This window comes from Neovison vison, chromosome 9 (assembly GCF_020171115.1).
Source record: "Neovison vison isolate M4711 chromosome 9, ASM_NN_V1, whole genome shotgun sequence".
NCBI classification, from domain to species: domain Eukaryota; kingdom Metazoa; phylum Chordata; class Mammalia; order Carnivora; family Mustelidae; genus Neogale; species Neogale vison.
The window spans coordinates 96782191-96904086 of NC_058099.1; the positions used below are offsets into that span (position 1 = coordinate 96782191).

The following is a 121896-nucleotide window of genomic DNA, read 5'->3' on the forward strand; positions in this document are numbered from 1 at the left end:
ATGACAAATTTATTTCTGACCTTTCTAGGGACTGGGAAGTCCAAGCTCAAAGTGCTAGCATGGTTGTATTCTGGTCAGGATCCTCCTTCTAGTTTGTAACTGGCACCTTCTCGCTGTGCCCTCACATGGCAAAAGGGATAAAGGATCTCTGTGAGGTCTCTTTTTCATATGAACACTAATGACATTCATGAGAGCTTTACCCTCAGAGCCTAAGAACCTTCCAAAGGCCCCATCATCTTAATAGCATCATCTTTGGGGGTTAGGATTTCAGCATGTGGGTTTGAGGGGAGGGACACAAACATTCAGACTATACCATGTGGAGAGCAGTTCTTAAAAATTTTATTTATTTATTTATTTATATACATGATTAATGTAATGATAGAAGAAAATCTGTGATCCCTTACATTTTAGTGGGAATGTAAATTGGTGCAACCTCTGAAAAGGATAATTTGGCAATATCTGTCAAAATTATGCATGACCCAGGAATTCAACTTACAGAAATTTACCCTACAGTTATATTCTAATACGTAAAAAAATGACATATGTGTAAGGATTTTCATTACAGCTTTGTTTATAGTAGCAAAACACTGGAAATAACCCAAATGTCCATCAATAGGGAACTGGTTGAATGAATGGGGCTACAGAATCCAAACAAGAGAAAACTATATTCGATAGCCACATAAACAGATAAGGAACTTCTTTCAGTACTGATATGAAACAGATCTCTGAGATACATTTATTGCTAAAAAAAAAAAAAAAAAAGAAGGTAGAGAAGACCACAATATGTTCACTTTGCATGTTATATTAATAATGTATACAACATTTATACTCTGGACACTTTGCTTGCTTTGTACTTCATACATATGCTATGTACACTTAATTTGTATATTATGTACACTATGTATCCTTCCAGATAAAAATTTTGCATTTTTTGAAAGGAAAAAAATGTAGGTACACATTTGCTTATTTATGCAAAAATGTATATCTGAAAGGTGCATAAGAAGCTTTTTTTTCCATAAGAAGCTTTTTTGAAAAGATATTATTTATTTATTTGAGAGAGAGCACAAGTGGGAGTGGCATATTGAGTTCCTAGGGGGATACTTACTGGTAGGACCTTTTGACTTTTTTATTTTTTTTAAAGATTTTATTTTTTTATTTGACAAAGAGAGAGAGATTACAAGTAGGCAGAGAAGTAAGTGGAGAAAGAGAAAGAAGCAGAAAAGAAGCAGAAAGAAGCACCCGATGTGAGATTCGATCCCAGGGCCCAGAGATCATGACCTGAGCCGAAGGCAGAGGCTTAACCCACTGAGCCACCCAGGCGCCCCACCTTTTGACTTTTGAATCCTCTGAACATATTACCTATTCCAGATAAATTATAATTTTTAAAGTCTGAGCTCAATTATTTGCCTTCCAGGAACTGGAAATGATAACTCATTCATGTGTAAGACCAAATACAACAGAGGTGAGGGAGTTTAAACAACTAAATTTGACCACTTCTGGATTTTTAATCTAGACTTGAACTCAACTGAACTCAATTATTTTCTTTCATTTACTTCCTCCCTATTTTCCACTGATTTCATTCCCAGTATAGCTCTGATTATGGAGAAGCATGATCAGTTTATTTATGGACTCTGATTTATGCGGTGTGAATCTGGATCCACAGATTACGGTAATAAACATTTATGGTGATAAACGACACTATTATTAAAAATAAATAAACCTATGTTCTCCTCTAAGATTCTGATAGATTCCTGTCTCACGTTGAGGTCTTTTATCCATTTTGAGGAGAACATAGGCAGTAATCTCTTTGATATCAGCCACAGCAACTTCTTTCAAGATACGTCTCCAAAGGCAAAGGAAATAAAAGCGAAAATAAACTTCTGGGACTTCATCAAAATCAAAAGCTTCTGCACAGCAAAGGAAACAGTCAAAAAAACAAAGAGGCAACCCACGGAATGGGGGAAGATATTTGCAAATGACAGTACAGACAAAAGGTTGATATCCAGGATCTATAATGAACTCCTCAAACTCAACCCACACGAAACAGACAAACACATCAAAAAATGGGCAGAAGATATGAACAGACACTTCTCCAATCAAGAAATACAAATGGCTATCAGACACATGAAAAAATGCTCATCATCATTAGCCCTCAGGGAGATTCAAATTAAAACCACATTGAGATATCACCTTACACCAGTTAGAATGGCCAAAATTAACAAAACAGGAAACAACATGTGTTGGAGAGGATGTGGAGAAAGGGGAACCCTCTTACACTGTTGGTGGGAATGCAAGTTGGTGCAGCCTCTTTGGAGAACAGTGTGGAGATTCCTCAAGAAATTAAAAATAGAGCTTCCCTACGACCCTGCAATTGCACTCCTGGGTATTTACCCCAAAGATACAGATGTCGTGAAAAGAAGGGCCATCTGTACCCCAATGTTTATAGCAGCAATGGCCACAGTCGCCAAACTATGGAAAGAACCAAGATGCCCTTCAACGGATGAATGGATAAGGAAGATGTGGTCCATATACACTATGGAGTATTATGCCTCCATCAGAAAGGATGAATACCCAACTTTTGTAGCAACATGGACGGGACTGGAAGAGATTACGCTGAGTGAAATCAGTCAAGCAGAGAGAGTCAATTATCATATGGTTTCACTTATTTGTGGAGCATAACCAATAGCATGGAGGACAAGGGGCGTTAGAGAGGAGTAGGGAATTTGGGTAAATTGGAAGGGGAGGTGAACCATGAGAGACTATGGACTCTGAAAAACAGTCTGAGGGGTTTGAAGTGGCGGGGGGGGGGGGTACCAGGTGGTGGGTATTATAGAGGGCACGGCTTGCATGGAGCACTGGGTGTGGTGAAAAAATAATGAATACTGTTTTTCTGAAAATAAATAAATTTGAAAAAAAATAATAAAAATAAATAAATAAACCAAATCAACCCCTTGTTCATGGTGCCATAGACATGAAATATGCTTCCATAGATATGAAATAACGAAAACATATAGATCTTGGGGAAACTTGCAAGAATGATCCTAACATATGTATCCAGTCTGAGAACTGAGTTGTAACCCAAGTGAAGTTTTTGCAAAACTGCAAGGTGAAAGTTTTGGCCAGCATTTGGGGGGTTATTGGTGACTATCAAAATCCCCCAAACTTGGGCTTCCCCTTTCAACATCTTAGCTTCTCCATGGGAAGATTTGGCTATCCACCCAAAGTTCAAACAGCCGGTCTTTGACAAGACACAGAAGCTGTTTTCACCTCAATGCTCTGCAGTTGTGAAAAATGGGAAAAAAAAAAAAAAACGAAGATCACAGAGAAGTTACTCAATAGACATAAGTGAAACTGATTAGAACTTTTTTTGCTCTGAGAGTTAAAATGCCACATCAAGCCTGAATAATGAGAAAACTGATATCAGCAACAACACATGACTGACAGTAGCCTCTCTCTATCAACCAGTTTTCTTAGCAAGGCTGAAATAAGTTATAGATGCCAACATATAAGAAAGCAAACAAAATGGTCTCTTTCTAGGACACTGAAGAAGCTGGGGGACTTTAAAACTGGACTAGAATGATTCAGGCATCTAGGAGAAAACTGAAAAACAGAGACAAAAACAACAAACTCTTGTTTGTACCCACCACTGCTCTAAAAGTTGCCTCATCCCAGTGACTATGGAAGTTAAAAAAACCAAAAAAACAAAAAATCTAGCTTACTGAGAAATGTACGCGTATTTGGGAAGAGTGAGAGGTTGCTTTAGAGACCTGGAGTCAGAGTCAAGTTCCAGGCTTATTAACTCTATGACTTTGGGTATGTAATTTAACTTCAGTGAGCCCGTTTCCTTAGGTCAAATGGAGTAAGATGTAAATGAGACTATCTCCAATGTGCTTAGTAGAAGGCATGGTGAAATCAGTGTGTGTATTGATAGTATCAATGCTAAGAAATGATTTATTGAATTATTTTAAGGTCCAAGAGCTATAAATCTAACCAGACTGGTTTTGTTATGGATGACTTTAAAACCATTTTTTAGTGATATAATGGTTAAGCTTTATTGAAACTATTTAATATGTTATTCTGAAATTTAAAACTTAATATATATTTTTTATTATAAAATTTTTTAAATAAACATATAATGTATTTTTAGTCCCAGGGTTACAGGTTGTGAATCGCCAGGTTTACACACTTCACAGCACCCACCACAGCACACCCTCCGCAATGTCCATAACCCCACCACCCTTTCCCAACCCCCCTGCCCCCAGCAACCCTCAGTTTGTTCTGCGAGATTAAAAGTCTCTTATGTAAAACCATTTTTTTAAAAAAATCGAGATTAATTTTCCAGGGCACCTGGTGGCTCAGTCGATTACGTGCCTGCCTTCAGCTCAGGTGGTGATCTCAGGGTCCTGGGATTGAGCCCCACATCGGGCTCCCTGCCCAGCAGGGAGTATGCTTCTCCATCTCCCGCTGCCCTTACCCCCACTTGTGCATTCTCTCTCTCTCTCTCTCTCAAATAAATAAAATATTTAAAAATTAATAAATCAAAATTAATTTTGTATTAATTATTTAAATTGTATTTTTTAATTAAAAAAGTCTTAAGTTGAAATGTTTAATTTTTCCTTCCACAAAGTAAAACAACTGAATTAAAGTTGTGCTGGACTGAAGGTCTAAGTTGATCATCTTAATAATTTTGGAATTTTTTTATTATGTTAAAATTAAGTAGAATTTCTTTTCTTTTTCAATTTGCACATTTAAAATTCTGGCATTGATCCCTTTTTGATTCATCTGGGCCTCTCAAGTCAGTAAATGCTGAGCTACCACAAAACAGGAATTACTTACATAAGATAGTGTAACTTATTTAGGGACAATTTAGAAAATGTTTATTTGGATAGCTATGCTTTGTTTTTAAGGAAAGGTGCTTCACATCTTGGTAATTTCAGAACAGACTGTTCTCTAGTGGAGAGCATTCCTCTTTTTACACCTCAAGTCAAAAATTTCTGTCTATTTTTAAGTCAGATTGAAAACAAAAGATAGCAAACAATGACTTGCTTGGTTTCTCACTAAACAGAACTGAGCCCATAAGTGAGAACTTGTCCTCTTTGTTTAAACAAACATTCATTCAGTGCATACCGTATCTCCTAGACTCTATGTAGAATACAGAGATGAACCCACGGTCTAAGGTACCCTTGAAAACACAAGGACTGAAGCATACTATCATAAATTGTAGGCACAGCTTCTCCTCCCAAAACAAAAGACAAAAATAACAGTGAAAAGCCACTGCAGCACCAGAAAGTAATTAAAGCAGTCTGAATTCAACCACTATACTCTGTACCACTCAAGTCATATATTATCAAGGCTTTGCACAAAAAAAAAAGAAAAAGTCTTTGCAAAGTTCTTTAATGTATTTTGGTGCCTCGTTGGTCCTAACCCGAATGTAGTATTTTTGTGGTTTCATCTGTTCTAGTGCCATATCAGAGCACTAGAACACATGAAGGAGATTTAATAAATAGTATTAAGATTTTTAAAAATATTTGCTGCATCTTGGGCAATGTTCTCCGTGCTTTGTGTGTGTCGATCCAATCAGTCTTCCTAAAAATCTCCGTGAGGTATATACTGATACCACCTCTTCCTGTGTTTATCTATCCTTGGACTCTTCTGTTACATTGATCAACTCATTTGTTTTGTCCTTGGGGTTTTTCATCTAGAAAATGTTGTTAAATTAGTATTAAAAGGTTTTAAAAGATTTAAAAACCTTTTAAAAAGATTAAAAGTATTAAAAGATTTCATTAAAAATGAAATCTTACTCTTGGCATCAGAACAACACTTGAAGTTGTGATTTTTTCCATCTGCAGCCCTTGCCATGCTGTGGCAGGCACCAAGGCTCCCACCCTGGGGGAATTTACACAATGAAAAGATACTGCATCTCTTTCTCCTACTGTTTCCCTTCCCACTTTCACCCCAAATCTTTATTCAGTTTCTTCCTCTCTGAATGTGTTTGTCTCTTTATAAGTATGAAAGCATACTCACCACTTACTTTTTTATTGGATATCTTCTCCTCGTGCATTATTTTAAAAGCAGATGAATATGGGATTTAATATATTTTTTAAAAAACAAGGAAATTAAGTTATACTTATCTATGTATGCTTAAATGAATTTTTTCTACTATAAATCCAGTGCACTCTAATTTTAGAAAAATATTTTGGTCTTTCACCCTGAAAAAAATAGATATTTGAATTCTACAAGGAAGTGATTCTATTCCAATTTAGCAACCACTGTAAAATGATATATCCTTTCTATTTTAACTTAAACATCTATAATAAAAAATAAATATTGCATGTAACTGCATTCCTAGAATGTTTGCTCATAGGCACAACATTGTAAGAGCAAAAACAAATTTATCTCATATTCTCACATCTGGAGTAGAGTAGAGTCATGTAACAATATGCAAAGCAAATTCCCTGTTGGGATGTCTGCTGGCCCCATGGGACAATACTTGACTAAAACAAAGACAGTGGGTATTGTCTATCATTTCCCCATTCTGTTAATGTTTTTTTGGGTTCCCAGTCACCGGAACCAAAATATCAGGACCACATTTACTCCTCTCTTTGCCGCATAACTGAGCTTCAATATTGATCTAATCCCCTTTCACAGATCTCTTGTTCCAACTACTTCTTTTGTGAACTCTCTGATACCATATCCTTTGGGCCTTTACATCAGAATATTCATATTTGTTCAAGCAATAGGAAGACCAATATCTTAAGTAGCAAGAAGTATACAGGGAGAATGGCTCTGTCTCTGTTTCTCTGTAATTCTCTTGGCCCCACTGTACTGGGTGGTTGACTCTATGCCCAAGCTTTTATCATGACAGCTGTGGTAGTTCCACACCCTGGTCACATGCCCATCCCAAAACCAGTTGTTGGCAAGGATTTACTCAGGAGTCAGGGATGAAATCATCTTTCTCTGTGTCACAGGAGGATAGATACCTTAACTAAGTCAGGGCCTTGCCTCCATGGAAGATGGGGGGTTGAATGTTGACAGACAACCAACAGTGTCTCCTCCAGACCCTAACTACTTCAGTTTGAATAATAGCAGCTTCCTCCTGATCATGCTCCCTGCCTTCTGTTTTTAGCCCCCATTTTCTCAACATTTATAATAAAGCCACTATAATTCTCCTTCAACATATTTCTGTCATCCTAGCACTTTCTTAATACTCTGGTGGCTCCTCACTGAGTGTAGGATAAACTCTGAACACCTTGGCCTCCCCATTTAAGACCCCCACAATGAGCTTCCAACCCTTTATCCTTACTTCTCCCTATTCCCTTATAACAGGCGTGGGCATTTTAAAATTTTCTGTAAAGGGCCAGAGAGTAAATATTTTGAGCTTTGTGGGCCCCATGATCTCTGTTGTAACTACTCAACTCTGCCATTATAGTGTAAAAGCAGCCTTACATAATATGTAAACAAAGGAGTGTGGCTATGTTTTGATAAAACTTTATTTACAAAAACAGAGAGTAGACCAGATTTAGTCCCCAGACCACACTTTGACTAACTCTGCCTTTTAAGAAACCCCTTACTCCACTGGTCCTTAAACTGCCATAAGCAAAACCCCTTTAAAGCCATAAAGAAGAAAAAGAGGTTGTGGTTTGAGGCATTGCCACACACGTGGGCTATTGGCAGGCTCTGGGCTTCACATCTGATACAGCATCAAAATTTACTATAGCAGCAAGATTTTTTGTAAACAGGGGTGCCTGGGTGGCTCAGTGGGTTGGGCCTCTACTTTTGGCTCAGGTCATGATCTCAGGGTCCTGGGATGGAGCCCCGTGTCAGGCTCTCTGCTAGGCAGGGAGCCTGCTTCCCCTTCTCCCTCTGCCTACCTTTCTGCTTACTTGTGATTTCTCTCTCTGTCAAATAAATAAATAAAATCTTAAAAAAAAAAAACTTTTTTGTAAATATATTAATTCAATTATCATACTGATTCAAAGATCAAAAGATCTGGTAGGGTTCTATTTCAAATCTTTTCCAAGCTGTGGTACCTGGGTTACTATACTAAGACAAATAAATGGGTTCATTTCTCTGCCATGCAGATAATGTCTGGGCAAGTCATCAGTTCAGCTCTTCTCCCTATCCTCACTGGGAGATACACACCTTAACTCATGCAATCTTTTTTTTTTCTCCATAATGCTATTACTTTTTTAAAATTGTGGTAAAATATACACAACATAAAATTTACCATCTTAACCATTTTTAAGTGTACAGATATATTCCTGTTGTGCAATCATGACCACCATCTCCATAGCTCTTTTCATCTTAAAAATTGACACTTTATACCCCGGGAATAATAACACCCTATTCCCCACCTCACCTTGCCCTTGGCAACCACTCATCTACTTTGTGTCTCTATGATTTTGATTACTCTAAAATATTTCTTTTATGTGGAATCACACAGTAATTGTCTTTCGGTGACTGGCTTATTTAACTTAGCATAATGTCTGTAAGGTTCAACCAGGTTGTAACACATGTCAGAATTTCTTTTCTTTTTAAGGTTTAATACTACTATTCCATTCAATGCATATGCTGTATTTTCTTATCTGCCCATCGGCACCTAAGGTTGCTTGCAAGTTTTAGCTATTTTAAATAATGCTGTCATGAACATGGACATACAAATATCTCTTTAGAAACTCTATCTTCAATTATTTTCTTCATATATATTCAAAAGCAGAATTGGTGGATGATATGGTAATCCCATTTTTAATTGAGGAATTGCCACATTTTTTTCCACAGTGGCTATATATTTTACATTCCCATTAACAATGTGCAAGATTTCCAATTTCTACACATTCTCGCCAACATGTTATTTTCCTGGTTTTTTGGCAGTAGCCATTCTAGGGTTTGAGATGGTATCTGTTATGGTTTTGATTTGCATTTCTCCTATGATTAGTGATGCTGAGCATCTTTTCATGTGCTTATGTGCTATTTGTGTGTATGGGAAAATGGGTATTAGTTTTATTTTAAATGTTTGTGAGAAATCACCAGTGAAGCCATCAGGTCCAGGACTTTTCTTTGTTGGGAGATTTTTTTTTTTTTAAGATTTTTTTTTTTTTTTTTTTAATTTGAGAGAGAGCAAGTGAAGCAAGCGGAGTGGGAGAGAGAGAAGAGAAGCAGACTCCCCACTAAGGTTAAGGGGATCCCAGGACCCTGGGATCATGACCTGAGCCAAAGGCAGACGCTTAACTGACTGAGCCACGCAGGTGCCCCTGTTGGAAAATTTTTGATTACTGTTTGAATCTCGTTACTAGTTATAGTTCTATTCAGATTTTCTATTTTTTATGGCATAGTTTTGGTAGATTTTATTTCTAGGAATTTATCTATTTCATGGATGTTATCCAGTTTGTTGGCATATAGTTGTTCACAGTACTCCTTAATAATGCCTCTGTTTTTGTTGAATTAGGAGTAATGTCACCACTTTGGTTTCTGATTTTGATAATTCAAATCTCTTTTTTTCTTAGTTCATCTAGCCAGAGGTTTGTCAATTTTGTTACTCTTTTCAAATAAACAAATTTTGGTTCCATTTATTTTTTTCCTGTTGGTTTTCTACTCTCTATTTTGTTTATCTCTGCTCTAATCTTTATTATTTCCTTCCTTCTGCTAGCTTTGGGTTTAATTTGCTCATCTTTTTCTAGTTCCTTAAGTTATATATAGTTGGGCTGTTGATTGGAGATCTTTCTGGTTTTTTAATGTGTTTATAGCTATAAGTTTCCCCTTAGGACTGTTTTCACTGCACTCACAAATTTTGGTTTGTTGTAGTTTTTTTTCATCCATTGCTAAGTATTTTCTAATTCCCCTTATGATTTCCTCTTTGAACCATTGGTTGTTTAAGAGGGTGTTGTTCAGTTTTTAGAAATTTGTGAATTTTCTAGTTTTATTTCTTATTGATTTCTAACTTCTCCATGGTGGTCAGAGAAGGCATTTGATGATATTTATCATACAATTATACCTATAGTATGATGTGCATTTGAGAAGAATCTGCTGTAATCTGCTGTTGTGGGGTACAGTGTCCTGTGTATGTCTGACAGATCTAGTCAGTTTGTTGTGTTGTTCAAGTCCTCTATTTACCTACTGTTTATTCTATCCATTATTGAGAGTGGGGTATTGACATGTCCAGCTATTATTATAAAAAGATTTCTCTCTTCAGTTCTGTCAGTTGTTGCTTCATATATTCTGATGGTCTGTAGTTAGGTTTGTAAATGTATTTATAAGTATTATATCTTCTTGAAAATTAAATTTTTATTAATATATAATGTCCTTCTTTGCCTCACAAACATTTTGGTTTTAAAGTTAGTTTTGTCTGATATTAGTATAGATGTCCCTACTTTCTTTGAGTTACTATTTGTGTGGAATAAATTCTCCAACCTTTTACTTTCAATCTTTGGACCTTTGGAGCTAAAGTGTCTTATAGACCACATATAGTTGGATTATGTGTTTTTTACCCATCCTGTTGATCTTTGTTTTTTGATAGGAGAGTTTAATCGATTTAAATTTATTTATTTATTTAAAAGATTTATTTATTTACTTATTTATTTATTTGACACAGGGAGAGAGACAGTGAGAGAAGTAACACAAGCAGAGGGAGTGGGAGAGGGAGAAGCAGGCTTCCTGCCGAGCAGGGAGCCCCATGTGGGGCTTGATCCCAGGACCTTGGGATCATGACCTGAGCCGAAGGCAGACTCTTAGTGACTGAGCCACCCAGAGACCCCATAATCCACTTAAATTTAAAGTAATTATAAATAAGGTAGGACTTAGTTTTGTCATGTTTCTATTTTCTATAAGCCTTATAGCTGTTTTGTTCTTCATTTAGTACATTACTGTCTTCTTTCATGTTTGGTTGATTTTTTTTTTTTTTTGGTAGGGAGATGTTTAAATCCATTTCTCTCTCTCACTTTTTTGTGCGTATGTATTCTATAGCTATTTTCTTTGTGATTACCATGGGATTTAACATTCTAAATTTACAATGCTCTAATTTGGATTTATGCCACATTAACTTCAATAACATACAAAAATCCTGATCCTTTATGCATTGTCCTCATCCATTTTGATTATTGAAGTCACAAATTACACCTTTTATATAACATAAAGTAATAATTCTTTTTAGCACATTAATTTCTTAAATCATTTGGAAAACAAAAAGTGCATTATTACCATAATTCTAGCTTTTATAATTACCTGTATATTTATCTTCACTGAGATTTTATTTCTTCATTTGGTTTCGAGTTACTGTCTATTGTTTTATTTCACCCTGCAGGACTCCCTTGAGCATTTCTTGCAGAGCAAGTCTAGTGTTAATAACTATAAGCTCACTGCCTTCTGGCTTCCAAAGTTTCTGATGAGAAATCTGCTAGTTATTTTATTGAGGATCACTTGTATGTGATGAGTTGCTTCTCTCTGCTGCTTTGAAGTTTATCTGTCTTTTAAAAGTTTGATTATAATGTGTCTTAGTGGAGTTCAGGACTTAAAGTTCATTGAGCTTCTTGGATGTTTATATTCTTGTCTTTAATCAAATTTAGGGCGTTTTCAACCATTATTGCTTCTGAGAAACAGAAAGAAAAGACATAAGTATGCAGGTCCTGGCTCATTTGATTGGGTGCCACATGTCCCTTTGGCTCTGTTTACCTTTCTTCAATGTCTTTTCTTTCTGTTTCTCAGACTTGACAATTTCCGCTGTCTCATTCTCAAGTTAACAGATTCTTTCTTCTGCCCCATTCAAATCTGCCTTTGAATCCCTCTTGTGAATTTTTCATGTCAGATATTGTACTTTTCAGCTCCATAATTTCTTTTTGGTTTCTTCTTAGGTTTTCTCTCTCTTTACCATCTTTCCATTTTGTTCATACATCATTTTCTTGACTTTCTCCATGTCATTCTTTAGTTATTTGAGCACATTTAAGAGTTGTTTTGGAGCTCTTGTCTAGTAGATCTGCCATCAGGTCTTTTTCAGGGATAGCTTATGTTGATTTATTTTTGTCTTTGCACCATACTTTCCTGTTACCTTGTATGCCTTATTTGTTGTTATTGTTATAGAAAACAAGACATTTGAATCTAATAATGTAACTGGAAATCAAATTCTCCACATTCCTCTGAGTTTGCTGCTTTGTTACGATTTTCTTTGTTATTATTGTTATTGTTGTTGTTGTTGTTGTTGTAGGCTGTCTCTGTACCAAGGATCAAACTAAGGTGTAAACTTAAGGTCTTCTCCGGTCTTTCCTGAACCTGTTCCTTTCCTTGGCCATATACAGTCACTTTTACATTTTTTTCCAATATATGCCATTGTTTTAAATGTCCTCGTCTTGAATGTCTGGCTCCCCAGAGGGAAGAAAGAGAAAAATGATAGGGATGGAGTAAGGAAAAGGGTGCTGACCCTTTAAGTCCCTGGAAATCACTTCAGCTGGATGTGGAGGGGATTGCAGCAAGGAGAGGAGGTACAACAACAATGGCCACTGCCTCTTTGTCTGTACCTCTATGATCTGATCCAGCCATCACTGATCAGAGCACAGATCCTCAGTATTGGGAGGACAGAGTCTTTTTCCCCTTCCCTGGCGCCCACAAGCTATGTGTGAGCTGCTCCAGGAACATGTACATAGCTAGCTTCCTGCCGCAAGACTCAGGGTGGGGAATGGGCAGCTGCTATTGTGCTATGAGCTGAAATGTATCAGAATTAACTGCAATTTACCATGCCTTCCCCTGCAAATGGTAGAACTTCCATAGACTCCAGAGTTCCTGAATAGTTGTATCACACAGATTCTGTCAATGTAATTATTGTCCCGGTGGTGAGACAGACTCCTGGTGCTTTTCTACTCCATCGTCTTCCTCCCGTCAGCTCATGCAGTCTTTTTTTTTTTTTTTTAAAGATTTTATTTATTTATTTGAGAGAGAGAGACAGTGAGAGAGAGCACGAGCGAGGAGAAGGTCAGAGAGCGAAGCAGACTCCCCATGGAGCTGGGAGCCTGATGCGGGACTCGATCCCGGGACTCCGGGATCATAACCTGAGCCGAAGGCAGTCGTCCAACCAACTGAGCCACCCAGGCGTCCCGGCTCATGCAGTCTTATCCAAGGATTACACTGCCTCCATCTCCCTGGCGGTGGGGGAGGACAAAAAACAGAAGAAACAAAAGGTTATAATCTCAGGATTACACTGTTAGACCTACATGTATCAAACACTGGTGAAGAGACTGCTTTAGTGACCCACAATAAAACATGCCAATGGTTAAAGTATTTCCAATAGTTATAGGAATCACATACATGTCAGAAAAGACTAAAGTTTGGCTTGTTTATTTAGTTAGTTTGCACCTATATCAACAAAAAGTATAATAAAACTCTATTAAAAAATAGGATGGGGCACCTGTGGGCTCAGTTGGTTAAGTGTCCAACTCTTGATTTCAGCTCAGGTCATGATCTCAGGATTGAGACCTGCATCAGGCTCTACTCCAGGCATGGAGTCTGCTTGAAATTTTCTCTCTCCCTCTCCCTCTGCCCCTTTCCTACCCCCCTCCCCAAAAGAAAAGAAAATAGGATAGTAGAGTGAGTGAGAGCAGGGGCTCTAGAGTTAGGCTGTTTGGGCTTGAATTCTGGATTTACTGCTTCCTGTTTATTTGACCTTGGATAAGTTACTTAACTTTGCTTCTTCATGTGTATAATGGGGGCAATGATAATATCTCACTTAAGAGAACTGTTAAGATAATTATGAGTTAATATGTAGAAAGAAAAAACCTCAAGCACATTATAAATACTGAATATGAGTTGCTGGAAGAATATATATGTTCTGTCCCTAGGCATGTAAAATTTCTATAAACAAAAGGACAGAGTCAGTATCCACCTAGGTAGGCAGTTTGCTCTGTGTAGCCATTCAGGGGCTCAGATGGTTAATGGCTCTGTTATATTCAGTATGTGGTTTCCAAAGTTCCCTTGGCGGGGGGAGGAGGGTCTCCTTACAGCTTATTAAGCTAGAAAAGTACAGAGAAGCTTGATGGAAGGTTTTTATAAGCCAAGTTTGGAGACAGTGCACATTTCCTCTCCCCTTCCATTGGTTAGAAATCTATCACACGATCATACCCATTGCAAGGGAGGCTGGGATGTATAGTCTGCTGAAACGAGAGGTGTATATGAATTTGGAGGGAGAGCTATCAGTGTGGGTTATAGCTGATCATCTAGACAAAACCATATTGGTCCTGGTATCCCAGCAAGAAGGGTATATTGAATTGAAATAGCTATAATGTCATTGGCCTCTATTGCAGTTATTTTAACGGAGCAACTTTTTGAAACTGGTCATTGAGTATAGTCTAAAAATACAGATGAGGACGTTCTTCACTTCATTCCACAGTGTACTTTCTTTTCTTTTTTTTTTTTTAAAAAGATTATTTATTTATTTATTTATTTGACAGAGAGAAATCACAAGTAGATGGAGAGGCAGGCAGAGAGAGAGAGGGAAGCGGGTTCCCTGCTCAGCAGAGAGCCCGATGCGGGACTCGATCCCAGGACCCCGAGATCATGACCCGAGCCGAAGGCAGCGGCCTAACCCACTGAGCCACCCAGGCGCCCCCACAGTGTACTTTCTAAGTACACTAAGAAAAAGATCCCTTTGATCTTGATGCCAAAATAGTTGTGTTTTCTTTTTTCTTTTTTAAGATTTTATTTATTTATTTGACAGAGATCACAAGTAGAGAGGCAGGCAGAGAGAGAGGAAGGGAAGCAGGCTCCCTGCTGAGCAGAGAGCCTGATGCGGAGCTTGATCCCAGGACCCTGGAATCATGACCTGAGCTGAATGCAGAGGCTTTCTGCATTCAGAGCCACCCAGGTGCCCCATAGTTGTGTTTTCTCAAGTGAGAATTTGTTTTGTTTTACCGCCCAACCTGGAAATATTATTAATTGTTTAAATGTCCATTGTTGGCTTGGAAAGCTTAGAGCCAATTTTATTTTTTCATTCAACTAATATTTACTGAGTATTTACTACATATCAAGCTTTGAGCTAGATTCTGAAGGTGCAGGAGACAAGAGAACAGACAACAGCGTGGCTCCTGCCTTGTGGAACTTGCTCCCGATGAGGGTCTGGGGGTGGAGATGGAAATACATCACCACCTGATGTGACAAATGCATGATCACATCAGGGGCAACAAGACCCATGAATAAGAGACCGAGGTAAAATTAAACAGTCAGAAACTGATTTTAAACACAGTGAGTAGGGCAGGAACTTCTTTGAAAAGCTAACATTTAAACTGTGCTGCACAGGAGTTGGTATACTTCCCGGCGGGAGCTACAGTTTGCACAAAAGCTTTGAGGTGGGACTGAGCTTGGCAGGATCAGGGGACAGATCGGCACAGCCAGAGTGATCGGACAGTGGCAGGTGAGGTAGGGAGGAAGGTATGAAATTGAAACATGAGCCATACACGACCTGGAGTGCATGATGAAGTGTTTGGTTTCCATTCTAAATGCAGTGGGAAGTTGTCGAAGGTTTTCAGGAGGAAAATGATTGATCCTGCTTGTGTTGCGAGATCACTTTTGCTGTGGTGTAGACAAAGCATTGAAGGGGCATAGAAGCAGGGAGAATAGTCAGACGATGGGTGTCATACGTCTGGAAAAAAACAGACGGCAGCCCAGCTACAGCAAGCCCGTATATTCTGACAGGGAGCATACACTCCTGGCTTGTGCCCAGGGAGAAGAGGGGCCTCCGGTTTGATGTTATTCCTATTTCCCTCCCTTTTCTTGGCCCACTTTTCACTTGCGCTCTTGTGTTGTATGTTAAAGACCCTTAAATCCTCGCTGGATATTCGATATAGTCCTAGAATCCTAGGCTATAGATCCCTCCTTGGTCCAACAGTGATTCATGATATTGCCAAGAAAGAATAAGTATTGTTTCTCAAGAGGTTTGGGGTTTCTGGGTAAATTAGAGAATTAAGTTGGAAAGACAGGTGGGACTTTTAGAGAAAGTGGGTCCAGAAATCCCAAACTGCTACTAAGAACAATTTGTAAATGGAGGTCATGGAGCTCTGAAAGTTTCTCTTTGATACTTCTCCTGGGTTCAATGAAAGAGAGATACGGAGGAATTCTGTGGACCGTCAGGGAAACCTCCAGTTTGGTGCCTACAAAGAGAGGAGCTACCACTGGGGAACCAAAGGGTAAATGTGGAGAGAGGGAAGTACAGCAGGAGACTGCTTCCTCAAAATCAGAATGGTTATGAGGGTTCTCTGGTTTGAACTTCAAGAACTTACTGGAAATGAATAATGTCACACACACGCTCACACAGACATCTATTGAAATGACGTAGCAAATGTCTTCCAAGTGAGCTTGTGGCAAGTTAAGTTCCATGATTATCCTTAAATCTCCTAAGGGAGAAGAGACGTTGACTGCCCAGTGTGGGTATGGACAGGGAGTGAATATCCTGGCTGCTGTACCCATAATGGAAAGCTACTGCTCCCTCTCTTCAGGCCAGTTCGCCCAGCCAGTTCAGTTTCCTTCCTTCCTAGCCAATGTACCACATACACTTGCTAACTCTGTCCGCTCTTTTTGGTCACTTACCCCAGAATCTCTGTCACTTCACTGTTAGTATAGTGTCATGGGTCATGCCTCTGGCTGGACCTTTGACAGCCTTGGGTACCTCATTTGACTCAACTCTCTTCCTATTTTATAGAGCAGTGAGGTCATAATTTAATGACCTTAGACATACCGTATATGGAGTAAAATGTTAAATTTGATTACTTAATAACACTTAGAAAACTAACAACTTGTAGATATATATTTGCATGAATGAAATATGGATGTATATATACATAAGTAGATTATATGGACATAGAGATATACACACATATCAGAGTGTTTGCATGGGAAAGAGATCAATGATGCCTATGTGTCTATTGGATACAAAGTAGCTATAGCCTATGAGGAAGAGACCAAGGGAACAGGAGGGGAAGAGTAACGTAACCAGAGCCTACAAAGAGTAGAAGCAAAGATGCCCACATACCTTCTACTTTTAATTCAAATACATCACTGTCAGATCCCGCCACTAGAATCCCCATGGTTCTGCCCCTAAAGATACTGTTCTCTTCTCTAACCCCAAGCCAGGAAGGGCTCCATTTAATCCTCTTTCCTTTGTCAGGTTTGATATTCTTAAGAGGTCTCACTTTGGGACACCTGGGTGGCTCATTAAGTTAAGTGTCTGCCTTCGGCTCAGTTCCTGATCCTGGCGTCCTGGCATTGATCCCCATGGCCGGGCTCCCTGCTTAGTGGGGATTCTGCTTCTCCCTCTGCCCCTCACCTTGCTCATGCGCGCGCGCTCTCTCTCTCTCTCAAATAAATTTAAAAACCTTGAAAAAAAAAAAGAGGCCTCACTTTGACTAACAGGCTGAAGAACTCACATTGGCTTCTCTAAGGATATATACATATATATCCTGATCATTTTGGGAGTGTCTAGTTGAAGATAGATGCCCATTATTACAAACATGAGGAGGAGCAATAGTAAGTTGAACTTGGAGCTGGACTATGGGAGTTCACTCAGTTCTCCTGTTTACTCCATATATGACCTCCAGCAAATAGTCTACCCTATAAATGCCTCAGCTTCCCTATTTATAAATGAGACTAATGAGAGTACCTACCTTCTAGGGTTCTTGTGAGAGATAATTGAGTTCATACACATAAAGCACTTGGAACTGCCCTGACAATATTTAGACCTCCCTGAATGTTAGCCTATATTACTGTTTCCCCTTCAGCTAGGAATTACTACAGGTGGTAGCTGCTTATTCCATCATTCTGTCTAATCCTCCCCCACACCAAACCAGTGTGATGGAATGGTCCACCATACCCGACGTGGTCAGGAAAAGAGGCTGGAGTGAAATTAGTGGAGTGGCTGGCCTCTGGTTTAGGGTGAAGGATCAGGTGTTTCTTCACTTTCCTCCACCTGTAAGAAGAGCTAGTGTGAACTCACCAAGTCTAGATGTGGTCCAGCCTGTGTCACTTTCCTTCCCATACTCGATTCATCTTTTATTAGTCTCTGGACAGTAGAAGGTGCTGAGTCATATGGCCACTACTCATGTCCCTTGCTGCACGTCCCAGCTTTATTTGCTAAGGAAAATGCTCAGGTTATTGGCCAGTTGATGAGGAACGTTAGGAAAAATCTTCCCCAAACATGATTGGAGTAAAATACCCTTGGACATTATACCCTCAGAAAGTTCCTCAAAAGTTAAGTGACGTTTTCAACCAAATGAACTTCCCTCTCTGATTTCCTGGAAAAGCCAGGTATTCAAAGAAATTGCATGGCCACGGTAGCCCAACGAGATCAGTAAATTCTCCCACTGAGTTCCTTCTCAGGTCTGAAAAATTACCTGCTGGTATAGGAACATGTTTGAAACTTGTGGGCAGGGATGCCTCTAAATATTTGCCCTCCTGCAAACTGACCACTTGCCCACTTGCCCTCCCACAACTAGGTCTTGAGTTGCTGCAAAAAATACAAGTTGGTGGCTAAGTGCCGTTAAGCCAGATGACTAGCCTGTCTGTTTTTCCACAATATGTGTTATTCTAGTGGGACTTGTGTCTTCAGGTGTATATCCTTTGATCCAGAGATAACCCTTATAGCAAATTGTCCCAAGGAAATAGTCAAACAAGGGCCCAGAGCTCACTGGGTGGGGTCATTTATGGCACCATTGTTTTGTCATATCAACAATATGAGAAATAACCTAAGTGGCCATCAATAATGACAGCTCAAATACTGATGTACCTTACAATGAAATACTCATCAGTCTTTAGAAAAAATCATGAGATCTATAATTACTGATATGGAAAGATGCTTACAATATCTTTGATGAGTGATAAAAGCACTTCAATGAACAACATCCTAATATAATGACATGTGTTAAAATTACATTCATATATATATATATATATATCCAGAGAGCTATAGAAAATTATGTTCACCAAAATATTAGTGGTTATCTCAGGTATGGTTTTTTGGGTAATCTTTACTATTTTCAATTAATTAATTATTTTTAAAGATTTTATTTATTTATTTGACAGAGAGAGAGATCACAAGTAGGCAGAGAGGCAGGCAGAGGGAGATGGGGAGAAGCAGGCTCCCCGCCAAGCAGAGAGCCCAATGCGGGGCTCGATCCCAGGACCCCGAGATCATGACCCAAGCCGAAGGCAGAGGCCCAACCCACTGAGCCACCCAGTGCCCCAATCTTTACTAATTTTTTTTAAAGATTTATTTATTTATTTGACAGACAAAGATCACAAGTAGGCAGAAAGGCAGGCAGAGAGAGAGGAAGGAAAGCAGGCTCCCCGCTGAGCAAAGAGCCTGACGCGGGGCTTGATCCCAGGACCCTGAGATCATGACCCGAGCTGAAGGCAGCAGCTTAACCCACTGAGCCACCCAGGCACCCCTCTTTACTAATTTTTAATTTAAAATATATTTTATAATGATACAGGGTGTCATTTTGGAATTAAAAAACAAAGCTTTCTATATTTTAATTCTGAGGGGGAAACATGAGCTAGGTTTTAATCATATTTTTACAAATATGATTTTGGATTTACCACACCAATCAGGTAATAGCATAAGAATAAATAACATTTATTGAGCACTTACTGTGTGCTAACAGGCCCTGTTCTAAGCACTCTTCGTGTATCAAACCATTTAATCTATACAGTATTCGACATTTTAGGTTTATCCTTATTTTACAGATAATGAAACAGGTACCAAGAGAGAAAAATCATTTGTCCAAACCCCCATGGCTGGCACAAGATGAAACCTATTTGGACAGGGTCTTTGATCGTGATTCCTGTGCTGCTCCAAGCCCAGTTCACCTGCCCTTTATCTGCAGGGAGGAGCAGAAGGTGCAGAGATGTGAGAAGGAGAAGGACTCTGTTTTCCTCCCCTGTTGTTCGGAACCCTCTTCAGCCTCTCCCTGTTCACCTGTTCGCTTAACTCCTGTGGACTTCAGTTTCCTCTTTTGTAAAACAAGACTTCTTAGACCTCCCAGCTTAAAATGACTGAGTGCCCCGTATACCATACATGGACTAGTAGCTACTCCTATTGTAGCACTTACCCCCTGCCCCCCACTGTTACCACCAACACCCTATCTCAGGATGAGAGACAGGCTCCCGTGTCCAGTACATATTGTAATGGCCACTGTTTTCAGTTCTCACCTTCCTTTCCTCCCTTTTACTCACTGTTCTTCATAAGGATGGCAGTGACCAAAGTAATCAACCCGATATTCTCTAGTGCTGAGCCATCAGTTAGGGTACGCTGGAGCCATCAAAATCACCTGATCAAAGTTTCCCCCAAAATGCCTATTTCTGCACCCCAACCATGGAGATTTTCAGTCAGGAGATCTATGGTAGTACTCAGGCACCTCTAGGCTTTTAAAGTTCCCCAGGGGATTCTGATGTGCAGCCAGGTTTGGGAAAAACTGATCTGGGTCAGAGTCCTCAAAACATGAGTCAGCTGTCTTCTCCTGTCTCTGACTGCTTTTGAAAAGATGAATCATCATTTCACTTTCTTTTCTTTTCTAACGAGTTGAAACCAAGAGTCAATATGAGAACTTCTTATTTCCTTTATCTGGCGTTAAATCCCCTCCTCTTCATCCAAGCACTGCCTCTTCTTTTAAAAATCTTAAGGGCAAAGGACATCGGTCTAGGAATGAGGAGAAGATTCCCTCCTCCATTCAGTCCTGGGGTCATGTTGTAGCCCTAATGAGCAATCGTTAGGGAGTCCTTGGATGAAAGCGCTATATGATTTCTGATTTCTAAAAGAAATAGACGTTTGGTCTTTGGTCTCTGTTTCTGGCACGGGGCTCTGCAGTCCCTTGGAATTTCCTAAGTGACAAGAGCTATGTTTTTGTTATGTCAGTGAAGTGAATTTCGGATGCACCTAAGTTTGGGCTGGTTGCCAGGAGAGCCAACCATGTGACTAGAGGCTTGAAATTTGGAGTCTTAACTCCCTGACCTCCTGGCAGGAGAGAGGTGTCAGAAGTTAAATCAATCACCAATGGCCAATGATTTCAACAATCATGGCTACGGAATGAAGCCTCCATAAAAACCCAAAACGAGAGGGTTCAGAGTGCTTCCAGGTTGGGGAATCAGAAGTCTTCCACATGCCACTGTGCTGGGCCCAAAGTCTACCAGGACAGGAGGACCTTTGTTTGGGATCTTACCCTTCGTATCTCTTCATCTGGCTGTTGATTAGTATTTTTTTTAATGTCCTTTGTAATAAGTCAGCAATCTAGTGAGCAAACAGGTTTCCTGAGCTCTGCAAGCCTCTTCAGGAAATTAACCAAACTCCAAGAGGGGTCATAGGAACCTCCAATCAGTAACTGCTGCACGGGAAGTCCGGGTAGCAGCGTGGACTTGGAACTGGCACACGAAGTGGGGTCAGTCTTGTAGGACTGAGCCCTCAACCTATGGAGTCTGATATTTTCTCTGGGTAGTTGGGTCAGAACTGAGTTGAATTGTAAGATGCCCAGCTGGTGTCCAAGAGCTGCTTGGTTGGTGTAGGAAAAACCCACCCCAACCACTTCAGGTTGGCTTTGGGGAACCTTCCTTCCTGAGTTACTGGGATACTGAGATACTGCTGCATCTTAGAGCGGGCCTCAATGTCTGGGGCCAACAGTCTTGCCTCCCTTTCTCCTCTCAGAGATGAGTCAGGACCAGGAAACAGGAGAAACATTGGGATCCATGTAGTTTATTTAGTTCCTTAGTTTTACCTTATCCTTCTCCCCCAAACCACCACAGCTGAGGCCAGGCCTAGGTCAGCATATAGCAGTGAGGGAATCTCAGCTTCCTCTGCCTCTCTGTGTAATTACAAGTGTCTGATATAACACTTGAGCAAAAATTCAAAATGTTTTGGAATTTCAAATTTCCAAAACTAATTCCAAACTTAATGGTTTTGAAATTCCAGCAAAATTCCAGCAAACCTAATGCTGAAACCACAGGCCAGACAGCAGAAGGAACTAGAACAAGGACCAGAATTCCAGTCAGGGCTATCTCTCTCTCTTCTCTGCTGCCTTCTTCCATTTCTCTATGACGAGCTTCTGTGGGCTACGTGGCTGAAGCGGCCTCTACCTCCCGCCCATCCTCCCGCCCCCCTGCCTGTTGGGTGGAGAGTGAGCTTCATCGTATCTCAGTCCAGTTTCATAATTTGCAGCTCGCTTATGACTCAGTTCAGTTCCAGTTCTCTTAACAAGTTTTTGAGATTTAATTCACTTACCGTACAATTCACCCATTTAAAGTGTACCATTCAGGGGCGCCTGGGTGGCTCAGTGGGTTAAGCCTCTGCCTTCGGCTCGGGTCATGATCTCAGGGTCCTGGTATCGAGCCCCGCATCGGGCTCTCTGCTCAGCGGGGAGCCTGCTTCCTCCTCTCTCTCTGCCTGCCTCTCTGCCTGCTTGTGATCTCTCTCTGTCAAATAAATAAATAAATAAATAAAATCTTTAAAAAAAATAAGTAAATTGTACCATTCAGTAGCTTTTTGTATATGGACAGAGTTGTGCAGCAAACACTACAATCAATTTTAAAACATTCTTATCAACCCCAAATGAAGCCCCATACTCTTTAGTAGTCCTGCCTCCGCATCCCCTCCTAGTCCCAGTCCTAGGGCACCCCTAACTATATTCTGTCTCTAGAGATTGTCTATTAAAGACATTTCATATCCGTGCAATTATACAGTATGTGATTTTTTAAAAAAGATTTTACTTATTTATTTGACAGAGAGAGATACAGCGAAAGAGGGAACACAAGCAGGGGGAGAGGAAAAGGGAGAAACAGGCCTCCCACAGAGTAGGGAGCCCAATGCGGGGCTCGATCCCAGGACTCTGGGATCATGACCTGAGCCAAAGGCAGACGCTTTGCACCTGAGCCACCCAGACGCCCCAGTATGTGATCTTTTGAGATTGCCTTCTTTCTCTGAGCATGACATTGTCGAGGTTCATCCACACTGTAGACTGAATCAGTACTTCATTCACTTTTGAGGCTGACTGCTGTTCCCCTGGGTGGGTACACCAGCGTGGACTTGTGCATTCACCGGCAGCTGGACAGTTGAGTTTGCTCCACTTGCGGCTGTTATGACTAATGCTGCTACAAACATGGGGGCACACATGTTTATATGGACATGTATTTCATTTTCTCTTGGTTATATTCCTTTCTAGGAGGGAGTGCTTGGTCATATAGTAACTCTAGGTTTAACATTTAGGGAACTGCCAGAGCCCAGTCTCACTTGAAATTCCCATCTCATATCCCTTTCAGTCTTCCCCTTACTCCCAGGACAGGGTAAACATTGGCTCAGCTGTCTTGCTGTGGGAGAGACAAATACCCCAAGCTGGGTCTGGTTCAGGCCAGTAAGTGTGGCCTCTGGTACGGGCCTAGGACCTCGATGCCTGTGGCTTAGTTCCCTTCTGTGCCCCCTGAGGACACAGAAGCCATGGAGTCTTTGATGGTCACTGAGAGCTCCAGGGCCCGAGATGAGGGGTATCCCTATTTTCTTCATCCCTGAAAATATCCCCACAACCTTTCCCCTCCCCAGGCATGGTGTACTTGAGGGAAACTTCCCCGCCCCTTCAGAAACTCCAAGCAAGAAGCAGGTGTCACATTTTATTAAGAGCACTCTCAAACCTCAGGATATCCAGCATCCCTTTCTTTCCCCCAAAGATGAGAGGGGAAGAGTCCACATTCCCTTCAGGTCCCCAGAATGTCCTCCGTGTCTCTGGAATCCGTATCTTGTATTCTACATTAGAGAGGCTAGTAGACCAGGTCAGCCTCTGCACTCTTCCGCTCTCAGCCCTTGTTTCCTGGCCCTGGACCTCAGACACTGCCCTTACTGAGTGCGACCTTTGTGACTGCAGTCACTGTTCTCCACAAGAAGCTGTCTCCCACGTGTTTCTCCCTATGCAGTCACCTGGGAGGAGGTGGGCAGGAAACGTACTTGGTCAGTAACTCCCGTCAACCTAGTCAACCTAAAATAAACCTCCCTTTTACCTGAGTTGCTTTCAGGAATGAACCAAACCTTGACCTTCTTGCTTCTAAAAACAAACATCCATCTCTGTTGTTCTGGCCAGAACACCCTTCCCATCCGCAATCTCCCTTTCCTCCGGGGAAGGCTATGCCCTCCTTCACAGGCAGGGGCCAAGTGGGATCCAAGCCACGTGGGTGACTTCTGTAGGATCTCCAGAGGCTGAACTCCAGTCCCTGGGCTGAACATGGGTCGAGGAGGGGCGGTTTTCAGGATGGCCCCCAGGTGGTCTCCTCTCCCCTCTCTGCCTCCAGCTACCCATGACATTCTCCATTTTCAAGAGGGGGCTAGCCATCATTGCTAGCCATCACATTCCAGATTAACCTGCAGAATTTGGGTTCTCTGGTGGCAGAGAGGGAGCTGTCTTGCTGCTGTCCTTGGGGAGGGCGCTGAGACTGGTTCCAGAGAAGCTGCTCCTTCCTCGCAGTCCGCAGCCCTCTTGATCTTGGCTCATTTCCCCAAAACCCTGGCTGCACTTGTCTCTCACCCTGAGGCTGTGTCTCTTATTTAGTTTATTTATTTTTCTCTATAATGTGAAGCAGGGTGGGAAGGAGTGGACTTGTTTTTTGAATCTGCACTAGCTAACACTGATTTAGCTCCTGCTGTTTGACAAGGACTCTTCCAGGGGCTTTCCATGAGCATTTACATCACATCACATTACATTACATACACTGCATTTGGAGGAAACATATCTGGGGAAGAAAGGATAGAAGTGACTTCTGCCTTGCATTCACAAGGCGATCCTGGTGAAGACGTACCATCTCTCTCTGCTTCAGTTTTCCCTTCTACAAAACAGTGGGGTGGGGGCCTTGTAGGCTGGTGGTGTACCCTGATGAGGTTATGGCTGTGCTGCTCATACTGCATTATTTATGACCTGGATCCTGATTTTCTATGACCAAGCATCAGTGCAACACGTAGTGGTCTGTATCCTACCCACCCCTGCACGTGCACACGCACCCACACACACAATTCAGCGATGCGTCCCCAGGATCTTTTATTATAAAGGCAACAACACTGAATTAAATAAATTGGGAACAGACATAAGCTTTTGGCCAAATTCTTAAAATGTTTTCTTGTTGCTATTGTTTAGGAGTTGAACTGTCCTGTCCGTTACTGATCCTAAAGGATTATTTTTCTTTGTCTTTACAGAAGTCCTTTGTGTCCATGGCAAGTTACTTGGGAAGTAAAGGTAAAAGAAGGCACCTTTAAAAACAAAATCACCTGCAAGTACTGCACCCAGAAACACCACTCTTAACACTTTGACGTCTATCCTGCTGGAGTTTGGTGGAAGCGTATGGATTTAGGAGGCAAGCAGATGTGCTGAGATTCCAGTTTGAGGTGTTTTGGGGCGCTGTTGTCGAAACACCCCAGCCTTCCCCCATCTGAGGTGAGTCTGTTTTCCTAAACCTCAGTTGCGCAGAGAAGAGCTGGGAGTGAAGAAGTCGGCAGAGAGGGAGGGGCTTAGACCAGACAGAGGAAGGCATGCCGAGGGAGTGCGGCTCTCTCTTCAAGACAAGCAGGAACGCCAGCGGGGGGTGTGGGGATCCCAAAGACACTACACTTGAGAGCCACACAGGGGACACAGCCCACTCCTCAGACCATCAGGTAGCTGGGGAAGAAGGTCAGGGAAGAGCAGACATCTGCCCTGCCCCTGCCTACCTGGAGCCAAGGGTGGAGAAGCAGGTCCCCAGGGGGAGGCTGGCTTCCCACAGCCACAGCCCCATCCTTGGGGTCTAGGCAGCCAGTCCCATCTGTAGACAATACAAGTTTCGGTCCCTCTTGTTTGAGGGATACACTTAAAAGAACAGGAGGAAAGGAGAACGCCACTTTTTCAGAAGAAAACCAATGAAGGGGAAGGCATGGAGAGAAGACAAGAAAACATTAAAGAAATACGGTTAAAAAAACAGGTCCCATCCGCGCTTCAGAGCCCTGTCCCTGCGCATCCCATCCTTATGAGCCCGAAGGGACGGGGCGGAGGAGCGGGGTTGGTCATCCAGACTTGCGTCCAAGTTGGCCTTCTCTTGCACCTGCTTTGAGTCTTACTAGTGAAAAGCCTCACGATGTAGTGGGATCACAGCGGCCTAAGTTCAAATGCAACCTCGACTCTTTCTTCATGTGTAAAATGGGCCCAGTGGTGTCTAGACCACACATTGCTCCAAGAAAGAAATGGAGTACTATAGTGGATTAGTGTGCCCCAAATATTTATGAGGCCCTGGAGCCTCAGAATATAACCTTATTTGAAGTAGGGTATTTGCAGGTGTAATTAATTAAGAGGAGGTCATCCTAGATTAGGGTGGGCAATAATCCAATGGCTGGTGTCCTTCTAAGAAGAGGAAAGGGGGGCACCTGGGTGGCTCAGTGGGTTAAAGCCTCTGCCTTTGGCTCAGGTCATGATCCCAGGGTCCTGGGATCTCTGCTCAGCGGGGAGCCTGCTTCCTCCTCTCTCTCTCTCTCTCTGCCTGCCTCTCTGCCTACTTGTGATCTCTGTCTGTCAAATAAATAAATAAATAAAATCTTTAAAAAAAAAAAAGAGAAGAAGAGGAAAGGACATTTGAAGATCCAAAAAGAGAAGGTCATGGACAGAGATTGGAGTGGTCAGCTACAATCCCAGAATGCCAAGCCTTGCCAGAATCTGCCAGAAGCTAGGAAGAGGCAAGGGAGCATTCTTCCCTGAAGCCTTCACAGGGCGTGTGGCCTATTTTCACACGTCTGTCGCCTCCAGAAATGTGAGAGCGCTGGGAGCACAGCGTCTGTTGTTTGAAGCCACCCCGTCTGTGATAACTCCTGATGACAGCACTGGGAAGCTCACACAGGGACCTGTGTGAGGTTCCAGGTGCAGAGTGAGAACATGCTGGCGTTCTTTCCCACCCCCTCCTACCACGATGCTTGTACCTGCTTCCCCAGGGACATGGTTCAAGGAGTATCTGAGGGCCAAGAAGCCATGCTTAAAAGCAAAACCAAAACTTCTCAGGAGGCTGGGCTTCGGTCAGTTCCTCACAGCCAGTTTTGATTTGAATTACCCTCCTGTTACAAGGAAGCCTGAGCTGGATGGAGAGGATATTTTCTCCTCCCTTGCCTCAAGTACTTTAAGTGATGGGTTCTCATGACCCATCCTTGTACGTCCCTCTGCCAGCCAGAAGGAGTCCTGCCTTGGAGCTACTGCTTGTTGTAGTGCTCAAGGCATAACCTACATTTGTTTTGTTTTGTTTTGTTTTGGCTGTTTGTTGGCTTCTAGGAGGGGATCTGATGCAAGGGCCACTATTTGTTGTATTTTCCTTTGCGTCTTTCCCTGAGCAGAGGCACCAAGTTCTGCTGCGAGTATCTAAGAGGCTGAGACTTTCTCCTATCTTGAGCCGATGCTGCAGATGGTGATGAGGCTGCCATGGTTGGGTAAGTGCGGGCAGACTCACTCCACACCACTGGGGGCAGGAGGAAATCTGCCTTGGCAGTGGTGCTCACAGACTCCAACAAGCTCATTTCTGGCTGTCTCCCAAATAGTGGGATTTCTCCTCCTTGCTCGTCTACTTATTACTCGTGTTGGAAAGTTTTAGGAGATGAGGGTTTGTTTGTTTTTTTCTGCATGTATTAAATGCGCAGGGAAAAAGAAACGAACTATCTTGAGATTGTCTCTCAGCTTACCATTTGGGGAGGATCATTGGAACTTAAAAATTTGTGTCTTTTTTTACAATAGACTTCTTTTGTGGTTATCCCTTTGGCAGGCAATCCCCATTCCGGGTGAGCCAGTGTTTACAAGCTATGCTCTAAGAATAAGCTGTTTAACACAGAAGAGCAACAACAAAAATGCACCTACAATTAAAGTAACTTATAATACAGGCAACCGTTACTTTAAAAAGCAACATGATTTGATTAGAGCAAGTTTAGCTAAATGAGGGAAACCTGCGGCCTCCATTCTTCATTGCTCACTGCCGGGGTGCAGATAGTAGAAAAGAGGTGACTAGGGGTTCTCATGGGAGAGGGTCAAAAAGAGGGGCTTGAGTGGAATTCCCGACAAATAAGGCCTTCTAACGCTGAACCCCCATGGTTCTGTGGAATGGAATCACAGAGAGCCGTTGACAGAATGCACAGCAAGAATACTCAGTGTCAACAATAATCAGACATGGTCTCAGGAGTCCAATGCCAATTGCTTGGATATTCTCCAAGCTCCCTTCCAAGCCTGAGAGTCGAGGAGTGGATGAACCACATTGCTTGGAGAGCAGAAGCGGTCTGCGCATGTTCACCGCTTGAACTCACTACCAGCAGCTCTTCCTTACCTGCAGCTTCCAGGTGTCTTCTCCCATATTTCGCTCGTGTGGGAGCCTTTCCATTCAGCCAGAGCTCTTCCTGGGCAAGGACTGCGCCTTTCAGGTTCTCTCAATCCCAAGTGCCTGGCACAGTGCATAGGTGACGTGAGGGAATCCGAAAGTTTAGCCAGCCCCAGTCAGCTCAATGCCTTCCAGCCCTCTCTACCCCCTCTAAGGGCTTGTTCCACTTCTCATTTTCCAGACCTCTGTTATCAAGCCCCTCTGCTTCTTAGAGTTTTCCTCCCTGGGCTCCGAGACACTATGGTGGGGAAGCTTCTCATACTCTTAGAACCATTTCTTCTTTGCCTTCTTCTCTTGTCTCTTATGCCTGCTCTCCTAATTTGGGCGCATTCGTCAGACTTCAGACCTTTTTCGCTAACCTGTGTTTTTAAGCAAGTTGATTCATTCTCCAATGTCAATTAGTATTTGCGTATGGGAATAACGTTTTTATCTTTATCTCTATCACTGAATTGTGTCCCAAACTTTAGGCTTTCATTTTTCTTGTATTGTTTCAATTCCTTCATGACTCAAACCCAATTCATTTCATAGAACCCAGCTCTAAAACCTGGCTCCTGACCTAATACTTCCTTCGTCTCACCCTTCTGCGTGGCGTCAGTATGGTCTGAATTGTCAGGTCTCAAAACCACAGTCCACTTGCTGCCCCTCCTTCTTTCCTGAATGGAAGATCACTTGTTAATTGCTTTGTCAATTGTTTTGTGAATTGCCTTGTAGTCAGTTTCTCCTTCCTCTGCCTTTCTTCCCTTTTCTGCCCCTGAATCAGGGACTTTACCAAATATTTGGATTAATACCATGACCCTCTAATTGAGTGACTGGCGTTCCATTTCACTCCCTCAGTTCTATACAGATAAAAAAAAAAAAAAGATTAAAAAAAAAAAGAACAAAAAACCCCACCAGCTTTCATCTATTTTAAATACTCCTTTTAGTAACTATCACTATCTTTTCCTGGCAGCTCTACCTGGCATTAAGCCCTTGACATTTTTGGCTCAACCTGTATTTCCAGTGTAGATATGCTACTCCCAGTCCCCCTCAACAAGCTCTGTGTGTGTGAACCTCTGAGATTATTTCTAACATTTCTTCAGGGCCTCAAGAGTAGCTGCAACTCTCCAAAGCCCACTCATCTTAGAAGTATCCTTCCACCAGTCAGCTTCCCTGGTTTGGGCATTTCCATGCAACACCTTTCACATCACTTCTTACCATTTTTCGTGTGTACAGAATTTTGGCTTTCTGACTATGATACCATGTCTTCAAGGGCAGGAATCCTTTCTTACTTGAACCCTTTTCTTGATTCCCCACTTTGATTTGAATTGATTCCCTAACTTGAAGACTTGCAAAAAGTGGGAGCATAGTGTTTGTTGGCTAAAGAGTTGAGATGCAATTTGAATTTAAGTTAAACTTGAACTGAGGTTAAATAGACTATGGGTTTGAAGTGGCAGGGGGGTGGGAGGTTGGGGTACCAGGAGGTGGGTATTATAGAGGGCACGGATTGCATGGAGCACTGGGGGTGGTGAAAAAATAATGAATACTGTTTTTCTGAAAATAAATAAATAAATTTTTTAAAAAATAGACTATTATCTTCTAATGCCTAGCTCAGAGACCACACCATCAAAAGAAACAGCTTCCCTAGTGACCTGGGGAAGAGCAAAGTCAGGGCAGCAATCTGAGCAGGACTTTTCACCAATCTAAAAAGAGTATCTTTTGCTTCTTCTCTCTCTCAAGCCTGAGAACTTGTGAGTGAGAGACCCTTCATGACTCTTCGTAGACGCGCCAGAAAATGGTCTTGAATCTTTTATCCTATGCTGTTCTGTTCTGTTTTATACCACGATGACATCTCAACTGCTAGGGTGTGTTCATGAGCAGCATTGTTAAGAATTACCCAGAAATTAATTAAGAATTATCTGGAAATAAAGAAATTCCACTAAACTGATTAAGTGATTGAACACTGATTTTTTTCTGCTCATGTTCCAATGTACCCCTTTGAGGGTAGCTTGCCTGAGAACAGATAGCTACAATGAGCATCTGTGTGAGGAAGGCTCCAGCCCAAGCAGCTCATATGCAAGGAATATACAATTAAGATAAAAACGAAAAGCCATGCAGCCCTGGACAGTAAGATACTTACATCCAGACCAAGGTGGATTTTAAAAGGCAAGACTGAAGAGGAGGCCTGGTTGTTTGAACACATTCATTTCATCTCATGGTGAAGAGTCATCTCTATGCTCTTTTGGCCAAAGGAGAGCCTTACATATGGATGCTTTATAAATTATCCTTGAGTTACTTAATTTTGGCAATGTACTCTATAAGTTCTCCAAATAAACTCTTTCAGGCTTTGCCAGCATGAATAGAAAATAATTCATACTTTCCTAATATTGAAGGTTTCCAGAACCTGCTCTTTCAGAAAATGTCATTTTCCTAAAGCACCCAGAGGGCAAAGATCTCGTTGAGGTGGACTGGCCTTTTGAGAGAGATTGGTGAGGGGCTTGGGGTACCTATGGGAACATTCTTTGGGGAGACAACCTTGTAAATAATCCTACTAAAGAGATATTCTTTTAATCTCCCATTTCTTGTGGAAGCACTTCCTTCAACATGCACCTTCACTCAAGCAATTTTAAGGGGGCGGGTGATGTCCCCACCCCGTTAGCAGCCCATTCCACTGTCAGTGACTTAAACTGATGAAAATTTCTTTCTTATTTGGGGCCAAAATTATTAACCAAATTAAGTTTTCTGTTTCTCCAATAGACAACGGAGTCAACTTGGGGGCCAGTAGTCTCAGAGTATGATGCTAAATTGCCATGCATGCACTCATTCATCTGTCCATTCAGGGAACAGTCGTAATTGGCTATAAACAGTTATAAACACTCATGAAACACACTACACACACACACGCACACATACACACAAACACACACAAGGAAAAAGAAAATTATTATAAGAAACTAACACAGTTCAAAGAACTCTTGTTCTAGCACAGAAGACAGATATGTAACCAGTTACTATACTAGCGTGGAGTCAAGTGCTATTAACACTAGTTAATAGCAGATAACAATTAAGGCAAGAGGAACAGCTGAGAGCAGTTAGGAAAGGCTTATCTCCTTGTATTGAAGGCAGAAGAATGTAAGGCCACCTAAGGAAATATTTATGACGCAGGACAGTTTCTTTGAGCTCAAGTAGAAATTGAGATAGAGAGAAAATAAAGTTAGACAAGATAAAGTAAGATCAGATACGAGAGATTAGACTCTCAGAGCCCCTGTGAGGACCTAGTCATGGAGAGCACATGTATTATTTCTGTGACTGAGGCAGGAGGGACCAGATCACAAAGGGTTGTATAGTCCACGCTAAGGCCTTATAAATAGTGGGAGCTATTGAAGTCTTTTCAGCAGGAGTGTCATGATCACATTTGGTAATTCCATGTTCAGGAGATTCTTCTGCCTACAGGTGAAGGGCTCATTCATTCAGCCAGTATTATCAGAGTGCCAACGTCCTACCAGACATGGCTCTAGGGACTGAAGGATAGTAGTACGCAAAACAAAGATGTCAGTCCTTCTAGTGATTATATTCTTACATAAGACAGCAGCTGATAATCTAATGTAAATGAGTACATTATATGGTATGTTAGGTGGGATTGAGTGCCTTGGAAAAGAGGAAAGTTGGGCATGCTGGAGAGAGAGGCGCTGCTCCCGCAGTCTGCACGAGGCAGTCTCACCAGAGAGAGCAAGGGAAGTCTCTGGATGTGGAGAGGTGCACCCTGGCAGCAAGGTCAGCCCTTCGGCAGTGAATCTGAGGAAGAAGCCCACAGGCCTGGGAGCAGGCTTAGGGCCGTTTAGAGATTTCCAGAGTCCCAGGATCCCAGACTGCAATGAGTGTTGGGGTCAAGAGCTCCAGAGGTCGCTGTCATTTCTGCAAACGCCTCACACTGCAGGGAGAGGCATGGTCACTCTTGGGTCTTCTAAAGCATGGGGCGCAAGGCAAATGTCTCTCTTGCCTGGGCTACTAGACAGCCTTGGCATTTTATTCTCAATGAAATGTTGAGTCATCAAAGGATTTTGAGCAGGAAGCTCTGCTTCAACATAAGGAGGAATGACAAGAATTAAGGTGATCGCAGTGGAGTTGTAAAAAGAAAAGGCATCATCCAGAAGCATCCCAGCCCAGAATTAACAGGACTGGGGGATGGACTGGATTTTCAAGATGAGAGATGTGTAAGTTTAAGATGACACACGCAAGATTCTGGCTTGAGGTGGCTGTTATTATTATTATTATTGGCATTATAGGAAAAAGGGGCAGGGGCACAAAGAGTTTTAATAAAGCGTCCAGGGTCTTAAAGGCTCATAATTTCTTGTCCCAGGATTTGAGCTCAAACGTGTCTGACTTTAGAGTATGAGATCTTGTCCATTGCACAGAAGATACTACCCCTAGAAGGTTGGAAAGTACCTTCCTAACAGCGTCTATCTCTCTCTTGGCCAAAGGAGACATTGTACAAGGAAAGTCCCCTCAGATGGGCAAAGAAGAGAGGGAAGTTACAGCCAGAGGGGGGTGAGCCAGACATCCTTTCTGTTGCCAGAGCATGTTACACGCTCTTGTTTTGAGCTCCAGAAATAAGGATGCTGGGCAAGTGCAGCATTAGGATGATACCTTGTCTGGGTACATTTGCCTTTCAATAAGGAGCAGGGTCTTCAGGTCCAGCTAAGGTCCAGCATTTCCCTATGGAAAGCACTTGATGGGGCTCCCAGTTGATACCCACTGATATGTCCCTCCCTAAAATGAGAACAAGACTACAGCCCACTGTGGACCTCACAGTGTCTTCTAGCTACTGCCTCATTGCTCGCTCCCATTATAACATTCTTCTCTGAAACGTTGCCTGTATTCTCCTGTCTCTGCACCCTTACCCTTATTTTCTCTCCACTTTACACAGGCTCTCATCTGCACAAATCCCCGGATGTCCTGCTTGGCAGGGTCACTCATGACCTCCACACTGCTAATGGCAGCTCTCAGCAGCATTTGGCTCAACCGAGCACTCCCTCCTTATAGCACTGCCTTTTAAGCTCTTCCATTATAATTGAGGTATGGCGAGGCCAACAGATCAGGAGATAACTGCTATTGAAAAAAAAAGTTTGTTGTTCTCAGACCCAGAGAGAAGGAGGCATGCCACACTTTAGGGGTCACACAGGGAGGCATCAGGGTCAGACAGGAGGCAGAGCAGAAGGGGAATTGTGGCTAGAAGTCTTTATTGTGGTTTCCACCAGAAGGAGTGGGCAAGGCAGGGCAGGCAGGCTTCAATTGTCTAGTTTGAAATAGCTCATCAGGATTTGGAACAGAGGGGCTGTCCCTTGTTGTGTGGTACCTGGCACTGGGGAGGTTAGAACCCTAAAGGAGAAGGTTGTAAAGGAGAAGGTTGAAGTTAGGGGTTCTCAGTTGCTTCCTTTGCATTTGAAAGACCTCCCCTGGGTGAGTTGTTTACTATCTCTAGGAACTGGCTAATACTGGGAGGGGCAACGCTGCAGGATCAGCAAGCATCAGAATACAGAAAATAAAAAGACTTGATTAATTTCCATTTTTGCCCTTTCCCTCAATCTTCTTTGCTAGTGCCATCCCTCCCAGAGATCCCTGCACATTGGAATCCCCCACATCTCAATCCTTGGACGCTTTTTCTCTCGTGTGTCTCTTGTGGTGATGTCATGCAGCTCTCTGGCATTAAGTAACAAGTAGCCATTGAGGACTCCCAAATTTCTCTCTACCCCAAACTCTAGACTGTTATCCAACTGCTTACTAAACATCTTCATGTGAATGACTAGAATCTCAAACCATGTACTGATTTCTGCTCCTTAATCTGTTTTTCTCCATCTTCTCCAGTTTAAAGTTAGCACTTTGCTTCTCCTAAAGCCTCAGCCTGAAGGGTAGCCCTAAGGTCTTGCACACATTTAGTGGCCCACGGAGCTGCTCTCAAGGAACATAGGCTGTGGATGCCATCTTGGTGCTCTCCCTCTGCCTTGCTTCCACTCAGCAGTATGATCCAGAAGAAAGATGATATGGTCATCTGGAGCCCAGATTTTTGTGACCAACCCCACAGAACACCTCCAGATTGCCTGGCCTTGGTAGCCAATAGGACTTACAGTTCCAGCCCACAGGACTGTATTATTTGCATATATCACTAGTTGCTGCCTAAGGATCTGACTTTCAACCAACCTGAATCTAGGTGCTAAGATCCTCTTCTTTGGGCTACTGACAGGTCTTGGCATATCCTCCACTGCTGGAAGTTATTAAAAATAAAATTGACTGCTTAGAAAAGCACAAAGGTTTGTAGGACAACCAAGAACTGAGGCATGGCTGGAGATCAAGTTTCATTTCCTACATAAGATCAGTTCTTCAAGACTGGGAGAGGGAGTTGTTTCATCTAATGTGTAGAAACACAGAGAGTCAGGCAAAATGAAGTAACTAAGGAATATATTCCAAAGTCTTCAATAAATAACGCTGGAAATATGGGACAACCATACACAATAGAATGAAAATGGACCACTCTTCTACACCAAGCACAGAAATTCATTCAAAATGGATTAAAGACTTGAATCTAAGACCTGAAACCAAAAACGCCTTAGAAGAAAACCTAGGTAATGAGCTCCTTGACATTGGAGTTGGTGATGATTTTTTACATTCTTTTTTTTTTTTAAGATTTTATTTATTTATTTGACAGAGAGAGTGAGCACAGGCAGATAGAGTGGCAGGCAGAGGGAGAAGCTGAGCAAGGAGCCCAATGTGGGACTCGATCCCAGGAGGCTGGGATCATGACCTGAGCCGAAGGCAGCTGCTTAACCAACTGAGCCACCCAGGCGTCCCGGTGATGATTTTTTAATCTGACAGCAACCAAAACCAAAAACAACAAAAGCAAAAATTAAACTAAAAAAGTATCAAACTAAAAAGCTGTATCAAACTAAAAAGCTTCTGCACAGCAAAGGAAACCATCAATAAATTTAAGTCAACCTGCTGAATGGGAGAAATATTTGCAAATCATATATCGGACAAAGGGTTAATATTAGTCCAAAATACCTAAAGAACTCATACAACTCAATAGTAACACACACACACACACACACACACAGTCAAAATAAAAACGGGTAGAGGATCTGAATAGATATTTTTTTTAAAAAAAAGACAAATAACTAACAGGTTCGTGAAAAGATGCTCAACATCAGTAATCATCAGGGAAATGCAAATCAAAACCACCATGAGTTATCACCTCACACTTGTTAGAATGGCTAGTATCAAAAAGATAAGAGATAACAAGTGTTGGTGAGGATGTGGAGAAATGGAAATCGCTATGCACACTGGATTCTAAGTTAGTACAGCCACTGTGGAAAACAGTGTGGAGATTCCTTAAAAAATGATATATAAAAAATAAAACTACCATATGATCCAACGATTCCACTTCTGGGCATTTATCTGAGGAAAATGAAAATGCGAGCACAAAAAGATATATACCCCATGTTTGTTGCAGTATTATTGCAGTATTATTTACAATAGCCAAGATATGAATCAACCTGTGTGCATGTGTGTATGTGTGCATGTAATGGAATATTACTCAGCCAAAAAAAGAATGAAACTTTGCCATTTGCAACAACATGGATGGACCTCAAGAGAATTACACTAAGTGAAATAAGTCAGAGAAAGATGAATGCTGTATGGTTTCACTGATGTGTGGAATCTAAAACAAATAAACAAACCAAGCTCATAGTTACAGAGAGCAGATTGGTGGTTGCCAGAGGTAGGGTTAAAGGGGTGGGAGAAATGGGTAAACTGTTTTTTTTTTTTTTCTTCTAGTTTTTAAAAAAATGGAAGAAAAAATAGGACTTCGTAGAGAAAGGTTAATTGCATGCTTGGGCAGTAGAGACATGAAATCAGCTTAAGGCAACTTGTGCAGAAAGCAAACAAGTTTCCCAAGATTAATAGGAATGTGTGAAAAGCAAACAGAGGCTACCTTGAAGGGACTTCTAGTGGGTAAAATTACGGTGATTTAGACTATAAAAGAACAATTATTGGGGCACCTGGGTGGCTCAGTTGGTTATATGACTGCCTTCTCCTTAGGTCATGATCCCAGAGTGCTGGGGTTGAGCCCCGCTTCAGGTTCCTCACTCAGCGGGGAGCCTGTTTCTCCCTCTCTCTCTGCCTGGTACTCTGCCAGCTTGTGCTCTCTCTCTGTTCGTGTCAAATAAATAAACTCCTTAAAAAAAAAAAAAAGAACAATTATTATTTTTTTAAAAGCCCTCAAAATGGATCAGGGACCTAAATATAAGAACTAAAACTATAAAATACTCAGAAGAAAATATAGATGTAAATCTTTGTAACCTTGGATTTGTGATGGTTTCTTAGATATGCCACCTAAAGCATAATCAATAAAAGAAAAAATAGATAAATTGGGCTTCATCAGAATTAAATTAATTTGTGCTTTAAAATTAAAATATTTGTGCTTCAAAGAACGCTATCGAGGAACTGAAAAGGCAATTTGCACAATAAGAGAATGTATTTGCACATTATGTATTTGATACACACTTTGGCAGTTTCTCAAAAAGTTAAACAAAGAATTACCATTTAGCCAAGCAATTCCACTCCTACATATCCAAGAGAATTGAAAACATGTCTACACAGAAGTTTGTACGTGAATGTCCATAATAGCGTTATTCTAAAAGCCAACAACTAGGAACAGCCCAAATGTCCATCAACTGATGAATGAATAAACAAGATGTATATTCATACAATGAAATACTATTCAATCATGAAAAGGAATGAGGTACAGATACATGCTACAACATAAATGAATCTTGAAAATGTTAAGCTCAGTGAAAACAGCTAGATTCTAAAGGCCACATAGTGTGTGATTTCATTTTTATGAAATATCCAGAAGAGCAAAACAATAGAGACAGAAAGTATATTGGTGGTTGCCAGAGATTGGAAGGACAGGGGAGGGGAATTGGGAAATTACCATCAATGGGTAGTGGGTTCCTTTTTAGGGTAATGAAAATAATCCAAAATTAGATAGTGGTGTGGATTTCATAATTCTGTGACTATACTGAAAACCACTGAATTGTACCACTAAATTGTTTGTATTTTAAGTATATACGAATATATGCACACACACACACACACACACTCTTTCATTGTATGTCAACTATACTTCAAGAAGGCTGTTGGAAAAAATAAGTTTAAAGAACAAATCTATATTTGTGTATAATATATACCTCTCTACAGACCACTCCTCGCCTCTACTAGCACTGCCGTTCGAACCAAACTATCATCTCTGTGAAAACATTCCTCACTGATCATCCTGCTTCTAATCTTGTCCAACCCACTGTCCTCCCCAAGTCTCCATTGTCTATGCCAAAGCTGAGTCCTCTTTTGAAAATGTCATGAGATCATGTTGTTCACCTGATCCCAGATCGTCTGCTGGCTTTCCATCACACTCAGAGAAGCAGCTGACTTAGACGTATGGCTCCAACCAATTTCCCTTGGAAAAATGGTTCCATGGCCAGTAAAATTTTGAAAGTCTCTTTGAAGACAGACTAGTTCACAGTGATCTATCCTGTCCCTTTTGCCTCAACCACAAAAAGTCCTTGGATTTGAGAAAGCCTGAGAACAAAGATAGAAGTGTAGGAGGGCTAGCAGGACCAAAGTCAGGCACCCACTCAGTGTAGCCAGTTCTGTGCTCTTCCTGTCTAAACTTCTTAGTAACATGTAGTTCAAATAATGGGCAAACTTGATTACAACACTCAAAAGAGCCTGACGCTCTCCTGCTCAGGCAAATATCAAGTGTTTATTGAGAATCCCGCTCTGCTCTACTGAGCCCTGTCCTTGAGTATCTGACTCCCAGAGTTCAAGTCCACCTGAAGAAGTTGGTGTGCATTTTTCATTTGATAGTCATTTGGTTTTCAAGGACCCACTACTGAAAAAACTATGGGAGGTTTTGTGGAGGAGACAAAGGGGCTCAGATAATTACCAGTGTGAGTGACTCATGAGAACAGGTTCGTAGTCAGGAAAGGAAGATTTGGATCGATGAAGAACGCCTTGCTTCCTCTTACCTCGTCTCCCATCTCCTCCAGCAACAACTTTGAACTTCTCTTCCTGGGGGTCCACTATGACTCTGCTGCCTCCAAGATGACCAGAAGGCAGTAGGCTTCAGTACAACGGAGCCCCTGGGAGAGAAACTGAAACTTCTCTTCTAGGGGCTTGTTTATGTGTCATTTCCCTGTTTTCAGGAATGAGCAAGTCACCCAATCACGAGACCCAGCAAAACTGTAGGAAGCGCTGAGACGTTCAATTGTCTATTTCAGATCGGGTACAGACCATGTTCCTCCTTCTGCTAATTTCGAGCCTGGGAATGCAGCTTCATCAGACAGCAGGTAAGAATGGGCGAAAGGAGGGGGTCTGAGGAAGAGGAGTAAGCAGTTGCCCCCAGCTGAAGCCATTGATGAGAATGGGGTCCTCATGCTGAAGTCCTTCTCTGAGAGGAAGTGGGATTATTCTCTGTTAGGTGCACAGTAAAAAGAATGGTGCCCAGGTGGCCTGTGCTTGTCCATGTCCCTGTCTTACAGAAACAATAAACATTGGGCAGAAGAGGAAACTGGAATTCAGAAAAGTTATTTAATTTACCCAAGATTATGTAGTTAATAGACGCCACAGGCAAGCTTTCTACACAACTAATGTCCTTTCTGCAAGGACATCAGCAAGGTGATGTTGGTAAACAAGCATGGCAGGCAGCCCCTAATCTTCCCCTTTTGGAATGGGATTTTGGAATTAAGTTGGACTATGGACATATATTCAGTGTTGATACTGGATGTTCACAAAACCAAAAAGTATGTTTGATGGATTATGTTGAAGAATTAACCAAAAGGTGAGGTGCCTGAGTGGCTCAGTTATTAAGTATCTGCCTTCAGCTCAGGTCATGATCCCAGGGTCCTGAGATCGAGCTGTCTCTCCCTCTCGGTCAAATATATAAATGATACATTTTTAAAAAGAGAGAATTAACCAAAAGGAAAGTATAAACAAGTTGTATCTTGCTTTCTCCTCAAGTTTAGAATTCTTCTCTGCTTTCCACTATACATTATGCGGATGATATCAGTTCAAACAAATATTAATTACCTGCCTAAATTGGACTGCTTTCTCCTCAGGGGTCTTTTTGTTTTTTGTAAGTCTGATCATTTCCCATCTACCTAATTAAGGAGTTTTAACTTCAAAGGTTTCTCGTAGAGGCTACCTGAGTGGCAAAATGTAACAAAAGGGTCTGAGGATGGAAAAGAACGTTTATTTCTGGGGAGGGGAAGCAGTCTAGGATGAGGATTAAGAAGGACAATCTTTTTTTTTTTTTTAATTTTATTTATTTATTAGAGAGAGAGAGCGCAAGAGAGGGAACACAAGCAGGGGGAGTGGGAGAGGGAGAAGCGGGCTTCCCGCTGAGCAGGGAGCTCCACGTGGGGCTCCATCCCAGGACCCTGGGATCATGACCTGAGCCAAAGGAGACGTTTAACGACCGAGCCACTCAGGCGCCCCAGGAAGGACAATCTTAACTAGTATGTTTCCCAGGTGTTTGTTTGTTTTTTTAAACAAGAAATACGCATTTATTTGTGTATTAAAAGAAATATTGTGCCCTTACTTGTCTATTAAAAGAAATATAAAAAAATTACACTTGTATGATAAAAATATAAATTGTAAGATATAAGAATTATTTTCAAAAGAATGCTTTCAAAAGCATTTGAAGGCATCCGATTTAGCATCAGCTGCCTGAAGACAGCTGCAGTTCTCAGGGCGGCCACCCTGATGGCCTCATCCCCCTCACTGTGCTTGTTCACCCCTAACTTTCTCACCCCTAAACTTCCTCTCTTTGAGAAAGAAAAAAAGATAATATGGACTGAATCAATATAATTCTTTATTACCTTCTCTATGTAAATTTCTCTTTTTAAATTTTAAAAAGAATGCTTATAACAGCATTGTTAATCCTTCCAGAAAAGAAGACCAAAACAACCAAATCCACATTAATCAACAGGATAATGCATAATTTGTGGTATATGAACAGAATGGAAAAACATACAGGGTTCAAATAAATTAATTGCAAAAATATGCAACTACATTTGAGTCTTAGTAACATAATATTGATTAAAAAATACAAAAAAATCGAACACGGAATACAACATATAGTACAATGGCCTTTTTAAATAAACAATATATACCTATAGCTATATATATTGCAATATACCTATATATGTATAATATATGCATATAATGCATGTGATATGCATATCATAATGATATGATATAAGCAGTATATATATGTGTGTGTGTGTGTGTGTGTATATGATAGAGCTAGAAAATAAGCCAGAGATCAACAAACACAATATTCAGGATGCTGATTAACTTTGGTGGAGGAAGTAGATGTATGTCATTAGTAATGTTCTGGTTCTTGGGGTAGGTAATGAATTCGCAGGAGTTCATTTTCTTTGATTTTATATCCTTCAAAATTTTTTTGTATTTAAACTTCTTTGTTGTAAAAGATGCCACAGGCAGAGAAAACCACATGAAACAAGTGTAAACCATCATGTTGCTGTAAGGTGAATGCTTGTAACCAGTCACGCATGTCAAGTGGTAGACCTGTACCAGCCTTCCCTGAAAACATTCCCCTGCCCCAGTCCTACATAACCTCCCCCCCCATAACACTCTACTATCTACACTTTTCTCCATTAAAAAAATTTCCTAAATATCATGAAAAGAAATATTAGTAAGTACTCAGCAAAATATGTTCTTTATAGTTTCTGAATCAGCAAATACAGATATCGCTCATTTTAAAGTAAATCTATATATTTCATTGGATATGCTGTAGTTTATTTAACCAGTCCTTTATTGAGAGAAATTACAGTTATTTAAAAAACAATCATTTCTTGCTAGATTAATGCTTTAAAAAATGTGTTTCCTAAAGACTGTGATGAAGGCTGACTCTGAGTATGACCCACATAAACCATTGATCATGAACCCTTTCCTTACTTGCCTGTCTGTGGGTGCTCTGTTCTGTTGTCTATTGAACAGCTTAAAGTTTGAAGAGGAAAATTGGCAGAATACATTTTCATTTCATTGTTTAAACATTTGTTTATTTTCAAATTGGCATACAGCAACATGTAGTCTTTTTAATAGAAACATCTATGAGTTTTTGGCAAGCATGTGATCATATAAACAACGCCACAATCAAGATCCAGAACAATTCCACCACTTGCCAAGCAAACAAACACAAGACACTCCCCAACTCTTAAAGCGAGGTACCCACTGATCTATTCTCTGTCCCATAGTTTTAAATTTTCCAGATAATCACATAAATGGGATTATCTGCTACATACCTAGAGACGTGTTTTTTCTGGCTTTTTTCACTTAGCATAAAGCAACTGAAGATTTTCTTTATTCATTCATTCATTCATTAGAGAGAGAGAGAAAGCACAAGCAGGCAAAGCAGCAGGCAGAGGGAGAGGGAGGAGCAGGCTCCCCAGTGAGCAAGGAACCTGATGTGGGACTCAATCCCAGGACCCGGGATCATGACCTGAGCTGAAGGCAGATACTCCGACTGAGCCACCCAGGCGCCCCATCATAACGCAACTGAGATTTACCCATGTTTTTATAGTATCAGGATCTCATTCCTTTCTGTTGCTGAGTAGTATTCCCTTATAGAGACCAAATTTTGCTTATTCATTCCCCAGCTGAGGGACTTTTGGGTTGTTTCCTGTTTGGGGCAATTATGAATCAAGTTACTGTAAGTGCTAATGTATAGATTTTTGTTAGAACATACGTTTTCATTTCACTTGGGTAAATACTTGGGAGTAGGATCGCTGGGTCATGTGGTAAGTATATACTTAATTTTATAAGAAACCAGCAAACCTCTCCATAGTAGCTGGACTTCTTTGCTTTCCCAGCAGCAAAGTACAAGCACTCCAGTTGTTGCATTCCTGGGAGCCCTTGGTATTGACATTTTTGTGTTTTATAAAGTCATTTTAATAGGTGTGTTGAAGTATCTCTTTGTGGCTTAATTTGCATTTTCCTAGTATGTCGTGATGATAAGCATATTTTCACATGGCAATTGGACATATCCATATGCCTTCTTTGGTAAAGTTTGTATTCAAACTATTTGACCATTTTTAATTGGTTTATTCATTTTCTTACTTAGTTTTAGAGTTCTTTGTATAATCCAAATGCAAGTCCTTTAACAGATGTGTGATATGCAAGTATTTTCTCTCAGTCTGCAGCTCATCTTTTCATTCTCTTAACAGTGTCCTTTACACAGCAAAGATTTTAAGTTTGGTGGAATCCAGCTTATCCTTGTTTCTTACACGGACTCTGCTTCTGGCATCATGTCTGAGAACTCTGCCCAGGACAAGCACTCAAAGATTTTCGCCTATGTTTTCTTCTAAACACTTTATAGTTGTACATTTTACATTTAGGTTTATGATCCATCTTGAGTTAATTGTCAGAGAAGAAAGTATAGGTTGAAGGTAATTCTTTTTCTTTTCCGTGTGTGGATGTCCAGTTTCTTCAGCCTCTTTTGTTGAAAAAACTATCCTTTCTTTATTGAATTGCCTCTGCACATGTGTCAAACATCACTTGGTCATATTTGTGTGGGTCTATTTCTGGACTCCATTCTGCAGTCTGTTCTTTGCGTGTACGCTTTCCCTCATAGCACACTCTTCTGATTTCTGTAATATTGTAATTTTTTTTTTCTTATGTTTTTATTTCAGAACCTAAGGTCATCTTGTAACTGAGACATGGTTAAGGGGAAATATTCATTTCTGTATTTTGTCATGTCTTGGAGGAAAAGTAGCTCCAATTAATATTCCTTTTATTCATATTTTTCCTTCTTCCTTCATCCTCCAGGGAGGGATAAAAGCCAGGGGGTCACATGACCATGGTGACACTTGAGGTCACTCTGGGGTGGGGACCACACCTTGGGTCACTCCACTTAACCTATCTTCAGGCTCTGAAACTACTTCTTCAGATCGCTGAGGTATACAAAGCAGAACTATCGGGCTGCAGAAAGGATTTCTAAGAGATGACATGTCCCCATGTGGTATTCCTACAAAGAGGAGTAGATGAGTCAGGAGCCCAGAGCAGGCTTCTATCCTAAACTAACAACTAGAACTTTCTGAAGGCTGTGGTTGTGTCAAGCAGACCCCACCTTTCAACTTCATTAAGTACAGAGTCTGAAAAAACTTCAACTCTGTTATTAAATGGAAAAAAAAAGTGTAAAATTAGCTTGAAGGGGAAGCTATCTTGGGAGGTAATGCAAATGATTTGTTTAGTGTTTCTGGAGACGTGACAGGTGCTGACTCCTGTAGATGCCTGATTGCAAATAAAAGACAGTTTCCCTACAAACTTTCAGAAAGGCTCCAGCATTACTGAAGCCAGCTGCTTTCATTTGCTTAAAGAAAATGCATGTATGGATTTTTCATGCCCTGGCCAAGTGTGTTACCCTTTAATTTACTCACGGAGCCCAAATGAATGGGAAAACCTGCTTTGTTTTGTTTTTGTCTGCTTAATTTTGTAGTTGCAGAAACTTTCCAATGTTCTCCTTTGTCTCATAACTTCAGGAGTTCAATGCTAGGTTGAGGCTTAATATAATAACCTCTAATTTCAAGCTATATTACAAAAGTATAGTCATCAAAACAATATGGTATTGGCATAAAAACAGACATATAGGTCAATCAAATGGAATAAAGAACCCAGAAATACACACACACACATACGCACACACCCACACAAACCAATTTATATTTTCCTTACCATAAAGTTGAAAAGTATATCTATCTCCTTCATGGATGTAATAATATATACACGCCAGTGGATACATTGTCGTATCTCTAGAGTTGTTAGTATAGGCTTTCAAGACACAGCGATATGAACTGGAATTCCAACTCCATGAGTTACCACTCTTGCCCTTGGGCAAGTTGTATCACTTCTGTAAGCCTAAGCTTCACCATCCATGAGATAGGCATGATAACTCCTGCCTTGCAGAGTTTGGGGAACATCAAAGGCGATGATGAAGTAAAGATTAGCCCAGTGTCTGCCTCACTGTGTTGAATAAATGTTGAGGATTACTCTGCTTCCTAGTGAGAGCCCAAGTGCAAGCTCATGTTAGAAGAATGCTTCTCAGATAGTGACGTCCACATGAACCACCTCAGCTTTGTTAAAAGGTGGAGTCTGCTTCTCTAGGTCTGAGGCTGGGCCTGAGATAGGAAATCCCTTGCTTGCTTCCAGGTGAAGCTGAGGCGGGATCAGATCATAAAAGATATTTGCCTGTGCAGGTATTTTGTTTATCTAACCAATGCTTCCAAATACTCTGCACATTAGAAGCTTCCAAGGAAATCTTTTTAAAAAAATGGATGCTGGCCTCACAAAAGGATTAGAATTTATATTTAAAGAATCCAAGGTGGGGCCTGGTATTTTTTTTTTAACTGTTGTCTCCTCATATTTTAATATTAGAAGTGAATTTATAATACAGGTGAAATGATACTTTATTACTTGATAAAATATAAGGAACAATTATATATCATTTCTTTGGCTAGTTTTTGCAGGGCCTGGTATTTTTTTAAAAAGCCTCCCAAGTGATTCCAATAATGGTTACAGTTGAGGCACCCTGTTTAGTGACTGTGATGTGCATCCAGGCTTGAGAAACATGTCTTCATGCAGTTGTTTGCAACTATAATTTTATTGCCTCTGTAATTTACATCAAGTAAGAATAATTTAGGATCTTAAAAGTGTATTGCATTTCCTGAACTCCTCATTTTTATGGGGTAATCAAGCTCTCAGCTTTGCATATCTTAGAAGATTTAATTGAAAAAAATTACACCAAATAACAATTAGCCCTCTAGTTTTCTGAGCTACTCAGATATTTGATTCAGGTTGGCTAATTACTCTTTCCTCTTATGAACATTAGCTGAAAAATATCACCTGCCTAAGAGGTAACATGCTTTATACCTACAACCCCTACACACACTCTGCACAAAGCAGAGGAGAAAAGAAGCAAGAAGAAAATGGACTTTTGTCAAAGGCCCAGAGTGTAAAGAGGGGAGTTCTGCTGTCTGCTATGGGGAGTTCCAGAGGAAGTTACATTCTCTCTCTCTCATGAGAAGAAAGCCTAAGTGCGGTAGATAAATTTGCTAAATAAATTCAACAGAGGCAACACCCAAGGTCCTCTGACACTTTTATCAGACTTAGCAACTGAACTTACTTGCAAATCCTATTTATCTTCCCTGCATCCTGCTGTATCATGTGTTAAAAAAAAAAAAAAAAAGTGAATTCCTGAACCTGGCGCACAGAAGACGGTTGCTTATGTATTAGATGAATGAGTGAGTAGAATATTCCTCTTCAGGCCAGAGTGGATTTGGTAGCAGGTAGCTCTGTCTTGGTTAAAAGAGGACTTAATAACTCAACATTTGGCGATGACCCTCATCAGAAAGGGATCTACCCTTAAGAGGTCCTTTTAGAGACATCCAGAGTGAGCGTTATTACGAGTGGATGTCATGAAATGGAATCATGCAGGAAGTTCAGAAGCACAAATCTCTATTCATGTGTGTCATCTCACAGTCTTCTCAACCTGTCCAGGCAAATGCGGTTGTGATCAGCAGTGTTTGACCGAGAAGCACTCATGTTCTAGACCTGCCCCAGCCCCAGCCCGCTGGCAGATGTGAATTCTTTCCTGTACTGCAAATCTGTCAGAAAGGTGTGTTAATGTTCCAGTCATGGTGAAAACAGGGCTTGCAAAAAGTAAACTCGCCCAGTTGTTCTTGAGAAAGCTCAAGTTTGGGCATCACTACCAAGTGTGCTGTGTGATGATTAAGAATGCCAGCCAGCTTGGGCGCCTGGGTGGCTCAGTGGGTTAAGCCGCTGCCTTCGGTTCAGGTCATGGTCTCAGGGTCCTGGGATCGAGTCCCGCATCGGGCTCTCTGCTCAGCGGGGAGCCTGTTCCCCTTCTCTCTATCTGCCTGCCTCTCTGCCTACTTGTGATCTCTGTCTGTCAAGTAAATAAATAAAAATATTAAAAAAAAAAAAGAATGCCAGCCAGCTTGGGCCACAGGGGCAAGTTGCAATTTGGTGAGAGGGAGACGGAAGTGAGTGTGGTCAGGCCCATCCTCTCTTCCTTCTCCCTCTTGCTGCCATTTGCCAAACCCTTAAGTGGGAGGAACTGTGTGCCAGGCGCTGAAGATACCAAAACAAACTCAGCCTCGTCACTACCTTCAAAGTCTTGCAGGATTCTAGGAGAAACTCAGGTCAGAAGAGAATTGCAGTGTGAACCATTTAAGCAATAGGAAACCCAAAATTTACTAGTACTTTATTTATTTATTTATTTATTTTTAAAGATTTTATTTATTCACTTGACAGACAGAGATCACAACTAGACAGAGAGGCAGGCAGAGAGAGAGGAGGAGCAGGCTCCCCGCTGAGAAGAGAGCCCAATGTGGGACTCGATCCCAGGACCCTGGGATCATGCATGACCTGAGCCGAAGGCAGAGGCTTTAACCCACTGAGCCACCCAGGCGCCCTTTACTTAGTACTTTAAAATCTATTGCCCAGGGTTCCTGGGTGGCTTAGTCAGTTAAGCATCTGCCTTTGGCTCAGGTCGTGATCCCAGGGTCCTGGGATGGAGCCCTGCAATGTGACGTCTCCCTCTCCTGCTGCCCCTCCCCCTCAAACTGTGCTCTTTCAAATAAATGAGTAAAATATTTCAAGAAAAAAATCTATTTCCCAGGATGGTCAGGGAATGGGCTGTCCTGGTTAAATAAAATATCACAGTTAATAAAGAATGGCCCTTGGGGCGCCTGGGTTACTCAGGGGGTTAAGCCTCTGCCTTCAGCTTAAGTCATGATCTCAGGGTCCTGGGATTGAGGCCCACATCAGACTCTCTGCTCAGCAGGGAGCCTGCTTCCCCCTCTCTCTGCCTGCCTCTCTGCCTACTTGTGATCTGTCTCTGTCAAATAAATAAACAAAATCCTTAAAAAAAAAAGAATGGCCCTTGTTAGGTCCGTTATTAAACAAAATGAGACTGAGACAAAGTGAAACTTATTTAAAGCTTTATTTTATGATAAGTATTAGAAGTCAGACTGATTGGTCAGGGGAACGAGACTGAGACAAGGTGAAAGTTAAGCAAAGCTCTATTTTATGTCAAGCATTAGAAGTCAGACTGACCAGCCAGGGCCATCTCTGAAGAGAGCAACCACCCCCAGCTTACAGGGTCAAGAATTGACTGACCAGTCAGGGCCGCCTCTGAAGAGGGCGACCCCTCCCCATCTTACAGACTACCTTTTATAGAGCAAAAGTCTGGCCACACATAGGTGGCCAATGAGTTTGTAGTCATGTTAGGTCACACGCAGGTGGCCAATTGAATTATAATTTACCCTATAGTAGCTGTTTGACCCAACCTATTACTCTGGTCAGAATTGGTGCTCAAGGTTGGTGCCCAAACTGTGGGGTTTACATTCTTTGGTGGTTAGGGAAAAAGTATGTGTGTTTCTTACTGATTGGATGTCTCCACCTGGCCTGACTCGTCCTTGTATTCTGGGCTCTGTTATCAAGAACTGGCCAAACTGGCCTTGTATTCTGGGCTCTGTTATTAGGAACTGGCTGACCATATTTTACTGGTTCCCCAGACTTGCTTCTAAGTAAGTTCCTCTGGGGGAAGGGGGGCAGGGTCAGTTTAAGTTTTATTGCACGAACAACAAAATGGCTTTTAACCAAGATGGAGTCGCCCTGGCTAAATAGGTCCTTAAAGCCCTGTCTTGCATGTACAGATTACCACTTTCCCAAGAATTTTAACAGGGTGCAAAAGACAGGAACCAGTGTTTGCTGACTGCCTATCCCCTGCCAAAATAAGGCACTGCATACGTGCCACTTTATCTAATATTCACCACAGTACTTAGATGCAGATATTAACCTCGCACGTTTATAGATAAAGAGACAGAGACTCACAGAGCTAAATGACATATTCAAGATCAAAGAGCTCCTAATCTCCCCCCAGTCGCGCTGTCACTAGACCCCACCCTCTTACTGTACTGCTTCTTGTAATAGTAACATCTCCTTGAATAGCATATGCTTAGAAGCCACAAATATTTGTTGAATGGATGTCTTGACTAATTAAATGAATGAATGAAGCAAGCTGTCCTGAATATAATTTGATCTCGTCTTTTGTCATCGTTCAGAAATTACTTTAAGATCTTGCCACACCTCTGTATAATGAATATCCATTCACTAATGATGGAGGTGACATAACCTTGTGCAGTTTCCCACAGTGTCTTCATGCACACACTACCTTCATTAGTTTTACTTCGCTTTACCACTCTTCGTGCCGTTGTTTTTATAGAATTCCTTAAAATCAGCTCAGCTTTTATTCTTTGAGAGCAATGGAAAACAAGGACCACTGTCACTGGTAAACAGAGGATATAAGCAAAAATAAATGTGATGAAAGCAGTGTTATTAAATTCTACCCCGATACCTACAGTATCTGCCTGGGAGCTTTCTCTTTTATTAAAAGGAGAAATAGCCGTTATTGGAGGTGTGAGAATCTAGTTGCAAATTATATGTTACTTGAAGGGTTGAAACAGGATTAAAGAGGAAATAAATTCCTCTCTGAATAACTCAGTTCGCTTTAAGCCTTAATTCTACCTTAAATATAATTATTTTGCCTGCTTCATATTTGCCTCATATTTTGGGACATACTGTTGCAGTAACTATAGAATTTTAGCAAAACAACTAATTGGCTCCAAATTTTAACTTCACTAACTGTATGTTCTGGTGTGAACCTCTTTAAGCCAGTTTCCTCAACTGTAAAGCAGTAATAGTAATACATATTTCATGGTTGTATTTTCAGAATTAAATGATGTAGTTATAGAGGCCTAGCATGGTGCCTGGTGCATAGTAGGTATACACTAAATATTAGTTCTATTCTTCCTTTCTCCTTACTGACAGAAAAGAAGAACTTTGTCCAGTGGGCTGATGTGACACGGTGGTTAAGGGCACCCCTGGGTCTGATCCAGGCTACTTTCCTGTGCCTCAGTTTCATTTTCTAACAAGAGGATGGCTCTACTTTGCTGGCTTTCTGGGAAAACTCAATGAGATTGTGTGTTGGCAGAGGACTAACCCCTAGTAAGAACTCAACAGATGATAACTATTATTACTCCCAGTCACGAGAGGAGGTCGTCTTTGGCAGGGTTGATATAATCTGATCCATACAGAGAAAATGAGCCCGGGTGAGAGGCGAGAAGACAATAATCAGCCACACAGGTGGGGCGTGTTGAGAGGAGAGAAGTAGCTCAAAACAGTGGGTCAAGAGCTCCACTCTTGCCCAGACAGAACAGGGCACTGGAGAGAAAGGAGCCTGAAGGACGGCCCAGTTCGTGACAGGTGTCTCACGGACCACGGGGGTGGGATGGGCCCCTTAGCTCCCACTCTGGACAGAACTGAGATGTGAAGGCAAACAATGGGAGAACGCCTTGTTTTTTGTTCAGCTTTATTTACAGTGACGGCCCCTAAGGAACTGTACATAGTGGACTATGGGAGTAATGTGACCCTGGAGTGTCGCTTTGACACTGGAGGTCATGTGGAACTCAGAAACTTAAAGGCCAGTTTGCAGAAGATGGAAAACTATACATCCTTGCAGAGTGAAAGAGCCAGCTTGCTGGAAGAGCAGCTGCCCCTGGGGAAGGCCTCATTCCACATCCCTCGAGTGCAGCTGACGGACGCGGGCCAGTACCGCTGCCTCATCATCTACGGCCTCGCCTGGGACTACAAGTACCTGACTCTGAAAGTCAAAGGTGAGTAGTTTCCAGGGCAGGAATCTGTGGAGGCATCTGCACAAGCAAAAACCAGGAGGATGGTTGCAAAGAGACGGGGCTATCATAGAGAAAACAGAAGCACCTGTCCAGAAATATTTTCTTAACATCTGAGTATAAGGTAGCTGAGGTGAGGGTACGTCAGGGAGCTGCAGGAATGATGTGGGTCTAGAGGGAAGGCAGGAAATGGGTCCCTAAAAGCCGGGAGGGTGCCAAAGATAAGCTTTGCCTGCTCACACTTCCCCCAAGGAACAACACTGGCTTGATCATTAAGCTCCTCTTTAAGAGAAACTTATTCCTCTAGTCCAGTTTTTTGAACCGTGGTTTGCTGGCCATTCATGGAATAAAGCATCGATTTAGTGAGTAGCAACCCGGTGGGTGTCTTTCTTCAAATAAAATGAATAGATCAGAAGGCATCACATAATAGGGCTGAAGGTCATTTTGTGAAACTCTTGTTTCAGAGATAAGGGGTGTGTGTGTGTGTGTGTGTGTGTGTGTGTTGGATTGTGATGTAAAATATTTTTTCTCACTGTGGGACACGGTCCCAAAAGTTTGGAGAACACTGTTCTAGTCCAAGCTTCACGTATTGCAAATGAAGCAGCCGAAGTCCAAGAAGCGAAGGGTGGTGGGCTTGGGGAGCCCAGTCGGGTCCACCGCTGTCCTCCTTCCTCTAGACTGAGGGCTCTCCTCTCCACAACACAAGCCAAGAACCTAAGTCTGAAGAAATCTTCAAGTTCATGTTTGCTTTGGAAAAGGCCATTTTGGGAAAGCCTTCTAACAAAAGAACAGACTCGGTTCTGTTCCTAGCTAGTGTCTTTCAGCACACACTGACTGATCTGGGTTTTCTCTGTCCCCTCCCAGTCTCACCCAGTAAGCCTCAGAGGATCTGTACTGTCTTCTGGAAAGTCCATAGACTTCGGACCCTAAAGACCATGGACCTTGGTAGCAATGTTGTGACTTCATGATCTGGTACAAGGAAGGATAAAGCGGGAGGATTAGACATGAGGGTAAATGCTTTCACCTGTGATCTTGGTAATTTCACCTTTACAATCACAGATTTTTCTTATTTGTGAAAGGATAGCCATAGTAGCTATCCTTTTACAAATTTTAAAAGATACTGAGCCTGAAGAAGTGAGCATGGTTCTTGGCATGTGGTGAGTGTCTGGAGAGCCGGTCCAAAGACCTCCTCTGACCTCAGCTCGCAGTAAGTCATGAGGAGAGTCATTAGCCTGGATGTAACTGCCTTCTCTCTTAATTGCATTTCCCGCACCCACAACTAGGATGAACTCCAGAACTTTGAAGTTCGTCTGATCTCAATTAATGGGAGGAAAGCAGGCTCTACATTCTCACGATCCCCTAATGAATTCAGTGTCTGCACCCCTAGCGCACTGCCTCCGTGTTTGTTAACCTCTGCTTGAATGCTATAATGCATCGTAGGGTCTCTGGGCAACCTGGGGCCAGTCCTTCCAGTCCTCTCCAGCAGAGGGCTGCCCCTCCTTCCCGGGATGCCACGCTGCCAGCTTCATTACCTAGAGCAGAGATGGTCAGCTGTAGACCAGTGTATTCCTTAAATCTTAATTATTTATTCTTTAAATCCTTGTTGCTCTTCAGATGATGGTATATGGGGATCACAAGATTTTCTGAGGGTTTGCAGGGGCCCAGGCAATTTTAGGAAATGAGTTTCTAATTCTTCCTCTTCCCCACGTATTCTTTCCCCAAACTGAGTGTGCCTGAGAATTAGGCTTCCAGGCAAGTCTCTTGGGGTTCCCCTAAAACACTTCCTCTTTTATCATTGGCTTCTTCCATTTCATAAGAAGTGTATCTCTCACCAATGTGGTGTGTTGCCTCGGGGTGTAGAAAAACTCTGCCTTGCCAAACAAAAGACTAATTGGAAATACGGATACCGGATCAAACTAATGACTAACAAATCCTTCTGCAAAACAGGTGATGCCAAATTCTGTTTTCAGCAAAGCTGGAGGAGGGCCTAATACAGTTAAGAGCTGATGCTAAAAAAATGAAGTAGGGGTTGTTGTTGTTGTTGTTGTTGTGCCAAATAAATCATAAGGCTATCGAGCATGAAATGACATCTCTATAACAAAACTCCTCCCACACCCACTACGTGTTCATACGAGTAAGTTTCCTTAGTCTTTCTTGTCATAAAAATGGAAAAATTGAAATAAAGCTGAGGCTAGTCTTGCCTCATTCCAACAACCATATGCATCCTTGGATACATGAACAAATTGAAAAAGAGAGCCCCACCCGTCCCCTTAAGGGATACATTTCCAGAAAATTTCTATCTTTTTTTTTTTTCAGTATTCCAAGATTCATTGTTTATGCACCACACCCATGGAGGACATTAGGAGAAGGACAACTCCTCTTTTAATCATTATCAATATTCATAATATTTTAAATTTTGATCTTAGGTGTTCTGATAATAGAAATTAGATTTCAGTGCAGAAGGAAACTGAACACTTGAAGCCTTGTGATCACAAGCAAAAAAACTAATCTCAATAGCTATATGTATTTTGTTGTTGCACAGAAATATAAGGATCCCCAATATAACATGTTGAGATCGGAGAGAATCCTATAGAAAAAAGTGGAATGGGAGCTGAAGGTCATGGAATGAAACAGTATGAAAAAGATAGTTTAAAGCTCTGACCATTACAGGAGAATTTTTAAAAAGATTTTATTTCTTTATTTGAGAGAGGGAGAGAACACACAGGTAGAGAGAGAGGGAGAAGCAGACTCCCTGCTGAGGAGGGAGCCTAATGTGGGACTCGATCCCAGGTCCCTGAGATCATGACCTGAGCTGAAGCAGATGCCTAACCGACTGAGCCTCCCAGGTGCCCCTACAGGAGAATTTTTTTTTTTTTTAATTTATTTGACAGACAGAGATCACAAGTAGGCAGAGAGGCAGGCAGAGAGAGAGAGGAGGAAGCAGGCTCCCCGCCGAGCAGAGAGCCCCATGTGGGGCTCTATTTCAGGATGCTGGGATCGAGACCTGAGCTGAAGGCAGAGGCCCCAGCCCACTGAGCCACCCAGGCGCCTACAGGAGAATTTGTATATGTATTTTTCCAAGGACAGGGGAGTGTATAAAAGATACCTCCTATGATGTTTAGACAGCACTAGGTACATATCTAAGAGGGAAATCATTGTTTTACTTAAAATATATAATGTTTATAAAATGATAAACATTATATATTTTTCCAATACCCACACTTAGAAAAAATTTTAAGAACCTACCTAATAAATATGTGAGACGGTGCATACTGTGTCACAGCCTTTAGGAGGAATGCAAGCAAAAACAGGAAAAGCTGAAGACCATCACCTGAGAGTATCCTATCCTGATCAGGGGAGACCCAGTGCCTCAGTTAGGATCTGCTTCCATAAAACAGGACAGCAAGAAGTATGTACTTTTTCCTTAAAATGCCTGATCTATGGCATAAACTTGAAAACAGGTTCATAGCACCTACTTTGATATCTGGGCAGTAGTTGATATTAAATATAGTGAAAAGAGAGCTCCTTTTTTAAAAGCACAGGAAAACCAGTACTAGGTAGAAGGGCTAGAGAGTCTAAAAGACACAGGATCACAGGGTTCTGACAGGCAGCTGTAACGAGGAGCCTGTCTGAGAGAGGGTAGGGAGTGTGGCTGAAGACAGGAGGCCAGAGAGCCAGGGACTGAGCCCGCACGCTGGGAACTGGCCTGAGCCAAGGATCCCAGACAGACACCGAAGTCCTGGGAACAGAAAGGCCAAACCAGCCCCCAAAGCCCTAGTAGGAAATGAGGAGGGGGATGGGAGAGCGCCAACCCCCAGAGTGGACTGAGGCTCACAGACGTCTTTCAAATCCACAAAAAGGCCCAGGCTAGATGGGAGTTCCACTTGAGCGAGCAGAGGAAGGAGGCAACAAGGCTTCCATTTTCTCTCACCATGGCCTCTACCCGGAGGACGGGATGACAAAGGACCTGGAGAGGAAACAGCCCAAGGGAAGCAGAGCAGTCTTGAAAGGATGAAGGACAGTTGACCTCTGGACCTAGAGAAAGCATTGGCTTAAAGCACTTACTGATGGGGCTAAGTCTCTCCCTTTCCTCCTTTGGGGAACCAGAAAGGCAATAAGGAAAGCTGGAGTTTGACAAGGACCTTCTGAATTCCGCAGTGGGCAAAAGCTCCTGGGGAGTACAAGCTGTGTAACCCGAGGGTCCTCCCCAGGTCATCCGACAGAGGAATTGGAAGCAAGCCTAAAAGATTTCCCTCAGCGATTCCTAGAAACCTGCCTACATTCTGTAAGACCAAGGCGTGTGAAACTACATTTTTTCACCTTCATTACCAACCTTACGATGCTAGAGCAGATAATGCCACCTGCTGCTTCTCTCTATTTCAGAGATGCTCGAGTGTGCCGGTCGCATAGGGATCCTTCGGTCAGAGACAACCAGGGAGACAGAGACCATTCAAACGGGCAGAAATTTAAAGTTGAAAACAGAAATTCTTTTACTAGAACAGACAGAGTGACTAATCAGGGGGAACAGGGAGGCAAATCAGCAATAACGAGAAGCTGCTGCCTGCACTGGACTGGAGGGAGCGAGGAAGAGGGCAGGGCGAATGGAGCTCAGCGACCGACCCGAGCAGACACTAGAACCACAGCAGGCCCATCCAGCGGCAGCAGGAGGAAGGAAGAGCTGTGCGGGCTGCTGGAGAGGCTCTTGAAGCATAGGGCACTGGGGGGAAACACCGTAGCTTCTCCCTCCTGTTTGCCCTCCAGACTTCCCACTGTGCCTCCTGTGGGCTGTCGGGAGCCTGGGAGACACAGCCTGCAGGAGTCGGCCTTCACGCAGTGCAGAGCAGAGCAGAACACTTGCAGGATGGATCTGAGGGCAGACAGGCCCAGGATCCACACAGCACACATCTTGTGCGTAAACTGGTAAAATGGGAGATGAGTGGTGGTGTAGTTGACCAGAACCGTAACAGACTCAACAGCTGGTAGGTGTTGACTCAAGACTGACAAAGGGTGATAGATGCTCTTGGGTCAACCAGGAGACAGTCTGCAGGAGCCCAGAGAGTTGTTATAGCCAACAAAGCTGCACCTGGATCATTCATTTAATAACATTTATGACTTTAGGCTGCACGAAAAACCCTATGTGGGCCTAAAATGTGCTCAATCATGGAAGTAGTCATCCTGTGCTTCATACTGCTTAGGTAAAATCTGGAATACAGATCATGTTACATTGGCAAACAAAGTGAATCCAAAGACTGGTATGTGGAACTGGGTCTAAAAACTGTCCTGTGAGATATGTTTGAAGAAAGTAGGCATGTTTTACCCAGAAGGGAAAGACTATATGGAATCTTGCCACTTACCTTCAAATACTCAAAGGACCTTATTCAGCAGCTAATGATCATTGCTAATATTAATTGAATTTTTACTATGCTCTAGGCACCTAGCTCATTCAGTCACCCTAACACCTCTGTTAAGGATAGTTATTATCATACCTGGTTATAAAGGAGAAACTTGAGGGCTTTAAAGGTCACATAACCAGCCGTTGGCTCAAGCCGAATCTAACCACGTTCTTAACTACTATGTAGCTCATACATTGACTTAGTAAACCAGACAGTTATCAAGGGGTTGAAGCTGCCAAGAGGCAAAGTTTGACTTGGGAGAAGAATGATCTTTCCAGTGAAAGTTTAAGTTTCTTATTGTCCAATCATGGTAATGGCTGCTCCTAGCAGGAGGAGTTTCCATTTATAGATGCATTTAGCCAAAAGTTAGTTATCTAGCAGCTTACCGATATCAGAAAAGATAATCTTTAAAAAAAAGGAAGAAAAGATAATCTTTATTTTATTTATTGTTTTTTAATTATTTGTTTGTTTATTCCTTTTATCTTTATTAACGATAAAAAGGGACATTTCATCAGGATAAAGAAGTCAATATGAGAGGGAGCTGTAACAGTCCTGTGTCTATGTCTAACAACATAACTTCAGAACATATAACACAAAAAAAAATTCTCTAAAAGCAGAAATAGATCCATAATCTTTTGGAGATTTCAACTCATCTCTATTACAACAGGTGAAGTAAACAAAAGAGAAAATAGAAGAATTGTGTAAACATAGGCATCTTGGCCTATTGACACATGTGAAACTTATACACCCAACAAGAGCTGAGTAGGAAGTTGGACTCGTTTGAATCGTAAGATCACTTTTAGCTCTGAAATTCTAAAATTTACTCATCTTTTCCTAAGAATAGCCCCCTTGATGCAGCTTCCCCATTGTTGTGGCTGATAGTGATGCCTTTCCCCCACTTCCCGAACTGCACAAGGCTGTGGAGGCGTCTTTAATATTGTATACATGCCGGTTGTGAGTGCCCATCCCTTTTCCCAGCCTTGCTGGTTCTTCTAGTTGAACATCTCTCTCATCTTCTCCCTCATCTGTATCCCAGGTTACAGACTCAGCCTCCCTTCTGATTCTTGACCCTCCTACCGATGAAATCACCCCTCAACATGGCCCCCAAGAGCATCTTCTTGTTCTGAGCTCCCCTGCAGGAATGGGCCAGACCTTCATATGCAACACATTGCATCCATTTGTTCTCCTCCATCCCTACCCCAAAGACCCCAGCGCTTACAGAAATAATCAGCACTGTAATAGGATAAATAATCGTAAGAGGACATCAAACCAAGTGGAAATAGTATAGATAAATAAAATGAAAGATAAGTGAGTCCTCAAAATGCATGCTTCAGATACTGTTAAATTGCCAGAGGTAGATAAAATTTTGCTTAAAGGAGACTGGTAAGTCTAACCAGTTCAAGTTCTCAGTAGGCTGCTTCAAACCTGATTCTCCTCATGTTCTACTAGTCCCGTGTGCCCCTAAGTCCCTGCCCTTCCTGTGTCTGTTGCTCCATCCCCAAACATTTTGCTATTACATAGACAATCATCCTCTTATGATGATTTCTCTTATGATGATTCAGAATAATGTAGCTATGAAGGGCATGAGTTCAAGTCCCCCACCCCACCCCAGATTCCAGCTGTTTCCCTGTTTATAAAATAGGACGATGAATTTTCCCTAACTTCTTGGGTCCTTACAGAGTTTAAATGAGGTAATGTATGTTAAAGAGATAGAATCAGATTTTAGAGCCACTCACCTCTGTTGCTCTCTAAGCTATATGTACAAGAATCAATAACCAAATGGGAAATGAACTCCATTTTTAAAATTCATAACCAGATGAGCACATGATTTTCTCCTTTCCCCTCTCCCAACTTCCGGGCTTCTTTGGTGGTCTACACTGGAGAACATGATTTGGGGCCTCTTTTTTCTTGCACCCTCATCTTGGCTTAGAGTTCAGGTTTGCAGAAGACCCTGAAGTTACTCATTTATCCAGCGTCATGGGTGAGAAAGTTCACCTCACCCACCCAGTTACAAGCAGAAGGTGGAAAACCATGAGTAGGGAAGATATCAGAGTTTTTTGAGCTAGGCCAGCCAGTGGGCCCAGCTGAGTATGCTTTCCCACATGGAGGCAAGAACTTAAGAGAGGGCTGCGGGTTGTGAACTGCGCTTCAAGACTCAGTCACCCAGTCCAGAGAACTGTGACCCACTGAGCATCTTTGACCATAACTAATCAAGTTAGCAACTCCTAACACAGGGACACAAAGGGGCAAAAATTATGAAGAGGGGCCTGAATATTCCTTTCCCCTCTGCAGGATGTAAAATCACAGGGCACAAAGTTGAGCACCTAGAAAACCCTTAGTACCTCACTGTTATCGTGATTTTAAGTTAAAATCACTTTTCACAAAGGGTGTGCTCATTTCTACTCCTCCCAACAATTTAAGAAAAAAAATAGTTTTGTCACCCTTGTGCCATATATGCAATAAAAATTTGTATAAAAATTCTGTTTCTTAAATATTTCCTACCTAATGAAAGCTAGTATGCATTTCTTCTTCCCTTCACTGAAAAATCAACAGGTTACTTCCCGTATTCCCTGGTATTTGCCCATGTTATTAATATTTGTTTTAGGCTATCATCTGAAATAATTGGACAATTTGTCCCTGTGTCTTCCTATTGCTTTCAATGTTACTTGTATTCATTTTAGATCTGTTTCCTAGAGGGCAGGGAGCGATGTTTGATTAATTCACTCAGCATGTACCACAAGTGTGTGTGGTTCACTGTGTGTGTGTGTGTGTGTGTGTGTGTGTGTGTTTTGGACAGGAGAAGCAAGTAACAGATATAGTCAATTCTTGACTACTTATAGACAGACTCTAGGTCTTTATTTTTTCTCCTCCTAATCTCACAGAGAAGAAAGGAAAGAGGGAAGTGGGAAGAGAATTTTCTCCTTTAGAAGCAGCAATAAATGAACCAAGAATATGGGGGTGATCAAGGGATTTTATTTATCCCCCTCACTTTTCTCCAGTCCTCAGCCGTGAAATAATTTGGAATAATACAGGAAGCCACAGAGTGTGGTGGGATAAAGTACTGTTGCGATGTGCAATCAGACTTCCGGTGTGCAAACATCCACTCTCCCAGTTATTAGCCCCGTGACTCTGGGAAAAATACTCAATCTCACTTCAGTTACTTCCAACAAAAATTGGGACTATCAACGATGCCATTTTTGTTATAGGAATTATATCATTCAGTGTAAATGGGGTGCTATCTGAGGCAAAGAAATGTGTAAAAAAGTAAGGCCCTTATTACTTAGTATCGATAATGATAATTTTATTCATTTCGCATGTTATCAAGTCCAAAGCCGTCTCGGAACCAGAAAAGAAAGATTATTTCTTTTTCTTCTTTTATTATCCAGCTTCCTACAAGAAAATAAACACTTATTTACTTAGGATCCCGGGGGTAGATGAGGTAGAGCTCACCTGCCAGGCCGAAGGTTATCCGTTGGCAGAAGTATACTGGGAAAACGTCAGCGTTCCTGCCAACACCAGCCACATCAGCGTTCCTGCCAACACCAGCCACATCAAGACCGCTGATGGCCTCTACCAGGTCACCAGCATTCTGCGCCTCAAGCTGCACCCTGGCAGGAACGTCAGCTGTGTGTTCTGGAACGCTAACATGGACGAACGTACTTCAGCCGTCATTGAATATGGTGAGAGGGGTAAGAGTGGCTCCCCCCTTCCTAACTCCCTCGGTCAGGGCTTAGGCAGGAAATAGATGGCACACTCAGAATGAGTCATTTGAGGACACAGGGATGAAAGACCTATGTATGAAGGTGTGGCAGGATTTAGAGAAGCTAGTAAGCATATTGCAGGACCCTGGGGCCTCCCCAGTCAGAGAAGCAGTTACCACTGTTGGAGGGATTACTGAATCCTGGGAAAGGGAGCTGCAGGGAAAGTGCCCCTTGACCGGAGCAGTGGCCTCCAATAGAGGGACTCCGCCACCTGGAACAACTCTGCATGATGGAAGCTGGGTAAATGAACTCCCCAGCCTCCGCCTCCTCCCACCCGCCAATCTCCTGCTGGTGCCTCCCATTGGCTGAAGCCACTAGAAGTCAGAAAACAAGGGAGTCCACTGATGTGTTCCATAAAGGTCAACCTCTCAGAGCTCAGAGCACAGTGTGGCAGTGTAGAGAATGGATCTGAAGAGGAAACAGAAAATATCCAGCGCAAAAGCTAGTTGCTGTGACTCAGGCACAGTGTAAGGAATCAGCAGGATGGATATTACTTTGCTGGCTTTGCTGATAATCAAGTGGTTATGGGGTTTCCAAGGAAAACTGGTCTTTTGTAAAATCAGAGCCTTTGCTGAGTATATTGAGTCCCACCCTTTAGATCTTCAGACACCAGGACAATTTCAAACGATTTTGGGAGTCTGACTATTTTTTATTTGCTGAATAAGACCATTTATTTGCTGAGTAAGAGCAACTTATATCTAGTACCAAATTTCTTTCATAAGAGGTCACTTTATCACCAAGCACGTCATAATTTTCCTAGTGCTCCTATAACAAATTACTGCAAACTTCATGGGCATAAGACAACATTAATTAACTTACGCTTCTGAGAATCAGAAACCCAAAAGGGGCTGTGCTGGGTTCAAACCAAGGTGTTGATAGGGTGACAGAGCCTCTAAGGGAGAGTTCCTTTTCTCATCTTTCCCAGTTTCTAGAGATCACCTGCCTTCCTTAGCTCATTGTTCCTTCTTCCCCCTGCAGAGCCAAAAGCTACATCCCTGAGACCTCTGTTTCTGTGTCCTCACATCAGTCTTTAATTCTCCTGCCTCATAAAGACCCTTCTAATTTCACTGGATGCCTTCCCGCAACCCAATAATTCAGGTTAACTTTCCCATTTCAAGGTCCTGAATATAATCACATCTGCAAAATCCCTTTTCCCATGTGGGATAACACGTTCACAGGTTTCAGGGATTCAAACATGGACCTCTTTGAGGGGACTCAGTATTCTCATACCATACCAGCAAAGGACATAATCTCCGAATAAAGGACAGTCCCTAGCACTACTTAATATGACTTTATAGAAAATATACTGTGTTGTCATTGTATTTCACCTTTTGCCCTTCGTGTTAGTTAGGCAAAACAGAGCGTGTGATAGGAGCTTGTGTAGCATCTAAGTATTTGGGTGGCAACCTCAGGGAACAAAAAGGAGAGGTTGGGGAGATTCAGACAGAGCAGAAGGAAAACTAAACATAAGAGTACATTATCAAAGTTGTTGCTGTTGGGAAAACAGAGCCCAGATATCCAAGGACCAACTGAGAAGTGTACAGATGGCCTCCTCAGATGCTCACTCAGAGCACATCAGGTGGAGGTCATCTGCTCTCACCCCTGCAGATTGACAGTGGTGTCCAGGATTGCACAGTCCATTCCCCCATGAGCTATGCATGCTTGTGTACTGAGTGAGCGCCCCACCCCAGCATCTGCACTGTCAGAGTCATCCCAGGACAGAAAGCAAAGTAGCCATTTGAGGTGACTGAAATCCATTTAGACTTCTGCTGAGCCACGGCTGAAGTGAGAGGCAGTGGGGTAGGACTACAGCAGTTTGTCCCTTGCATGCTCAAGTTCACCTACCACCCTACATTAAGTCCGCTGTGACTAAGCCTTCAGGCTGGGAGGCAGCCATGATCTCTTCAAAAGATTTCATATGCAAGAATTCAGAGAACAGATTACAGTTCCCGCTGCTACAGTTGATCCCAAGCCATAACTGGTCATTGAGATCTCTCTCATCCACCGGACAGTCTAGGTTTCCCTCACTCAGCACTTCAGATGGCACAATCTGCTTCTCTGGGGGTGGGGAGAGGACTGGAGACTCTGAGTTCCAGGCCTGAGAGAACTGAGCCTTTAGTTGCCTTGCCCTGAACAGTGGTCGCAATTACCTTTTCATTGTTACTATCGAGCATGCAGGTCACAAAAATCAGAGACTCACGTGGTGAGGAAGGGGAGCTGATGAGCCCAGGAGCCATGTCAGGGGGTGGTTGCATGGATACAACTCTGGCAAGGATGGGAGAAAGATCTCTAGCTGCCCAAAGGTCTCCTTATCTCTTCACCAGTTGCATGTATGAGTGATCTCCCAGAAGATCCTGAGCTGATGTAGACCCACAAGCCGTTGAGTTTGTGGTCAGCTACGCTGGCTTCCATGGAAAGAAGGGCCACCCTACTTCATCTGTAACTTTTCACTAGTTCAAGGTTTCCAGAGGAATGGTCAGTGTGCCCTTTCACTTCTCCACCACAAAGAAAAAAATACTGATGTAATCAGTGGTGCAAAGGCTAGATTCTAGTTATTTCTAAATTCATCGTACCCAGGCCCCTATTTCCCTGACCCTTCTGGAAAACCACATTCCATCCAAAGTATTAGCTTGCACTTAACTAGGCAAGAGATTCCACTCAGCAAAGGACAGTTAAGCAATTCCAAGAAAAATAAGTCCCCCTGTGATTGTTAGCATTTAAATGCCTCTAAAGTTCTAGTATGAATCAGTTACTGCTCGGTTTTCATAAGGTGACAAGTCTGGGGATCGTCACTGTGATAAAAAGAGATAGAAAATTTTGAAAGACCAACTTGCCTAGTTCACCATTTTTATTTAAATTTGACCCTAAAAATGAGGCTTTTCTTATGACTTCATTTCTACCAAGATGCTTAGAGTTATATCCATGCTTCTACCCACTAACATTGTTCCTGGGTTCTAGTCAGCTCCCCTTCCTCACCACGTGCTCTCTGAACTTGTTTGCACATCTCCCACTTTCGTGATTTCTTTGCTCAGGCAGTTTCTCCCACATAAAATATAATCACCCTCTTCACCAACTTGAAGCCCACCCTCTCTCCAGAGCAGCTTAGATAACTCTGGCGCACAAGAGGTTTTTACCTTATCTCTCCTCCTAAAACGGATTACATGTACCATGACTTTGTTTGCCTGTGACTATATATGTCTTTTATCGTTCGTTGCTATTTTACTTTCCATGTATTTTAATTGTTCACATGGGTCTTCTTTATATCCAGATGAAAGCAAAAACAGAGCAGTCTGCCTATTCTAAGTGTTCAATAAATGACAGATTAGTGGGTTGGAAGATGAGCCTTAATAATCCCAGTCCCATTATCCCAGCTTCCAGACTGTGTGGGCTGCCAGATCTCAGCAGTCAAATGATCTCCTCGTTTGTGGTCCAAATACCAGCAACAGATGACCAAAGTCATACAACCTCCCACGGTTCCTCACATCTAATTCTCAAAGGGATTTTTAAGTTGCCTTATGACTGTCCCCTTTCTACTCATTATCATCAGTTGTGCTGCTCATTGCTGACTTCTGTGACCTACCACATACTTCTTCAGAAGTCAATGAATAAAGCAAATGCAGCAATGAGAGTGTGGTGAGGGCAGGTGCTCCAGTGGCTCTAGGATGTGACTGAACATCTTAATTTTTAACCAGAAATGAAAGGTCAATGAAACCATTTTCTTTTTGAAACAAGGGTTCTTCTTCTTGGCCAGTTGTTGCATTTTCATGAGGACATGTAACGAAATTGGAGACTGGAAATGACTCTAACAGCATTATTGTGGGGTGGGAAGTGAAGCCTTCCCAAGAGACCTGGAGGGGACTCTCTGACAGTCTTCAAGAGTCTTTAAATCCTCTTTCTGCTGCTGTTAGCTTTGAGAACATGAACATATAACTGAGACATCCTAGAACTTGGTCTCACATTTGTAGAATAAGGGTGAGTAATGATAGATGCCTTAGAGCATGATTGTGGGGATTGAATGAAACATGCTTGCAAAGTCCTCAGCACTCAATGTGGAAATGGGGAAAAAGATAGTGTTTCTAACAAGAGTGCATGGGATTGTGGCAAGGATAAAACATAGTTCTCCATTGCATCATCATATCATTGTTAAGTAACATGTAATTATTGTAAAATAATCTATAAGAATATATATTAGGGTATAGACTAGGCTTCCATAACAGAGAGACCTCAACATATGACTCCAACAAGACAGGAACATATTTCCCTCTTATGTAATATTTAAAGACAGAAGGTGACTCAGAGCGGGGAAATATCTACATTCTGTTCCTTCTGGGTTCTTTCCATCTTATTGCTCCCCCATTCTGTAGAATATTGTCTCTTTGGAACTATCAAAGCTGGATGATTACCACATCCATGTTTCCAAAAGGGAGAAGAATGGTGGAAGACATATCCATTATCTGAAGGCCAAGACTCAGAAGACCCATGACCTGAACTGAGTTTTCATGGTTGGTCATGCCTGACTGCAGGGGAAGCTCCAAAATATAGTCTTGAGGAGCCCTGTGTCCAGCTAATGCCCTAATAGGGAAGACAGAATGGACTTAAGGGATAAACATCAGTCTGCCACAAGATAACTAAGGACAGGAAGAATTGGGCCAGGCAGACTAGGTAGACAGATGATTAATTTATCACCCCAAATCCTTATCGACATCTTTCATGTAAATGGTATTTGGGTCTATAGGGGATTCAGAGGTGACTCAGGTGAAGTCTTTGCGCTCCAAATCCTTACAGGTTGAGCACACCAATGTTCATTATTAGAAAGTCTTCAGGGATGGATAGAGCTTATGTACGTGGAAGGGGCTTTGAAGGAACCTGCAAAGGACACAGGTTTGTAGGGTGATGCTGTGGCAGGGATTTCTCCTGCTGTGAGGACTGTGAAGGTCCCAGGGCTCCTTGACTCATGTAGCCACTGCAGTGGTTCTTAGTAAGCATTTCCTAAAAAGTAAAGAAGCAGTTGTAGTCAGTGTGGGTTATCCAACGTGTAGATGAGCAGAGCCTCTGAATCCTTTCTTCCTTACTGTTCCCCACACTGTTTTCAGTAGAGACAAATACCTGTGGGGCCTGAGCTTTGGATCAAACAGATCCAGGCTCACAACCCTGACTTTGCCACTTAGTTAGCAGTGATAACCTCAGATAGATTATTGAGTATCTCTGAGCCTTACTTCCTGAGCTCTAAAATGAGAAGCTCAGATTAAATGATCTTCTCAACTAAAACAATCAATGATTCTCAGAAGGTATTGAGATGGGAGAGAGGGAAGGCAGTTGGCAGGACCGAGTCCTTCCTCCTCAGCAGTTTTGCCAGGTTTTTCCTGGACTAGGCTCTTGTGTTTATTCTGTATAAATTACTCCACAGGGCAAAATTCAGGCTTTTGGAAAAAAGTACAGCTTACTTTGGGTAGTCTTCTACCTCATATTATGAAGCCCCCTCCAGTCCTTCCCATTGTCAATCTGGAGCCCTTATTCTAATCTATAGATACCCACAGCTCTCCTCCACAAGACCTTCCCTGGTCTCCAAAATTGTTCATCTCCTCCACCTCTCTACTAAACTCACATTTTCCTCAGTGCCAGAACATTGATTAGCTGAGCCAAGGAAAGAGCTCATTGTAGTAATTCCTACTGCGGTATGAATGATTGGTTTTTGTGTGTTAACACTACTTACAATATTATATTTTCCCAAAAGATCCTGTTAATTCTTGAAATTGAGTGATTCATGGCATGGCTTCTGAGCACTGCGAGTGCTTGACAGTGGAGAGAGAGAGAAGACATGTTTGGGTTCAGGGACTCTCCTACTGGAAACAAAATTGATCATGATAGGTAGGTAGATAGATGGATGGAGGTATCAGAATGATGAAAAACACAGAATCTGGAACCAGACAGCCTAGATTATATCTCAGCTCTGTCTCTTACTGTGTAACTTTGGGAAAGTTTCCTAGACTCTCTGTAGCTCACTGTCTTTATCAGGAAAATGAGGGTTATTGCAAATCCTGCCACTTAGGGGGTTGTGAGAGGGAAATGAGATAGTACATGCAGCACACACAGATTAGTACCTGGCATGGAATAAATGCTCGTTGCACATTGGCTGTGTTGGTTATAATTTACTCAGAGGACCAAATTGTTGGTTTACCTCTAAGCTACCATGTAATGGGATTCTGGTGCTTTTCTTTCATCCAGGTGGCCAAGAACCTGAAACCTCTTCAAACTGGCTGCTTCATGTTTTCATCCTTTCCTTCTTCATTGTTTTGATATTCGTAGCTACAATGATAGGCCTAAGAAAACAGCTCTTCCAAAAGCTTCCTTTTAGAAAAGGTAAGTACCTGAGTTTTATTCAAGGCAACTGAATGGACTGGTGTCTGCGGTGTGGGGCTCTCTCCAGTGGCCTGCAGCTTCCCAGTTTCCCACGAATCTCCCCAAAGCCTCGTGTATCACTTTGGGCTCAGACAGCCCATCCTGATGATTTTTCCCCAGAAGAAAATGGCTCTAGTCCTCAGTGAGCTGAAATCCCCATGCTGTTTTAAAAGGAATGTTTTGTTCCTGTGCTAAAATAGTTCGCTTTGTTCTTTGCGCTAAGAAGTGTCATTAGCCTCATGAGATCAGTGTTATTTTGGCAATGTGGTCGGCTGTGTGTCAGAGTTCGTGGGTAGAAGGATACCAAGATCGCTTCAGAGGATTCCTTCAGTTCTCATCCCTTGTTTCCCCCAACTGGGTGGAAGTCTGAGCTAAGGCTTCCCCCAAACCCCCAGGAATCTGAATGCCCTGGTTCATAAGGAAAGGAGAAAAGTGTGTGAGGCCATTTGGGGACAGGAAAAGCGCCTGTTTTGATGGTGCCCTGAAGTCTTTCAGCAGCTCCAGGAGTCCTTCCTTAGCCTGTCCTATTGTCACCCATCCACTCCTGTTGTGCAACATTTGAACCATGGCCACGATATCTGCGGACTGTCTGGTACTTTCCTAAGCTATTCCTTTGTCAGCACCCAGTGAGCTCCTCCCAAAGTCTACACATGGCCTTGTCTATAGAAAAGAAATGACATGTGGAAATAATTCCATAGGAATTTGGTGTGGCCACTCTTTGAGAATCGGGGGACCTTTAGGTTGTTGTCATGCTACATCTATAGTCTAACTTCTGTGTTCTCTTCTGCCATAAGATATTCTCTCTTCTTGCTCTGATACTCTCTCTCGTGCTCTGTTTGTCCATTGCCCTATGTATACATCAACTTGTGTGCTAACCACAAAACCCTCTATTATAAAATCTGAGGTATTATTGTCAACAGAAAGGGGGATGAGGGTTGAGGAGGAAGGAAGAAGTGAAGAAGGAAGGGAGGAAAAGAGGAAGAAGGAGAAAAGAAAAAGAAAGAGAGAGAAATTATAGAAATGGAGAAGGGCATCTCACCATAAAGGAGGATTTACAGCATCTGATAGAACTTTAACTAAACAAGATCACTTCTGCAAGTCTGTGACCCCAGAGAAGCATGGCAGATGCCCCTCATTAGAATCTTGTCTTCTGCCATCTTCTTTCTCCTCTCCCATGCACACCCCTCAGAAACAGATTTATACCTAGTTCCAGGCCTGGGGCCTGAGAGCCCTTCAGTCACCTCAGGAATGAGCAAGAATTTTCTGTCTTGACTCTTTGGAAGAATGAAATGGGTCATACTCAAGATAGAGAGGAAAAACTTCTTCCCCTCATCCTTCATCCACGTCTCAAGAAGGGGCAAGGATATCTGTAGCTCCAAGCTGGGTGTAAGACTCGGGTGCCAACTGTGGTGGGAGACCCTTGTTGCTAACGAGAGTTAAGCGACTAAATCTGCAGATGGTTCCTTTTTTGTTTTGAGTGAGCCAGAGTAAAATCATGGCTGCCTATATAATACCCACTCGTCACCCCCACCCCACAACTCGCGTGCACTGAGATCTGCTTTCTCTCATGGGAGACACATGCACACATGCGGAAATACATCTGCCATGCACACAGACTCGTGTGTCATGGAAAAAGGTTGACAATGGCTGGCACTGTTAGTCGAGCTTCAAGCCAGGGCCAGAAGGCTAGGTCTGCACCCAGTGCTGCCATGTATTGGCTCCGTAATCTTGTACAGGTCACCTAACCTCTCTGAGATGGCTTTTCTACCTGTAAATGGGTGGTTACATGAGAATGAGCTCTTCGTGGCTTATCGACCCAACCTCGCTGTCCCAATCAGAGTTCACCTGAACTGGAGCAGGACCTTCCAAGCTGTCTCCCTCCATCCACTCCTGCCACTTCCGATATGGTCTATTTTCACTTTTAGCTGGAACAGGCTTTCAGGGCACTAAATGAGAAGAACATGCAGCCAAGAATACTTTATCCAACAAGACTGACATTCAAAATGGATGGAGAGATAAAGAGTTTCCAAGACGGGCAAGGCTTAAAAGACTATGCAACCACCAAGCCGACACTGGAACAGGCTTTTAAATGCCACGAGTCTACCATGTCTCCATGATTGGACCTCCTCCATGGCTTCCTTCAATTCTGAATTTTCTCAGGCAACATTCTCTCTTCTTCTTCTTCTTCTTCTTTTAAAATTCATCGTTATCTTTCATTTTTAGTAATTTTGTTCAACATCAATTTTTATATTAACAACATACAATGTATTATTGGTTTCAGAGGTACAGGTCTGAAATTCATTAGTTTTATATAAAACCCAGTGCTCATTACATCACGTACCCTCATTAATGTCCATCCCCCAATTACCCCACCCCCCTTCCCTCTGGCAACCCTCAACATTTGTTCTTCGTAAAGTACTTCTTTCTCCTTGTTCACCGAAGTTTGTCATCCTTCAAATCTCAGTGAAGCTGCCACCTCATCAAGCCTCCCCTGATTCTGTCTCCTCGTCACACCCATTATAGCAAATCCCCTTGTGAGATGCTTCCGTAGTACCTACTTCCTCTTTCAATACACTCAGCACACCCTTATATATCTAGGGCCCCTTTTAATACCCTGGGCTCCAAATGCAATTGCCTCCCTTTTAATTTTCCAATTAATTCCTTGAGCACCCACTTGCCTGTCTTAGCCAGAAGTCCAATGTCTCCCTCTTACAGCTTCTACTTCCCCACCTCCCACAGACTGTCAGGAGGCTAAGTTCGCCAACAGTGCTGCTGCTTCCGAACAGGCCGGGAGGCTCCTGGGGAGCCAGGTCAGTTCCCCAGTGGGCCCTGGTTTTGAGCTGCTGCTATTCCCACTCCTGCCATGTGCATCTCTGTTCCCTCTGGGGAGGGAGGTTCTCCATCCCCCAGTCTTGCTGGTCTAGATCCCGACACAGACCGGAATGATCCAACATGACTACTTTCTGGCTCCCCTCACTTGTTCTGCCATTGCTCCCACAGGAAGACCCTCGGGAGCTGATGAGGCTGAAAGGGCTTCCTGCTTTAACTACCACTGCACCCAACAAGCCTCCTCGCCTCAAGGCCTTCACGTTAAGCCTGAGATGTCAGTCTTAACTTCCTTCTCTTGAGCTCCTCTTAGGGCCGGTGCTGTCCTGAACTTCTCAATCTATCTGAGAGAGTCAAGTAAAGGGGTGGCAATCTCAGCCCCGTTTGCCAAGAAGACCCCTTGGCTCCATTTACCCACCTATGTCTCAGTGCCCAGCTCTGCACACCATGATGCCTGGGGAGGGCAGCCGGGGTCGGTCCATAAAAGGTTCTGCTTACCATCTCTACATAAGAGGAGCCCTCAAAGGTTCAGGGCTCCAGGTGACTCACTACGTTCTGGAGAAGAATCTGGCAACTTCTGTTGTAAAAATAATATCAAGTTCTTCTTCATAAGCATAAGAGCTGTGTTTCTCTTATTCACTAATACATGTCCACTGTGTGAGACATTTCTTGGCATATGTAGATATTCAATAACATTTTACACATTGAGCCTACTGTATGCAGCTGCCCATGCTAACCTGCTCTTTATGGTACAATAGCCATACATGGTCATTTAAGTTTAAATTAAATAAAAATTTAATTCCTTGGTCACATCTTAAGTGCTTATACCTTGTTAATATTCAATTGTGACAATGGGACTAGAGGCCACTGCTCTGGACAGAGAAAATATACAAAACTTTCATCTTTGCAGAAAGTTCTGTTGGACAGCACTGAGCTAGACCCTTTACAAATTCTTGTTCAGTTAATTTTGCAAAAACTGTTTGAGGCAAGGAGTAGTGTGTATATTGCAGATGAAGAAACAGAAATTCAGAAAATATTCCCAACGTCATATAGTGTCTGTCAGACACTAAAATGTGTGGTCTTTTTTGTTACCAAAGTGCTTAAGAAAAATTGGCTCAACCTGAAGAGTATTACTTTGAGCAATGGAAGGAGAGAGTTTCAACCCAAAAGAATCAAGGGGCTTGATTGTTGGCTGAGCCAATGGCAAAGCCAAGAACAGAATCCACAAAGTGTTGCCTAGATATCCAGAGACCAGATACCTAGGAAATGCCTGTGGATCTTATGCACAGTATTTCTCAACCTCTCTAGGGTAAGGAACCATTTAGTCTTATATTTCTAATATGCTAGGGTCAATGCTTTTGTAATATATATACTAAAAATGGGATTCCTAAAAAATAAAATAAAAAGACATACTAGCCCAGCTTTTACCGGATTCAATAAATATATGACATTTCAATGAACATCAAGGGAAAAACACAGTAAAAGAATTACTATAAAACTTTCTAAAGGTTTATGCTAGATCTCTGTAACTGTCTCATAGTGGGTTGGTAAGCAGTACGTCACGTACCACCACTAACCCATGAGCTCTACACTTTGAATGGCACTGCCCTAAAAGACTGAGCCAGAAGTTTACAGGGATTTAAACCAAAGACCAAATATATTGGCCAAAGGTTGTGTAAGAACCACAGAATGGCAGTGCTAACCCCAAGCCTTAGAGAGCAGTGCCCTGAAACTCCACCGTGTAAGAGCAATTTCTGTGGGTTAACTCCTAGACAACTTTCAAATGTGAATCCTCTTAGAGGAGATGGCAATGCTGGATGGAGTCCCTCAAAGTCCAGGTCAAGGTCAGTATTGTCATGAGGGAGTTCCTAAAAAGCTGGTGTGCAGAGCAAAAGCAGAATTAGGGATTCCCTGAGTTCAGGAACCCAGGCATCAAGCTCAAAGAAAATCAGAGTGAGGGGGGATGTGTGATGTCAGGGGTTGAAAAGAGAAGAAACCAGGGGAACAACGGTGAGCGGCATCCCATTATGTGAACTTGTGCTTCTGCCCCCGAGTTACTTTGGAATATTATCTGTCATGTACACCGTAGTGTGAATTAATTGGTCCGACCTCTTGCAGTGAAGAGCAAAGCAGAAAATGGACAGAGAGTTCTGAAGCTGGAAGTTTCCTGGGCTGATTATTCAAATCAGCAGTGCCTCAGCCTCCGAGTGCCTGGGACCAGTGACTGAGAAAGGAACGGAAAGTAGAGGACTGCCTTGTTTGCAGTTTTCACCTAAGGGCACAATTCTCCCCTGTCTGTCCTTCAGCCTGAGGTCTAGAGCCACAGTGCACACTTGGACTTCTGCATGTGATTTATTTGGATTAAACTTTGTTTTGCTGTGTTTTCATCTAGAAACAGAGTACTTTTCTCGTTACTCGTATTCCATCATTGGGATTTCTCTTTTTCAGACACAACAAAAAAATCTGTTGCCACCATGAGGAGGGAAGTGGACAGAGCTGTGAGTACTCATGGTTTTTCTTACCTTTTTGTCTCCCAACTTGAATTAAGCAATAGCCCCTGTGCTGTGAATGCACAAAGAGCAACGAGATGCTTTCAGCCTGTACAGAACCTTCCCGTTGAATGGCACTTCCGCTAGTTGTAACAACACACCCTTCTTAGGAAGATAAGGGTGTTTGGGTACAGCCGTAGAAAGTTGTAGAGCCTTCAGTCTGTCTCTATTCCTAAGGCGGCTGCACAGGACATCTGGGCTTAGATACTAAATAACACGGTTAACACTTAACAGCAAGGGAAGATATTCAACAGCAAAGCAATCAACAGCTCATGGTTTTGCAATGATTACTAAGTACACTATTGGCTGCTTGGGGTCAAGAATTTGATGGGGGAGGAGTAGAAGGCTCTCTGTGAGGCTGACAGGCTTGGAGCTGTGACGTGGAGGTTGATGTGACGTGGAGGTCAGGAGAATTGGGGTTGCTAAAATCACTCAGGCTGGGGAGATGCTGTTTTGGGGACCCACAGGCCTGGGTCATATTGCACAGTGGGTATTTCTAACTTTCTTGGGAAAGCCACCCTTCCTTTTGTAATCTAGCAATCATGTGATGTGACACATGAATTCATGAGTTCACCAGAATTATAGGCAATTCACGGAAATTTCTAAATAACCTTGTTGTCAGCTACTCAAAATATTCAGAGCTGGTCATTTGAGAATTCAGCTGAATGTATTTATAATATTCCAGAGACACCAACCGTAAAACAACTCTAGAAAACTTATAATACCGGGATCTGTGTCTGGCTAATATAGGACACATGGCAACTCGTGAGCACAGAGTATGACTGGAAGGGATGAAGTTCGGCCCTCCCCACTGCCCCCCGCACCTGCCGCCACCTCCCTGAAAGCCACCGTGAAATACACCCGTTACCGTAATGCCTGTCCCAAGGAGCAAACGCCTCTCAGACTTGAACTCTACTTGAGGTCCGGTTGTGCTGTGTTTCCCTGAATCAGCAGCGAGATTTTCTTGACTCAAAAAAGCTTCAGATTAATGCTGCCCATCCTAATTGAAACACCTGTTTCTTGAGAAAGAACACTCCTGTGTTCCTATAGATCGGTCCTCTGGATCTGCAGGAGCCTTCCCTGGGAGCGGCCTCGGCATCTGTCTGAGTTTCATGAGCTCCAGGCTTTGTGTAAGTGTTTCCTTCAGTTGCTGAGTGTGAGGAGGATAGAGTGAAAGTCCCGAGAGCAGAGGCGGTAAAGTCAGATGCCCACAGCGCCAGGCAGGTGCTGAAGTGAGGAAAAAGGACATTCTTTAACCAGATCGGGAATGGTGACAAAATGGAGAGCTAGCGCTGTCAATTTAGCACTAGCCTAACGCTGTCCGAGAAGATGGAAATCTAAAATTTTATATAAAATGTCCTGATTATTAAATGCTGCCTGAAAGTGTTTCAAATCCCAAACAAAGCAAATAAAACATGTCCATAGGCTAATTGAGCCTATTAATGACCAGTTGCAGCCTCTGTCCTAGAAAGTATTGTATCTGAGTAACGAAGGCAGAACCGTCTGTCTGAGGAATGAGGGATGCTCAAAGGCTTGCGACCATTTCAAAGGTCCCATCCGATGGCCCCCACATGGTGTGAACATTGTACTGCTTATAGAGTGATTTCTCTGGATTAACAGGGTACCACAACCATTTTTAACAATACATCTCCTTATAAACAGAAAAGTGTCATACCCTTTTTTAGTGGCATCTGAAATTCAAAATAAAGTGAATATCTTGGCCAAAAGTCAAATTAAAGAAATTAGACTAATTCTCTTTTCCCCCAACTGATTACATATAGTCACACTTTGTACCCTCCAACCAGGGGAAGGGAGAGTCAAGGAGGTGAGAGAATGATGCTCGTCCTCTCTCTTCTTCACCCCTCCCTGGCACTTGCCTGAGAATACGGGGTATGCTGTAAAGAGGTCAGGACCACTTAGGTATACACCACAGAGGACTCATATAGGAATAGTCCTGGTACTGTTATTTGCAAGAGTAACAAATTAGAAATAATCAGATGTGAATCAACAGGGAGAACAGATGAATATAGTGTATATATAACTAGAGTGTATATATATATATATAGAGAGAGAGAGAGAGAGAGAGAGTATATATATAATATATAGAGTGTATATATAACTAGAGTGTATATATATATATATATATATAGAGAGAGAGAGAGAGAGAGTATATATAATATATAGAGTGTATATATAAAATGGAAGTACCAGCGCTGGATGTATTTTGGGGATGGATAACTCTGAAAAGTATAATTTTGAGAGGAAAAATAGATTTCAGAAAGATATAGACAGTATACTGGCAATTACAGAGTTTAAAAGCTGACAAAGAACTTTACATAGTGTTTATGGAAATAGTCACGTGAAGTGAAAGTACAAAAACAGCAAGGAAATTATAAACACCAATTTTAACCTCTTCAGCTGGGTGGTAGGCATACAGACGCAAACAGTATTCTGGGAGTGGGTGTGCAAATCCTGATATTATTCTGGGGGGGTGCAAATCTTGATATCATTCGGGGGGTGGGTACACAAATGCTGATATCATTCCGGGTGTGGGTATGCAGATGTTGATGATATAATTCTAATACTTTGTTCTGTGCCTGAAATATTTCTCTTTTGTAAAAAAGAGATCATGATTCAAAATCAAGAGAATTAGATTCGACTTTTTCTGTGAGCTAGCTATACAATTTTAGGTAAGATCAACCCCCTTTCTGGGCTTCAGTTTTGTAAAACTGAAAACCTAGAAGATTGGACCAAAAGCGGAGGAGGGCAAACAGGCCCCTGTCAGGTTCAGGAGGTGCCTCGGGCAGAGATGAGGATGGTTTGGGAGACCATTTCTAGGTGCGGAGTGTGGTGATTGATGAATGATGTCTGCTTTGGGTGAGGGGTGGGGGGGAGTCATAGATCTTGGCCATATAATTTGCCAAACTTGGAATAGATGCTCTTATGCAAAAAACAGTTTTGTGTTTGTGTGTCTGTCAGATAAAACACAAAGATACATGACATTTATCTGTCATGTACCTACATATTTTAACACTTGGGTAGTGCTGACCCATTATGTTGTGTTTTATGTGTTCCATTTGCATTCAAAGTTATTTGTGGGTTGGCTCAAATGTAGAAATTGACAGTGATCCATGGCGGTGGAATATTAAAGGAAAAAATGGCTCATTTTTACTTAGCATAATGTTTTATGATCTTGTCAAGACAAATACCAATGTGTTAGATTTCAGCAGATTTTTTTTTTTAAGTTCCTCCCTATAAAGTCGCTCACCAGTTGTTAACTCTTTATGGAGAACTAATTTAGCATTTTGGAGACTATCCCCCCAGGAAGAAGAGGGAACAGGACATGGAAATACTGATTTGGGGAATGGAAAGAGGATGGGTATGGGGCCCCTGTTTGGGTTGCCAAGAAAACCTGATACCTGTTGCTGAGGGAGGGGGACTTTGGGCTTCTCCCGGGGAACAGAACCATAGAACCACTTGGAGACTGGCAAGTGTGAATGAAATCTGTAGGGCAGGCTTGCGGTCCGCAAGTTCACTAAGACTTGAAATACGGAATCCAGAATTTGTTGAGTAGGCCGGCGCGCTGGGAGCTCAGGTGGGATATCTGTTCTACAGTCTGAGGCAGAATTCCTTCTCGGGGAACCTTGGTTGCTCTTAAACTGATTCCCTGAGGCCCACCCACATTCTCGAAGGTCCCCTGATGGCAATAGTTGAGCTAAACTGACACAGGAAGTTAATCATCACAGCCACCAAGACATGAAGGGGGCAGTCTTGGCTGGAGCAAGTGGATTTGTCAGACTTCCCTGAACCTTAAAAAATAGAAGCAAGTGACTCTCTGTTATCTGGTCACAGATTTGTCCAAGAGGCCAGGGCTCTGTCTAAAACCCCTTGAGTGGGACGCCTGGGTGGCTCAGTTGGTTGGACGACTGCCTTCGGCTCAGGGCGTGATCCTGGAGTCCCGGGATCGAGTCCCACATCAGGCTCCCGGCTCCATGGGGAGTCTGCTTCGCTCTCTGACCTTCTCCTCGCTCATGCTCTCTCTCACTGTCTCTCTCTCTCAAATAAATAAATAAAATCTTTAAAAAAAAATAAAATAAAATAAAACCCCTTGAGGCATGAGCTCACTGCCTCTCTCAGCAACAAAAGGATGTGTGTGGCCTCGGCACCCTGCACCTGAGCTATTTAGAATCATAAATAGCTGAGTCAATATGGAGGACGCAGAACAACACAGTCAGCAAAATTCTCTGACAGAACTTAACTGAAGGGTTTGGAAATGATTTGTCTGCCTGACTGTTCCTTTGTCTGTGTTTCTTGTAGTTTCTTCTGCAGTAAATGTAAAAGGTAACTGATTTTGACCACATTCTCACTACTGAAAGATAAATCTTGCTTAATTTTAGTTGTTGGGCAGGTCAAAACTTTGAGAACATTTTTCAAATTACATCATTTTTTTCAGAGCAAAAATGAAAAATAAAAAGGCATAAAGGAACAAAAATAATTTATAATCCATTGCACACAGATTACCATGGTTAATACTTAATATTACTTTAATTTCTAATATCTTTCTGTATTTAAATTTCATAAAATTAAATTATAATGCATCTATAACTTGATATAGTTTTTTTAACTTAATTTTATGTCATTAGCATTACCTATGTGCTAAAAGTATAATTAATAGTTTTCATATTTTATTGTATACATGGACTGGGATTTATCTTAACTAATTCCTTCTTGCTGGACATTTCATGTCTACCTCATAGTCTTTTATGTTTTTGTCATTTAAGTATCATCCCAATAGCCTTATACATAAATTTCTGCGTGCAGCTCTGATTATTACCATGGGTAAACTCTAAGATGCAAGATTACTACAGTAAACCTATAGATATTTCTAAGACTCTCGAACCGTATTGCTGAATTGCCCTCTAAAAAGTTGTACCAATTTTGTACTAGCAATATATGAAAGAGCTGGTTTAATCATTATACCTGTCCCAATGCTGGATGTTATTATTTTTAAATTTTGCTAATTTAGAAATTAAGAACCGTACATCTTTCTTTCTTGCTTACTCTCTCTATCTCTCTCTCTCTTCCTTTCTTTCTTTCTTTAGAGAGAGTGTGAGCAGGGGTGGGGTAGAAGGGTGGAGGGGGAGAATCTAGAGCAGGCTCCACGGCCAGCACAAGCCCAATCTCACAACCCTGCGATCAAGATCTGAGCCAAAATGAAGAGATGGACGCTCAACCGACTGAGCCACCCAGGCAACCCCATCATTATTTTGCATTTTCAAGTGATTAGTGAGATAAAATATCTTCATAAATGTATAGGTTTTATCTTCTTTTGGGAACTGTCTATACATCTTTTGTTCATCTTTTTACTTATGTCTTCACTTAGAGTTAATAGTAACCCATTTCCTGCGATATATTTTATATATTTCCCCTGATCTGTCACTTACTATTAAGTTGGTTTTTTTCTTATCCTGAGAAAACAGGCATTGGGTATACTAAAATTAGGTTCAGAGGACCACATTATAAACATTGATGTCCTATATGTGATATATTTATTAGAAGAAAGTAAGTATGGGGCACCTGGGTGGCTCAGTCGGTTAAGCACCTATCTTTGGCTCAGTCATGACCTCAGTGTCCTGGGATCAAATCCTGCACTGGGCTCGCTGCAGAGGGAGCCTGCTTCTCCCTCTTCCTCTGCTTGTGTTCTCTCTGCTCACTCGTTCTCTCTCTCTCTCTCTCAAATAAATAAAATCTCAAAAAAGGAAAATATATTAATTATAACATTTATGCTATGTAACAGCTTACAGCGAGTAGGATCTGCTGTCCCCAGAGGACTGAGTCACACATTTCTAGAAAGCAGGTGCAGTGTCTTCTTCTTCCTTTCAAAGCCTATCACATCCTAGGATGTGTTGTACTTTCAGTAGCTGCCTTTGAAATGATGGTCAACCAAAGGGAACATTCTGCTCTCCACTGACACGTGTCAGCTCAGAAGGAGTGGTGAGCTACAGCCAGGGGGCCAAATCACTTCCTGTTTTTGTAAGCAAAATTTTATTGAAGCACAGCCATGTTCAGTGTTGCCCTCTAGCTTTCCCCTCACCCCTTCCCCAGCATCCGACAGCAGAGTTGAGTGACTGTGGCAGAAACCATAGAGCCCATAAAGTTGAACTATTTCACAATCCAGCCCTACAGAAAGCATGTGCTGACCCCTGACCCACAAGTTCCCCACGGCTCTGCGCCTTCTCTCACGCTGCATGCACTCGGTCAGTGCTCTAACGCTGCCCCCAGCTCCGAGCTCCGCTCCGGAAAGTCAGGACAGAGCCCCACGGGCGTCCCGCCAGCTCAGCGCCCTCAGGGCTCGCCTCCCACACACATCTCTGCCATCCCAGCTCTGCCTCACCCCCAAGCCACCTGTGTGGGGACAGTGTCAGGTGTTCAGGCGGCGTCCTGGCCTCCCTCTTTTTAGTCACATTCACCTACTGCAATGGAGTCTTGGGACACACATGTCTGACGAGACGTCTGCTCAGATAGTCTCCCTTCCCACTGAAGAAGGGAAGAGCTTGGTGGTTTTGCTTCGTTGACCAGAGACTGACATGAGACCGGATTCATGTGGGAGTGCCCAGCAGTACTAGCTCAGGCGACAGCTGTGTAGAGCCGGGTTTTCCATTCCATGGTTCTGCCTAGAACTCTCTAGGCAGCTCTGGGAGAGTGTTGCCTGTTCTTATTTTTGTGCAGATCCAGACTTCTCAGTCTCCCCTGATAAGACTTCAAGGCCTTCACTTTAATGTAATAAAATCAAAAGACTCAGATCTAACTCAGTGTGGCCAAAGAGACAGCTCATTGTCATTTTTCTCCATGGTGGATATGATGATGTTTAGTGCGATTTCATAGAATTCCTGGATCTCTCGCTTTTCTGTATGTGATAGGATTGGACTTCTTTCTCTACAGTTAGTCTGTGGTTAGGTGTGGTCATGTGATTTGCTTTGGTCAACCAAACCTAAGCATAAGTGACATGTGTTACTTCTGGGTAGAAGATATAAGGGCTAGCTTATGCTTTGCTATATTTTCTTTTTCCATCTGGAGTGCTAACCAGCAACATTTGAGGTAGTGATTGCTTCCTCAGCCTGGGTCTCTGAATAACTACAAATAACAGAGTCCCTTGCCGACCTCAGTGAACATGGAATAAATTTTTGTTTATTATACAGAGTTTTGGTGATTGTTTGTTACTGCAGCATAAACAAGTCTCATCCTGACTGATACAACAGGAGAAACTGGAACCTCTACTCAATATGGCATATACTCCCATTTACAATTCTGTTTCTGAGGAATGAAAACATTGGGGAAATGCTTTCTAAATAACAAAAAGAAAAGAGGGGTAAGATACAAATATATACTTACCATATCATTAATGCTTTATTTAAAAAAATGTTTTTAATATACCACCACACCCTTTTCTCCCAAAGAAGTGAAGTAAAAATACTTGAATGCCCATAATCATTGTCTTTACATGAAGGAAGCTTGTATTGTTTTCTTCTTTTATATTTCCTGAATTTTCTTTGTACTTGAATACATTATTAAATGCCCCAGTGTATCATTTTTAAGTACTCAGCAGTGCGTGTTAGACGAAGGATCTCTGTCCTCATCTGTCATTCTATGTATCACCTCTTTCATATCCCAGTATATCAAATGCATTGCATAGAACTCTCCACTGGGTCCTCATCAGCTTCAGGGAGTCCTCTTTCAAGGACACATACCAGTGTCTTAGTTGCCTTTCAGAGGTTCCTAACCCAGTGAACCTAGAAGGACTAGATACATACTCCAAGGATGTAAGAGGTCAGGTCTGGTCCCATGGCTTCTTGTTCTCAAACAGGCAACCAAGCCGTCAAGCAGTATAACTTCAGGAGTTGATTCTGATACCATAGATACATATCATGGTCCTTTAAAAAAGTTATCCTCGTCATCACCACACAGTTCATTAGCAGTTACAAACCATGTAACCTGACTTCCTCATTTTACAGATGGCAGGATTTGAGCTAAGAGGTGTTAAGTGACTTTCTTGAATGAAATAACGATAGAAAAATGAAAGGTCTTGTGATTCCCAGTATAGTGCTAGTCATTCTCTCATTCCCTCGGAAACACGTCATGTCTGCTATGTGCATGACTCTCAGTTAGGCTGTGTGAGAAGTGTAAGGATGAATGAAGCCCAGCAGTAGTACTCCAAGATTCTTACGATCAGGAATTGGAGATAAGGTGTTCAAAATCCTGTTCTCATTGGTGTAATTTGGACTAAGATTAAAGAAGCCAGATTTCTATAGACCCTCTAGCAATTGATCAGATATCTGGGTTTTTGTTGTTTTCTTCTGTTGCATGAGACTCTTGTCTTCCCCCATAGGAACTTCACCTGAGGACTGCCCACAACCTCCACACTCATTATGACACCGGTGCCTCGTTCCCCTTTTCTCTTCAGTGAGCGCCAACCTTTTCTTTCTTTTCCCATGATAACCCTTCATAAAGGAAATATTAGGTGGAATACTTGTATGCAATGAGTGGGGGAAAGCTCAGTCTTCTTGTGTGTCTCCTTTGCTCTCACTACTGCATACACACCTCGGACACGAAGGCATGGGGTTTCTTCTCTACCAGGAAATTCTCTGCGACACCTGTGGTGTCCTGTGGCTTAACTCAGCTCTGACACTATCTACCTGGAAATAGCATGAGATCCCACCCATGAAGGGCTCAGTCCCACAAGACTGCCCTCCCGGACTTCCACTCCCCACTTCAGATGCCAAGGGCGAGTCCAGGTGGTCACGTGCACGTCTGATCAATCAGCTAAAAATCCGAGGTTCCCGCTGTCCCTTCCTTGGGTTCGATGAATTTGCTAGAGTGGGTCACAGAGCTCAGGAAAACGGTTTACTTACTGTGGACCAGTCTATTATAAAAGGTTATGAAGTGATATGACGAACATCCAGATGGAAGAAACACACAGGGCAGGGTATGTGGGGTGCCCATGCTGTATGCACGCCTCACTCTCCTAGCACCAACATGTGCTCACCCATGCAGAAGCTCTCGGAAGCCCTATTTTAGGGGTTGTTGTGGGGGCTTTATCAGATAGGCATAACCAATCATTAACTCCATCTTCTCTTTTCCTCTCCCTGGAGAGTGGGGATGAGAGTGGGAAATGGGGCTGAAAATCCCAACCTGCTAATCATAGCTTCGTCTTTCTGGTGACCAGCCCCCGTCTAGGAGTTCAGCAAGAGTCACCTCTTTACAACAAAGGACAGTGCTATCATCCAGGAAATTTCAAGGGATTTGGGAACTCCGTTAGGAAGTGAAGGCTGAACATTAGAACAAGAGATGTTCCTAGTGCTCTTATCTCACAGGAAATTACAAGGATTTTAGGAATTCTACGCAGGAACCTGGGGCAGAGACCAGTACATACATTTTCTATGACTTCCCAAAAGTAGATTAAAACCATAGTGAGACTAGAGTGAGGGATATAAACACCCTACTGTAGGTCCCAGCAAAGGCCTCTAAGGTGCACATGTGCTTTTTGGAACATACTCAGAAAATCACGTAGCTCTCAAACTATCACTTTATCCCAAAGCCCACCTTATTTACATATCCTCAGAATCCCCAGAGATACCCACCCCATGTCCAGCTTCCTGCCACGCAGCGCCCAGCTGTTCCCTGGAGGAGGAGACACTAACAGCCTCATCCACCTGGGCTCATGAGTTCCTAATTGTGCCAGAAGTCAGTGTCGTTTTTTATAGTTTTCTGTGGCTTTACAAGAATTACAAGTACAACATGAGAGTTCAGAGATGGGAAAAAAATATCACTTTAGGGTGGGGATAATCAGGGAAGAGAGAAGTTTTCATGGAGGAGGTGACATTTGAACCAGGCAAGAATGGAAACAGCAGACTATTCTAGATGAAGGAGACCAGGGGGAGGAGACATGGGCATCCGTGGGAAAAGGTGTGGGCTCCTAGCCTGGTAAGAGCCAGTGGGGAGATAAGAGGAAAGACCGTCGGGGCCATCGTGGGAGCAGGAGTTCCAGGCATAGAGGTTAGATTGTACTCATCAGGCTTAGTGCCTCAGTCAGGTCTCAGCCGGAAGCAGAGGGCACACTCAGGAGAGGGGTGACTGAGGCACGCTTCTAAGTTTTTACTAGTTACAAAGACAGGAGGAAGGTTGGGGGAGACCGGTTAGGAAGGTTGAACATCCTGGAACTGGCAAGAACAAGGAAGAGTTGACGACCGCAGGCCTGAAGGGGAAAAGGGAAGAAGGAGTTGCCACAAGGCTGGTGAGAAACAGTGGAGAGGGCCACCCACAAGGATAAAGCCAGTCGGCAGCCGGGCTGGAGGTTGCGGAAGCACGCGCACCCCAGCCTCACTGTGCTGCCCGTTAAGGTCTTCTCTACCTCCAGCCTGCGGGGGAAGCATGGAGTGGAAGCTAGGGAGAGGAGAGCCCAGGGAGCAGTCCAGTGCCTTCCTCCTGGGACCTGAGCCCGGAGAGGAGAATGAGTCTGAAAGAAACGGTGGAAATGTCTGGTGCAATGTAGAACTAGCAAAGATTTTGAACAGGTGAGCCCATGAACCGAGCTGACTACAAGCCAGAGAATGGGCGGAACAAGGCTCTTGCCTTAGGTCTGGAGCGAGAGGTTGGAGACACGGACCCAGGGCAGTGGTAGAGGCAGTGGTAGAGGCGGTGGTGCAGACAAAGGTCAGGAACTCGCTTTCAGATACACGAGCTTTTCTGCTTTGGCAGTCTCTCACTCCAATCCGATTTTTGAGAGCTTATATATTTTCTAACCAGAAAACTGACTTTCCTATTTGTGGACTTCTCTCTCCAGATTTGAACCTGTGGTTTCAGGAGCTGGGGTGACCTGATGGGACATCCTTAAGAAGCTTCTGGACTCTGAACAAGAGAGAGGCAGCACCTGGCCACGTGTGCTCAGAGGAAGTCAGGCACCCCACCCCTCCCAGATCCAGGCGCTCACCTCCACAGCCTGTGACTCTAAGCAAAGCACGATAGCACTTTAGGAAATGACCACCCTGGATCGTAGACCCCAATGAGTGTTCTGAGGCTCCTTCTTGCTGCCAGGCTGAAAACAAAGGGAATTTCTGCCCCCTGCTTTTCCAAAGTGATTTCCAGAAGCAGAGATGAGTGGAAATTTTCAGTTGCAGAAATGGACCCATTGCCAATAGTTATTTTTATCAGCAGTTTCTTCTTGATTCCAGAAAAGCCTATTGAGTCCATGAACTCACAGAACTTTAAACAAAGTCAAGCCATAATTGGTGTATCGTATGGCTTAGTGGAATCTGGAAAGAATCTGAGTCATTTTAATTAACAGAAAGCATTTAAGTACACAGTGGGCAACTCTAATTGTGGAGAAAGGCCATTGAGTATTTCTGTGAGATCTAAATCACAAAGCATTTGTTTTAACTGTAATGGCACCATACTAAATGATTTTTTTAAAACTCCATTTTCCCTTTTAAAAATGCTGTTTTGTTTTGGTTTTTAACCTCAGAAGCCGATGGCATACATTAAAACAACCCAAAACGCTAATATGCCGTACATGTAAAGATTTCAGATGGGTACCCATCATGGTCCAAGCCCCAAACGAAGGCTCCTTTCCTGGCCCTCTCTCTGACTCTAAACTCCACCTTTCAGTGTCTCTGTCCCTGTCTGTGACACAGTGACACTCACGAGTCAAGACCTTTGACGACTGGCACTGTAGAAATGCTGTGGGACCCCCTCGTATGCGTCGGCGAGGGGGACGACGGTACCCGCAGGCTGCGACGACCGGTGAATCCTCTTAAACTTGGTCTGTGTGCTGCAGTCGGGAAGTTCGGAGCACTAGCTGACCTATGACATACCCAGATGTGTGCATTGTTGAGCTCAGCAGAGTGCTAGGTTCGCGGCCTACCTCTCTCGGTCTGGAGCCATGAGGATTGGGGCACATGTGACAGCTTCCCCTTAGACAGTGAGCTCTGCAGGGCCAGAGGGAGCAGATTTGACTAATGCTGCAGCGAGCTGCCTCAGGCATGACTGACTCTAAGACTCATCCTAATACGGAAGAGAACGGCTCTATGTAATAGTCTTACTTTCTGTGACCTTAATATCATTGGCTAAAAAGAAGGTAATGGCAATCCTTAAAAACAGAAGAACTGGAGGAGTTGTGTGTCTTTAAAAAAGAAAAAAGTACCTTTTACAAAAGAAGCAAAAATAGCATTTGGGAGAGTTTGAGGAATTGAGAAAGGCCGAACAAACAGAAATCACCTATGATCTCATCATCTCAACACAAGTATTTTCGTTTTTGCTGTTGGCGTTTGGTCCTTGTCCAGACATGTACACGATTTCAGCCATAGTTGTGATCATCTATCCTTTTTTTTTTTTTTCAACTTTGTCATTGTACCACGGGTTCCCACCCATGTGGCTGACTAGTCCTCCTAAGTATCATTTTTGATGAATGCATGAGTCACGGATCATAATGAGTGGGGATTGGGCCCAAACTCTCCTCATCCTCTGACCACTATAGCCCATATTTTGACTAGCGGCCTACAGTGACATTTAGGGTTCCTAAGGATTAGTATCACTTCAGAGTAGTGTTTAGGAATCCCTGAAAAGCCTGGGTATTTCCATTTCCCCCAGTGCACAGACACCTTCATAATGACCTCAAATCCCTTTGGGGGTGGCTTTGAGGAAGATCTATAGTATGCAGTGTTGTTGCAGGGTCCTTTCTGAGAACTGGGGAAGAAACTATGACTCTCAATTGTGAAAACTCAAGTCAGATTTCTATTATATAAATCAAGTGACGCTTTGGTAGGCTGGCCGTCAACTTCATTCTTAGGGCCAACCACCACTGAAGATTTCCTGCAAGTAAAGAATTCTGATTACTATTCTGGGATCATATCCTCTCCACTGAAAACAGGAAGTCCATCTCAGGGGCAGCATCTCCTCCCAGCACCCTTGACATGCAGAAAACAGCCACCTGGAAGTGTCCACGGTGGCTGGGGCTCCCTCACTAATGCATTTCTCAATGCTTTGGTGAAGAGAATATTCCTTGGGCCCTTTGAAGGTGAGGAAAGATGCACAGGTTACATATGATAAATTACTCCATTATCCCTAACTCCTTAAGCCTTTAGGATCCTTCCTGTACATTATTCCACAGAAATTCTATTAACTCTATGTCACTGTTGAACACAGGTTTCAGCCAAACAGCTAAAAAAACAGACCACTCCCAGCTGCTCGAACTCCTACATTCATTTCAGCTTGCTTCCACTGTATAACAAACCTTATGACTTATGTTTCTCACTTATGCTTTTACGATTGTGTACATTAGCAATTCAAGCTGGGTTCAGTGGGGGCCACTCATTTCTGCATCAGCTGGGTCCACTCACACATTTGCAATCAGTTGACAGATTGCTTGGAGAATGCTGGTCTTAGGAGGCCTCACTCACTTGTCTTGAAGTTGGTGCTGGCTGTGGGCTGAGCCATGCACCTTCGGGAGGTCTATCCATGCTTTTTTTCAGTATGGAAGCTGATCCAAACAGCAAAAAGAGGGCCAATCCCAACATGCAAGTAGTTTTCAGGTTTCTGTTTGCATCACAGTTGCTAATGTCTCAGTGGCCAAAACAAGTCAGATAGCTAGGCCAAAATCAATGTGGGAGGGACTTATGTGATCGACAGAATGGTATGATTCCCTGGGGGCTACTGCTGTAACAGTCTACCCGAGCATTAAGTCCAAAAACCTATGAAGAGCAGATTATATCAGGGTTACCTACATTTAGCCCCAATCCAATGTTGTATTCTGTTTTCCTTGGTCCGATACCCTTAGAGTCCATCTCAGTGTAGATTAGTTAGGTTTCTTCTAGTATAAATTTAACAAAATCATGTAATTCTTTTGGAGTAAAGCCTTCTCCTCCAGAACAAGACTCTGCCCTTCTCCCCCTGAATATGCTGGGATCTGACTCTAAATAAAAGCCCAAAGACCATGAGAGCTGACAGCAGTGGGGTGTGAAAAGGATAGGGATCTCCATGCAAGGGGACTCTCTCATCTGTGCTAATTACAGGTTTCCAAGCAAAGGAAGTCCGGTTTCATCAAATAGAAAATGAGAGGCTTCTTCCAAGGGAAGCTCAGGGATATTGAGGCATTACGGGCAGTCAAAATTTTCAGCTTCGTCCAAGTCCGCCCAACATTCCTGTTGCCAGTCGTCAGGGTCCCATCCTTCCAAAGACCTGCCTCAGCTTTCCCATGTGAGACTTGGCCAGTCTGTGACTGTAGGACTTGGGTCTGATTGTTTAGATACATCTGTCCTATAACTAAAAGGAATAAGAGATGTGTTCAGAGCAGGCTCAGAAGCCCTCTGATGCGCTGAAGACGATTTGAGCTTTTGAGCTGTAAGCTCTGGGCCATTAGTGTGTCTCCAAAACCCTGCGTCCTGCTGACACCACCTAACTTGGACAGCCCCTAGTGTAATGAATCCCAGTGCCACTGTATGCTGACTACCTGGTCCCATTTTCTGCTGGTCAAGAGTTCAGCTCTGAGTTTGAAGCAAATCCAGCCCAGCCTCCTATTTTACAGAGTCTGCTTCCTAGGATTACTCCTGGTATTCAGTCCTCTACCAGTCAGGGTCTAGTCAGGAAAGTGGAGTGGATTTAATATTAGGAATTGGTTATAAAGATATTGGAAGGTAGAAAGAGCAAAACGTAGATAGCCAAGAAACCCAAATATTAGAGCTGCAGACAGCAGCTAACTTTCTGACCTGCTTACCAAAGTGACAAGTGCAGGAACTGGAAACAGGAAGGAATTCTCCGCCTCCCGCATTCCCATGCCCTAGGGCCTCCTATCTCTTGAACTTCACGGGAAGTCAGCTGGCAAGGGAATCTGGTAGATACAGTTTGCTGAATTCCAGCCCCTTCCTGGAAGGAAGGTAGGTTTGGAACTGAGAACAGGAGGTAAAGGACCAACCAATTCCTGAGCAAAAACCTATCTAGGTAAATGGAGATATATTCCCTGAGAGAGGAAAACACAGAAGCAATGGATTCCAGTTACACTGCAGCACAAGGAACGTTCTTAAACTTTGTGGCATGTGCCCATATAACAAGAGCCTAATATATATTTATTGATTAACTGGACAAGAAGATAGCAATAGGGAACTGCTTTGGCCAAGAACATAGAATAAAATAAATTAATTTTTAAATGCATTTTGTAGAAGTTGTATCAGTTGCATCATTTGGTTGCAAGTGAAAGAAAACCTGATGCAAATGGGCTTACATTAAAAAAACAGAATGCACTGGCTTACGTCACCAGACGGCCAAAGGTGTGGGCGGGCGCCGGGGTCTAACCTTAACGTCGGGATCCAGTTTCTTTCTACCCTCTCTTCCCTCTGCTTACCTTTTATCAACCTATTGTCAAACACGACTTTGTATTCTCAACAGCAGGCTCCTCTTAGGGGAAGTAAGCTCCAAATAGCATGTTTTCCTCTCAGTTCTGTTTGTCCTATAAAAATAGAATTCCATGTTAAAACAGAACAGCTACAAGAAGTACCGAGGAAGCAACTAATGCCCAGAATTCCGGGTTGTACAGATTGAACAGTAATATAACCAGGCTTAAGAAAAGGGGGGGGGGGGTGTTAAAAAGAAAAAAGAGAAAAGAAATGTAATCAGACTGCTGGTCAAATCAGGCAACTCCCCAGTGTCTTGATCCCCTTTGCTTTAAAACTCAGCACATGAAATGCTCAACTTATAGGTAATTTAAAGTTTAAATCAAAACAAAATTTAAGGAAGCATTTTCAGTCATAACATTGGCAAATTCTTTTTTTTTTTAAGATTATTTATTTATCTGATAGAGACAGTGAGAGAGGGAACACAAGCAGGGGAACTGGGAGAGGGTAGAAGCAGGCTCCCCGCTGAGCAGAGAGCCTGCTTGGCGCTCGATCCCAGGACCCTGGGATCATGACCTGAGTTGAAGGCAGATCCTCAACTGACTGAGCCACCCAGGCAAATCCTTTTTATTGATAACATACACTGCTCCAGAATGTGCTGTTAAATTGGTGGACTCATAAATTGTTAGTGGTCATATAAATCAGTACAATTTTTTTGAGATGTATTTGTCTGTAGATGAGAGACCATGCAGTTTGTCATATCATTTGTTTAAGTAATTATACTCTATAAATCTGAAATAATCCAAAAAGATATAGAAAGCTAAAGATATAGAGACATTCATTGCAAATATAAATATGTGATTTTTTAAAAATATTTCATTGACAGAGAGAGAGAGCGTGCACAAGAAGGGGGAGAGACAGGCAGAGGGAGAGGGAGAAGCAGGTTCTCCACAGAGCAGGAAACCTGATGTGGGACTCCATCCCAGGATCCTGGGATCAAGACCTGAGCCAAAGGCAGATGCTTTACCCACTGGGTTACCAAGGCGCCCCGAAATGTGTGATTTTTTTAGAAAAAAGCTTTGCCATAACACTGAGTAAGGAAAAAAAAAAAAGCAAAGTATATAACTCTATGCTCAGTTAAAGTTTTTTATAAAATTAACTAAAAAAAATATGCTTGGATATGTAGCAAGAGCCATGCCAAGGTTTATACTTTTACCCCAAAATACCATTCTAATGATTTTTCTGAAGGAATCCACAGACTGAAGTAAAATGTGTCTTATATGAAAAAATGTACTAATTACTATCTTATCTGAGTGGCCCCAAACAGGAAATAACCCATCAAACAAAATACAAGTGAGTTAGTCATAGTAATTTGTATTTGGAATGCAGACTACTATCTAGTCATAAAATGACAGTTATAAAGATCATATGAAAATATGGAATAATTGTTGGGATATAGTTTTCTCTATTTTACAAAAATTTTTGGTATTGTACAGCACTTTTGCAAAGCATTATTTTAAGTGTTCCCTTTGTCAACACCTACACTAAAACTAGAAAGATAGAATGTTAGCATGGCCCTGTGCGCACAATTCTGCAAAGCATTCCACGTTAAAATATAGATATCTATCATGATAGGGAAACCAGAGCTCGCTCTGCTGATTGACCGTTAAAACACGGTGATACGTGGAAATAGCAGTGGTACTTCTGGCAGTGTATTATTAGAAATATGAACTCTCTGTCATTTCTATCAGAGATTTTTGAGAACTATGATTTTACTTATATGTGGATTCTAAACAAAACAAATGAACAAATAATAAAAGAGAAAGAGGCTCATAGTTACAGAGAACAAACTGGTGGGTGCAAGGGGAAGAGTGGGGGGTGGGCAAAATAGGGGAAGGGGGTGGAAGGGGCATAAACTTCCGGTTATCAAATAAGTAAGTCACAGCATAGGGAATATTGTCAATAATAGGGTAATAATTCTGTACAGTGGCAGATGGTGACTAGACTTATTGGGATCCTTTCATAAAGTATGTACATGTCGAATCACTATGTTGTATACCTGAAACTAAGGAATTTTATATATCAAAAAAAAATATGAAGTTCACTTCCACAAAGTCCTGCTTTTAGCATGTTTGGGAAGAAAATCTAAAATCCTATATTCCTTCCTTTTTTCCTTCCTCCTCTCCTTTGCTGTCTCAACTGTGAAATGAGAATGGTAATAACAGTCTCTGTCTCTGTCAGTGTGGTGAGATTATAGTCAATTTTTATTTTCTTTATATTCTTCCTATATTTAGAAGGTTTTAAGAAACACGTTCTACATTTTTTTTATTTATTTATTTGTTTTATTTGCCAGAGAGAGACAGAGAGAACACAAGCCAGGGGAGCAGCAAGCTGAGGGAGAAGCAGGCCCCCCACGCTGAGCAGGGATCCTGATGTGGGGCTGGACCTCAGGCCCCTGGGACCATGGCCGGAGCCGAAGGCAGATGCCTAACACACTGAGCCACCCAGACATCCCAACATTTTATATTTTAAATCTGAAAAAAAACAATAAAATTGATGTTTTAAATTAAATTATTTAATTTAAATTTAAAAGTTTCTTTTTTTAATATTTTGAAATTTTAGGGGCACCAGGGTGGCTCAGTCAATTAAGCCTCTGCTTTCAGCTCAGGTCAGGATCCCAGAGTCCTGAGATCCAGCCCCACATCGGGCTCTCCGCTCAATGAGGAGCCTGCTTCTCCCTCAGCCTCTGCCCTTCTTCCTTCTCGTGCTCTCTTTCTCTCAAATAAATAAATAATTTTAGAGTTTCAGTGTCTATCTGTCGAAAATTAAAAGGTTGCATGAATGGCAAGTATTATAGTATTTTTGGCAACAATTTTATGAGCACAGCCCCTATTTTTTCCCTCATGTCAGGTGCACATTTTCACCCATGTTTTTAAGAAACGCTGAAAAGAAACTAAAAGAAAAGTTGACTAAGTGAAAGTGCGCAGAGGCGCGAAGGTTGCCAGCATCCTGCCCGCTCAGTCAGGTGTGGCGCCGGCCTCTGCACACAGCGCATGACGGGACTGTGACAGACCGTGTGACACACACACGTGATGGGTGAGCGCCTCCCTCCTGCTCCACGTTGCGCCCTGGGGACTTGACCTCAGAAACCACCCTCCTGGGGGCAGGCGGGTCAGGGGTGGGGAGTGAGAGCGGTCTTTCCAAAACACACACAGTGTTTGAGTTCTTGTCTAAAAATGAAGAGAAGGGGAGAGCAGTGTGTGTAAGGTGCTGGAATGTGACGTTTGGAAGATGTTCGGGAAAATGCCGGTCCCACCAGCTCCAGCTCGGTCCCCCTGAGAGGTGAAATGAAAAGTTCGAACCCGAGTCCAGAGTCTCTCATGATCTCATGTAACCCCAAACTGAGGGTTACAGAGGGAGGTGGGCGGGGGGGATGGGGTGACCGAGTGACAGGCATTAAGGAGGGCACGTGTGGTGATGAGCACTGGGTGTTATATACAGGCCACTAATGAAATGCTGAACACTAAAAAAAGAAGAAAAGTTCAAGCCCAGGCTGCCAGACACTGTACTTTTCTGAGTGTTCATCGGTGAGATTAGGGGTTCATTGGACTCCCCAACAACATCTTCTCCCTTTCAGGGCCATCTTGGGGGAAAGGCCGCTGGTCTAGTCCCAGGGACCCATCAGAGTCCATGTTGGGGTCTTAGACCACCCCCCCGCCAACTCAGCACCATGTGAGATGTGAGGGGCACACGTTCTCTATGAGATAACCCGCACTTTCAGGGATTCTCAAGGGGCTGGAGAAATCCACACGGGAAAAGTTGTAGAAACAGCAAAGCCACCTGCTGCATGGAGCACTGGGTGTTATACACAGACAACGAATCACAGAACGCTGCATCAAAAACTAATGATGTCCTGTAGAGTGACTAACAACATGATTAGAAAAAAAAAAGCAAGGCCACTCACAGTTAAGTGTCTGATGAGAGGAAACAGACCATAAGACTCAAGGAATTGGAGTGGGTGGGAGGGAAGAGCACAAGACTAGGGAGGGAATGAGAAATGTAAGGGCCTAGAAGATTTTTAGTGACAAGTAAGGAATAGATCAGTAGTGGAGGCAAGGCTGATACTCGCAAACTTCGCGGACCCGCCCAGCAGTGCTGATGGACCACAGGCTGGGGAAGCCTCTGGAGGGTGGTTGTTGAGTGGTGGCCGGGGATATCTGGGGAACCTGGGGAAGCAGCAAGATGGTCAGGATGGTGGGGGTCACTCAGGGTGTTTGGGACAGTGACTATTTTTTTTTAAAAGATTTTATTTATTTATTTGACAGAAATCACAAGTAGACAGAGAGGCAGGCCGAGAGAGAGAGAAGGAAGCAGGCTCCCTGCTGAGCAGAGAGTCCGATGCGGGACTCGATCCCAGGACCCTGAGATCATGACCTGAGCCGAAGGCAGCGGCTTAACCCACTGAGCCACCCAGGCGCCCGAGACAGTGACTATTTTCTATCTAGATAGTTCTATCTAGTATCTGTATACTAGTTCTATCTAGTACCCAGTATCTGCTGGAAATCAGCCCTGAATGAGGGCAAAATGTATAAGAACGTGTAATACTTGCTTTTGTATCTGGCATTTCATTTGATCTACCTATCTGCGGATCTGTTTATCTGTCTTTCTGTCTGTCCACAAGAGACCAAAAACACAGGTGAGGGGGCGGACGTGGGTCTGAAGGCCGCCGTCACTCATCTTTCATTCAGTCCTCTCACCGTGCCTCTCCCAAACGCGGGGCCCCTGGGTGTCGGCAGCTGGGCCCTGAGCTGAGGCGTCCATCCAGAGCTGGAATTGTCACCTGGGACCCAGGAGTCATGCCACAAGCCCTGACAGAATCTGAAAATGGCAACAGGAGGAAACAAGTGAATCATCGTCTGAGCATGGATCCAAGTGAGGCGTCAGGGGAGGCGGGTCCGACAGGGAGGCAGGGACCCACCAGAAGTCCAATCACGGTGTTTTGTCGGGAACTGATGGCTCTCCAGCGTTGCAAACAGGTTTGAGGAGGAAACGAATAGAGCCTGAACCAACTGGACTCGAGAGTAGTAATATTACCGTCATTTCGATTTCCATGGCTCGTTAAGATTTGCAAAGCATTTTCAAATATCTAGTTGAGCCTTCCTGACAAGTGGTAAAGCAAATAGTGCAAACATTCTCATCTACTGCTAGGGCAAATCAGGTTTGGAGAAGGAGAGTAATTTGCCCATTTCTTTTTAAGTAGGGTTACCAGCTGAGTAGCTCGAGGAGAGGCCATAAACACAGAACAGCTTCATTTTCATCCCAGCACATGCAGAGAGTTGCATTGATATGTATACACATCAATGAATATGGTTGGGGAAAGAGCTCAGACTGACAAAGCATCTATTTAAAAAAATTGTCTTTTTTTCTGTTTACCTCTGTCTTTTTTTTTTTAAAGATTTTATTTATATATTTGACAGACAGAGATCACAAGTAGGCAGAGAGGCAAGCAGAGAGAGAGAGAGGAGAAAGCAGGCTCCCCGCTGAGCAGAGAGCCCGATGTGGGGCTTGATCCCAGGACCCTGAGATCATGACCCGAGCCGAAGACAGAGGCTCAACCCACTGAGCCACCCAGGTGCCCTAGTTGTTTACCTCTGTCTTGATTAGCAACCCACATAAAGACAAGAAGGTGAGCCTGTACTGTCTGAAGACTAAGAAAGCAGAGAGAATAATCAGTCAGGTACGCAAGAGTTTTCTAATTTAAGATCCCAGCCTGACTAAGTCAAGACCAAGGAGATGGAGTATGAAGTCTTTCTTTCAGGTGTGTGGGCACTGAAGATGGAAGAAGCTTCCTTTGATAGCAGTGAATGTGAAAAAAAATCTCAGGACGTAATGAAAAATGATGAGTAACATCATATTCATAAAGTACAAATGTGCCGTAACCACAAATGGGGGTTGAATTGAAATCCAACTGCTAAAAAGCTAAGAACTTTAACACATCTGATAGGAGGATACTGTTTAGGACTGTGAACAAATAGTTTTGATGCAACTTCTCAGTCTAGACCAGCCTACATCTAGGGTGTTTTGTTCTATTCTCGGCCCTACTTAACTGGGACATTGATTGATGGGAATAGATCTGGAGTGGGACACCCAAAATAGTGACAGGGCTGGAAAACATTGTCGATTAAGGATACATAAGGGAGTTGGGTGTATTTCTCCTGAAGAAGAATTATCAAGGGAAAACATGAAAGCCGAGTTCAAGAGGTGTAAGTTACACTGAAGTAGAGTCTGACCTAGAACTGGCAAGTACTCACTAACAACTAGAGCTACTCACCAAAGTTCATCTCCCAGTTGTTGGAAATATTCACACATCCTAGAACTATGTTCCCGAAGGAGCTCTACTCATAAGGTCTCCTTTTTATCCTAAGATCTGTAACTGTTCGAACTAGTCACTCAACTTCCTTCAGGGTCAGGTGGGAGCTGGGGTGGTGATGGTAGAATGAGACGGATTCCAGCTCTCCCCCATCTGATGCATTGGTTCTAGGGTGGAGTTTCACTTCTGTTTCGCAGTGACAGCACAGACCGGGATCTTGCATCAGCCCCATGACTCTCAAGATCTTATCCTCCAATGCACTTTCCTCTACCAAGATATTCTAACCAATCTATTGTCAGATGAGCCCAGTTTCCATACCTCATTGGCATGGTTCCTTGAGAACTATGTCAACTTGTCCTAGTCCTTTTTTTTTTTTTTTTTTGGCCCAGAAAGGGAGAGGTAGAGAGCACAAGCAGAGGGAGCTGCAGACAGGGAGAAGGAAAAGCAGGCTCTCTGCCAAGCAGGGAGCCCAACGCAGAACTTGATCCCAGGACCCTGGGATCATGACCTGAGCAGAAGGCAGACACTTAATCGACTGAGGCACCCAGGCGCCCAGCCATATTCCTTTCTCAATATTCTTACCTTTTCCCTCTAAACTCTGTTTGCAAACCCAAACATCCTGTTTTCAACACTCCTTGTGTCTAGGAGCAGAGTGAGGCTAATGACACAAGTGAGAGACTAATTAAAGGGTGGGAAATATCTGCCTTTTACCTGGAGGATAACATCAGGATTGAGGAAGAGCAGAGGGCTTGGTTTTAAGGCGCTAGGCAGGAGTCCTACTACCTCAGAGACCTGCATCCAGATAGGATCAGTCACTGCAGGCAAAGGAAGTGGTTGCGTCTGGGCGCGTGAAGAGGATGCCAGGAAGTCGCGGTCCTTCCCACTGTACCGACACCGCCTGCACGTCTCCATCTTTCTGTCTGAACACTCACCTTCCGAGACTATTTCCTTTAGGCCTCAAAGTCTTTTTAGACTTCAAGAAGCTCCCTAGGAGCTACTGATTAACTCAACCAAGGCAACAAACTAAGACTTGGGAGAAAGGGCCATTTTTAGGAATGTAGGGTCCAGGGCTCTCCTTGGAAGATGTCGTCATGGGAAAACCACACTGTTACCTTTTTCATGTATTTACCACAGATTTAGTGCTAAGCACTATATACTAGGCACAAGGGAGACAGAGATAGTAAGACATCATTCTTGTCCTCAAGGGACTTGCAGATCATAGAAGTCGTCTTTCTGGCCTTTTAAATAGTTGTTTACCATATACAAGGAAAGATATCATAAGATGACTCAAATGGGGAAAGCAGTTGGGGTATGTGTTGTTGGTTAACCCACAACGGGGCCTTTATCCTACAGTCACGAAGGCGGTGGGGAGGAGTTGGCTAGAAACTGCTGGTTTGGTCAATGGAGGACAGTACACCCCGGGAGGGAACAGGGATCCTGGAAGAACTGGAGGGATGTCCAACAAAACCTCTCAGTCAGGAGCTGGGGCCATAAATTTTTCTGTAGGGTTTTATGTTTTCAGGCAGTCCTTTAGGAATTAAGGAGCCACCACTGCCCATCCCCGCCCCCAACCCCAACCCCTGCTCCCCTGGCAATACCAGTAAGGCTGAGGAGCTAGAATTCCTCAGGATTTTCTTTTGGTGTCTCAGGCAGAGGAAGGCAGATGAGAGACATAGCATGCTGTAAAAGCAGACTTTTCACCACAAAACACTGGGGGATAATGAAACACTCTCCCTCACTAACAGCAGCTAACTTCAGCAGAGATACACCACCTTGGGGAGGCACTGGCAAAAGCTCATGGGGAAAGGGGGAAACGGAGACAGATTTTATAAAGTTTCCTAGTTGGGTTTGTATGACCTTTACCAGCTTGCCTTGAGACCTATAGATAAATGCCTGAGTCGAAACTACTCTGCCACTGATTAGGGACACACCCACAGGCTAGCCCCTGTCTGAGCCTGTTTCCTCACAGGTGAGATAACCAATCTCCCGCCCCCCAGCATTGTTGAGAGGAGTAAGGATAACATACTTATGTACTCACCCCCATTAGTATGTAGCCAAATAGCCAAAGCCATTCCAGTTAGGATCTTGGTTTTACATTTATGTGATTAAACTAATTATTAAGTCTCCCCCGCCTCAAAAGAATCAACCTCAAAGGTAAATTTAAAATGTTCTTTCTGGGGGAAAAAAATCTGGCAACTTAGAAATAGCAGCTTAGAAAGAAAGAAAGAAAGAAAGAAAGAAAGAAAGAAAGAAAGAAAGAGAGAGCAGCTTCTCTGTACTGCCACACCCCAACTTCCTATTTCCAGCAATTAAGATGTCATGAAATATTGGACCCCAGTTTAAGCTGGGGCGCCTCATTACATAGGGCGATTTTCTGTTAAGAGCTTATTTCCTGAAAATCCCAGGCTTTTCACTGCTAGTTGAGCAGACTCTGTTGTCCCACAACGTAGGTTTTGAGACGAATGACCATACTAGTGGGAATCATTCACTGAGCTTGGGTTAGTTGGTGCCCAAGTGAAAGTGAAGAAGGAAGGAATCCACAGGGAAGTCTGCTGTGCTAAACACTCTGTGGGCTGCTCTGTGTATATCATTAAATTTAACCCCTTCGAACAATTTGGAGAGATAAATAGGATTATCCTCATTTTTCTGTTGAGAAATGGAAGCTGAGGGTCCCATGTCCAAAGTAATGCAACTGTCAACTAGGCAGTAGTCCTGGGGCCCAAGTACATTGCTCTCTAACTCCAAATTTCTTACACAAACTGCAGAGGAAAATGTACTTTGGAGTTCATCTAAGCAAGACATAATTAAGAAGTACAATGAATTGGGAGATATGTTCACTACTTCTACGCACACATAAGTGATTTTCTCTCCATTGGACACTCACTTCCGGTTGGAACTGAAACCAAGCTGCCCGGGTTCAAGTTCAGACACTTCCTCTCCACTCAGCCAACTGCCACAAAGGAAAAAGAAGTGGCGAAAGGCAGTTTCAGGTCCATCATCAGCAAACTCGACTAACCTTCTCTGGTCGCGAGGAGTCAAGGGACCACCACATGTGTCCACCCAGGACATCCAGCAGTTGCCTGGGAGAGCAACACCAATCCATTGTTTCCCAATACCTGTTGTTCTATTCGTCTGGCCCCAACAGTCGAAGCTGAAAAACCATCCTGCTTCCTAAGCAAAACCGCGTTTATGTGTAAAGGCACATTTGTGTTTTGCCGTTTGATATTCACTGCCGTCCCTCTGGTCGCTCTCAGGAAGCACTGGCCACACAGGTCTTTGCAGACCAGGGATCCTTTGGCGGGGGGTCCACACTTGGAGACACAGACCACACTTGGCGAAGAACAGTTACCATCTCACTCTGAATTACAACAGCTCACCTCAGTTCCTTCCAAGATAAATCCCACCACTTGACCCTCGAGGTGGTCTGTACCTATCAATTAATTGCAGATTACTTTCTTCCTCTTTTTGTCTTTTTTTTCTTGTTTTATTTCAAGCAACCCAAAGGCCTGCCTAAAGCAATCTTCAATGACTACAGATGTTCTGAAGGAAATAGAGAGATGAAGAGCTCTAGACCATATTTTCTTTTCAGCGATTCCTGTATAACTGAGCCCAACTGTTATTTTTTATCTTGAAAATTAAAGCTGCCCCTGGAGGTTCTAGGGTAGGACTTTGCTATTTGCATGTTTCTTCCCCTGCCTTCCCCTTTGGCTACCCCGCACCCACGGGTTTAGAGGAACTGGCTACCTCTGGGAAGGAGGTAGAGAGATCACGTAAGCAAAGCTACCAGCCCAGGGTAAGCACCTGACTTGGCCTTTCTGCAGTCACATTGCACAATTCAGTTTAAAAGCCAACGCAAATACCATTCTACCACCAACTATACCTTTCCTTTGTCAACTCTATTTTATGGTAACGTAATTTTTCATCACTGAGTGATGAGACTGTGATGACCTTAAGGGATTTCTATGCTGAATTCCCAGAAACAGTTTGGGGGAAGAATATTACTTCTCTTTTGCTTCGCCTCTCCAAAGTTCCCTCCTGTGCACCTCAAATTTACTCTTCAACCCACTCTTCTTTTGAGGGAAATGAGTCTTTGTTTCCCCACACATCCCACTCTTACACCTCAGTGGCCAAAACACACAAAAACCAGAGCCAGTCCCTCAGCCAATTGCAGGAATAACCTCCCACAGGTGCTGAAACCTCATTTGAGCCTGGATTTCCACCTCCCCTCAGGATTCCTCTTGGAGAAAAAGAATCAGGGCAGCCCCCATGGAGAGGACTGAGCATAGAACAAAAACCCCAGAGCCTTCCAGCTTCAAGCGTTTCTTTGGTTCCCATGAGCCACCTGGGTCTGGAAGGAGAAAAGTCTAGCACAGGAAAGACAGCAGAAGCTCTGGAGAGGGATTTCTCAGGAGACCCGAACAAGTGTGCAGAGAGCTCTGTAGTGACTAGGAATGATATCAGTGCCTGACAAACAGTAGGTGCTCAATATCTACTTATACTAATTGAACGATTGCATGAATGAATGAATGAATGAATGGGGAAAAGGGAAAAGGAGGAAGAGATGAGGAGAGCTGGGTACAGAGGACACTCGCCTTCCTTTCCTCCTAGGATCTTTCTTAGGGTTGTTTCCATTTTTTCCACTGGCTCCCGGATGGTGCGCAGACATCACCTCCAGGCCGAAGGCTTCTCTATCGGTCCATCCTTAGTGCTGGCAAGACTTAGGTGTCCACTTCCGCACCTCCCAGGCAAAGGCTCAAGATAAAGCAACCTAGGTAGTTCAGGCAAAAGGAAAAGGAAAAGGTGAGCCAAGAAGCCTGCATTCTCTCCCTTCTGTTTCAATTTATTGGGGCTTCCGGGAGAGTTAAATTCTTCAGGCCCTGTTATCCATGACTGAACTGTAGTTAATATCACCGAAGCACCCGGATGGGAAATCCACTGACACTAGATTTGTGACGTTGTAAAGGGATGGACCATAGACAATATCTAGAGAATACGCCTTCAAAACAAACCCTTAGTTCTTAGCAGCCCTTTCCTAAACCAGTGCTCCTCGAACTTTAATGCACCCTTGAGAGCTTTACCATATCATTAATGAAGTATACTGGACATACAATATTACATCACTTTCCGGTGCAAAGCATGGGGACTTGACATTTGTTTATGCAGCAAAATGTTCACCTTCATAAACCAGTTACCATCTGTCACCATACAAAGTTAATAGTTATTTTTTAAATACAATGTTATTAACTACATGCCCCATGTTGTATGTTACATACCTAGAACTTACTTATTTTATAACTGGAAGCTTGTATTTTTTTTTAAAGATTTTATTTATTTATTTGACAGACAGAGATCACAAGTAGGCAGAGAGGGCAGAGGGAAGCAGGCTCCCCGCCAAGCAGAGAGTCCGATGCGGGCTCAATCCCAGAACCCTGGGATCATGACCTGAACCAAAGGCAGAGGCTTTAACTCACTGAGCCACCCAGGTGCCCCTGGAATCTTATACTTTTTGATCCCCTTCTCCCATTTTGCCTCACCCTAACCCCCTCCCCTCCAGCAACACTCAACCTGCTCTCTGTATCTGAGTCTGGGTTTGGTTTGATTGGGTTTGTTTAGGTCCTAGCTCAGATTATTTGCCAAAAGAGTCTTGCAGCTTTAATTCTTGAGAAGCCTGCCCCACCCTCGTGCACCTGCTGGACACTCTGGACATCATCGGTGACTTGCAGAGTCCCAGACGTGCCGGGTTCTTCACATCTGGGTGGCTTTGTCCGTCCTCCCTCTGCTCTTCAGCCCCTTCCCTGGATGAGCTCCTTCATAGCTCAGTTCACATGTAACTTCTCCTGGGGAAGGCTAGATGTGAAATGTTCTTCCACTATTTGGTAGAATTCACCAGTGAAGCTGTCCTGTCCTGGACTTTTGTCCATTGGGAGATTTTTGATTACTGATTCAATCTCCTTTCTAGTAATCAGTCCAGATTTTTTCTTTCTTCCTGATTCAGCCTTGAAAGATTGTATGTTTCTAGGTTGTCTAATGTGTTGACGTAGCCGTTGCTTACAATCCTTTGTATTTCTGTGATGTCAGGTGTAACTGGTCTTTCATTCCTGATTTTATCCGACCCTCTCTCTTCTCGTGGTAAGTCTAGCTAACAGCTTCTGTCAATTTCCAAAGAACCAGCTCTTGGTTTTGTGGATCTTTTCTATGATCTTTTTAGCCTCTATTTCATTTATTTCCATTCTGGTCTTTACTATTTCCTTCCTTCTGCTAACTTTGGGTTTCATTTGTTCTTCATTTTCTAGTTCTTTAAGTGTAAGGTTAGGTTGTTTCTTCGAGATTTTTCTTGTTTCTTGAGGCAGACTGGTGTTGCCCTGAACTTCCCTCCTAGAAACTCTTGCTGCATCCCATAGATTTTAGTGTGTCATTTTTCTGTTTTCATCTATCTCTGGGTATTTTTTAATTTCTCCTTTTAATTTCTTTGATGGCCCAGTGGTTGCTCAGTAGCACGGTGTTTAATCTCCTCATATTTGTGGATTTCCCAGCTTCCTTCTTATGATCAATTTCTGGTTTCTCACCATTGTGGTTGGGAAAGATGCTTGACAAGATTTCGGTCTTCTTAAATTTGTCAAGACTTGTTTTGTTTTGCCGAACAGGTGATCTATCCTGGAGATTGTTCCATGTGTAATTGAGAATGTGAATTCTGCTTTTGGATAGAATGTTCTTTATGTATCTATGAAGTCCATCCGGTCTAATGCAATGTTTAAAGCTGATGTTTCTTTATTAATATTCTGTCAGTGGATGACCTATCCATTGACGCATGTGATATCTTCATGGATATATACATGTCCTTTCTCACTCCCCCTCTCTCTTCTCCTCAAGGTCTCTGAGGTTTGTTGTGGTTTTTTTTGTTGTTTTTGTTATTTTGTTTTGTTTTGTTTTGTTTTTTCATTTTTAAAGTTCTTTTTACTTTTTGCTGCTCTGTCTCAGTGGGTTTCTGTGTCTTGTCCTCCAACTCACCGGTCTGTTCTGTTTCATCCAGTCTGCTGTGCTCAGCTATTGTACTCTCCAGCTCTGTGACTTCTGCTTGTTGTTTTCTTCTCTTTTTTTGGTCTCCCTCTTAAAGTCCTTGCTCTGCTCATCCCTTCTCCTGGGCTCAGCAAGCACTATCATGGCTAGGGCTTGGGATCTTTCTCAGGCAGACCACTTACAGCCCTATCATTAAGGTCTTTTCCTGAGGTTTTGTCTTTCTCTCTCATTTAGAATGGCTTCTCTGTCTCTTCATTTTGCCTGATGCTGTGTTTCTGCAGAATAGCCGAAACAGCTACCTCTTTCAGGGTTGAAGGAACAGCCTTGTGGGAGTGATGAATCTTCTTATTCACCCTTGTCCTAGTTCTCAGTTGTCTCTTGAACCTTTATGATTATCTAAATGGCCTGGTTTATTTTTGGTAAGTCTCTGCTGGTAACGGTGTTCCAAGGCCTGTCAGTGTTCCAAGGGGAGAAATCTCACTAGCCGCCACTTTCAGACTGATGGGAAGTCAGACCCACACACAGAAGCTTTTGAAGTATGCAGAATGTACAGTCCTGTGAGGCCACGGTCGTTAAGCCCTTCTGGTCTCCAGGTTGGGAGCTCTGGATGTGTCCCTGGGCAATTGTTTCAAAAACCAGGGCTCCAGATAAATGGAGAAGCTCCTTCCTGTGAGGTCTTACCAAGCTATGACAGGGCTATGACAAGGATGGTGTCTCCTGAGACGTTTTCTGGGAGCACCTCCACGGCCTCTAGCTGTGTGGCAACCCCAAAGCCTGTCTCTCAGGCTGAAGCTCCAGGATAAGAAAACAGGCCTTTTTCACACGAAGACTGGGACTGCGTTTCAGTAAGCTGCCTGTGCAGTGCCCTGGCCCACACCTGGCATTCTGATAGCCCAGGATCCCTGCCCCACCCCCGGCCTTGGCCACCAGGGCCAGGTGAACAAGGGGCAGCCTCTATGTGGTTGGCAGGGGCTGCTGGCTTTTAGCAGGGCAGCTGGAAAGTGCAAGGCTGACACCCACGGCACCTCTGCCTTAGGAGAGACTCGACTATCCCTGACGCCCAACAGATGTCCCCGGACCAGCAGATGAATCTCCTCTAAGTACAGCCTAAGGGAATTTCAAATTTGCGCTTTTGTACTGGATCCTGGGGTGAGTGAGCCCACCCACACGCAAGCCATTTGAAAGGAGACCCTTCATTTTCTAGAGCACTTTGGGTCCCATTGGTTTGGCGAGCTCGTCTCTCTGGCACAGATCCCAAGAGTTGGGGTGCCTGATGGGAAGCACCAACCTTTGTTCCTCCAGGAAAAACCCCAGATGGGTGAGATCCCCCCATTGGATGTCCCCACAATGGGTCGGTGGTTTTTTTAGCCGAGACCATATCTCTGTCTCTCTATCCATCTTGATGTTGTCCTTTCCTCCTTTGTTGTGGGGAGCAGTTCAGTAGGGAATTCTCAGACCAATTTCAGAGGGAAAGAAGGTGAGCTCAGGATCTTCCTACGCAGCCATCTTGAAACCCCCCTCCCCAAAGAGCTGATTAAAATGCAGGTCCTGATTCAGCAGGCAGGTGGGACCCAGGATTCTACAGTTCTCACAGTGTGTCTGGTGAAGCCAAAGCTGCCCTAAGGAGAGCCAGACTTGGAGTAGCACAGGCCTAGAATTTGGGTCTTAGCTTAGATTGTTGTTAAAGTGTCTTCCAGATTCGATTTTTGTAAAGTCTCCCCCACTCTCGCACACCTGCTGTACACTCTGGACATCATCAGTGACTTGCAGAGCACCAGACGTGCCAGGCTCTTAGACCTGTGTGGCTTTGTCCATCTTCCCTCTGCCCTTCACCCCCCTTCGCTGGATGAGCTCCTTCTCGGCTCAGCTCACATGTAACCTCTCCCAGGGAACCTTCCCCAGCTCTCCAGCCTACCAGGCAGTCAGGTCCTCTCTCCTCTTTGCTCATCACACTATACCATAATATACTGTCTACATGTCCTTGTTCCTAGTATAGGGTTGCTCAGGTTACGCCCTACACAGGGGTCCTTGGCCAAGGAGGCAAGAAGGGGCTGAAATCCATTCTGTTCCCACTTGTTGTCCCTGAGCCCCGGCACAGAGCTGCCTCCACCAGGAGGAAGGGCTGACTTTTTCCAGATCACACAAAGGAGCTGACGGTCTTTTCTACCAGATGTGGGGTCTCATTCATCTCTCGGTTTCTATTTCCTTGCCTGTCATGGCTCAGCATTCAGTAACATGTTTGAATGAAGGAATGATGAGAGAAAGAAATGAAGAGCTACAGAGAGGAAAGCACAGACAATAACTTCATTCAGTCCTCAGGGTATATCAGCTGAACCATGAGCAAGAGATCTGGGAATTTGCTAATGTGCTGCTGGAAAGACCAGAGGACCAGGTCCTCCAAGCCCCTTCTTACTAATGGGATTATAACAGGTATTAGTGAAAAGAGATGGAAAGGCTGCAGTCAGCGCCTGGAGAAAACTCATCAGAAAGAGCAAAGAAACAGGCTGCCCGCAAGCACTCCTGACTTGTAATGTCTTTTCAAGTCGAGGGGAAGAGGAGGGAGACTCCGAAGATACTGTTTGCTCAGAAGCTTCAGAAGCTTCTGAAAGCAGCAGTCTTTATAGCAAAAACATCCTGAGGACAAGAAGAGGTGATGACAGAACCATGAATTTGCCTAGAGGGGCTGAAGCCCGAAACAGAGGTGAAGGTCCCAGCTTGTAAAAGTGAGTCTCCTCTGACCGCAAAGACTCTGGGCTTCGTGAAGAAAGGTCCAGCCCGGACAAAGGAACATCTCCATGCAGTCTTTTCACCAGGGCGGGGAGCGTGGGGTCCTTTGATCTGCTTTGTGAGAGTTCCTCCGTTGTGTCCACGTGAGCACTGCTCTGACAAGACTGAGCTTCCAGAATTGGGGACTCAGGCCTCTTTTATCTTCCTGGGATCACGAGCTGCTCTATGAAATGAAGTCGGTGCTGGACTTGCACAGCGGCCACCGCTGTTAAAAGAAGGAAGGGTGAAGGTCTAAGAATCCTCAGTCAAATTCCAGGATTTCACTTTGGAATGGTGCAAGAAATTCCTCTGGGAGACGAACTGATACCTTGCAGAAACCCAACCTGGACTGTGCCTCTTACATCACCTTCTTCTTGTTCAGACCGGTTTCTGAAGATACAGGCATGGTTCTGGAGTAAGGGGAACTGAGAATCTTGAGTACGGTATGCTATCATGTGACTTCAGGATAACATGTTCAAAACAAAACCTAAATTCAGCACCAACGCACACACACACACAGAAAAGAATGTGGGGTAAAGTCTCTAGATCGCCATTTATCTCTTATCAGAATTTAATCCCAGATTTCCTTGCCTCCAGCCAGTGTGGCAGATAATCAGAAAGAGCGAGACAGCTCTTACGGCATATCTTTCTGTCCAAAGGACTCTCTGTTCTTGTTATCTAGGATGAACTTTGTGATCAGATGACACACTATCACTGTCAAGAAGAATAGAGATGAGATCTTTCTAACGGATCACCACCCTAACACTTAACACTAAAAGCTGCCCAACAGCGGGGGTGGGGGGGGTGGGGGGGGACTTCTTGAGGCAAGAACTGAGTACATACAAAGTTTCCTCTTTTTAAGGCAATAAAAAATGCTGAGTTCATATACTTGTTCCCTGTCTCATTTCTAAACGGAAGGCAGGCTAGTTAATTTCTTGTTTTACTTTCCTAAGAAAATAAGCCATGTTGCAACTGTTAATTTAAAAAAAAATGGTTTTCAGGTCTTAAAAAACAATGCTCATTTTATAAAAATGTGGAAATCGTCAAGGAGTTCAAAAAAGAAAGGTCCCTCTGAATGCCAGCAACTAGCACAAACTTACCCATATATTGCTGTAGCTTTTCAAAAGTCAGAGAGAAAATCAGCATAGGAAAAGCTACCTTCACATATTCACTAGTGGGTCAGATGCAGGCTATGTTCTTACCTTGGGGGAGCAGTGCAGTAGTGGAAGGAAACTCATCTGAAAATGTGAAATGTCAGATCCAAAAATTAAGACACCATATGACAGCCGATCATGACTTCCCCGGATAAGAATGCACATGTCCTGATCTATAACATGACTTCCTGTTTTAAAACAGATTGGCGAGGTTTGGACACACTTGTGTGCTGTCTCTACCTTTTGGAGGAAAGCTTCAAGCACCTTCTCAGATACTGGGATATCTCTTATGGTTGGTGTACACGAGCACACACACACACACACACACACGCACACATCCATTTTGGGAGAATTTAGAGAAATCCCAACACATTATTTATCAGGCAATTCCTGGGTATCCTTTTGATAAAGGTCAACTCTGGCTATTTTATTACTGATAAGACGTTTCTTCTGAGTGTCCACGACCTTTTTCCTTCTTACCCAGCTCTTCTTTCTTGAGTTCTTTCCCTGGTTCTCAGAAGACATTGGAAGAGATCTCACTTCCTTGGATACCTCACAGTAGACAACTGAATGTCTTACTCTGTAATCCTGGCATTGCCTTGAGGCTGATTTCTGAAGCTTCAAACTTTGATTTAAGCACCCAAACTGCTGGAGTCGGTACGTGTGGCTTGGCCTCGCGGCAAGGACCATCACCAAGCCCTACCCATGCACCAGGCACTGTTCTTTGTGCCTTACAAATACCAACTCCTAAAATCTTCATCATTAAATCCTTGTAACCTTCCCACGAGCTGGACACCATAATTCCCTATTTCACATATGAGGGACAGAGAGTGGTTTGCCTGAAGTTGCAGGGCTGATAAGAGGCAAAGCCATGATAGAACCAGGCAGCCCAGGTCTGTCCATCAGCAGCCAGAACATTCAAGAGCCTCATCTCAGTCCATTTTCCCAAGTGGAATCAAGGAATCAAGCTTGATTCCTTCTGTCTACCTCCATCCCTTGACATGTCGCCTTGAGTGACTGAATATGAAGTTCAAAGAGCTGCATCTTGAACCACTCCTTTCCTTGAGGTCCCTGGGAGAAGCCACCTGCTCGCCCGTGCAGACTTGTGCGCTCCTTGTCCAATGGGGTACAATGGAGGCCAACACTCTGCCTGCATTACTAGGGGCACAGAGGTGAGTTTTCTTGTTCATTTAGCACAAAGAGTCGCTCAGGTTGAGGACTGCTGCCCCGTCGCTCCTCGGCTACAAGAGCAGGTCTCCTGGGTGTCAGCTTCACGTGATCGGCTTCAAACAGAGACAGGTCATGTGCTCCCAAGAGCACAGCTTCTTGCCTCAGCTTTCCTGCTCACTGCAGTTCATCACCGGGAAGAATTTCAAGTCATGAGCATGAGTGGTAAAAACTTTGTTGGCTGACGTGCATAAACGGCCACCAGCTTTCATTTTCTCAGCAGGGAACATGACTGACATGACTCGGGCAAAACCAGAAACCCTCAAGGTGCCATATGAACAATGCTGTTCTTGGATCAGACCACATAAAACCCTGGGATGGCAGAGCTGGAATGGAAATTCAACATCGTCCCGTCCCCCTACCTTTTATAGAGAAGGAAACTGAGACCCGTGGTCGTGGTAACAAAACTCATTTGTGGCTTTAAAAATATGTCTCTCCTTGTTGGCGTATTTCCTTTTAAAAAAAGAGAAAGAGAAGAACAAGAAGTAGCTTGTCTGGCCTTCTAGAAATGGCTCATGGAATCAAGCTCGTGACACAAAGTCAGCACTCTATCACCTTGTACGCAGGAAACTAATTACCACTGCAACCCCAGAATGGGTCATCTCAGACCCTTCGGTTGACGCAAGGCCATGAAAATGGACAAGTGCCTAGACTTTGGTCTCTTAGTTCTGGTGCCTCTCACTACCCATCTCCGGCCCCTCCTTTAGCATCTGTTGGTCTCTACTACCCTTGGCAGGCTGCAGATATGCTCCAGCAAAGGTCCTCTCTTGATCACAAGTCCAATACTAGGAGTTCTTTTTTTTTTTTTAATTTTTGTTTGTTTATTTATTTATTCGAGAGAGAGAGAGCACAAGCAGGGGGAGCAGCAGAGGGAGAGGGAGAAATGGGCTCCCTGCTGAGCAGGGAGTCCAATGTGGAGCTCGATCCCAGGACCCTGAGATCATGACCTGAGCCAAAGTCAGATGCTTAGCCCCCTGAGTCACCCAGGTGTCCCCCACCACTAAGGTTTCTTGCCACTGCTTTTGGGGCCCAGGTGCCAGGGCAGGTCATCATAGGCACCCCTCCTGGCTCTCCCTGCACCAGAGGTCTCATCCTGTCTGAGCATTGTACAAAGGGGCAAGCAGATCCCCAACTCTCACAGAACCTCCCCCAAGTCCACTCCCTCCAATTCCCTATCCCATTCTTCCTCCTCCTGAGCATCAGGCTACCTCTTTCCCTCTTTGCCTGGCCACCCCAGTTCTTACCATCCCAGAGACTTTCCAAAGCAAGGGCGATAACGCATCCCCGAGGCTAGAAAGCTCTGACCTCTGAGACACCTCCAACCCTGGGTTTGTACTCTTCCTTCCATTCACAGGGAGGCTAGAAAACCACATCCCTGTTCTCCTGAACCCATTGTCTGTGTCATTGTGTATTTAATGTCTGACCCTCTCTGGATTATAAATTTCATGAATTAAGGAACAGGGCTAGGTTAAGGTTAGGATGAATGGTCGATAGAAATAACAAGAGTCTCCTTGAAGGTTATTCTGAGAGACAGAAAGGGGTAGAATAACGTTGAAAACTATTGAGAAGAATACACTTACGGGGCTTACGAACAAATTTACCATGAAAGATGTCAAAGGCAGCAGTCAAGGATGATTCTGAGATTTTTTTTAATTGACCCACCCAAATGTGCCACGGGACAGTGAGGGAAAGATGGGGCTTGGTAAAGGGTGGCAGGCACTAGAGGGCTTGGGAACAGTGAGTCTGGTTTGAAAACTGGAAGACCCTGAGGGAGGTTGTCCTGCAGCACACAGATTTGCAGGCCTCACTGTTTTAAGTACCTGTGAACAACAAAATCAAAATGAAATTGCAAAGTGGTTAAGGTTATCTTTAGAAATTCTGTTCTCTTTTAGGGTCCATGTCAGGTCCCCAGTTCCCTAATATTTTGCTGATCCTCATCCACATCTGATCTTCAGAAGCAGGAGCGCCCGGTTGGCTCAGGGGATCTGAAACCCTTGATTTCAGCTCACGTCTGGATCTCGGGGTTGTGAGTTCCAGCCCTACATGGGGCTCCATGCTGGGCAAGGAATCAACTTGAAAAAAAAAACAAGGACGATCTGATCATGTCAGGTAATCCCAGTTGAAAAGGTTGACTACTGATGAGACACAATACGCTAGCTCTCTCGTGTTACACTTGAACGCTAACATGGAAGCAACTCAAAGGAATGGTCATAACACCACTCGTCAGAGGGTTTATTCCAGCTCTTTCTATATGTGGGGCACTGCTCCAAGCCCCGATGCTCTTTCCAACACCATGAGGTAAGAAACGTTTTATAAACGGGAAACCTGGGACCCTGAGATGCTAAGTGACGTGTCCAACATCGCACTGCCAGCTCAGATTGAAGCAGGAAACATTTCCTAGCATGGCAACTCCAGAGTCTGTTCTTGGAACCGCTCTCCTGGGAATGAAAGCATAGGCATAGAAATTTAAGAAGAGTTGAAATGTGTAGGAAACTGTGTGGGTGGCTGAGGAGACACTTGGGAAAATGCAGATGCCATGTGCTGGTGACTCTAGTCTCATCCTGCTGACTGGTGACAGCAATGACATGGGCTCTGCCCAGAGCTAACCCCAGACGAGTGACTTAGTATCTTTCTGTTTCATTTTCCTTATATATAAAAGAAGGAGAATCAATCCATCTACAAGGTTATTTCTTATAGCAACGTTTGTAATAGCAAATAGCTGGAAACAGCCTAAATGTCTCTTGAGAGGAAACTAGCTAAAAGATGACTGGAAACCCATAAGAGGGAATATAATGCTTCCATGAAAAAGCAGTAAGGGAAAGCTCTATCTACTGCTAAAGATTGAGCTCTAGAATATTTTTTTATACATACACACACACAAACCATGGTGCAGAACTAGGTATATCACGTGCTACAATTTGAATAAATAAAGGAAATAAGAATCTGTAGATTCCTTTATATTGTGCGTGCCAACATAGAAAATCAGTAGAACTGGCTGCTTCAGGAGAACGGGGTGGGTAGGGAACAGAGAGAAAAGAGGAGGGAACCTGTCCCTGTCATGCACCCAATGGAGGAGGGTGCCATGCCCACCCTTGTGCTAGCTACAGAGAGGAATCATTACCATGTTTAGGCCCCAAGGGATAAGGGAGTGAGGGGGAGAGAGAGAGAGTTGTAGGTACAGAAGGAGCCCCTGGACAGATGCTGGAACCCTTCCTAGATGCACCCACAGCCCAGCAGGGAAGGAGCTGGGGAAATAAATACCCTGACCCTGTTCTCCTCCTGCCCTCAACTCTGTTTTCAGTGCTGTCCCCTGGGAAAACCCTACAAGAGGCCCAAGGGCAGGGAACATAATCAAGGCACCCTTAGAGGTGAGCATTTTAAAATAAAACAAGAAAAAAAAATTAAAAATACATAAAACAAGAGGGCGCCTGGGTGGTTCAGTGGGTTAAAGCCTCTGCCTTCGGCTCAGGTCATGATCTCAGGGTTCTGAGATCAAGTCCTGTATCCGGCTCTCTGCTCAGCAGGGGGCCTGCTCCCCTCCCCACCCCGCCTCTGCCTGCCTCTGTGCCTACTTGTGATCTCTTTCTGTGTGTCAAAAAAATAAATAAAATATTTTTTAAAAAATAAAATAAAACAAAAAAATAAAATAAAATAAAATAAAACAAGAAACAAAGGGTTAGAGCAGATGGTTTCTGAACCTCTCCCTCCCTTCGAACTCTACCTACTTCCTTGAAATCATACCCCATAGCTCCATCTAGTGTCCAAATGGTGCCTCACTGTTCTGAGCTCGGAGTCCCCTTAGGGGAATTCTAACGCAAGTCACCTTCTCTGCCCCTAATCACTGCCTCGTGGAAGCCGTTTCCACTGTGAATTATACCTATTTGGTAAATGATCGTATCCCCTAAAAGTAGAGAATACTTATTTTGGGACGCAGAATATTTGTTGTTGGTGGTTTTTTTTTCTTTTAAAAAGATAGTGGAAATTTACTTAAATTCAACTTTGAACTAACTAGTTACGATGTTTTCTCAAACTTCAAATTGTTAAATAAACGTAAGCAGCACTTGATCAAGACTGTAAATCTTCTATAAGCCCAGTTTTGAGCTTGTCACTCCCCTCTTTATAGGTCCTTAATGCAGTGTATCTCAACCCTGCCTTCGAAATACCCATGGGGGGTATTAGCAAGCACCTACTGATGCCTCCAGCTTTGGTTTTCTTTTTTCAACATCCCTTCAGCTATTGGGGGTCTTTAATGGTTCCATACAAATTTTAGGAGTGTTTGTTCTAGCTCTGTGAAAAATATATTTTTTTAAAGATTTTATTTATTTATTTGACGGATGGAGATCACAAATAGGCAGAGAGAGAAGAGGAAGCAGGCTCCCTGCCGAGCAGAAAACCTGATGCGGGGCTCGATCCCACGACCCTGGGATCATGACCTTAGCTGGAGGTAGAGGCTTTAACCCACTGAGCCACCCAGGCGCCCCTGTGAAAAATATTTTGATAGAGATTCCATTGGATGTGTTGATTATTTTGGGTAACATGGATATTTTAACAATATTTACTCTTCCAGTCCATGAGCATGGACTGTTTTCCCATTTCTTCCCCAATTTGTCTTCCTCCATTTCATTCATAAATGTTCTATAGTGTCCAAACTACAGATCTTTTACCTCTTGGTAAGGTTCATTCCTAGGGATCTTATGGTTTTGGTGCATTTGTAAATGGGATCGATTCCTTGATTTCTCTTTCTTCTGCCTCATTGTCAGTGTATAGAAATGCAACTGACTTCTGTGCATTGATTTTGTATCCTGCAACTTTGCTGAATTCCTGTATTAGTCCTAGCAATTTTTTCATGGAGTCCTTTGGGTTTTCTACAAAGAGTATCATGTTGTCTGTAAAGAGTGAAAGTTTGACTTCTCTGTCGATTTGGTTTATTTCTTTTTGTTGTCTGATTGCTGGTTCTAGGACCTCCAGTACTATGTGGAACAACAGCGGTGAAAGTTGACATTCCTGTCATGTTCCTGACCTTAGGGTGAAAGCTCCCAGGTTTTCCCTGTTGAGGATGTCATTGGCTGTGCGTTTTTTGTATATGGCTTTTATGATATTGAAATCTATTCCTTCTATCCTTACATTGCAGAGAGTTTTTATCAAGAAAGGCTGCTGTATTTTGTCAAATGTTTTTTCTGCATCTATTGAGAGGATCATATGATTCTTATTTTTTCTTTTATTAATGTGGTGAATCACATTGATCTATTTGTGGATGCTGAACCACACTTGCAGCACAGAAATAAATCCCACTTGGTCGTGGTGAATAATCCTTTTAATGTACTGTTGGATCCCATTAGCTAGTATCTTATTGAGAATTTTCGCATCCGTGTTCATCAGGGATATTGGTCTGAATTCTCCTTTTTGGTGAGGTCTTTGTCTGGTCTTGGGTATTTTGGTGAGTTTTTTGTTTGTTTGTTTGTTTGTTTTAAAGATCTTATTTATTTGAGGGGTGCCTGAGTGGCTCAGTGGGTTGAAGCCTCTGCCTTCAACTCGGGTCATGATCCCAGGGTCCTGGGATGGAGCCCCGCATCAGGCTCTCTGCTCGACGGGGAGCCTGCTTCCTCCTCTCTCTCTCTGCCTGCCTCTCTGCCTACTTGAGATCTCTGTCTGTCAAATAAATAAATAAAATCTTTTTTTAAAAAAATCTTTTAAAAAAAGATTTTATTTATTTGAGAGAGAGAAAGAGATAGAGCACACACAATCAGGGGGAGTGGCAGGCAGAGGGAGAAGCAGGCTCCCCGCTAAGCAGGGAGCCTAATGCGAGACCAGGTCCCAGGACTCTGAGATCAAGACCTGAGCCAAAGGTAGACACTTCACTGACTGAGCCACTGAGGTGCTCTTTTTTTAGTGTGTTCTTTGTACTGATTTGGTAGCAAGGTAATGCTGGCCTCATAGAATGAGTCTGGCAGTTTTCCTTCTATTTCTGTTTGTTTTTTTTTTTTTAGATTTTTTTTATTTATTTATTTGACAGAGAGAGATATCACAAGTAGGCGGAGAAGCAGGCAGAGAGAGAGAGAGGAGGAAGCAGGCTTTCCACGGAGCAGAGAGCCCGATGTGGGGCTCGATCCCAGGACCCTGGGATCATGACCTGAGCTGAAGGCAGAGGCTTTAACCCACTGAGCCACCCAGGTGCCCCTCTATTTCTGTTTTTTAAAACAGCCTCATAAGAATGGATTTTAATTCTCCTTTAAATGTTTGGTTATGGGTCTGTTCATGTTTTCCATTTCTCCCTATTTCCATCTTGTTAGTTCATGTGTTTCTAGGGATTCATCCATTTCTTCCAGATTGCCTAATATGTTGGTATATGATTGCTCATAATATATTCTTATAATTGTTTGTATTTCTATGGTGTTGGTTGTGTTCTTTCCTCTTTCATTCATAATTTTATTTATTTGGGGCCTTTCTCTTTTCTTTTTGTTAAGTCTGGCTAGGGGTTTATTGATCTTATTAATTTTGTCCAAGACAAGCTCCTAGTTTTGTTGTTCTGTTCTACTGTGGTTTTTTTTTTTTTAATTTCTATATCATTGATTTCTGTTCTAATCTTTATTATTTCTATTCTTATGCTGGATTTAGGCTTTATTTGTTGTTCTTTCTCCAGTTCTTTTAGGTGTAAGGTTAGGTTATATATTTGAGACTTTTCTTGCTTCTTGAGAAAGGCCTGTATTGCTATATACTTCCCTCCTAGGACCACCTTTCCTGCATCCCAAAGATTCTGAACTTTCATGATTTCATTTTTATTTGCTTCCATTTATTTTTTTAATTCTTCTTTAATTTCCTGATTGGCCCATTCATTCTTTAGGAGGATGCTCTTTAACCTCCATGTATTTGTGTTCCTTCCAATTTTTTTTTCTTGTGGTTGACTTCAAGTTTTAAAGCATTGTGGTCCAAAAATATGCAGGGCATAATCTCAATCTTTTTTTTTTTAAAGATTTTATTTATTCACTTGACAGAGAGAGATCACAAGTAGACAGAGAGGCAGGCAGAGAGAGAGAGGGAAGCAGGCCCCCTGCTGAGCAGAGAGCCCGATGCGGGACTCGATCCCAGGACCCCGAGATCATGACCTGAGCCAAAGGCAGTGGCTTAACCCACTGAGCCACCCAGGCGCCCCATAATCTCAATCTTATTGAACCAGTTGAGACCTGATTTGTGACCCAGTATGTGACCTATTCTGGAAAATGTTCCATGTGCCCTTGAGATGAATGTGTATTCTGCTGCTTTAAATGAAATGCTCTGAATATATCTGTGATATCCATCTGGTTCAGTGTGTCGTTCAAAGCCCTTGTTTCCATGTTGATTTTTTGCTTCATTGATCTGTCCATTGCTGTGAGTTGGTCGTTAAAGTCCCCTACTATTATTGCATTATTATCTATGTGTTTCTTTAATTTTGTTATTAATTGGTTTGTATATTTGGCTGCTCCCAAGTTAGGGGCATAAATATTTACAATTGTTAGATCTTCTTGTTGGATAGACTCTTTTATTATGATATTGTGTCCTTCTTCATCTCTTATTATAGTCTTTGATTTACAGTTTGGTTTGTCTAATATAAGGATGGTTACTCCAGCTTTCTTTTGATGTCCATTGGCATGACAAATGGTTCTCCACACCCTCATTTTCAATCTGGAGGCATCTTTGGGTCTTAAATGAGTCTCTTATAAGTAGCATTTTGATGGGTCCTGGGTTTTTTCCCTTAATCCATTTTCATACCTTATGTCTTTTGATTGGAGCATTTAATCCACTTATATTCAAAGTAATTATTGAAAGATATGGTTTAGTACCATTGCAGTACCTGTACAGTCACTGTTTCTGTCGATGGTCTTTCTTCCTTTCTGGTGTTTGTTACTCCCCTTTGCTCAGGGAAGCTCCTTTACTATTTCTTGCAGGGCTGGTGTAGTGTTCACAAAGTCCTTTAGTTTTGGTTTGTCCTGGAAACTTTATCTCTCCTTCTATTTTGAATGACAGTGTTGTTGGATAAAATATTTTTAGCTGCATATTTTTCCCATTTAGCACATTGAATATATCATGCCAGTCCTTTCTGGCCTGCCAGCCTTATGATTCTATCCTTGTAGGTTAAGGACCTCTTATTCTAAGCTATTTCCAGGATTTTCTCTCTGAAATTTGCACGCTTCACTATTATATGTCAAAGTATTGACCTATTTATTTATTTATTTTATTTTGAGGGGGTTTCTCTGTGCCACCTGGACTTGAAAGCCTGTTTCCTTCCCTCAGATTAGGGAAGTTCTCAGCTATGATTTGGTCAAATAAACACTCTGCCCTTCTCTCCTGTTCTTCATCTTTCACATATTTTATTATCCAGATATTATTTTGCCTTATGGAATCTCTGAGTTCTCTAAGTCTCCCTTCATGATCCAGTAGTTGCCTCTCTTTCCTTCTTTTCCACTTCTTTATTTTCCATCATTTTATCTTCCATATCACTGACTTTCTCTTCTACCTCATTTATCCTCACTTTCAGGGCCTCCATTTGGGACTGCATCTTGGTAATAGTCCCCAGAGTGGGTTGACAGGATGTAAGTGGGGTGAGCAAGGGCAAACTGGAACCCACAAGGATAGGCTGGACTCTGCATTAGCATCTCAACACTTCTAAACCTCTAGTGCATTCATCATGGACTTAAATATATGCTCAATCCAAGAGTTGGAGAAGCTGAAGGAGATCCTACAGGAGTAAGAGGAATTATAACAGACCTCCTCAGTGTGAGGAAATATGGCCACTCCTTCACTTCCACTTTCTTTATTGAGCACAAAATGTCTCTTTTCTTTTCACATAAGAAGTCTAAGAGACTTAGGGAAGTGAAGTGACTTGTAACCTAGAAGCCCATATGTACATATATATTTAATTCTAGTATAGTTAACATATAATGCTTTATTAGTTTCAGATGTACAGTATAGTAATTCAGCAATTCTATACATTACTCAGTGCTCATCATGATCAGTGGCTCTTAATCCCCTTCACCTAGTCACTCCCCACTCCTACCCTGGCCTCCTCTTTGGTAACCAACAGTGTGTTCTCTGTAGTTAAGAATCAGGCTTTTTTATTTGTTTCTTTTTTTCTTCATCTTGTCTCAGAAATTCCACATATGAGTGAAACCCTATGATATTTGTCTTTCTGTGATGACATATCACTTAGCATAATACTCTCTAGACCCATCCATATTATTGTAAATAACAAGATTTCATTCTTTTTTAGGGTTAAGTAATATACCATTGTGTATTTACACCACATTCTTTATCCATGTATCTATTGATAGACACTTGGGCTACTTCCATAATTTGGCTATTGTAAATAATGCTGCAAAAAAAATAGGGGTGTATGTATCTTTTTGAATCAGTGTTTTCATATTCTTTGGGTAAATGCCCACAGTAGAATTCCTGGATCATCTTGTAGTTCTATTTGTAATTTTTTGAGGAAGCTCCACACTGTTTTCCACAGTGGTTGTGCCTGTTTACATTCCGATCAGCAGTGCAAGAGGGTTCCTTTTTCTCCACATCCTTGCCAACATTTGTGCTTATGTTGTTGATTTTAGCTATTCTGACAGGTGGGAAGTGATATCTCATTGTGGTTTTGATTTGCATTTTCCTGATGAAGTGTGTTGTTCAGCATCGTTCCATGTGTCAGTTGGCCATCTGTATGTCTTCCTTGTAGAAATGTCTGTTCATGTCTTCTGCCCATTTTTAAATTGGATTATTTGGTTTTTGATGTTGAGTTGTATAAGTTCTTTATATATTTTGGAAACTACCCCCTTATTGGATATGTTGTTTGCAAATATCTTCTCCCATTCAAGTAGGTTAACTTTCAGTTTTGTTGATGGTTTCCTTTGCTGTGCAGAAGTTTTTATTTTGATGAACCCTCAGTAGTTAGTTTATTTTTGCTTTTATTTCCCTTGCCTCAGGAGACATACCTAGAAAAATGTTGCTACAGCCAATATCAGAACTTACAGCCTGTGGTCTCTTCTAGCAATTTAATGCTTTAGGTCTCATATATAAACCTTTAATTTATTCTGGGCTTTAGTTTTGTATATTCTGTAACAAAGTGGCCCAGCTGCATGTAGCTGTCCAATTTTCCCAACACCATTTGTTGAAGAGACTGTCTTTCCCATTGTGTATTCTTGCCTCTTTTGTCATAGATTAATTGACCATATAATCATGGGTCTATTCCTGGGCTCTCTATTCTGTTCCATTGATCCATGTCTCTATTTTTCTGCCAGCACCATTCTGTTTTGATTGCTACAGCTTTGTAGTATATCCTGAAATCTGGGATTGTGTTATCTCTGGTTCTATTCTCCATTTTCAAGATTGCTTTGGTTATTTGAGAACTTTTGTGCTTCTGTACAAATTTTAGAATTATTTGTTCTCGTTCTCTGAAAAATGCTATTGATATTTTGGTAGGCATTGCAGTAGATGTGTAGATTGCTTTAAGCAATATGGGCATCTTAACAATATTTGTTCTCTTGGGATGCCTGGGTGGCTCATTTGGTTAAGCCGCTGCTTTCAGCTCAGGTCATGATTCCAGGGTCCTGGGATCAAGTCCCACATGGACTTGATCCACCCTTTTTCAGCAGAGAGCCCACTTCTCCCTCTGCCTGCTCTGACTGCCACTCCCCTGCTTGCGCTGTCTCTCTCTCTCTCTCTGACAAATAAATAAATAAAACCTTTAAAAACAAACAAACAAGCAAACAAACAAACAATATTTGTTCTCTTAACCCATGAACATGGAATATCTTTCTATTTGTTTGTGTTACTTTCAATTTCTTTCGTGTTTTGTAGTTTTCAGAGTGCAGGTCTCTCACATCCTGGGTTAAGTTTGTTCCTAGGTATTTTCTTCTTTTTGGTGCAATTAAAATAGGATTATTTTCTTAATTCCTTTTTCTGCTATGTCATTATCAGTGTATAGAAATGCAACAGATTTCTGTACATTGATTTTGTATCTTGCAACCTTACTGAATTCATTTATCAGTTCTAGTAGTTTTCTAGAAGACTATTTTTAACAATATCCTTACATATCTGAAACTCCTTTCAAAGGAATACATGTCAGCATTTTGGATCTGGGTACATGCTTTTCCTCCTCTCCAAGGGACATTCCTGACCTATGTACTTGTGCCTGTTACCTCTGATGATATCATACATGCAGATTTAGGTAGCTTTGCAATAACAGACGTACCTTTATTATTATTCTCCAAAGGAAACTACCTATTCCACTGCAAATAGATGTGATTTCAGGACTGATTTCCTCCTGGATCTTGATAATATAAACTTAACTAAATCTGAGCACTGCATCCAAATGTTCATTTCATTTAAATGTGAATTAAGGGCTTTGAACTAAGGCCACGTTCTCAATCCTCTATCCAAATCTGGTACCAAATTATCCATGGTTGCTCTGTGACTGTTGATCTAAGGGGGACAAGAACACTGTTTGGCAGAATAGGAGAGTAAAATTTTTTTAACATTTTTATTTATTAGAGAGAAAAAGAGAGAATGTGTGCACAAGCAGGGGGAGCAGCAGACAGAGGCAGAAGCAGGCTCCTTGCTGAGCAAGAAGCCCGATGCGGGACTAGATCCCAGGACTCTGAGATCATGACCTGAGCTGAAGGCAGACATTTAACCGACTGAGCCACCCAGACATCCCTAGGAGACTAAATTCGTAAACTTCATTTCTCTCTTCTTGACTATTCATCTAGATGGAGTTTAAATCCACTGCCAAAACATAACATTAGAATTCAAATTATTTGGAGCACCTGACTGGCTCAGTTGGAAGAACATGTGAACTTTGATCTCAGGGTTGTGAGTTCAAGGCCCACATTAGGTGTGGAGCCTACTTAGAAAAAAAAAAGAATTAAAATTATTTAAGGGAGAGAATGATGTCTTTGTCAATGCATTTATTCTGAGCAATAATAATACAACAAAGTTCCAGTGATGGGCAAAGTTTGGCTAATCTTCTCAAGAATATTACAACAATATATAACTTGAAGTGACTTTTTCTCCCTCTGTATCTAAACTTATTGGACTAAGAGTAATTAATTAGAGTTGAATGCAATTTTATATTAGATGTTTTGCTATGATTTTATATTTTAAATAACAAATACTTTCTTTTATAATTAATGTAGTTTTAATGATTTAAGCACAGGATTATTCCCATATGCTTCTACACATATGTTTACAAACACTTGTATTTTAATGAAAGAAACTACAAATAAATACTTTAGTTTAAATCATTTCAGTAAAAGAAAATCTAGTTCCATAAAATAACAAATTGGAAGACGATGATTTAAATTTGCAATTTTTCCTCTGCCAAACTATTTGTCATAGAAACCTTTAAATGGTATGTTCCACTACTAACATTAAAATACAACTGAATTTACCAAAATGTGATTCATAGTCCCCCTTTCTAGGAGTGTATTTTTACAAAGTGAGGTTTTTCAGTACTTCTTTCATTTCTTTTAAGTCATTCTATTCTTTTTTGCTAATTTATTTTGGCTATTCATAAGATAGCTTACAACAAAATGCCCCCCACAACCCACAGATTTATAAATATTATACTCCTTGGGTTATATTCTGATATGGTTATTTTTCAGAGACCTTGAAAGACAGGCAAACTTCCCTCTGCAAAGAGGAAAAAGCCACCAATCGACTGAGCAAAGACCGGTCCACAGACAGACGGTAATAGGCTGCTTTGACCTTCGCCTTCTTTACTTTTTTGTGTCTTGACTTGAGTTAAGGTGTCTGGATATGTGGCCCTGGGCTGTGGGTAACTGCCACAAATTGGATTTTCAGGGAAGCAGACTCTGAGACAGATTAGGGTACAGGAAGTTTATTGGGAAGTGCTCTTGGAATTCAACCACTCTATGTCCTGACTTAGGGTCAATATTAAAGCAGAAAAACAACGCCTTCCACCCCAGGCCAAGAGACGGATGAGCCTAGTTGGGTATATGACCCAGCCATCCCTCTCCACATGAAGCTTCACCTTCCAGTGCCCACTCTGGAGGACATGTTTATTTTCATTAAGGCAGGAAATACTTTTTCATCAAGGATTTGTCAATACTCATCACTAAACATTTTTTTTGAAATTTGTAATTTTAATTATAATTTTCAATTATATTTTCAATCAATGAGCAATTTAGAGAAATACAACACTGTACTAAAATAAACTTTGTGTTTCAGATACTATCTTGGGAATTGGAAAATTAGTGTTTTCTGCCTTTTAGAAAATATAAATTTTTTCTTCCAAGTTTGCTTTTGTTGTTGTCTTTACGTGGTCACATAAGGCTCTCTATAACCATCTACGTCCCTTCCCAAAATCTGTGCTTGTTGTCAGTTAGGTAGAGATGTCCTGCTGGGTGGCAGGACCCACCCAGCTTTTATATCCCGCATGGCTGACCTTTAATGGAAGTTTTAGCTTTTCCAAAAGTCTGGTCTTCGCTGACTGGGGAGGAAAAACAGTTGGAAAAAAAATGCTTTGAGCAATGTGAACCATGTAATTTCATTTGAACTAAGGAATTCCAAAAATACTTGCTTATTGAAAGGGCAGTTATGTTTTTGTGTTGGAACTTGTTATGGGGAATAAGAAGTACTAGCCCTTTCCTCCCCTACTTTTTCTCATAAACATTGAAAAAAATTAAAGACTGTCTGAGCGGCTGGGTAGGAAAATAGTGTGGAGGGGGTAAAGTGGACCACACAGTGGGCCTGTCCCAGATCCCGTCCCTTGTTTGCTGGCGGGGTGTGTCTATCTACTCTTTGGTGACCTTTTGAGACCAATTCATCTTGAGACAACCCTCTCCTCGCTCTGATGAGAATTCAGGGCTCTGTCTGGCCATGTCTTCAAGACTAGAGTAGTTGGACTGAAACCCAGAAATTCTGTCAGTTCTGCTCATTGATGCCAACATAAATGCCATGGCAGCATCAAGATGGAGACTTCTGGGCAACATGGTCAAGCAGAATATTTTCAGGTCATGTCTAACTTTAGGTCTCTGTGAGGAGATCAGGGGTTAATAAAAATGTTCATAACTAGCATTTTGGGGAAGAGGTACTAAGTGCTGATCACAACACTGGGGGCTTTTACATGAATGACACACTTCAATCCCACAACAATCCTCTGTGGAGTTTTGAAAGCTAGAGGGGTTAAGAACCCCGATTTTGAAACCAATCAGTCTGTCCCCAGAGTCTTTTATCTTTTTCCCAGTTCTGTGAACCCTGGCTTTTGATCATGGGTTTCAGGATACTAGATTAGAATCTCAGACACCAGTGAAGCAGATACTGTTGGTCCCTGACCGGGTCTCCTTGGTGCACCACCTTGCAATGGCTTTTTCTAGTGGCCGGAAGTCCAGTTGTGGGCACGGAAGCTGAGTATGTGGAGATTCAATACCTCCCAGGAGCAATCCTCCATGAATGACTGATCAGTTACTGTATAAATCTGAGCTCCCTCAGTTCTCAGGGAGAGTAACTCAGAGACATGGGTTCTACACTGGTTCCCAGAATTCCTCAGAGGGACTAAGCACCTATTACCCATCGCGCTAACCAGGCTTGAAAACACCCCTTTGTTGGTTGTCTTCCCACCTCGTCTTACTGGCCCTGCAGACACTGCCTCACATCACCCCCAGAATAAACTGTATGTGTGTTCTTGTTTCAGGCCAGCCTCCAGGGGAACCAAGATGAAGGTAAAGAGTAAAGGAGGGTGAGCCTATGAAGGAAGAGAACTCAGTTAGAAGAGATGCTGCATTGCTGGGGGGGTAGTGTGGGGAAGCTCCTCACAGGTGGTTCCCTGTTCTCGAAGGTGATGGTGCCTGGGAGACAGGAGAGAAAGGTTTTGGAGGGTTATTGAATCTTGACTCCCTGGTGGTTACTTGACTGCTTGGTTGGGTGGAATTCTTTCAGAAGTTTCCTTTTTCTCTGTCCTTTTTTAACTTATTTTTCTCTGAATTTTCATTAAAAGTAAGAGAACCCAAGAAATGCAATGATTAATAACTAGAATAATAAAACAAGATAGAAATGTCAACATGTTCTCCATGGAACCCTGAGGACGTAATTGTAAGTAAATGGAAGAGGAAAAAGTACAGATATAATTTCAGAGGAGGCATAACTTACAGGTAACATATGGCCTGACTATAATAATGCTATATACTGTTTCATATTAAATTAGGTCTTTAACCAACTTTACTACACTTACAGGATAGTTCCTTTACTTGTGACTCTATGCTTTTTGTTGATAAACTAGACTTCTCCTGGTACTTACATACATTTTCAGGGACTAACCTAAGCATGGGAAACTCTTGCTTTGTTAAGGTTAATGGCGATATCAAGTGTTAACTGTTGTGTTCAAAATTTAATTTATGTCTTTAATTCTTTGATTGTTTTTTATTTCATATACTCAACTTCACATCTGCATTAATGGAGTTTTGCCTGGAAATGGACAACTTTAACATTTATTATATGTGGTGGAATTGTCTGAATAAGTGTGTTTTGAAACTTTTGATTGAGGGTATTGTTATTAATGCTTTCATGATGAAGAAACTTAGAAATGCCCATTATTTTTTTAAAAGATTTTATTTATTTATCTATCTGACAGAGAGAGAGAGATGGTAAGGAGGAAGAGAGGCAGGCAAGCAGGCTTCCTGTGGACCCTGGGATTATGACCTGAGCCGAAGTCAGAGGCTTAACCCACTGAGCTACCCAGGTGCCCCATGAAATGCCCATTATTTTTATAAAATCTGTAGATTAAAGGGATAAAGATGATAGCCAATATTGTAATAACATTGTATGGTAACAGATGGTGATTACACTTACGATAGGGAACATAGTGCAATGTACAGAAATGTTGAATCACTATGTTGTACCCCTGAAACTAATATAACATTGTATATCAACTATACTTCAATAATGGAATTTTTTTTAATAGAGGATGATAAAACCTTTCATGAGTATTTCTTCTAGTGAGTACTTTAGCCACAAGAGGGAACCGTATGAGCAAAAATAGGGTATTTTGAGGTAATCTTTAGAGAATTTTAGCACCCACTCCCCAACCCTTGAGTCTTGAAGCATCCCAATATGTTTGCCACATCTTAGCCAAATTGTGTTTTCACCAGAGATCTGGGCTAGAGAGCTGAGTAACCCCTCATTGCCTTTCAACAGACATTAACAGATAAACTGTTTTTTTAAGCTACCATATCATGGGAAGTCATGGCAAAATAAGTACAGACAATGGCCAACTTCCTTTTCAAATCCACATATTAGACTGGTCTACACCAAGGTGCTTCCCCTTACCTGGTTAAGGTAAAAACATTCTTGCCATTTTTTCTTTGCTATAGAGGAATCGTGAGACAACCTCTGAGAACAATGAGCTTGTTTAGGGCTGGGAAAGTGTAGGTAGAAGGGAGAAACTGGGGCACTGTGTCCCCTTCTCAGAGTCCAGCAGAAGAAGATCCTTTTATGCTGGGAAGCAAGAGGAGGTGCAGCCAAAGGCAAGGAAACAGTCAAACCCTAGGGACCTTGGGAGAAAAGTCAGAGCCTGCAGCGTTACCTTGGGTATTTTTAGGAAGCCACTTGGGTAGGGAGAGAGTCTTCCTTTGGTGAATCATATATTGAATGAGGGGGGTGGGTTAATGTTGTTAATACCATCCAATTACTAAAAGGTTAATTCCTGATTAATTTATTGCCCCTGACATCATAATTGGGTAATGTAATTCCTTCTCTCTCTTCCTTGCACTGTTTATTTCCAGGAATTCACATGACCCTTTGGATAAATTATTGTCTTTGTTTTTGCTTAAGCTACAAAGGATGTTATCCTCCAGGTGAATGTGAAAATACTGATCTCATTCATTTTCTTAGCGGAGTAATTTTTT

At 42.6% G+C, this 121896-nt stretch overlaps 1 protein-coding gene across 7 annotated transcripts; it reads left to right on the forward strand.

Annotated features, from left to right (window-relative positions):
• The first annotated feature begins 25308 nt into the window (after positions 1–25308).
• PDCD1LG2 (programmed cell death 1 ligand 2) lies at positions 25309–120115 on the forward strand. 7 transcript variants are annotated; one of them, XM_044266001.1, is made up of 8 exons: positions 25309–25415; positions 27326–27418; positions 38658–38726; positions 49851–50156; positions 58951–59253; positions 65551–65685; positions 70999–71048; positions 71850–72128. In XM_044266001.1, the coding sequence occupies exons 2-8, from the start codon at positions 27385–27387 to the stop codon at positions 71892–71894; spliced, it is 942 nt and encodes a 313-aa protein (XP_044121936.1). In that variant the 5' UTR covers positions 25309–25415; positions 27326–27384; the 3' UTR covers positions 71895–72128. The 7 variants fall into 7 exon arrangements, 6 of the variants coding, with proteins under 6 accessions (XP_044121936.1, XP_044121937.1, XP_044121941.1 ...); XR_006386466.1 differs by lacking the exons at positions 25309–25415; positions 71850–72128 and adding exons at positions 117637–117721; positions 119688–120115 and having other exon boundaries at positions 27082–27418; XM_044266002.1 differs by lacking the exons at positions 25309–25415; positions 71850–72128 and adding an exon at positions 95612–95878 and having other exon boundaries at positions 27082–27418.
• Positions 120116–121896: the final 1781 nt, after the last annotated feature.

Coding starts and splice junctions, on each gene's coding strand:
- PDCD1LG2 (XM_044266001.1), top strand. CDS start 27,385: ATGCTGCAGATGGTGATGAGGCTGCCATGGTTGG. Junction 38,727..49,850: donor GCAGCTTCATCAGACAGCAG/GTAAGAATGGGC, acceptor TTTTTTGTTCAG/CTTTATTTACAGTGACGGCC. Junction 71,049..71,849: donor GGAGGGAAGTGGACAGAGCT/GTGAGTACTCAT, acceptor TGGCTAATATAG/GACACATGGCAACTCGTGAG.